Genomic DNA, 113,150 nt, shown 5'->3' with positions numbered 1-113,150 from the left:
AATTATTAGCTTCCATTTTTCAAAAAAAAAAGGATAGATTTTAGTTATCAATCTTTACTCTTTTTTTTCCTTTCTATTTTCATCTTAAATATTATTCCTATTTTATTATGTTCACTTTTGGTCTTATAGGGATTTTTCAATCGAAAATTATTGAGATGACACTTTATTTGAATAAAAATATTTTTTACAAAATAAAAGTTCAATTATGGACCCTCGATTAAGGGGAGAGAAGGCCTCGCCGGTAACCACCTCTCTCCCTCTGAGGTCGCTGGTAGACAATGGTGGCCATCAGAGAATCCCACTGTGAAAATTTTTGCACATATAATCTGCAAAATATCAGTTTTTGTCAAGTACATAAATTTTTTTCTAACTTTATTCACGCACTCCATGTTTGACAAAATATAACCTAAGTCAGCATAAACATTTCTTCAACTTATTACACGAGGACTACATCAAAATTAGTATCATACTTTTGGGTATCATATATACATTTGTTTTTATATATGTGCCGCTTAAATGCACGGCTTCAATTTTGATAAATTGTTCCGAACATGATCCAGTTTTCAATTTTGATAAGTTGATCATGACCTCATTGATAATTGGAATAAAAATCTGGAAACAATGGCTTATTTGTTTGGATACATGTTTTTTTTTTTTTTGATAGATGAACACGATGCATCAATTAGGTAATGATTCACAGAATCTACCACGTATACCTATCGACAGCGAAATTTTTCCTAGCAAAATGTATATATATTTGCATATTGCATTTAGGAAGATTTTTAGGTCAACATATACCTAATGTTGCTTTTGGCGACTAATTACTTATGATCCTATCAACGAGAGCTATGGATTTTACCAAAGTCCAACCAATTTACTCGAGGGGTTTCCCACGGAAATTAATTGTACGTGGACGGATTTCGGTTTAATCGCCAACTGATGAGCTGAAAAGAGTTTTATATCAACATCTACATAATTTTCTATTAACGCGAAATGCACGAGTGCAAAAGTTAGAGAAATGACTTATCAAAAGAAGAGTAGGAGAATTTCATTGACTAAATATACAAACTATTTTACTACAAAAATGTGGCCGACAAGTAGAGCTCTTAATAGACAGACTTTATATATAATGCACATATTTAATATTCATCGATAATACTTTATAGTTACAGTTAAATCGCAATTTTAAAGGAATTAGTCTTAACTAAGACACCGTAGGCCTACCAAAAACAAATAATAATAATAATAATAATAATAAATTACTGAATATATAGTCCGTTTGATTTTAGGATCAATTTTTAAAATTTTAATTATAACTTTAACTATATTTACTACACAATAAAAATCAATAAAATAATAATTATTTTTCCCTTTTCTTCAAATTTTTTAATCATTCAATTCAATTTTTAATATCGAATTTTCTCAACTATTCATTACTTTTTCACACTTTTTTCTCATAATTCAACAATACAATCATTATAACTCAATTAAAATCAAAATTCAACTCTACTTAACTCTAAAACCAAACACTGTAACATATTTTGTACGCGACTTCATATGGACCATTTTTCCAGTAGTACTCTTTTGGTGCGAAAAACACGTGCCATTGTTCTGCAGGCAGCAGCTGCTTTCAGTTCCTCCGGTCTTTCGTTTCACATTTGCATTTATTTCCCTGTTGATAAACTTGCGCCAACTTTTGGTCGGAAGTTGTCGGTTTTCAATTAATTTAATCTTTTTCCCCTTTGAATTTCAATTCTGACATTCGTGGGACCAATATCTTTTTGTAAGTAACACCCCAAGAATCATCAGTGTAATAATTCAAATTGATTTTGTTTGGGTATTCCATCACAAAATATTATTAATGAATTTTAAATATTTTCCTTGTAGAAAAAATCAATCAAGCTAATTTTGTTATAGAGAAATTATACTTGGCCGAAAGAAATTGAAGATAGAAATAAAGTTTAGTTAATGAAGTGATGCCTAATTTTAGCATCAACCCAAAATGATTTGATTGATTTTTTTATTTAAACTTTTTAATTCTATATATAGATTTTATCATAAAAAAGGTACCATTTGATTTTTGCATAATAAATTAATATATCCCTTTTTTATGTTATAATATGAGCTTATGGGTCTAATTAATACATGAACCGATCAACTAAAAAAGTAATATAAAGAAACAAGATGATGATGATCAAATCGAAAAAGTAAAATAAAGCAACAAGAGAAAGATGGTTTCGGGCCGTGCTGTATCCCATAATTAAGATATTTCAAATTTAATTCTTATGATTGGATTATTTATGTCCATTAAGTTTTTAGTTATTAAGTAAAATTCTTATTCTATCGTACCAGATCCATTAACCTCCTTTGTTAGCAAGAAAAAAGGGACAAAATGACATAATCAAATTCAAGACCTCTTGATTCCGAATAACCCACATGTGCTACTACACTTTATCCTCTCCTTCAAACATATCCCTATTTATTTTCTCCCTCTCATGTTTTAAAGACTTGCCTTAAGTCAGTTTAAAGACAAATCACCACATTGAGTACGAAATGTCTACCTTGCCAGGGGTATCCAAAACTTACAACCCTTGAGTGCGAATTTCGCAGTCAAGCGATAGAAACACGAGGTCACTTGTTCTTCCCCTGCTCTATCACATGTGCCTTATGGAGGGACACCATGCAAAAAGTTGAAATTCGCAGGAGTTAGATATCTGGAATGGATTGATTGTTGTAGTTAGGGACGTAGGAAGTTGGGATTCAATTGCCCGCAGACTAGTTTTGCCAAAGTTCTTTTGTAATTCTGCAGATATTAGTTTCATTTTGAATCTTAATATTACGCTTGGATAAGTGACTCTGCCTGACCCCAGGTTCATGTTTTTCGGGGCCTTTGGTTTATTCAAAAGAAAGAAAAAACAAAAAAAGAGGGGGGCAAGAAAATCACCACATTCCTATATTTAATTCTCTTTAAATCAACCTAAAAACCATAAGGGCACTCATTAGCTAAACCCACAAGAAGAAAAGGTTTTGACCAACAATTCTAGTTGTTTGAAAAATTTGGCTCATATTAATTAGCCCTTAAGAGTTGAACACTAGACTAAAAGCGTATCTTATGACATATTTTCCCCTAATAAATGGATCTATTTGGAATAAAAAAGAGTGTCTACAGACATGAAGTATTAGAGGAGAGAAAGCTGTTGAGGTCACCAGTAGTGCGGGATCTAGAACCCAAATACTAGCGGGAGCAAATTAAGATCTATCATTGTCCTATATGATACTGTATAGACAATTCAATTTCATATATATACAAGAATCTCTATAATAAATTTCGTTATTCTCCGTAAAAAAAAAGAAATATTTAGTTGGTTCGAAAAGAAAAGATTTCTCGGTAAACCAAGCTCATGTATGGGTCTTGGTATCTAGTCAAAATTTCAGAATAATTAGTTTGGAATAACTTACAAGTAGACCTTATTGTTGCTTGTTTCAATATGTAATGTGTATGGGAGTAACCCTCCACCATTATGTAGAACAAGGATGAATACAGAAAGTCCTTTTCCGTTCTGAAAATCCTTTGTCCGTTTTGTTCGCACTGTTCGCATTATTATCCTGACAATTTTTGTCGTGCTTCCAACGATTGGTATCAGAGCCATTTGCAGTGAAAGGGGTCGGGTGGAGGCTCTTTCGAAGGTTCTGTGAAGGTATAGGTTTTCCCGTGAAGAAGGCTTGTTACGGTCCTAAAAGGAGAGACTCTGATGGAGACATGAGGCTGCAATCTATGCTCGTGTCCACCATGGACCCATAGACATACGAGTGGCATGATGGGTGGATGGAAGAAGGTGCAACTTGCTAGTCAGTCCAGGAGGATTAACGATCATGAAGGCAGAATCCCATGAAATGATGCTCGTGGTTGACGCTGAAGGTGTGCACAGATTTTTGAGTGCAGTTGTGATTATGATTGTGTCTTAAGTGTTGTTGATTGCTCAGTGGACTAAGTCGACCTTGAGCGACGTGGTCAGAGATGCAGAGTCCTCCGGGAGAAGGTGTGAGGGTGTTTCGTCAAAACTTCTTTACTTATCCAAATTTGCAATTTTTGTTCCTTATTATGCTATTCTACAATTTTATTTTTAATATAAAATATTTTAGAATTTCATTTAAAAAGTTTTCATGGAATTCCGCCAGACATAATTTGTTTTTTATTAGCCAAAAAAATCCCAAAATTTCGTTGGGAACTTCCAACCTATTTATGTAATTTATTATGGAGAATATTGAAAACGGAATTATGAAAATAAAAATTCAGTCATATTGAAGAAGCACCTTAAAATTATCCTATTCAGAATCTTTTCCACTTAACCCAAAACTTTTACTTTCTTTCACATAAAAGAGACGGTGAAAAAAAAAAGTGATTCGATTTATATTTTACTTTTAAGCTTTTGTAAGCACCAATTCCATTAAAGCAAAAAATATATGCAAATATAGGTATTTAAGTAAAATTTTTCAAGATATAGTGGGGTCAATTGATCCAACTAAATTCATTGTGGATCCTCTTTTGGTCGCTAGCGACCTCAAGTGATCTATGTCTTTGCTGGTGGTTAAAATTGGAAGACCTAGAAATTATAGCATCGAAATCTTAATTTGTGTTTGTTTGTACTTAATGATTGATTTTGAAGAGAGAGAGAGAGGGATATTCCGAGAGATGGTGGCTCCGATCTTAGCCACCACCACTCAAACAAGGTCGCCGACGACCTCGTCGGATGGTGGTGATAGGCAACGGAGCCCCACTGCCCTATTCACACAGTTGCACTTTCTCTCTCTAGAATTTTCATACTTATGAGAGGAATGATATCATTTTGCAATTATGAAAATACTTTAGAGGCACCATTCGGAAGTTGCAAAAATGGGTTATTTACTGAGCGAATTAGTTGACAAATAAGTAGGTATTCAAAACTTAATTAAATACTTTTGTGACTTCATCTATTCATTCAGGGTTATTCTACGACGGAGTGCTAACTTGTGTTTCGTGGTGGAATACAAATCTCAATCATTAGATCTTACTAATTTTTAATTTCATCCATTCATTATTTACATATTTTACCTCTAATATTTGTAGTTCTATATACCTTCATTTTACAACTTTTGCCCACAAATACGATACTATTATTATGAAATCTACCTTCCACTTGTACCAATCACATTCTATCACATCATCCTTCATCGCCAGTCACTAACTCGGCCACATCACATGAACATCTCATCCATGTAACAGTCACATCGGCAGCACCAATAATAGAATCGGCTCAAACTGATTTACTAATTTTTTTTTTCAATTTACAAACTTAAATGGTTTAGTTTACAAATATGATTGGTTTTAAACTCAAATCAGTTTTCGGCCACTTAGAAGCAGTCGATAATGTCTTTCGACGATAAGGTTTTTAATAATGATATCCAACTATGGGAACATATCAATGTTTGATTAATAATTTGTTTTCGACGAATCGGTTTTGAACAATCATATCCAATTCGATCTTCTAGTTTCCCTAAAAAAAGTTATCTTTCCCCTTAATAAACAATTAATATCTCTATAATCCCTTTTCACTTTATTAAAGAGTATCTGTTCACGTTCATTTTTCATTGAAAAAAATCACAACGAGCCGTTAATACAAAAAATAAATGGAAAAAAAGTATACTTTTTTCTTTTGACAATATTTTGAAATAACTAATTACTTCAAAATGAATAACCTATGGGAACATATCAATGTTTGATTAACAATTTGTTTTCGACGAATCGGTTTTGAACAATCATATCTAACTCGATCTTCTTTTTGTTTTTCTTTGGGTCGTTTAAAAGCAGTCGAGAATGGCTTCTGACGATGAGGTTATGAACGATGACATCCAACTCGAGCAACATGTCAATGTTTGCTCGGTGTTTGTTTCCGACGATCGATTTTAAATAATCATGTCCACCTCGATTATTTTTTCTGTTAATTGCTTTATCATCTATTGCGTATTAAATTTTGAAAAAAACCCGAGGAATCATGGTATAGAAACTAGTAGTTGTACCAAAGCCGTATAATAGGATATGCATGTATGCACAGTAGAAATCAATAACGGATTTGCTCAAACTAAACTAGGTTTTGGTTCGACCCAATGTCAGGGTTTCGAGTGGTCGCCCTCTGTGTTCCTATTCTGTGTGATTTTCTTGATGGTTGCCGGAGGCCATGTCATTTTATTTCCTTGATGGTCAGCGAAGGCCAAGTCCTTTTTTTTTTTTTTTATAATTTCAGTTACCCTTTGATTGATAGTTTTTCCCAGAATATGCTTTTCTATCCCTAAAATCAAGGAAACATAATATATGCTAAGCAAATTATACGGGTTTCATAATTATCACACGCTAATAAGTAAATAAACTAATTTCTTTGAAACTTGGCGGGATATAAAAAAATTCTTTGAGATTTATTTACCAATACTGTTCCTTATAATCACGGCCATCTCGCAACAACTTCCCTTTCCACATTTGAAACTGGACGGGATTCAATTAGCTCCAACTAATTACCATATTATATCTATTTTTCTAGAAAATTTCTCTAAGATCCATTTACTAATATTTGTTTCCCAAAAGCATGACCATCAGAATAACTTATTGCGAGTATCCATAATTTTAGGAAGATCGGTTTCTAGTTTAACTATGGGAAGTTAGAATCACTTAATTACTGAATTTATTATGGGAAATTAAGATTCGACCCAAAAGAAATCTCAGTTTAATTATGGGAAGTTATAATTCCTTAATTTGCGGATTTATTATAGAAGTTATAATTGGACAAAAAAAAAAAGAACTAAGAGGGATGGAAGGATGACTTCGGTAGCAAGGAACTGAGGTTATCATCGGCTTTTTCATCGAACGAAAGGCAATGACCGCTGATAGCCTTGGCATTACCTTCAAAATGATTAAACTAGTTATATTAATCCATCGATTAATTCGTAAATCAAAATGAAAACCAAATGTTGCAAAAGTTTGTCAAACAATCTATAGCTAAAACAAAGTGTCGCCATGTTGTCGCTAGCCTTGGTGGCGGACTTAACTTCAAAACAATTAGACCAGTCATATGAATCAATCAATTAAATCGAAAATCGAGACAAATGTTGCAGAAGTAAACCAAACGATCTATGGGCGAAAGTTAGTGGCTGCCGCAACTGCTAGCTTTGCTGCAGTCCTTGAAAATAATTAAACCTGTTCTATGAACCATTCAATTAAATCATAAATTGGTTGTATTAAACCGAATATTGCAAAAGTAAATTGACCGGTATAAATTGATTTTTTCATATAAACTGGTCAACTTTAATCCGACCACATCATGGACATGTCATCCACATGTCCACATCATCAACATTTCTGTTAACCCCAAAGTGGCCCTCCAAATTTATTTTACTATATGTGTATCTCGATGGATTTGAGACGAAATTAAAAGTTTTATGGCAAAAAATGTTACTTTACAAAATAGAATTACCAAAAAAATAATGTTCTACCACATAACACAAGTTAGCGTCCCATGGCAAAATTTGCCTTTCAGTTAAGTCATTTTTTTTTGTATTAAACAAAATGACTGAGTCAAATTATATTTTGAAATTTTAATTGCAGTATTTAATTTGTATTACGAAACGCGTATTTACACATAGTTGGAAAAACAATGGATTTTATTCAAACAATGATATACAACAAACATTTCAAGGTGAACTCCGTTTACATTCTTCGAGGTTAACAATAGAATAGAAAAATTCATATGAATCAAGTCAACGACAACTCGAATTGAAAGATCCAAATTTTGCTGACAATTGTGACGCTTGCGTCACCTAGACTAAGGGGAAATTTGAAAAACAATATACCACCAAGCAAAATAAAATTTTAAAATCATGACGACGACGATGATGATGAGAATAAATAAATAAATAAATAAACGGGAATTCCCATGAATTAGATAGGATGATCTGTTGTTCTCGCACGATTCAAAGACCATGGGCTGCGAAATTTCTGGTGCAAACATTATCTCCTCGTTTTATTCAGAGGCATCAACTGATCTAAGTTCACTTGTCGCCCAAAAAATTAGAATAAAGAAAAAAGGAGCTCAGTTCACGTTGAAAATTTACTTCAAAAGAAGCAGATTTGGACGTACACCTATTCTTTTGTTTATAGGAGAAAAAGAATTCAATCCTTTGACTTTGTGTTTTTTCTTCTATTTCATTCATGTTTATTTCTTTTGTTTTTATTTATTAATCACAAAGAAGGCACAGTGATCTAAAGGGAATATAGGAAAAGGAAAGTACATGAAGATGAGAAGTTTCATTTATGAAACCCAATTTCTCAATTTTAATTTTGTAACATTATTTTTCTATTTTGGTGCTCATCATTTTCATTTTAATATATTTATTTTCACCATGTACCTTTTATTACTTCTTGTTTTCATCCTTTCATTCAATTTTCTAGAAGAAAAGGAGTTATTTTTTTGGGTTTTAATGTCATATATCACATAGTTTGATATTTTCTCAAATCTATCTCATAATTTAAAAATTATTCAAAAATATTCATTGTTTATATGTTATTTCAGATCTATCCCGGTGTCAATTAGTCCGTCAATTTTTAACGGTGTTGTTGACATGGAACGTAAGTTGGCCCGTCCTTACCATCGTAGCCATTTGTTCGGGATAGATTTTAGAAAAAAAAATAAAACTATTGGATAGATTTGAGAAAAATTTATAATTATCAGATAGATTTTGGGCCCACTTACGTTTCATTGATGAACAAATTGACGTCGTAATAGATTTAGAATAAGATAAAAACTATAGATCTTTTTGAATAATTATTAAAGTATGAAATATTTGAAAAAAGTGTAAAATCATGGGATATATGGAATAGAAACCCCTTATATTTTGGTCTCATCTTTTAGGTTTTTTTTTTTCACCCGATTCTTCGGTTGGATCCTATTACTTCTTGTTTTCATCCTTTCAATCAATTTTCTAGAAGAAAAGGAGTTAGTTTTTGGTCCTCAACTTTTTGTTGTTTTTTTCAATTTCATCCGATTCTTTTGTTGGATCCTGCCCTTAACATCGCACTTTTTTGTTTTTTTACCACCCTCAACATCGTACGTTTTATTCCCTTTAAATTCACACGTTTATATTGGCGATTGGTAGGAATAAGATTTCCACCGAGAATCGGCCGAGTTTCCTGAAATACTTTTCCTCTTTTCGGTGAAAGCTTTTCCACCACCTAAAAGAGGTGGGACTGGAACTCTTAGGAAAAACTTTTTGCTTCACAAAACAAATTATTTTTCAGTAATGTTACCTTAATAATGTTATTATTTTGAAAAGTAATATACGTTTCTTAATTTTATTTCTGTATAGATACTAATAAATTATTTATACTGGAATAAAAAATAAATATTTATTATCCTTTGAAATATAATTTTGGGATATATTATTATTTTATTATTTGTAAATATTCAATAAATAAATAAATATTTTTTTACATATTATAGTAATTTATATATAGTTAATATTATGAAAATTAAAAGTTAGTGCGGTATTTGCCAAATTTGACTTTACTTTTTCACTCGCGTATCCACTCTATTAATGAGGGTATTATTGTAAATTTATCTATCTTTCCGATCAATCAATTTTTCGTACCAACGTCGAAATATTTTATTATGTACTTTCTCAGTAATTCAATGTACTCACCAAATATAATAGCATCCCATGCCCTAAAATTTGATAATTCCAATTTTATTTTTCCAGTAATCTAACTTGTAGTTTGAGGGAAGCAAAAAGGATGAATGAAAAAGAAAAGGAGAGAATTTACATACGGGGAATTATATTAATTTTTAATCATTCATGATGGGCCAAAATTTACAATATGATGGGCCTGAGGCCGTTGGTCGGAGTACATTAATCTGAGAAATGAAAAAAAAAAAGGTCCATTCCATTTTGCACCCCAAAGTATGATTTAGAATCATTTCTCACCCTCAACTTTACGTCATAACGAAATTCACTCCAAAGATTGTTTTGGTCTCACTTTGCATGATGGCTGCGATGTACAATCTAACAAGAGCCACCACGCTGTCTAATATGGACTGGGCCCATGATCAGGCTAAGAACCCGATAAATGAGCCCAACGGGCCGGCCCATGTGGAAAAAGCCCAAGACAAGGGAACATGTCATCCACCTACTGTAACACTGGAGTTATCATACAGTCTTTAGTAGGAAAAGAAAAGGTTATTAGATCAGTCTAATTTCAGCCAACTCACTTGGAAAAATTGCCTAATCTCAGAAGAAATCTTACGACCTATTTAAAATTTCGATAATTTTTTTTCCTAATTTTTTTTCTAGAAAATAGAAAACTGCACAAAAAAAAAGTTTACTTATATAAAAATGAAATTTATTTCTAAGAATAGTTTCTCCTCCACTATTCAAGTTTGTGCGAGAATTAGAAAAGGATATCATTATCATTATAATATATAAAAGCCGAGGCGCACGAGATGGACCCTCTATCTAAGCTTGACTTGAAACCTTCAGCTCCACAACGATTGTCCTTATAGTTCCATTAAACGTATTTCACTGCATTTTTCAGTTGGATCAAGCTCGATGAATCATTTCTAATTAGTCCATATTATTTGTACATATTAATTAATTATTAGGATTCTTTCTTAAAAAGTGAAAAAATTAATCGATAATTGTAAAGGGCATTTCAAGGTACCAATTTTTTTTAGGGTTATTATATATTCATAAAATTAATTAATTTGAGTAGCATATATTCTACATAGATTATTTTTAAAAATTAAATCTATCAACTTTAATTATAAGGTAAAATAATATATTATATTTCAACTTTTAATCTTATTAATTTGTAATTTTTAAAAATAAAATTCAGCTTTATATTTCACCAAAGTTTCCCGTACAACGTAAGGGTATTGCCTAGTTTTTTTTTTTTAATTCTCGAGTTTTTATTTGTTTAATTATTTCTATTTTTGTCTTCTATTTATGACTTTCCTATTTTTATGTAGTTTATTTTTAAATAGTATAGAAAACTTTCTTTAATATTGATGATTATATCATATTTTTGGGTGAAATGATTATCTCATTTTTACTCTAATTCTTTTTCCCGAATCTCTTTTATAATTTATTTTTGTTTTTTATTTTACTTTAATTTTTATTAGTTCATAATATCAAATTCATCCGAAGATTTTATTGATTGTAAATATGAGTTTGTATTAATGACTATAGAACAACTAACTATTATACATGTATAAATGCTTCATTTCGAAAAGTAAAATTGAGTTAATTTGTTATGTACGTGATTTACATTAAATATTTATCATGTATAAGTAAGTTATTACATGTTAAGAACATTTCTCAATTTTTCTTAGAGCAGAAAATTTTTCAGTCTAACATTATAGTGCACACGCTTTTTTTACTTTTTTGTGGAGAAACAAATTTAAAAAGAACAAAAAAAAGAGAGAGATGGAAATGGATAATTAATTTTATAAAAGTAAACAGACTATAAATCCCATTAAATTGTGCATGATATTTTCAAATTTTTTTAAATTAAACTATTATATATCACGTGACACAGGCGACATTGATTAGTTTTCTTCATTAATTTCCCTTTTCTCGTTAAAGGAAGTCAATTCTGGCACGATGAGTCGAGCATATAGAATCCTCCTACGCAACTTCATTGTTCAATGAATAGAGGATGAGAACAATAAACAATATTGTATTATATTGTTTTCAGCAAAGACCGGCAATAAACCTTTATCTTGGTCAAGAGATGGACCGAGGGAGGACTAAGGTGGCAGTTGTTCCCCTAAAATTTTCACGTCACAAAGAAATTTACATATAATCCTTCAAAATTTAATGAAATTTCTTATATTCGCCCCCATAACTCGAGAAAACTATCCTATAGTTCGCCTCTTCAAGAATCTCGCCCCCATAAGTCCAAACCCTGGGTCCATCCCTGCCTTGATCAATAACTCGATTGATTAGGTAGGCCACGCAACCTAATTATACACTCTGATCTAAATCAGGCATTAAGATATAAGTATTGATTGGTATGAGCGTTTGCCTTTGTAAGAGTCTCCATGTAATTGAGTTAGTAAAAGAATCTATGAACAACGGCCCGTGCTATGCAGACGAATATTCAAGTTTTTTTATTTAATTCATGAGATGTATGACCAGAAGTTATTTCACTAAAATAAAAAGGAGGCTATAACTATAAATTAAACTAAGATAGTGTTTGATAAATTAAGTCCTTAAAAATTAAATAGTTAATTAGTTAAAAAAAGAAATGTGTAAGAAGAGGGAATAAATGATAAGGATGAGAAAATATTTTTTGATCATTATGTCAAATTTTTTTGCCTACTCATTAAGTGATTTGACTTAATGATTAAATAGATGAGCCAACTATCTTTCATGTTTTCTCTTTCTCTCCTATTCATTTTCCCAAATAATAACTTTTAAGCACTTAGTTAATTAAGTTGTTAATGTTTGCATAGATCTTCAACCTCCAACTATCGTAGACGGAGTTCCAAAAGAACTATCCTCACAGTTTCAAAGGCAATAAGACTTTGTTTATTTGTTATTTATGATGAAAAAAGGCAGCTGGTGAAGCAAAAAATCCTTACAAGATGTCTAAAGCCAACAGACCTATCAAGTGTGGCAATTGTTGAAGAACTAGGCATAATGTGACGGGGTTGCAGTGCAGCTATCATAGGAGAAACGCCCTCGTAAAGAAGAGCGAGGCTGAAAAGGGAAAAAGAAGCAAATTGGACTACTAGTAGGGGTTCAATAGCTCATACACAAGCGGATGGTGCAGATCCACCTGCAAATTTTAGACGACGTGAAGCACCCGAAATGAACCCATAAAAAAGGTAAAAAAGAAAGTCTATTTTATTCGATTTCACAAACACCACACGCTTCAAATTTCATACTTACTCGTATTTTTGTTGTTGTAGATTCCAGTGCAAAGAAAAAGAGCTGCATCTATCCAAGAACCGAGATTTTCAAGGAAGTCAGCTCCAGCCGAAGAAGATAGCACTGCAAAAAAGAGACAGAAGACAACCCGTGCCGCTTCAAGGAGGAGCATCTTAGATGGAGGTTTTTGTAAAAATTGGGTAGTAGGAAGTTTTTGTAAAGATTGGTTTGCATCTTTTGTAAATATTAGTTTGCATACTTTTGTAAAGGCATGTCTGCCAAAGTATAAGGGGTTTTTGTACATTTTTCTTAGAAAAAAAAAAGAAAAAAAATCTTCTGATAAGTGACAAAATATCTCAATGACCAAGAAAGGAGTCATTTTGGGGTTTTTTTTTTGTCAATGTATGCTCCAGTATCCGAAAAATCAATTGGCCTCGATTAATTTCATTGAGCTGGATCGGTTTACCAATGGATAAAACTCTTCTAACGCGAATTTTCTTCACCCACTACACTCGAATCTGAAACTTTACTTAAAAAAAATAAGTATCGAAACGCTTGAATCGACTTACGATGATAATCCATAACAACACATCTTGTCGTTCACTCTTTTCTGCTCCAAATCCTCCTTCAAAACAAATAGGAATAATTACATTGGTGGTCCAAAAAATTTCACTAATGTATCAAGTTGGTTCAAAAAGTTTTTTTTGCTACTTGATGGTACAAAATGTTTCAAAAGTGTAACATGATAGTACAAATCGTTACCTCATCATTGACACCGTCAAGTGAAGCTGACGTGGCCGAGACGTGGCTCTGATATGTTTTTAGGAGTTGGTGGAACGTTACATGATGGTTCAAACTCTTTTGAAGTTGTTACTTAATGGTCCAAAATGTTTTACAGATGTAACATAATGGTACAAAATATTTCTTTAATTAACTTAAATGTTCACCCATGTCAATGGCGAGATGACGACGTCAATAGCGAAATAACGGTTTGTACTATCATGTTATACTTTTGAAACATTTTGTACCATCAAGTAGCAAAAATTTTTTTTTGACCAACTTGATATATTAGTGAAACTTTTTGGACCACCAGTGTAATTACTCAAAACAAATAATGCCATCCCACGGGCCACCATTTCAAAATTCGAAGCATCAAACAGTCAAACAATCAAACAAACCGGAGAAGGTTTGTGTACTTTCGAATAGCATATCATTATCAGCCTATTCTATATTTCATGCCAAAGAAAAAGCGATTACCTCGAGAAAAAAAAAGTGATTACGTATATTAAAGTCATAACCGATAGTAATTGGCTGATGGTGCCGTAGAATCTCGGTTACACAAGACTCATACGACTGGAGACTCCAAATTGTATAAGATCAAATAAAGGCGATAAACACAATGACTTCGCTCTTGACTTAAAACTGATTATGATAGGTGTATTTGGTTTTAAAGTTAAGTAAAATTGAATTTTGATTTTGATTGGATTATAATGATTGTGTTGTTGAATTATGAGAAAAATATGAAAAAGTATTGAATAGTTGAGAAAAAATAATAATTGTATTGTTGAATTGTGAACAAAGTAATAAATAATTAAGATAATTTAATATTAAAAATTGAATTGAATGATTGAAAAATTAAATAAAAATGAAAAAGTAATAATTATGTTATTAATTTTTATTGTGTAGTGAGTAAAATTTAAATTAAAGTTAAAATTTTAAAAATTTAATTGCAAAACCCAACTGTGTTAGAATTTTGCATGCCCTTCCTTTATCTTAAAGTTACATATATATTTTCCTTGGGAGCCCCTTCTGTAATTTTCCTTTTCCAGTGTGTATATTACTTGAAATCCGAAAATTCAATGCATCCCGATTAATTCAAAATCTTTTATTGAGCTGTTAAGATGTAAAGTTTTCTTGAGACTCGAACTCAATTATAAATTTTCTCTATTTACAAAACTCAATGTGAAATCTTACTTAGAAAAAATTATGCGACAAATCACGTGAACTAACCTATATTATCATATCTTTGTGGGAGACAATGCATATTAATATTTTGTAAGAACGCCCTATCGAACTGAATACCGATACCGAGAATCCTCTCAGTTTGGGTGGGTGGCCTGACCAACTGATAACAATTCCTTCCCTCCCTCCCCCCTCCCTCACAGCCTTCACTTCCTCGCAAACATTCCCCACACACTCAGTCGACTCGCCTCCAGCCGTGAACAATGGAGAGCATTGCCGTCGCCGCCGCCGATCGCCTGACGATTATGGTCACCAACGACGACGGCATCGACGCCCCTGGCCTCCAAGCCATCGTCCGCGTCCTCGTCTCCTCCAACCGCTTCAACGTCCAAGTCTGCGCTCCCGATTCGTACGCCCCTTCAAATTCGAGTCAGTCTGTAGGAGTAGTGCCGTGTGTCTTATGCCTGAGTTGTACTGGATTTCCGAAGTTGGAAGCTCCGTCTCCGGTTAGTGAACCGCTCGCGATCACTGACCGGAGCATGGGCCCGTGAAAGACGTCTGCGTTGCTCTTATGTCGCAGCCGGAATCTGAAATTCGAAGCTCCTACTTTCCATTTGGTCGACGACGTGACTGTTAGCATGGATTATTATTTAGTCTCTGTGTGACTCGTCTGAGTATATGTTAGACTCTGCAGCTGAACTCAGGAATTTCGATGGGCGATTAGTTTATCGAATATTGGCTCTGCAATCTTCTATGATGTCCATTCTCTGCCTCTTTTTGTGTGAATGTATCCAGTCTAGTCGTAGATTCCCGTACCGCGCTGCTAACGAGTCCGTCTATCTCGCATATGAAGGGACTATAATTCCTGTTTTATTGATATATTTCCATTCTTTGGTGTCGTCTTCTCTTTCATTGCATATCTACTGACTGAGGCTTGAGAGTAGTACGTGACTGACAGGATCTATTAGAGTTGCTAAGCTAATCCCTTTTTTTTTTTTTGTAACTTAGAGTTTGCCAATTGGCCTATTGACAGGGAAAAATCGGCTGTGAGTCATAGTGTCACGTGGCGTCACCCTCTCCAAGCCAGGCGAGTATACATTGATGGAGCATCAGCATTTGCAGTCTCGGGTTTGTGATGCCTTACTCAGTTCGTTTTTCTTTCCCGTAGTTCTGCAAGTTTACTATTTTGCAGGCATTTTCGGTTTTTAGCTGATTTTTCTGTCTATACTTAGTTCAGTGTCTTCTTTCCTTTTGACAAAGTTACTTTTGTTTTCTATGACAACTCCCGTGGCGATTTGGTTTATTTGTCTCGTGAGGATTAAACTATGGAGAACGTTAGGCTATGTACATGATGTACTCCATCACCCTGATGTTTTAACTGTGATTCTTGTTACCATATATGCAAATTTAGCTGTGGCTTTTCCCTTGCTGTTCATTTCCAGATGTTGCAACGTGTGTTAGTGGGATCCATCATTTACTAAATTCCACAGCTGTGGCCCATCTTCTAGTGAACTACCAATGACAAACTATTAACTTGAAAACAAGAGAAGAAACAGAGTTCATCTAACCAGAGCTCGCCTTTCCACTTTCTTCTGCAGGAACTCCGGCAGATTGTGCTTCTTTGGGACTTTCCAAAGTGCTCTTTCCCACGATAGCAGATCTGGTACTTCTCCAATCGAATGAGTAGTTATAAAGTATTAACGACTATGTCCTTTTAGGGTTTCCTAAGATAATGCTATAATGCTCTTAGCTTGTCATTCTTTATCCTGCTAGTGCTATATTATGTGTACTGATTTTAGAACCTGATAACCTCATATGCTCTGTGCCTTTTCTTACACGATTTGTCTATTACCTGAAATCCTCGTCAAATATGGACCTATACTTGCAATGATTTGACAAATATTGTATATTTGTAGTTATTTGTTTGTAACATCACGATTCAAAATTATTAAGTAAATAATCCTTTGCTGGTATAAACGGTTTGCATCCTTTAATAAAAAATCATTTGCTTCAAGGTATGATTTTACAGTGACTTGCCCATGCATGTTTTATGTCTTCAGGTGGTTAGTGGCATTAACATGGGTAGCAATTGTGGATATCACATGTCAGTAACAGTTTCCCTATTTTTTCTTTTAGTAATTGTCATATTTTTCCAATATATGATATAATCTGACCTTTTTTGACAAAGAAATTCATGTAACCCTCTCAACTTGTTGTCACTTTGAGTTGAACTTAGTCCATATAGGGAGTTCAAAGTGAAGTTTCCCAGATTAATGAGAGCTAATATCTCAAGAAAATTTGTTTATCATGAAATGGCGCAAAAGTCGTAATTTTGTGGGAAAGAAGTTCATTAGGAATTTCTTATGGTGAGTGCAAGATGAATCATTCGATGTCACAGCTTGACCCTTTTTAGTCATTATATTGGAGTTTCCTGCTATCGATTTTTTCTCCTTTTTAAAACCTTTAACTTTATCTTGCTAAGCAAATGAAGTAGAGCATTCATTTTTGACTGCGAGGTATTGCAGAGTTTACTCCGGCACAGTGGCTGGTGCTCGTGAAGCCTTTTTCCATGGGGTGCCTTCTATCTCCTTGTCGTATGATTGGTAAGATGAAACTTAGTTTTCAGTGGCAGTATGCTTATCAGAACTTGGTAAATGGCAAATCTTCAAAATTATCTTTCATTATATTGGAAATTTGCATGACCTATCCTAATCCTGGTAACTGGGCTTTTTGTAGGGTTGAAGGTAGGAGTAATATACAGGACTTCACACTGTCCGCTGAAGCCTGCTTACCGATTATCAGTGCTATATCAGCTGAAATAAAGAGGAACAATTATCCCAAAAGTTCTTTCTTGAATATAGATGTGCCAACAAATGTTTCTAACCACAAGGTAAAGCTAAAAGTGCAGAGGCATGAACCGTAATTAATTTTTGGCCAGTGCATGTCGTTGTTGGTGGAGTAGAAATTTGGAAGGAAGTAGATCATTGCAGACTATGTTCAGGGATATGCAATTGTTATTTATTCTTCAAATATTGGAACTTTTCCTCATACTTTCTTAACATGTCTTTCGTCTGCCTGCTTCTTGTTGTCTCTTTTCTCTGAGAAATTTCTCCTTTTTGACACGAGTTCCTTCGATAAAATGTAGGTTTTTGTGTTGTTCATCGTTTTCAGTTACCACTGAGCTTCACTCATTAAGAATTGTTTCTTTTGCCTAAAACTTGTTGAAATGGTTTTTCATCTGGACTCTAAGTTACTTCACTCCGAGTTTCTTTTTCTTGATCGTCGATCTGGAGGTAAAAGCTTGGCAGCAGTCAATATTTAGTGTATTTGGTCAAAGTAATTTCAATCTGCTATAGAGGGAATACTACTAACTTAAACAAATAATTGTCATTGGGCTAATCTTCCATCCCCGTTTTGCCCTTCAAAGGGTTATAAGATGACTAAGCAGGGAAGGCGTATAATCCAGATGGGTTGGAGGCAAGTAACTTCTAACGTGCAAGGGGGAAAAATGTTATCCACAATGACAATGGATGTAGATTCACCAGTGCAGACAGAGGCAAGCGCATCGACTGTGTCACAGGACTATCTTCTATTCAACAGAGAAGTAGGTTTCTTTTATCCTTGCCATAATCATCTCTTCATGAAATAAGCCTATTATATGTCATAGCTTAAATGTTTTGTTTCACTCATGTATGCAAGTAATTCTTTGTTTTTCTTTTTTTTTTTTGCGCCTTGAAAATCTTATGTAGGTGACATTGTGATTTTCCAAAAAAACTCTGGCCTTATTTTGTTTGTAGATGGTGACTATCTTATGCTTTTGGATGTCGTTATTATCATAAGAGGCTACTGCTTTTGTGTTTCTTTGATATGTTCATATTGTACATTGGATCATGACCGAATTCTATTCTGATGGCACGACCCAACAGGGCCTCAATTTGGAAAGTTGCAGTAAATAGATAGAGCTAAGCAGTTGAAAAACTAAATGGATCTTGCTGTAGTTTATTTCTCCATACACCTTACACTGTGTTTCTTATAATACCTGGTTATTAGATTAATGATCCTTAAATTGCTTTCGTGCAAATTTAGGTAATAGGCGCCCAACTTGATGACGAAGATGCAGACCACTCATTTCTCAAAAAAGGATATGTATGAACCCCTTGCTGTACTACTATAACCAGTGTGTATTTAATCATCGCAAGTGACCGATTCATTTGAAACTCATGAATTAATTTCGACCGCCTTTTTTTCCTGTCTTCATTTTTATTTTGTATACTTATTTTTGCCATTTTCCAGATTACTGTCACTCCTCTTGGCGCCCTTTCCCCTGCAGCAGCAGACTTTGAGGCTTTCATTAAAGATTGGCTTCCACATGCTACATAATACCTGTCGTCAACCTTGTAATGAATGGTACATGCTGCTTGTGAGTATCATTCGACAGCATGCATTCCATCTTTAGAAGCTTTCTAGGTATTAGTTGAGGGAAGATATCATAGTGGCGAATCTGTTAGGCCCTTTTAGCAATTGCATCTCATTCCTTTTGCATTCTCTCGTAAAGACAAAGTTATGCTTCATATATGTGTTATCAATTTGTATTGCTTGTAGTATAATACGACCATGACTATGGTATCTATCAATGTGTATTGTACCATTTTTGTTTGCTCATTTCATAGTTCTAGTTCACATTAAACAGTGGGAACGGTCTTTGCCACGTCGTCCATGTTCTCTAGGAGAAACAAGTGCTCCTGTATCAGAATTAGCATGCATAAAATATGAAGCTCTCTTTGCTTACGGGGAATAAGAACTCCATTTTTCCCCTTAGGAAGTGGCTCGTCTAGGGCTATGCTTGCTAGTCGGGATTCGAATGTCAAAGAACTCATCGAGTCCCTTATGCTAACAAAAAGAACTATGCTGACTCTTACTTGTGAATTTGCAGGACTCTTACCCAGTCTTGATTGGTCGAATTCCAAACACGTATTGCTCAAGTAATAACATAAGTCAGCAGGGCATCATTCTTAAGGCAGGTAACAAATCTGGATATATAGGTTTGACTGATTTCCATAGTATGTGGTACATCAGGAGAATTCCAATTTCTGCAACAACTGAACAGCTTATCAATAAACCATGTATGTCCATTCTTCATGAAGTTCGATATACGGCGTTCAATTGGATTGAACATGCTGCTGCGCCCTCTTTGAAAACTTCAATTATTTGGTCAATGTTATGGTATCGTTAGGAGAACCGGGTTTGTTGGCTCTGACAAGTTGATGATCCTCTGACCTAGGTTTTATTTGTTGATATGGATTATTTATGCCCTAATTACACATAACTATCACGTTCGCTTTCTATCTCAAAAATAGGATCGCTTTCATGAGCTTGTGGCTAGCTTCTAACACAAACATCTTTTCAAATCACAGATAGTGACTTCTAAAAGGCGTCTCGTATACTTATTGTGTCTTCTCTAACATTTAGTCTGCAACTGGCCTTACAAGTGTTTTGGTAGTCAATGGCTGACGCTGACATTAAAACACACAAGTTGTTTTACAATATTGCACGATAATTTGATTCGTCTTATAACATGTGAATCTCAATCTACACGGATTGATTTTTTTTCCCTTTTCTTCTTTATTGATTTCTAATTTCCATTTTATTTTTTTTAACTCTCGGGACTGAAAGGTGGCTTGGGAAGATGGCAATTATTGAGATTAATTAAGGAGAAGGCCTGAATATCATAGTAGGGTGTTCTATCCCATTCGTAGATTACCTTTTTCCTACAGTCAACTTCAGTGAGTTTTCGTGAAGCATAGCAAAAGGAGGAAACTAACTCCCATACCCCAACTGCCGGAACTGACAAACCAACCAAAATAATTTTTTAGAAATTATAAAAATGAAGATAATAATAAAAAATTCAAAAAAAGGAAAAGAAAAGATAAAAATTAGGAACATAATCCTTTCTAACTACCCTCTGTATCTTTATGCTTGTTTATGTTATGTGCTGAACAACCATTTACATAAAAAGAGTTCACACCTCACAAGCCATGTTGGCGAAGAAACTTCCTCAATTGAGACATAATGCCATGTTAAGATTCACCCCAACTCAAAGTTATCTCATATCTCGAAAACTCAAAAGGATAACAGAGAACGAGTGGGAATCGAAACCGGATGGGGAAAAAAAGAAAAAAGAAAAACACGAAGGAAAAGGATACCGAAGGAAAAGTGTGGGTGTATTGGTGTAGGACATCATAAATACGCTGTATATGTACATGAGCGGGGAACTTTCTCGTCCTCGGAGTACTCTCAGGTCACTGCTTCCATGGAAGTGGGGGCGGGTGGGACTCTACCAGGATCGACCAGAGGACGTGAACGTCCTCGCAGGGGCAGGACTTGACATCCTCGTACAGGATATATATCCCTCTTCCTGCAATCACAAGAGAAAAGAAGGGCAAATTTTAGAATGAGAACCATCACTTCGAGGACAAGGCAGGTTGAAAGCGATAATCATGACCATTCACAATGCTATAGAATGAATGCCCGAATGAACCGACATTATTGGGTTTTAGGGAGTTCCGAGGGATGGTCATTTTCTTGCAGGCACCGGTCTAACCAGTTTTAAGTTCATGGCAGTATCAAAACTCGAATGCACTGCCAAAACTTGAACTTATTCTCGCCAGAAGAGTGACCGATCCTTGACATGGTCGAAGAATTACCAATGCATCCAAATGCACAGATGAGAGAAGAGAAGAGGAAGAAATGGATTGAATTGTGATCGTGGGATATGAATGAATGAATGAACGAACGAGAGGATGGCGTACTCTTCTTTGGAGTTGTGTGGAGACGGAGCCACAGCTTCTTCACGGGAGAGAGGAGGGATCGAAGCCACCCCATGACGAGGAGGATGAGCAAGTACTCACTTTGGGGGTGAGCTCATGTCATGTTTGGGAACCATATGGACATTGGAACAAAAATAGAGAGCAAAAGTGGGGTTAGGAGATGGAGAGCAAATTCAAGCTTTGAGGGAGGTGGGGAGTTTGCTTAGACAAGGGTGAACAATCCTTATTATTAGATCATCACAACAATTTTGGTTTTTTTTTTTTGTTTTTCATTTTTGTGGTACAAAAGAAGGAAAATGTTTCCCACTCATTAATTCTCTTTTAACCCAATCATGCAATATATCTCAAGTTTTTACTCTTGTTGCAATGTCATTTTCTAACCCTCTATATACCTTGTAGGACAAGGACCCTTTCCCCCTCTCTCACACACCCAATCAAATTCACCTCCCACCCTTCAAAATGACATCCTAGAGCTCCCTCCTCCCTGCGCCTCAAGCCTCTACTTGTTCTAGTAAGCATCTCGTCGCGCCAACACGTGTGGGTGTTTGTGTTCGGATGCGCTTTATTGAGGGAGGATAGGAATGGAAACGAGATAACAATGTTAGTAAAGATGAGGGGCCAAGGGGGAACGTATTTAGGCCATTGGGCAATAACGCCCGTTGTTTCGAGAGATTCTTTATCATCTTGTAGCCTTGTAGGGACATAATACTTATCCGAACAGTATGTCTATGTTTCCCCTAATGTGCATTTCCTCAATTTCCTTCCATCTTCTTTCCAGCGGGATAATCCCCCTCCAAGTCCGTGTCCAGTGAATTTTTACGAGTTCCTCCATGCAAACGATGTGTGGAAGCTAAAGCTAAGATGCATTCGATGTAACCCGATCACACGGGATGGTTCAAGGATCTCTCACAACTACTTATCCATTCTGAGAAGAGTCCATCAAATATCCTTTTGAGCAATTACAACTGTTGATTTCTCCCAATCTCATATCCAGAAGTAGATATACAGACATCGATGGTTATAATATGCCTGACGTATAGAGATGCATCGAGACCGGGTTCAAAGATACATCGAGCCCGGGTCAAGTGAGTTGCAATTCTCCATTGAGTTATCCACGTTCCCACACAGTAACTAACAGAATGACTCTCCTATATGGTTTTCACAGTAATCTTTGATTAGCCCTCGGCATGCATACAACATACGTGTGTTGAAGCAATACATCTAAATCTTCTGTCCCATCACAATCCATCAATTATTTCTTTGCACGAAATCCACTTATCATTACATCTTTTTAACTTGAAAATAAACAGACAATCTTATATATTCATAAGAGAGTTCATACGGTCACTTTAAATGATCATTATTTGTTCTTGATGTCTGTCAAATTGAATTTAGTAATTACATGCACCTTCAGTTGTTACATTTGATTTCGGTAATCGTCGAATTTCATGTTTCGAGAGAGATGTACTATGGTTGGGTGCTAAGCCTAATGAATAGTCCATCTACAAGAGATGATCCCCATCCTATAAAGTCCAATTGCCTTATCTACTCATACTCCTTTGGGGTGCCTTTAAAGAGTCACACAGTGCCAGCCGTGGCTTTGCTTACTGTAAAAGTTGACTCATTTTGGTGGACGCACTCATCGATTGGCTCTGCGTTGAGTGATGATCATAGCAAATTCAGCAATTGCAATTGCACTTTTGATTTTGAAGAATTTCCCAATTTGGCTCGGCTTATTTTGCGTAATCCGAACGGAGAATGGTTACTGAAAAAAAATGTTTTCAGTGAAAAATATGTGTCTTGCTTGGTTCTGCAGTCATCACAAACTATGTCGGCAAGGCCGCCCCCGGCAACTACGCCGGAGCTCTCCTGAGACAGGTGAGCATGATTCTTAAAAGCGAGCTAGGGGTATTTCTGAGCAGAGGAAATTTATGATTGAGTCCATGAAAATACCGAAAAAATTGAGGAACGCCCTCGAGTACAATTTTTTTTTAAATTAAATGTACTGATTTCATTTTTGCCCCCCTTTTTATGAGGTTGATTTCCAAGTTATTGAGATTTTCATATCTAATTTTTACAGTCATTTTCATTTTCTTGGAGGACTGGATAAATTTCCTATATTCAATAGTACAACTTTAATTGACCCTTAATCAATTCAGGCGGTACGCGCATATCAAGAAATAGATACTCTTGTTGGACCAGTCCAAGCTTAATTGACTGTTTATCTACTTTACATCAACGTATCATTTTCAAAATTTCACCCCAATATCTATAATCCATCCATCCATATATATATATACAGATCTATGCAAAATTTTACTATTTATATACGTACATCTTTCAATCTTCTATTATATATAAATAAAATTGATACATTTAATGTAAAAGCGAATTGATACGTTCAATGAGGTGCATTAATATAAATAAAAATAAAAATTAATTTGAATACATCATAAATATATATATAAATTAACTGTACATGTACATATTATACCCATAGGTTATAATATTTATTACTAGTGCTCAATGCAGAAAATTATAATATGAAATATTATAATTAATGTTGGAGATTTTAAAAAATAATTAATAATTTTAAAATATTAATTTAATAAATTATATGAAATTTTATTCTTTACCCAAAATTGACACTTAAGTTTATTGTTTTTACTATATATAGTATTTTATTATTAAATATAGGTAATAAAAATAGTATTGTACTATAAAATATAAGGAATAAAAGGAGCTAATAAAATTTTACAAGTTAGTAGATCAATATACTTAAAAACTTACTACTATATAATGGCGTAAAAATTGCATGAACATACTAACATTTTTATTTGGATTGTAATATTAGCAATCCTTATAATTAATTTTACGTAATTATATGTATTATAATTATAGAAATCAATATGATAATAAAAAGATAAAAATAAATAAAATATCAAGATATTGCTTGAACAATATTTGTTGCATTTAGTATTAAAAAGTAAAATCGGAGTATTGCATGGCCACTAAACTAGTATATGGTAACTATAACTACATAGTCGTAATTACTTTTAGGGCAAATTACATAAAAAAACTTAAATTTTGTAAAACGTCTCAGTTTTGTTCTAAATTTTGTTTTGTAACAAAAAAAATCACATATTTTGAGATTTGTCTTAGATTTGATCTCCCGTTACCATTCTGTTAAGTTTGCCGTCTATTTGCCTACGTGGACTTTACGGGACCCACAAAATTTACACACATCTGATAAACCATATGATTTTTTTTCATTACATACCAAATTTATGATGAAACTGAGACTTTTTTGAAAATTTGAATTTTTTTATTTAACCTATCTTATTTGTTTAATAATTTATGTCTGAAGTTAACAGTCCACGTATGCAAAATTGACGAAATTTATAACGGATGTCATTTTTGAGACAATATAGAAAACTTATGGTTTGTTTTGTTACAAAATAAAATTTAGGACAAAACTAAGACGTTTTACAAGATTTAGGTTTTTTTGTGTAATTTGCCCATACTTTTATTATGAAACTAGCTAGTTGGAAGTAAGCTTACCTATAACTTCCAATGTGTTTGATATTGCAACAAGAATCTAATGGTCCACGGTACGTGCAGATCGCGTATTTTGAAATGGTTTAAAAAGGAAAACATAGGACGAACCTCTTATTATCTTCTTCATTGAGATGGTAAACAAAAACACGTAAACTAACACTCGAAAAATCAAATCTCATTTGATATTCATAATATGCGTGACATTATGAAGGGTAAATTTTATTAGGTTACCTGCGGAAGACAAATGCCTACCCTATTGTCTCAAGTATCGTAAGAAAATAATGGGAAGATCACAACTAATTAGGATGATCAATCTAAATTGAATATCCTCGAACAACATGAATTGATAGAGCCCTGAAAGAATTGTCTAGCGCATGAAAAATAATTTGTCCGTAACAATTGGATATGTGAGGTAGAAATCCATTAACACTACATAGATATGCTCCACAGTTTCAAATGCATCGCTTCAATGTGACCATGTTGACCTTGATTTCAATATATTTGAAATTAACATTATTAAAATAATAAAATGACTCATATTAATTGAAACAATTAGTTTCAAATTACTTTTTGATAATTAACTTACTCTCATATTTAAGGAAAAATTGAAGATTATTATTTGAAATTTAAATTAATAATTAAGAATTATTATTATAATAAGAAAATTGGTATTTCAAAATATAAATAATTATAACTAGAAATGTTATAGATATATATGAAAACGAACTCGTGCAATACATGGGATAATAAAGCTAATACATATAGTAAAGTAGAATTGGTGCATTTATTATGTTTTAAATGTAACAATGAACACATTTAATCTTATTTTGATAAAAATTAATCAAGTTTTATGTTTTTTTTAATTGATAACAAGGATGTCCAGTCTTCGTTTAACTAATCCCACATTGTTTAATAAAAGTAAAAGATGTTGAAAATTGATTGCGCAATACTGGAAAAAACAGAAAAAAAAAACTAAAGTTTTATACCATTTATACTTAGTGAAAATTTAAACATAAGAAAGAAGTGAAAAAAAAAGCCGTGAGTTTTCCTTTTATGAGTGCAGAGATGAAATGGACGGTCAGAAATGGGCCCGCGTTTCTGTTTGAGCTCAAAAAGGCCCAATCTCGCATTGGGCTCATGCCCAAATAATTGGAAAGCTGACAGACTGGGCCGGCCCAATAAGCAGGGCCCACTATAGCAGAACATGCTGTTAACAAAATTTGTTGGGCCATTGCATTATGATGAGATCCAATAAGAGAGAAAGAAGCAAATTAATCCTGTACAAATGATGGAACTAAGACGGGGCAAGTTGATTATGGACTATATGTAGGTTCATATTTCCCCTGCATATGTAACATCCCTTTACTTCAACTCTCGGACATAATAAAGATCTATAATTGAATAAAAGAACTCAATATCTTAATATCTAAATAACATTGACAGCGAATAATGTCTATTGAAAAACACACTCTGACGCTCACTTAGGGAAAAAATCTTTTTAAGATGTTATATAGGATTTTTTTGCTTACGTTTGGTTTTCGAGTCGGATAAGTGATCCAATTCAACTTAATTTTTTGTAATGATTGTAATTGTTAACAAATATATTGATATATGAGAATATATATATGTATGTATGTGTAGAAGTGAAAATAGATGGAAAATTTATTATTAAAAAATTAATTTTAAAAATGATTAGGAAAAAGTATGAGTGAGAAAGTATTATTAAATGAAAGTTTAAAAATGATTAGGAAAAAGTATAAGTGAGAAAGTATTATTAAATTAGAGAAAAAGACAAAACAGTAACTATTATATTGTTGAATTTTGGAAAAAAATAGAATTGCATTGGGTAGATCCAAAAAGATTATGAGGGGAAAAAAGAAGAAGAAGATTATGTTCAACTATTTACTCAGTTTACATCAATGCATCATTGGCCTAGGAGCATTTAAATTTTCTAAGGCGGATAATTTGTTATTGCACGTCATCAAATATATTTCGCTCATTGATTGAATAATCGTAACATTTAATATGGAATAAAAGTGAGCTTAATTTAGGCTCTTAAGTTGATACTCAATATTTTTAATTTTTCACATTAATAATTCCTTGTTTTAGGTATAATAATTTGTCCTACTTTTTTAGTCTCTGCAGTGTAATTTTTATTTTTTTTTATCAGGATAGCTTCTAAACTACGTAAATTTTGCCTCTCCAAAGAAAAAAGAGCTTGGTGAAGCGATATCCTTCTTGACCTATCAAGAGGTCTTGAATTCTATTCTCATAGTAAAACTCCCTGTACTCTCTTATTTCCTGTTTGCTATCTTTCCTCTTTTAGATCCATGAGTCTCATTATAATTATAATTGAGGGGAAAAAACTAACGCCTCTCCAAGTCCAAAATCCTAAGTAACCCCCAAAAAAATTATCCTCTAAACATTTGTAAACGTGTAATCCATACTAGTCCAAAAGCCATAACTCATTACAATGGGGACGGATTAATTAGTCGAAGACATCACATCTGATTGCCAAGAGATATTGGACGCTCAAATAACAAAATACGAAATTCCATCCAAAAGTTTTTCTCCCTCAGTCACAAGAAATATTCATGAGCTTGACAAGAAACGTGAGATAAAAGAACGAACACGTCAAACTTCAGAGATGAAAATCACATTTCGAGTCTTTTTATTACGTGCCATTACAGTAAATTCCTTTATTCTGTGGCGATAATTAGACACAGTCCACAACTTTCTCGAAGTAGAGTTTGAGTGCTTGAATCAAAAGTAGGGCCCGTTGTAGTAGGGCCACGGCAGTGGTTGGCCGGAGTCAAACGAAGTACTGGGTCCACACAGTGAATGGTCGTGATAAAGTCTTCTCCAACGGTTCCATTAATAGAAAGAAAGGAAAGGCGGCCACTTTGAGTTTGGAGAGTCGCCAAAATTTGGGGGCAAAAAAAAAGGCAAAGCAAAATATAAAGAACAAAAGATATATTCCAATACATAAATTCAACCCCTTAATGTTTTTTTTTTTTTCCAAATTTTAACAACTCAGCCAGCCCTTCTTTTCCAACGTTATAATAAGACACGTCACTTCTCTTTTCGATTAGCTATTGGAAGACTCATTTGTTATTTTGCACCAACAATATCAAAGATTAGGTTGTTAAGAGGGATATGTACTTGATTAGTGAGCTAGAATAACGGCGATGTGAGCGGATGTCAATCCTTTCAATCGCCGCGTATGTCAAGTGCAATTGTGTATCACAGTGACAAATTATTATATAGGAGCTCAAAATTCCACAACTTAATAGTATTGGCAGAAGGTACCGCGCGTGATAAATGACCACCTATGTTTTTTCTTGGTAGGCTGACGAGGCAAGGCCCAAAGAAAATGGAAACTTATACCACCTCTTAAGAGAGGCACATGACCCCTGTATATAGTTGTATCAATTTTTTAAGGTGAAAATCACTATATAAAAAACTTGATTCGTCAAAAAACAGAGAAGCATAAACCATCCTTCAAGTGATGGTACAATTTAATAGTATTGACAGAATGCACCGCGCGTGATAAATGACCATAACTTAATAGTATTAGCAGAATGTATCGCGCGTGATAAATGACCACGTATGTTTTTTCTTGGTAGGCTGACGAGGCAACGCCCAAAGATAATGGGAACTTATACCACCTCTTAAGAGAGGCACATGACCCCTGTATATAGTTGTATCAATTTTTTAAGGTGAAAATCACTATATAAAAAAGTTGATTCGTTAAAAAATCCTTCAAGTGATGGTATAATTTTCATTTAAAAAAAAAAGAGGTTATCCTTGGACACCTTTTAATCAAGGAAATTTCTTCCGCTGGGAACAAAGTAGATACTATACTTTGAGAGGAAGAGTTTAGTATAGTGTCCTTAAGTAAATCAAATAAATCAAGTATAGTGTCCTTAAGTCTGTCTTTCAAAAGCTAGGGGAAAAGTCCAGTTTGGCCATTAGCAGTGAAATTTGGTCCACCACTTAGCAATAAGACTGTTATCAGCACATGTACATGCTGCACACATTGACGAATTTTCCATCATAAAAATTCCATTACCTTTTCTTCTTTCCTCTTTTTTTCCCCCCGGGATAATCCCATTACCTTTTCGGGCAAACGAGTTTTTAGCTTTTTTCATAACATCACATGATGATCCCTCAGAAGGGAGGGCCTGCGTGCTTCTTACATGTCCAAAAGTCAATTCCAACATAATATATATTGCTCATCTAGGATGTATATGAACGACCCCAACACATTCGAACCGAAAGTATCATTATCGATGCTTAATAATGGTTTCAAACTAATTACCATATATTAATCCATTATAATGTCGGCTGTAAACCATTACTAATGTGTTGTTATTTCAAGCGGTTCGTCACTTATTCCCTTTAAGTAAAGTTTCAGGTTTGAGTCTTAGGAATAGAGAAAATTCACGATTGAGAGAGTTTTACTATTTAGTAAATTGACTCGGTTCAATTTGAACTAGTCGAGATCCATTTAGCTATAGGATACCATATTATAAAAAAAAAATCTTCATATGTCATGAGATATAAAGTATCGGTTCATTAATTAATTAATGGGATTGCTTAAGCGAATGTACGTCATCCCCTTTAATGTTAACCAACAAAATTAAAAACTGGAAAAGGGGAAAAATGGGTGTTTTATCCTCAGAACTTCTCATTTGGCCACCTTAATGTAGACAAGTTCTCAAGTCAGGTTGTGTCCGAAGTAAAGTCGCTAAAACAGACAAAAGATCGCACCTACCCCGTGCCTTAATACAATTTGGCTTACAAAATTATAAATTATGTGATCGCGAATATTCCAATCATACACATGTCCACCTTATATTGTTATAAGGAAATCGCTGTTACCCTTTTCACTTCAGTATTTCTTATTTTGATAAAAGAAATGTATATAAGAAATATATATGTGAAGAATGTGAAAGCACAGTGCCAAATCATTAACAATTTGCATGTCGTGGTGTTTGAATTTATTTTCAAAACTGCAATGATTTTGTGTCCAAACTACACGGTAATCATTGATCATACACTATCAAATATATATAATATATAGATATATATGAATCCTTATGTTCTCTATATATGGTAATTATGAGGAGAGTTTTTGTGGGGTGTGGGGATATATATGAGAGGGAGGGTTTTGTTTCAAAATTTGAAATCTGGCCACTGATTATAAGGGTAGGTGAGGGGAATTGAGGATGAATATATTACTTTCAGGGACACTTTGGGCCATATGAGTTTGATTTCAAAGGAAACAGCATTACATGTTCCTTAAAAAGTCATATGATAACTTATGTCCACCCCATATGCCCAACCAAATATTTAATCCATCAATTGCCAAATAATATTCTTAGATACAGAATATGTTGTAACCCCTAATTTACCTGCAGAAGACCTCCTTCAAATCATCTATGAGGATTCGATTGATTGATAATCATGTGTTAGGTATACAAAATTTAACAGACTAGGCAGATATCCTAAACGAAAAAAATGCCGCAGCAGTTTTCAATCAACATGGATGTATCCTTTCTATTTTCTTTTTCTTTTATTTTTCTTTTGATGGTTTATCCTTACTATTTTATTAACACGATGTTAAAATGTGCTTAGTTTTGTAACCGAAAAAAAAAAGTGCCTAGTTTAATATCATGTACATATATCTCATTTAGTCCATCTCGAACAACATATTCCTTCATTATTTTTTTTTTAATTTTGTTATATTAGATTCATCGGCATATCTTGAAATTGAAAATAGGCAAGAATTACGGTCAGATTGATCCTGATATTCCAATTTTACAATTAATAAATTACATCTGGGAAATACCAAAAACAAAAAAGAAAAGGAAAAATAATAAAAAAGGTTGACAATTGCTGAAAAGAAATAGTGGGAAAGGGAGCTTAAAGAATCTGAGAGTCAGTGGAATGGGGACAAATAGAAAGAACTCTTACACTAAATACCGACTTCGTGTTAAATATTTTAATTATCACGATAAAGCTTACACCCTCTCAACTTCTTCGGAAAGCCCAAACAAAATCTCTCAGCTAACAATTAAACTGAATTTAAATTATTAATTGAATATGTTCACCCAAAAAATTAGTAATTACATATTTTCCGATTCACGTGAAGAGATTATTATATATCTAAGTATCTATCAATGTATCTATATAAATAATAAAAGTCGAAGTGATGTATCGAAATATGTCATGTAAGATGAAGTATGCCTTTGATTGCAGGACTTTTTGAATAACCACCAATATAGATGTGACACTTGTTGAGATATTATATTACCACCTCGATGCTATAAGTAAAAAAGACTTGAGCTCATGAAAAGTCTTATTAAGCAAAAAAAAAAGTTGTAAATATTATATTTATAATTACATTTATAATATATTGAATTTTATTATTTAGGTAATATAGAGTCATGCGGTAGTATACGAAATTTGGTATATTATTGGGTTAATAACAAAAAAAGCACAAATTTTTCCCATTTTAACGATTCTAGCACAATTTTTTTTCTTAACTTAAAAATGCACAAACTTTCGATTTGCAGCATGACGTCAAATTTTTCGTATTAGAAGGAATCGAGACCACATAGGGCACCGACAACCCTAATCCAGTTGGGGGAAGGGGGGACTAATGGCTGGGGCCGTGACTCCACCCGTCAGAATTGGGAGAATCCCCAATTTAAGGGTTCTCCCGATTCCAAGGGGTGGTGGCCTCTATTTCGACCACCACCCCCCGATTGAGGTCGCCAATGCCCTCTCCCGGTAGAGATTGTCAAAGCCCTCTATGGTCTCTACTCCATTCAAATTAATTGAAAATTTGACGTCGTGCTAGAATTGTTATCAAATCGAAATTTTGTGCATTTTTAAGTTAAGAAAAAAGTTCGTACTAGAATTGTTAAAATGTGAAAAATTTATGTTTTTTTATTATTATTAACCCTATATTATTCATTGTTACAATTTGGTTGCGTGAATAAACTAAAATGTATTCATTGAGAGATTTTTGAAGAGAGAATGATATATTTTAATAGGAAAAAAAGATATTTTTGATCTTATAAGTTTGTCATTCAGTCAATTTTGATTTTATAATATTTAAAATTACCGAATCAGTCATTTACATTTGCTCCTTAAGACAATTTTTGTCCTATAAGTTTTGAAAAAGAGGTTTTTGGTTATATAAATTGTCTTTAAATTAAAATGTGATCCTATAAGTTTTGAAAAAGAAAGACATTTTTGGTTCTATAAATCACGAAATTGACTGATATTGCCTTACGGAGCAAACGTATAGGACTAATTCAGCATTTTTAAAACTTAGATAATCAAAATTGACTGAAGGCTAAACTTATCGAACCAAAAATGTATTTTTTCCATTTTAATAGTGAGTTAAGTAGTTAGATCGTGCAACGTATCAAGATAACAAATTGCATGTATAAAATACTGAATAAGAATAAATAAAACTAATTTTTATAGAGGTTCTAATGAAAGAACTTATAATAGTAATTTTGTAAATTATCGAACAATTCTAACCCGTGCATGCGCGGACCAATTCGACTAGTTTATCTAAATTTCTCGTACTTAAACCGATGTAGCAGATGTTATATGAGAATTCTCCATATTACCTAGGCATATCATATAGCTGTATTAATTTGTCGAGTTAAGCGGCAAGGCCTCGCTTGTTGGTCCATATAATTATGGTGCGTTTGGATTCAGCAAAGTAACTTTGATTTTGATTTTGATTTTGATTGTGGAAAAGGACAAATGAGATGTGAGTATAAATTTGACTTGGGAAACGCGTGTTTTTGTTGTGTAGTGTGTTGAGTTAAAGTTAAAGTTAAAATTTTTGACTTGGGAAATGTGTGTTTTTGTTGTGTAGTGTGTTGAGTTATAGTTAAAGTTAAAGTTAAAATGAGGTGTTTGGGAATCTAAACAGGGCATTAAGGTTTCGGCTAGCTATAGTTCCCACTCCCTTCTAGTGATTGTAGTTATCGTAAGCACGCATCTCATGAACCGGAAAATTTGAAGTTCAAATTCTCGACCAGCTGAGATATCTTTATAGAATCTAATTTTATTTTTCTTGTGATTTTGGCTGAATCAATGTCAATATCGTAAAATTATTTTTGCAATGGACAAATAAAAGAGTCAATATTTTTCTTTTCGGTTACAAAAATGGCAATATTCTCGCTAATACAAAATGTGCGTCTTTTTAAGGAGTTGCCTTATAAATCTTCAGGTAGAATGACCATAGTCATCTTATAAGTTTGACCCAAATTATCACTGGAGTTCTACAAGTTTGAGCTTGGCTAAGTCAATATTAAAACATCTAGTACTCTTTCGGTTCAAACCGTTACTGAATACTAATAGATGATGACATGGACATTACAGACATTAAAAATTTCTATAAGACGTTTCCCTTTACGAGTATAGCCTAATACCTCTTATAACTTACTCGAGAGGCTGTAACTATGCAAGAACTTAATGCATTCATGGGAATTACTTCCCATGACCTCGCCATAATTCTGTTTGAAAATCTCAATGGATATTCCATTACCATCCGAGCTAAACTCACTATCAATTGCAGTAATTAGTAAAAAGTTCTAGAAGTGTGCACCGTGCCCAATTAGCTTGGGGCGGTGCACGGTGTGACAGGTGAAGAGGCTTAATTTGACTTCGGCTTTTCGAAATTGGTTTAGCGGCTAATTACTTCGAGGCTGAAGCTCTTCTCTACGTTCTAGAGAATTAATAAAAAAAGCAAATAAATAAATAAATAAATAAAATATGATATTTCTTAATTAAGACTAGAAATATTTGTGAGAGAAATAATATAAATTTGAGAATTAGAAGGGCTGTTCTGTTAAAAAAAATGGACTGACAATTACCCAAAAAAAGGATTGACACGTGGAGAATGTCCATGACTTTGTTGGCCATGATGACCGAGTACGATAAATAAAAAATATGGAAATTAGTTACCGCCGTAAAGACACCGGAGTCCCCCTTGGTTTTACATTACTATATATATATATATATATACTTTTCCTGGTTTCTACTTTCTACGAAACAAGAGAACAATTATTAGGTTTTTTCCTTCCTCCTCTTCTGGTCCAATGGTTATCATAGCTCCGCCAATGACGTATAGATCAAAAGTTCATGTCTTTTCATATATGAGTCTTGATTGATACGAATCAAAGTCAAAATTTGAATCTAGGACAAATACACTGCCATTGCATTAAATTTCATTTTTCAACTATAACAAAGTAATGTAGACGAGTGGGACTTGCCAATTGCTGTTAGGGCTTGAAAATTTAAATCTATATATATATATATATATGTATATGTAGCTGTCTTGTCTCTTTTGTGCGCATATATATATATATATGTATGGTGGGTTAAGATTTTTTTAGTGGGCACCATGATATCTAGATGTTTAAAGACTTTCAACTAATTTAATTCGAACTAAGTCGATTCGGTAAGTGATAAATCTTTTTCAATATGAATTTTTTACATTTACAAGTCTTAACCTTGAAATCTAACTTTAGAAGAACAAGCATTTGAGCCAACCCTGTAGGTGATTGAGATGTATTTTGCCCACAATTAGTTGGTTATATCGTAAAGATTAAAGAAATTCATGACCTTGACACAATAAGTCTTAATTAGATTAGCCAAAGAAAAAAAAAAGCAAGGAGAAATTCATTATTCTGCTGTCGGTGAAAATAAAAGCTTTAGTTAATCGGGAGAAAGAGAATTCCAAGTGATCAAGATAAACTATACACCTTTATTTTCGGAAAGAACCTTCAACAATAACATCTCTATATAATTAAAGACAGTTCTGATCTCTCTATTCATTGGAAGCATTTTGCTGATAGAGTCAAATCAATACTTGAGCCTCATTAGCTTGTGTTAGTTAATAGATTAGGGATATTTGTAATCTCATCAGGGAATTTTTTTTTAATAAAAGAAAGACATCTATCCGAGCTCGCATAAGTCAATAATTGCTTAGAAAGGGACGCCTATAGATAAGATGAAATTGTGCACATCATATCACATGACAAAAGCTGACATGATTCACTATTAAACTTGCAGTGAAAGCTGTTCCAGGGGCCTAGTTCGATCAAAAACGGGTATATATATGCTTTGAAATCGAAGTAGTGCTTAAAAGTTAAACTGATGCTCCAGTTATATTATACACTGTATGGCTGCAATTTATTTTCACAGAATAGCTAGCTACTATTATACAATACTCCCTCCTGGACATGAACAACCTCTTTTTCTTAAGGATGTGCCATGACGGATCAATGTGGGACAATGTCTTTGTAGCTTGCGGCTGTCTCATTAGAAATGGGTGAATAGTTTGAAGGAGAAAATAAACCACAAAAAATTGACTGTGCTTTTACCCACTAAAGAGGGCAGATATAGAACAGTAGATGATTGGTGAATATCGGTGTAATCAGTGAACTGCACTCATGCAAGCAGATTTTATTTACAATTATGCAGGGGTTCGAAACTCGGACACCCCATTATCCTGATTAATTTGACGTCCGAGTACAACTTACTCTCAATTGATAGACTAGAAAATCTCGTAAAAAAGACCGTACGTAGAGATGATAAACAGTATGAACCAAAACTATAAGCACAACTAATGTGTAAGTCGGTTCAAGTGGTTTGACATCTATTCTGCTTAAATAAGGTCTTGGATTCGGATATTCTTGTCCAAGTGGAGAAAATTACGCCTTATTTGACAAATAAAATTTTTTTAAACTCTATTTCACTTTAACTCCACTTATCTTTTAATTAAATAATACAATTATTATTTTTTTATTTTTTTATCTTTACCATTCAATTCAATTTTTAATATTAAATTCTCTCAACAATTCATTATTTTTTTCACAATTCAACAACACAATCATTACTTTCTATTAACTATTCATTACTCTTTTTTTTTTCACTTTTCCTATAATTCAACAACACGGTCATTATAACTCCAAATAAATATAATTATTTATAATTGGAATGAAGTGGAGTGAAATAGAGTTAACAAAAATTTCATTTGCCCAACAAAGCCTTAATGATTGAGAGAATTTTACCTTTTAGTGGACTGACTTGACTTGTACATTAATTAGTCGGAGGCTCGGAACCTATTGAACTTTCAGATATCATGTAGTATATATAAAAAAAAACAAATGAAATAATCTTAAATATATATGTCTTTTACGAGGCATATTCAAGTTTAGTTCCATTTAGAAACTGAAATTTGCAGAAATTTGCAGAGGACATTGAACATGTTTTGGATTGTTATTCCGAAATATCCGCTCACGGGGTCCGAAATAATCCTTGGGGACCCAAAATGTCTGTAATGTTCATCATTACAACTATCCACATCAATGGGTCAAGATCTACAATCATAACACTACTCCCCGTTTAGCCAAAAAGCTGTGCTCACTATGCTAGTCGGCACGGCTAAACCGCTATGAGGAGGCAAAGTGGGGGCATTGAATTGAATGAAACACGACCATATTTTGGCAGAAATCTTCACATGTTACTGATCCCTCAAATCATCATAAACGTTTCTCATGTATATAATCATTGTTGGCTTTTTCTTTAGTCCGATGATGGAGTCCTTGTGCATATAGATCCAATACGAGATATAGCTGAGCAAGAAACATTATTAACATGATGATAGTTTAAGAAGAGAGAAATAATAATAGTATTAGTATGTAGTATAAGAAAATTAAATTGAAAAACTCATTCAAACTTTAATATTGGAAGAAATTCAAGATTCTGGACACGTATAGAATGAAAAATTCTTAGGAACAATGAATAACGGTGATGGAATGGTACGATTAACTAATTTACCCAAGAAAGAGAGTATGGTGCAGTATTACTTATTTTTATCTTTAGAAATTTAGAGGTTTCGCGTCCGATTCTTACAAGTAGAATTTCTAGCGTTACTTTATTTAGTATCTCTTTCCTTTTACTAGTTTTGCAGGTATTCTTTATAATCGAAAGAAAAGTACTTTAAAAATTTAAGCAAAACTTTCTAGAGTTCTGTAGTTCATTGTATTGATGATTGATTACTTAGTTATTCACAAAATTTTAGTAAATTACTTCATTACTTTATTTAATTTACAAAATTTTAGTAAGTAAAATTTAATAAATACTCCAGTAATTTACAAATAAAATAATTCATTTGCTTTAATAAAGTAGTTTACTCGGGTTACTACTATATTTCAATACTCACTTATTTGCTTTATTTTTATTTTAATTTACTTGATTACTCTATTTGATTTACTCCAAGTTATTTACTTAAAGTATGTGTAATTTTTTCATATCTGGCGTAATTTATTTGATATTGAGATACTTGTCTACAAGACTAAAATTAGTTTACGTATATGCTACAGTCATTTTAATTTTTAAGCATATTGTGCACCATATACCATCCCGTTTTATGTCACTCGCGCTAATCGCGAAAACAACTAAATCGAAGCTCGGAATCCATGAACAAAGAGAACTAAGGTTAGTAAAGATAGCCATAGGAAGAATGATAATAAACCGATAAAAACCTAACTAAAGATCATTTAACCTAAAGGCACGAAATTGGCTCCAAAATCAGTGCAGGGGAGGATTGGTGACTACGTCTTTGATATGTACTGACTGCTACTGCTCCCTCTCACCATCACCATGCTCCTACTGTTTGTAGCCCTAGCCAGCAATTTTGTGGTACTGACTCCCTTCAGTCAACTTCCCAAATCCGTACCTCAAAGGCTAATTATTACTTCTTACCCCCCTCACTAGAGAAAGGTCTGTAAATGCTCATATTGGTATTCAAAAAGGGAATGGATGCTGTCGAGAATGATGTTATGGGTAGGGAAAGTGAGAGCAAAGGAGCAATGATAATTGTAAGAAAGCAACTCCACCCCCCGTGATTAATGTTTACATTGACTCGCATGCATTGGGTTGAGTCGATACGAGGTATTTTTCTGGCTTTGAAATACATCATCTTTTCCTTTATTCAACTAAAAAGGACAAAGAAGTGCAATTGTCAAAGCACACTCATCCCATGTAAAATTGTAGAATTGCCCATTTAATTGTTGATCCACCAGTGCTATATACAAGAGAGTATTATAACATATATAAAACTAGACTTCTGCTCTGGGTATTGCACAATTTTCATGTGCACATATCTCTGTATTATTTGTTATTGTAATTACTCTTTTTAAAACAACAATTTCTCATTGAAAAATAATAATATTTATTAATGTTTAATTTCAATTTTGAAATATTAACCTTCAATAAAATTTTGTTAAAAAATTAGAGTAAGTTAAATTGTTCAATAATAATTTGCAAACAATCGTCTTTGTTAACATGCGTCATATACTAAAGCTAATTGTTTATGCATATTTATCGCATCTATTTAGTTTAAAAATTTATTATCCAAATATATAGATATTTTATTAGAATAATGATAACTTTTATTACAAAAAAAGTTTTATTATACAGTAAATTTGTCTTTTCCTCGAGTATTCTTCATGTCAAGAAATTAAGAGATGGACTATAGAATATATGTAGCTGACCAACATTTTTTTTTTTTGTAATTTCACGTCATCTCATGTCTAAAAGTCCATTGTGTATTGACTAATTCAAGTTCCAATTAGATTGGTCTATTAAAGGTAAAATTCTTTTCGATTTTCTCTATTTACAAAACTTAAATCCGAAACCTTACCTAAAGAAAAAAGTGCCAAATCACCTAAACTAATCCACGTTTGTACCTAATCAACAATTTCATATATAGTATATCCATAGCATTTCTTGAGAGTCGTACTAGAATCATGCCAATGCACTCGATGCAACCCTCTTTCTTTCTAGCAACTAATCCGTGGGGGCAAATGCTAAGCATATTTTACAAATATTCCCTGTTCAGCCTTTAATTTTATCTTTATAAGGTTCTATCCTGAATGCCTACCTAAAGGATTTTCTATACTTCTCCACTATCCCTTACCTGACTTCCCTCGTTAAATCGGCCCTTTTCTTAGGGATAAGATATTTACTGGGGCCAGAAACCATATAAAGAAGTTGACGCAGAAGTTTGGGGTCAATACGACCCTTCGGTGCCTTAGCTAGGCACTAAATCTTGCCAGAGAAGGGTAAAACGAAAGAGAGAGAGTAAATCGAGTCGAGCACTGAGCCAAGGCCAAGTGTAGCTGATCCATGTGCCGAGCGGCCGCAGTTCAATTGTTGGACGGATTGATAACTTTCTCTTTGCCTATATATAGAAAAGGTTACTGCATTAATTCTCAATTAGTTATCTCCCATGCAGGAATTATCATATTAACATCATATGCTAACATCAACCGATGCCGGTTCCCTCATTGAAGTGATCCCAAACTCTTGAATAAGATCATGAGATATTTTGAGCGTATTAACAGAAGAGTAATTTTCGCTCAATCGTCCATTCAATCTAGGCCATAGGCCATAATCATTCTCGGTAAAAAAATTCCCATAATTATTGGGTGGACTGGTAAATAAATATATGTACATAGAAATATAATTATTCAGAAGAAAAAGATAGATAATATAATAACCTTTGACTCCGGGCACTGTTTATTGTGTTTCAATTGAGGGAGATGGCTTTAAATGCCGTTGTCTGCTGCAGAAACGGCGTCACGCCCCGTCGTTTCCTACGAATATTCCACCCCCAACCCCCTTTTCTCTCTCTCTCTACCTCTGCTCTCCCCTGACTCCTTATATTCAACGCTGCATTTCAACTTTCAACATCGCTCTCTCTCACTCTCTCTCACTCTCTCTCTTACACTGCACGAGTAGTTGTTCAAATGGTTGCGTGAAGCAGAAGGCTTTGAGACGACAGAGAGCAAAAAAAACACAGACCAAACTCCGTTGCGAGTATCTTGCGTGCTTCGTGTGTCTGTGTGTTTGTGTCCGTCTCGAGATGGGAAAGAAATCATCATCGGAGCAGCAGAAGAAGAAAGACGCCGCGAAGGTCGCAGCCGTCCTCGACCTCCTCCGCAAGCAGGCCCCCCTCTCCGTCAAACAGGTCCGGCATCGATTACTTGTTCGTTTCACGAAGGAAGGGTACGTACGTACCGCTGTTCCCTTAACTTCTTCTCGAGCTAATGAGAGTCGTGTGTTTTTCTTCCGCATGGCAGGAGAAGTTCTGCAGCTATGCCTGCGTGGAGCGGTTTCTGAAGGCGAAAGGCGATAGCGTGAAGAAGGCCGCCAAGCACTTGAGAGCCTGCCTCTCGTGGCGTGACGCGATCGGCATTGGTATGTTATCTCCTATAAAAATGTATAGACCATAGTTTCCGGAAAATCGAATTGGAGGATGGAAACAACAAATAGTGGAAAGGGTCTCATTTCTTGCATCTTCTAGTACTCGCGTTTGTTAAAGATTCGTCGAGCTTTGAGTTTGACCGTATAATATTACCCGGCCTGTTCGACTTGTTAGTTTGGAAAATATGATCGTCTCGACTCGACTCGACTCGACTCACTATTGTGTTAAGAAGTGCAAGTGATTTTCTGGAAAAGCAATTACAATGCTGTCATGTGGAGGTGAATTTTTGTACTTTTTTTTTGTTTTTTTCTTTTATATTATCGTTTTGTAGATTTTCTAGAATAATCTGTTGAGGCACAGGAATCTTTGTTGCTTTTCTTGTTCTCCTACTTTGAATTAAGCGTTAAAGTGAACAAGCCAGTCATGATTAAAGCAACTCCTTCAAAATCCCCAAAAAAAAAAAAGAATCTTAATTTTCTTTTTCCTAGTTTTTATTTTCTTTGGACTGTGTCATATCGTACCGATCTCTTTTTCATTTTATTTTTAATTTGTGTTCTTTTTGTTCGATTGCACAGATCATTTGATAGCGGACGAGTTCTCAGCTGAACTTGCTGAAGGCTTCGCCTACGTTGCTGGCCAGGACGAGGAATCCCGGCCCGTAATGGTATGCACGGGACAGCATGACCAATCTTATCTAATCCATTATTAGATCGCTTAGCAAGATCGGCAATTTGAACAACAAAATACATTGGCTTAAGGATCCCATCCTCTTCTTTCTCGCAGATTTTTCGGATTAAGCAGGACTACCAGAAGTTCCATTCACAGAAGCTGTAAGACCCCGTATCGAAACCAAACATTTTCTGACTTTTAAGATCACAATAATTTAAATTTAATGTTGTAATAACTCATAGAAATGTTATTAAACTAACCTGCCTTCGTTCGCCCGACAGGTTCACTCGACTGCTGGTTTTTACACTGGAAGTAGCCATCGGGACCATGCCGAAGAACACCGAGCAGTTCGTCCTCCTCTTCGACGCAAGTGAGTGTCTAATTTTATTTCTTTTTTTTTTTGAATTTCCACAACATGTTTTTCTTAATTAATTTCTCGAAAATAAAAATCAGCCGCCAAGATCAATAAATCCTCCCCCCTCGAAGTGCCCTCGGAAATCTGAAAAAAATCAAAACCCAAATAAATTAATTTACGAGCCAAAAACACCCTTTTTGCTGCGCATGTCCTAAAAGCAAGAAATCAAAACCCACGCCGGCCGGAAATAATTCATCCCGCAATAATGGCGACGGATCGATGACGAAGGAATTTTCCCGTCAGGAATTTTATTTTGTCCTCGAAAAGCCCTGAGACATCGCTTTACCGGCCACGAACTTGGTCGGGGATTACAGGGGTATATTGGGAATTGCACTCCCTCCTTCCCCTGCGACATATACATACAGTACAGTCCCAGAATGGGTTCAGTATATTATCGATAGTGTGACTGGGACTCTTCCTTAAAATTAAAATTCATATATGGAAGTACTCTGTCTTCTGCTGCTTTTGCCAACGTCTCTGATATGCTCAGACTGTTATTGGGCATTTATTATGCTAATCATACCATTTTTATATAATATATTACATATTATATGACATATTACATATATAATAACAACAATCACAAGATTTAATCTAGATTTGAATTTAATTTAGTTTAGTTTAGTCAGCACAGCATCAGTTGGCAGATTCTCCAACATGCTCTGCCATCTTAATCCTATCCCGAATTTTATATCGGATCTCCCCATTTTAAATAAGTACGTATTCCCTGTATCAAGTGTCCCTGCTTATGAGGTATGGGCATGAAACGGAGAATAATATTGGGCTCGGGGGCGGTTCGACCCGACTTCATGATTTGATTTTTGGTGATTCTGTATGGTCAATAGTTTGGTTAATTCTGTGGGGGAAATTGCAGGCTTTTTCAGATCGGCATCGGCTTTTATGAACTTACTGATGACATCCCTGAAAATAGTGGCTGATTACTACCCCGGCAGGCTCTACAAGGCTTTTGTCATCGACCCGCCCTCCCTCTTCTCTTATCTCTGGAAGGTAAATAAAAAAAAAGAATTCTTATACTTAATTTTATGGACTTTTTTTATAAAAAATAAAAAAATTCAGATAATACATTAAATTTTTTTTTTTGCCCAATTATCACTTTTGGGTAGTTTCCAACTATTCGTACCAAACATCTGCTGTCTCTTGCATGTTAAAAAAAAAAAAAGTCTAAAACCGTTGAGCTCTGCTGGACTTTGGCAGTGTTTTCTGATACTGTTTGACCAATTGCCCACTTTTTATCTTATTAGGTTTCTACTTTTTTTTTTCTCGAAATTATTTTTGGACTCTTCTGTCGTAGGTGGGGCATGGACGTTTAATCAAATCAATCAAAATAATCCCCTGTTCCTCACTTTGAATTTCGGGGGTTAATTTCTTTTTGATGAATACTTAAGAGGGTTAATTTCAAAACTACTTGCATGGTGAAAAACTAATGCGTGCACTAATTATAATTGCCGGCCATTCATATGAAAAGTGTGTCCCCTAATTGGTCTTGTCGACCGATGTTAACCTCAATTTGTTTTGCACAATGATGTTCATTTATTTGATATGTTTATGCGAGATTCTCCATAATAAGTACATCGCCAATGACAAGATTGAACTGTCACGACTCCGAACTTACGGAATGTTTATATTGCAGGGAGTACGGCCTTTTGTGGAGCTATCAGCGCAGACCAATGTTGTCTCCTCCCTTGACTTCGAGGAGTCGCTAGAGTTCAACGACTTTGCGTCGTACCCGCGAGCCACGTCCCTCCGGTTCGAGACTGACTCCGTCAAGTCGACAGCCAAGATCGGCTCCTGCGCCTCCTCACGGTTCTCCTTCACCGTTTCCCACCACTTGGATTCCCTCAAGCCCTGGTACCTCACATTGACCGACTCCTCGTCATCCAAGGTGGGGCCCACCGGCTCGTACCCACTGGGGCCCGCTCTGATCTCGCCACTCAACGCGCGGTCCCTCTCCTTTGCATCACCGGGCGCCAGGACGCCACGTGGCATGGGCGGATACAGCTACAACAAGAAGTCGCTGTTCCCCTCGACCCCGCTTCCCCAGCGGACCGGCGGGCTCGATCCGGGGGTCGGCAAGCCCGCGGCGCGGACCCCACGGCCCTCGTTCCTCCAGTCGCCGGCCACGTTCTTCCTGCGCAAGCCGGAGAGCCACGTCAGCAAGGCGGAGCGGTCCAGGGAGTCGTTCGTCCCGTTCGTGAAGTTCTATCAGAGACCGTACGACGAGATGATCTACCGGTCCAAGATGAAGCCCCCGCTGGGCGGCCTGATCTCGATCGTCTCCCCACACCTCAAGCGCCGCCACATGTCCGTATCACAGCGGTTCTGATGCAGCAAGCAACCCGAGGCCAAAGATGAAGAACAGACCGACCAGAGAGTACATATTGATGATGGACCCGATTGACAAAATCCAATCAGTCTATAAATTAATTTCATGACATGAATATTGCTGTTTCTCTTGTGTAATAATTTGATTGATTATTATTGTTATTATTGTTAGTATTAATTTTGCTCAATGTTCGAGTTTGTTCGTGCATTGACTTATCAAAGTTCAAGAAATTTGAAGGAGACGACGTGCAAAGTGGGATGTGAAATTGTGTGCAAGGAATATATAATATATATACGCATATATTAAGGTCTAATTAGAATTTATTTGGTCGGCCTTCTTTTCGAAGGTCGAAGAATAAATATGAGCGACGTTGCATGGGAAGGAGAGTGGCGTGGTCGAAACGGAGAACACTGCATTGGAAATCATTAGGGTGTGGGAAATCAATCAATCAAACCACCAATTATGCTTGTGTCAAGACAACCAATGTGTTAAAAAAGATGGTGTAACGCAGTAGCGCATGTCATCGTTTAATCTAAAAGTCACAAATGAAGCTATCCGTACCCTTTATTAATTATTTATAATTTATATTTTATTGTATTAGACTTTGTATCTTTTTTTGTAATCGGGAAAAAAAAACAACCAATGCATATGAAAATAAATTCTATGTTTAAAGTCAAACTGAATTTCTTTTTCCTTTTCTTTTCTTTCTCTTTTTGGATAGCAAGCCTAGTACACTCAAGTAATAAATGATACCCGGTTAAATACTCTACAAGTCCAAGAAATATATAAGATTGGCTATTAATGGAAAGTATTTTTCTGCATGATTTTAGAGTGTGCTTCTAACCTTTTTCTTTTTCCGATTATAAGGAAGGTTCTGAATTTAGCACAATAAAATATGAATCAATACAGGGGCGTCGATACTCCTACAAGAAATATCAAACTTACAACATCTTAATTATCAGAAGAAAGAGTATGTCAATGCGTAATACCCTCTTTTATTTATGGGTGATTCTAACTTTGATTTTCACCAAGAAAAGTCACGCCCTTCTTTTTCCTTTTCTATTTCTAAATGTTATATCTCATCTTATATTATTATTCAAGTGAAAGTTTCATTTTATAACTATTAACATTTTTTCAGAAGTTAAACTTTATATATATATAAACTACCAATATCATTCCTATATTTAAGAAAAATATTAAAAACTAAACACATAGTACTCTATTACCTTAAAAATCTCCTCTATTACCTCATTCACAATCTATTTATAAAAATCAGCAAATTCTTAAAGGGTTAGAGATAACTTTTAAAATAAAAACTCTTAAATTTGCACAAAGACGCGAACGCCTATTGTGATAAAAATGGGGGTGGGATACGCTGATCATTCTTTTTATTACAATTTTCAAAATTATTAAAGATATGACATTTGTTTTCGCGTTTGGGGTTGACATGTGGGATATGTTTTGAGGGGTGAATGGAATCTTGGACTTTGTTTACTCAATTTGGTTGAACTCATTTGTTGTTATTTTGTTGTTTACAATTTTTGCGGTGAAAAAGGCTGACGGGCTGACCTAAGTTTGAAATTGTTCTTGTTGGAATGTTGTGCCTGGATTAGGTGGGTTTGGGTCAATTTTATAATGATGTTTGGTTTCAACGCTGGGTAGATCAGTTTAAGTGGGAAAATCATAATTTGTCGAAGTCAAAATAGAGCCTCTCTTTCGCGGGGTTTCACATGAATCAATAACGGGTCGTCAGTTTGAAGTTATAAACTCGAGATCAACACCCACATTAGTTAATAACCTTTTTCTGTTCATATGATGTTCGCGTGGGTCAACTTAAGTTGACAACTTAATATGTACGTGGACTGGGATAACAGCATATACATATGTCGACCCACTAATTGGCACAACTGATATGTTCTCTATATTACATTCAGGTCCCGTCATGTTATACGTATCTGACAATGGATGTCCTCTATTCATCATCAAGAAGCCTTTCATCAATATGGATTGCTATACATATATGGTTCAATGGTTTTATAACAATGACGTTGTCAGCCTATGCAGGTCTAGATCAGCCCTATAATTTTGATATGGTGCCGAATCCCTGAAGCGCTTCAGTTGATGATCAGCCCTGAGGCTAGCCAATAATTGCCACAATTAATATTCGAACTGACTGGTGTACCTAAATATGTTTTTTACACGGACTCAGTTGACGATTTCCTATGTCTAATCTCATGAATCCAGGGACAGACGCTTTTCCGAGTTATGAGAACAAATATATGTAATTTAAATCAAGAATAAAAAAACAATACGTAAATTGATCCAATAGGGTTGGTCTTGTGCTTGAAGTGCATGACTTTTTTTGAATAAATTTCAAATTCAAGTCGCTCTAAAAACTATGTAAGAAAATACTCTCTATTGAGCCACCTGCACGACCTCTAACCGAACTGAACTATCTCGTGTATTTGCAGAGTGTTCCCGTGGACCGTGAAATTAATCGTGAATGTCCTGGTTATCCAAAAGAATATATATATATATATATATATATATATATATATATAAATTTTCATTGAATGGGAAAATTTTAAGGGAGACCGATTGCGTCCCTTCAGTTGCCCTTGATCCATCTCTTCATGAATCTTTGCACAATCTCATACATGGAGAGGAGTATTGCATTGGAAACAGAGTAATATGAGGGAGTCTTACATGCGAAATCTCATACATTCCACGCACGGATTAGAGGGTGATTTTTGTCGGGTAACAATTGTCGTGGAGGCATCCAGGGATGACGGTGTTCTGTTGGCCTCCTCGAGGTTAATTGAATTGTTTTTATGCATGGGGATGTTCTTCTTGGATGTTCTCTCTCTTTCCTTTTAACCACGTCAATTAGCTTATTAGTCTCTCGATCACAGCTTCCATTCAATTACGACCTCAGAGCTAATTTGGAGCTTTGCTCCAATGGAGTTTCGATGTCGACAAGAGTGAAACTGTCTGTACTTCAGTCTGCCACTGACTTGGAGCTTAGCTTTTGGTTCCATCCGAGATCAAACGTGTCCCTTTCGTTTGTACCGTGGCGTCCAAAGGACATTGGGGCTGATTTGACATCTCTCTCAGCTTAGGTGCTCCTCATTAGTCAGTCACTTTTGAGATTTTGCTTCAGTCAACCTGAGATTGAGTGCGGCTATGTTTGGATTGAGGAGCTGAGGAAACAGTCGACCCTCCTAAAGTTTCGATATTTTTAGAAAATTTATATATCATCCGTTCATATCTAAATTTAGCGACCGTCCTTGAGCGTGGCCTTTTCTAAGCCAATTTTTCTACATGAGTCATGCATGATTATTATGGGAAAGAAGAGCATATTCTCCGAGCAAATATATCTCTAGATCGATCCCACCTATCCTCGAAGCGGGGGTAATGGAAATCCGTTTTATCCATCTTCACTTTGTTCTAGATCGGTTTGTTAGTTATGTGATCACAATCCGCCTTGGCCTGCCCAGAGGATTGGCTACCCTCGAAACAACCAGATGCTCTGCTGCGATGAGGACACCTTTGTACGTGACAAGGTGTAATGGGTTGTTATGTCAGTTAGATCCTAAGAAGACGGGTGAAAGAAGGGTACAAGCATAAGATAATTCCGATGCGGGCAAACTATAATTCTTCTTTGGATTGTAAGGAAGGTCAACAGGCCTAATAGAAGAGGAATAGTAAAAAAATACATGAACATGGAAAATTTTATTGGTGAAGATTAAACGCAAAATCTTGTTATTTCAGATAAAATGACAGCGCTACTGTAAATAAATTAATTGCCTTTTCCTGTCTATATTGTAGCTTCACATGTAGCCAAGAAGGGCCTAGAGGAGTTTTTTCGATGAGGTTGGATCCATCTCCACCCTTGATATGGATTAGTTGTTAAGGTGATGGAGGACCTTATAAACTATATCTGAAGTAAAATTAACCATAATTTGCAAGTTCTTCTCTCTGCTTACTCGAATGTAGATTATAACGTACAATGGAATTTAGAAATTTGAAATCAACTAAAAGCATTCATTAGTACGTCTGAAGGAGTCTGGACAAAATGTCCTCTTTATAAATAGACTGAGAACACTTCGCAATGCATGCCCTAATGAAATTCAGGAAATGAATAATAACACTCATACCCCATAGAGACATTCTATCCTGTTAGGTCTTTTGTTGATCGTTGTCGAGCCGACGCCCGATGGGCAATAAGATTTGGACCTCATTAGGCAAACATTCAGATGAGTGGGCCGTACAATGAGTTTTTTTTTTTTTGGGCTTTGAAGGAAATTGGCGGCGCAACGAGATTCAAGGAAATTGGTTTTGCAATTCCTCCTCTCTTCGAGTCCAGTACATAGATATAGATTGCATGCTTTATTGAAGCTAAGGGGGTCGATCACAACCATGCTTGCCACATTCAGACATTCGACATTTCTCCTGAAAGCTCTTTCGTCGAATCTCTGCATGGGTTTGTCGGGCCGAAGCCCGATCAGATATGGGTCAAGAAGGTGCAGGAGGATATATATAACATTTAGCTGACTGGACTGCATGTATTCGGAGAATGTAGACATCCAAGGGGCTTGATAGTGCACGAACAGTACCGCCAAGGATCTGCAAAACCACAATGATCTTGTGCAGGAGAGTTGCATGGCAAAATCAGAACCAGACTCGGAAGCCCAGGAAGTCAGCATGCATCTGGGCAGCAATCGACAATCGACATCAAGTAGCTTGGCCAAAGAAACAGCAATGAAATGCGAACGCCACAATTTCAACATCACGGCGAAAGAAAACGTTTCACCACTCAAACTGAGAAATGCAAGACGCAACAAATTCTTATAGATTTTTGCCGTTCACTTATTTAATTACATCCAACCCTCAAGCATTCTGGCCTCACGGACTCTATATCAGGTATCACATTGTTATGCAGAAACATGTATTGATTGGAAAAAGTATTTGAGACACACAATATAAGATATGTGCTGATATACGTAGATGCTCACTTGCGGGTCTTCTTCTGCAGGGTGACCAGGTCTAGACTTGACCCATAAGTCCTGTTCAGAGCTTCAGCACACCACCCGTGCCCATCATCAACCATGGGCATCCTCACCTCCATTACAGGACCTACAGGCTGATTGGCCCCAGGCACCACCACCCCTGCCAGGACCCTCAGACTGTTTGAAGCATCGATGTCCATACATATATTGATCTCTGGAACTCCTTTCGGTGCTGAGGGAATCCCAACCATCTTGAAATAGCCCAGCAGGTGGTTCTCTCCAACTCTCTCTCCTTCACCTTCATAAACCACGATCAGCGCTTCGGTCTGATTGTCGTGGACAGTTGTGAAGGTCAGCTCCCTCCGAGCGGGCATCGTCGTGTTCTGAGGGATGATAGGGACGAAGTTGTCCCCTTCTGCTCGAATCCCGATACCAAGTGGTGTCGCTTGAATGGTGAGAAGATCCAAACTTCCAAATGGGTCACTTATCCCTGAAGCAACAGCCCCTTCTAGAGCCGCCCCACAGACAGCCGCCTCCAAGGGGTTTATCCCTGAATAAATCTCCTCTCTCTCACAAATACTTGTCACGATATTTCTTATTCTTGGAATGTGCGAGCACCCACCAACAAGTATGACATCACTCACATCTTGAACAACCACCCTTGCATCGTACAGGCATTGCCTCACAAGGTTCTCGCACTTTTCAAACACTGCACGGTTCACCTCCTCGAATTCCTGCCGGTCTAAGATCTTGCATACCTTCACCCCATTTCCTAAATCAACATCGACTTGAACGCTCGTCTGGGAGGAGAGTGTATGAATGGCGTCCTGGGTGGCTACTCGGAGTATTCCCATCGAGCATATCTCGTCAATCCCACGACCCTTACTAAAGAGATTCTCAGACTCAGGCAAGAGATGATGCATTGTATTACGAAGTAAGTCTTCCCCACCCAGAGTAGTCCCTGCTAAGGCCTTTATCTGTGAGACGCCACCAGCAGTGGCCGTCACTGCCACATCCGAATACCCTGCCCCCGTGTTGAAGATCAGGGCAATCTTCTCGCTCCCACTTCCCATGGTATCATTAGCACTCTGTTGCTGCTGCTGCTGAGCATATAGCAAGGCGACAGCAGTTGGCTCAGGCATCAGTCTGAGGACATGGAGGCCTGCCATTGCGCAGACACGCTCAATGCGAGTCAGCTGGAACCGACTGAACGACACTGGAACAGTCAGAACAACATTCCTTATCGGCCGCTTTAGCTGAATTTCAGCCATCGCCCTTAACTCAACCATGAATATTGCGAGGACTTCCTCGGGAGTAGTGGACCTCCACACGTTGTTCACAAGAGCGGCAATAAAAGGACGAACTCCGATGTCTAGCGTTTGCACAAGAAATGGCAGGTTCTTGCTCGCATGGACAATTGGGTCAGTGTCGACTCTCCCAATCAGACGCTTCATGTTGAAAATTGCCGCTCCTGATAGCATCTCGTGTTCATGAGACAGTTGGTTGCTGACCCCACCCGCAGGGCGTTCGTCTTTGAAAGTGACATAGGACCGCATGAGCTTTTGGTTCCTGGTGTTCCTGAGGAGCTCGACTTGGGAACCGTTCCAGAAGGCAACACTGCATTGGGAGGTTCCTATGTCAATTCCAATCGCAAGCTCAGGGAAGGGCGATGAAGTCTTTTCCTCTCCAGTGGTTTCGCTGTCTGATGCCACAGTGTATGCGGGAGTAGCCATTCCTGCACACACAAAGTGGAAAGAAGAAATCACACACACAGGGCATTGCAAGATGTAAAGGTTGTAATAAACAATTTAAAAAAAAAAGAGTCCAAATTGCCTTAGCCTGAGCTGCATTGGTCCCAAAATGATTATTATGGATATATCAGTAGAGAGAGAGTTTACACAAGAAATGACAAAAAAAGTGGTATAAAAATGTAAATCCCGAGAGAAAAATAAATATTAAATGCCAAGGAAGACCCAACTTGAATGAATCTATTTCTATGCTAATAATAACTCAACTAAGAGCAGCCGGTATGCCCTGCATCTTATGAATTATGACCTGAAAACACTTAGTGAAACTTATCTCATAACATTGAATGCTTCAATAATTACTCTATGGAAAAATCTATTTCCAACACTTGATCTGTAACTGCGCACCGTTTGCAGTGCATGGAACCAAATGCAGACATATGCCAATGATGCCCTTGACATCAAGAGAACTGTGAGTACGAGCTAGGTAAAAACAGACCGTTTCACAAAATGAAAAATTCTAAAAGTTAAATGCAGTTTGCCCCAGCTGACAGGCCACTTCAAGAACGACAGAACTCTTTTTAGTGGTAATATCTTTGGGCAGAGTAATTTTCTGTTGCTCAGTAATTTCAATAGATAAACACCAGTTCTTTCATCTTGTCTGTTGTTTTTTGTGCCGACGGATCCCCTAAACCCCTCATAAAGATCTTAACATAGCCAAAAGTCGAATTTTACCAACATAGCAAACTTTCTCATATCAATAAACATATGGGATACGGCTCCTACGCACTCCGGCCAAGATCATAACAGTCTCTCAACTGAAATTAAACCAAGGGGTCGAGAGGCCAACACAAAATCCCCCAATTAAGATCAGTCACTGAACACGGTATGAATCCCAGAAACGCACAAACACTGATAAAGTTTACCCAGAATAGGACCAAACTACAGGCACACAGGATACAACAGATTGCAGACTTTCAAAAGCAGGCCATGCAATGATAAACGAACTTCACTCAAGACTAATAACAAACAACTGCAGGACATGTTACAAGACGAAACCCGATTCAAAATTCAAGATGAAAGCGAGATACCCAATAGAATGAAGCTTTTCTAATAAGCAACCAGAATGGAACTAAAGCAGAGTGGCAACGGATAAGTAAGGTAAAAGCTCAAGAATTACTCAGCATCAGGACATGAGGAAGCCGTAATAAACTGGAGGGAAATGGGAAAATAGGAAAAGGAATGCGGAAGAGAAATGGAGACTTACTTGCGAGACCCAGTGAAGAAGGAGACGTTAGCACAGATAGCAAGCGAGAGAGAGAGAGCTGTGGAATGAAGTATGGGGAGAAGCTGCTAGAGAGAGTGAAAGACCGACAGACAGACGCTCGGATTTTCTAAGGAAAGGTTGGGACTTTGCAGTCAGGGGAGGAAGAAGCAATGGCAAAGGTGGTGGCTTGGCTTGTCGGGGTGTCTTTGACAATTGACAGACAGACAGGTTCTAGAGCCCCCCAGAGAGCCAGAGAGAATCCCAGTCCCTTTCTGAATGTTCTCTCCTCTTTACCAGTTCTCCATTTTTCTGTTTGTGTTTGCTTTATGCAAACTAGCTGTACAAGTAAAATTTTTAATTACTCTAGTTAAAAGTATGTTATAAATATATATACGAATAAATAATTTATTAGAAAAAATTGAGATGTAAGAAATTATAAGAGAAGATAGTTAAATAAATAAAATAATCTATACATGTATGATGTATCTTTTCTAGATCCTAATTCTTTTAACAAATAAAGATCATTATAACACCTTAAAATATGTTATGCTATAGATAAACCAAAAAAATGTAAAGATAAAGTTTCATGCAAATATGTAAAAAAAAGAAAGAAGAAGAAGAAATTGAATTAAAATATGTGAGTCAAATATATCAATCGAATAAAAATAATAAACTCAGAACATGATGAAGTCGTTCTAAAATGACCAATGTAAGATCGGTGTTGATACAAGACGAGCATGCAATACATTATACAATATATATAAGTTCGCAAAGACACCCACACGTCTTTACAAATGGAAATACAATGGTTTCTGTTTCAATGTAAATATATATAGTTGCCAATATATAGTGTAAACTTGTATGTAAGCAGCCTACATATATATTCAATATGTTCATATAATGTAAACGGCTACAGATATATAGAGCTGTCAATATAAAAATTACACACATATTTCATCGAATCATACCATATATGTATTTTCTATAATGCAAGATTGTGTGTTACTTTTATAAAGCACTTCCATTGTTTTTTTTTATAATTTACCTGCCACATATGAGCAGTCGGATATATGTATTTTCCGACCACTTATGAATAGTTGTCAATTGTCCTTATAAAATTATATTATATATTCCATTGTATAAAGGAAAGTATAATGTTTACATAATTATGTATGACATTGATAAAAAAAAATTTCCTCGATATATTAGTGATGAAGTGATAAGGCGCAAGAGCTCTGTTTTTTATTTTTGATGATATAGCGGGTGAGAATTCAACTAATACTTTATTTTAATATAGATGTATAGATTGAGGAAGACACTCTATTGTTCCTCAATCTTTCTCTACTCTTCTATTTTCATCCAATTCTTTTTCTAAACTTTCATCCTCATATTTAGGCTTTTAAAATATGTCGGATTTATTTTTTATATCTTGAGGTTTCATTTTTTACTAGGGTACAACCCACTCGCACGATGCCGTGAGTGAAAATATTTTTCATCAATTTTTTGATTTGTCATAATAATTTACTAATAACCAATTAATATAGAATATAACTGAATCTAATGATAGAACTAAAACTATGTGTAAAAATCAAGAATTCTCTACTAATAATAAATGATATAGATTTTCAAAGTATCTAATTAGATAATCATGATTACAATATCATATATAAATTTGAAGTTGCCCACTAATTTTAAATGAATGAATTTTACTTACTGTTGGGATTCGAAATTTATTAAAAGCATCTTATGGTCACAATCAAGTCCATGCGTAAGTGAAAATTAGTTTCGGTTAGAAGGTTGACGTAACCTTGTGTTTCGCTAAAAAGATAAAAATGTTTGTGACGCTACGAATAAAAAAACACTTAAAATGATGATAAATTAATTGAAATAGACTTTTTAGAATGTGGGTTAGTTTTTAAGTGATTTGATACTTGTTTCCCTTAAATAATGTCTTGGGATATGTCTTCTAATAGAGAAAAGTCACAATTGTAGGCCGATATCGCTTGCATTTAGATTAATCAGACCCATCCGACTTTCAGATGGTAGGTGGTGCAACCTGGAAAAAATAGTCCACTGAAATTGAATAAAATAATTTAAAATAATTTTTTTATAAAACATAAATGACGTTTGTGACACCACGAATAAAAGTGACTAAATTTGTCATAAATTAATTGAAATAAGCTTTTTACAACATGAGTTAGTTTTTTAACGATTCAATGTTTTTCCCCCTTTAACCAATGCCAAGTGCAAGACTTGTGATCGAAAAAAATCCATGATTGTAGGCCGATATTGTTCGAATTTAGATTAATTGTTCGACTTTAGGATGGCAGGTGGCACACACCAACAAAAATAATACACTTAAATTAAATAAAAAAAATTGAAATTAATAAAATAAAAGAAGGATGGAATGAGAGTGGGAAATCCACCCTACTTGCCACCCTTCATTATGGAGTATGCTATTTTCCAAGTGATTCAATGGTTCTTCCCTTTAAATAATATTTTAGATGCGAGTCTTATGATGGGAGAAAATCCACGATTGAAGACCGATATCCACCGGATTTAGATTAATCTGATATGTTGGACTTTTGAATGGTAGATGTTACACACCGAGAAATTATTACACTTAAATTTAATAAAAAAATTAAAATTAATTTTTTTGGGAAAAAAAAGAAGAAAGGATAGGATGTGAGTGGAAAAACCCCCTATACTCCCCTATCCTTCGTATGGACCTGTTTTTATTTTTCTACTATACTATAATATCTTGAGGTTTCTTTTTTTATATCTTGAAGTTTCTTATAAGAGGCAGTTTCATCCTCCGTGAAGTTTGACTATGCCAGTCAGAATAAAATTAAGGGGTATGCTCCGAGTCGATGCCAAAGGATCGTCCATGGAATTTCGCTGAGATTCCTCTAGCCATGATTAGGAGCTGATGATATGGATTCTGATCACATTGGTGGCTGGCTTTCTCCATTAGTTTTAGTGACTGATAGTTTATGGAGAATATATAGGTGCATGTATTTTTGAAGTTAAGGAGTTTGATTACTAAAGTAAAGGGACTTAAACTAAAAATTTCCAAAGTTCAAGGACCCCGTATTTGCTATTGGACTAACATGAAAAACCTGATGATTTTCGGCTTGTTGAATTAAGACAAATTCTATAATGGAGCGAAATTATGTTCATAGTAGAACGTTTGTTTTTTCTAGTCCATCTAATATTACAGACAATATTTTCGCCCATATATCTTTCAATGAAGTCACAAATTTATCGGGCCACTTATAAAGTATAATAAAATTGGAGTGTCGCTTACATGTCAATGGTGTAGTTGAAGTATCCATAAATTAAAACCAACTTATATGTTGATGATGTGTCGCTGATGTGGCTGACTCATATTAGACTGATTATCTTTAAAAACCGATTTTGTAATCCGGTTTGGTGACGTGGCGATAATAGGTGATGCGACGAAATGTGATTGGTACATATAGCGGGAAGATTCGATAACAGTGGTATAGTGTTGTAGGTGAAAATTGTGAAATGAAAATATGAAGGACTAGAAATGTTAGGAGCAAAATATGTAAATAATGGACGGATGAGATTAAAAGCCAATCTAATGGTTGAAATTAATGTTCCATCATGAAATACAAGTTGGGGTTCTATTGTAAAATCTACCACGAATTAAGATGACAGTTATATAAGCAAACTTGAATTATCTTCCAAGCAAAAAAATGAAAATCCATCACTATTATAAAAGTACGGAAGCGAAATATTATTTCTCGATTTTTCTTAATTTTAATTTTAATTTTTAATGAATCTAAACATATTTCAATTTTATACTCTACTCATTCCATAAATTTAACCACTTTTACACATTCAATGTATTTAATTAAAATTTAATTCATCTTGTATTCAAGTCTAGGCACATAAAATCATGCTTCTTCACTTTATTTAAAGTGACTTAATGTGCTCTTTCATGCATTCAGACGTGTCCCATCACTTCATTTATGCATATGCATATACTAGAATTACCAAAGGATCGTAATTTCATATATAAAGACACGCCTCTTCACTTCATCTAATCTAATATTCTCGATATGATATAATTCTTTCTTATAATGCGTTTCATCTCATTTAAGTAAAAAACTTGGAATTTTTTCGTATTCTTATTGAAGTTAAGGACATCAATAATCATGAACTTTGCTTAGTCTTTCAAATCTAGTATGAGCTTTCTTTTTTTAGAAATATACTAACAATCATTTGAGTCTCAAATCTTTTGTTCGTCGATTTTCACATGATATGGCAATCGGTTGGTGATATGGCACCAGAAAAATATTAAAAGTAAAATAAATTCCATAAAATACTAAAAAATTCATAAAATTCAGAAAAAAAAATAAAATATAGAAAAACAAAATAAAATATAAGTAATTAAAAATTAATTAAAATAATTAGAATAATTATGAATCATTTTTAAAGAGCAAAGGAAATTTTAAAATAAAATTTAACGTAAAAGAAATTCAAAATAATTATTAAAAATATCAGAAAAATTCAAAATTTAATTACTTAAGAGAAATTTAAAGACAAAATAGTTAAAAAAATGTACGATTAATTTAGGTACATTCTTAATTGACATCATGTGCAACAAATGTGCATTTTCACTTGTAAAAATAAAAAGAAAAAAAATTAAATAAACAAGTCATTATGGTTAAATTTTTGGGCCAAAATTATCTTTGTGAATTTCCAACATGGTGCATGCATTTTTTGCCCTTGGCTCGTCTTAGGCAGTGATTACTGAACAGTGAACAGGGTCAGATCGGGTAAGGAGGTCGGATTTTTGTCAGGTCATCCAGGCCCAATCTCTCCCAGCCCAACAAATTTTTATTTCTAAAGTTAGTTTTATGAACTTACCGGAAAAAAAGTTAATTTTATGATATTAAATTCTTTTCATTTCCATTCTAATCTATCTAATCTAACAATTTAAAAAGTATGAAAAAAATGATTTTATTTATGAATTCACTGAATTAGACGATTAAAATAGCTAGAAAAGTTCAAGGAGTCTACCTCCAAGTTACCATAACGAAACCAAGAGAAAATAGGGGAAAATAGTATATATTTTTAATATTTCAAACTATATCCCAACGTTTATTTATTCTAAAAGATAAATACTTTTAGTCCTGTTATATTGCATAAGGTTAATTGCGTAAAAATATTCAAACTCTACAGTCAATTAGAAATTTATCTCTATATTTCAATCATACAAAATAATGACCCATAATTAATTCAAATAAGTCGGTGTGGAACTTTTGTAAACTTTCCTCGACCTGAGTTCTTGAAAGGTTTCGATGATTCACTTTTCTAACCACTTCGAAAGCAGTCGAGCTCTAAAGTTCTAGCGACCTTCCCATAGATCACGTTGGACAATAATAAACCGTTGGCCAATTTATTGGATAGGATCCTGAAACGTGAAAGATCTTTTGCATTTTAAAATATAATTAGAAAACTTTCGACTTTTATATTCAATTCACGTGCCCTTGACTCACTGCAATATCGACAAAAAGCATAAAAATTGACTGAAAACTAAGGTTATGTTTGATAACACAACATAAGTGTTGAGTTGAATTATTCAACATTTAATCAAATTAAATTTGTTTGATAAACACTAAAAAAAAGACTTAAGTTGAAAAAACACTTAATTAAGTTTGTTTGATAAGTTCGTTCGGTTTTGAAGTAGGATATTAATCCACACTACTCCATCCATATAAAACAAAATAAGTAATAGTAAATAGACAAAAATTTATTAAAATATTATTTATAGTAATATTAGGAAAAAGTAGATGGAAAACTTTACTATTAAATTGGAGAAAAAGATAAAATATATATATATATATATGTATATATGGATATAAAAGTCGATAAAAATTTATCATTAAAAAATTGATTGTAATAAGGGTTTGAAAAAAGTATGTGTGAGAATTTATTATTAAATGAGAAAAAAAGATAAAAGATGAATGATTATATTTTTGAATTAGAGGAATAATGAAATGGAATGAAGTGGAGTATAATTTTACTTTGAAATCAAACGCAATATTAATTACTCAATAGTTTTTTTAACTTATTGGTTTGGTTGAAGGGCTTTTCTTTTTTTATTACACCGTTGCCCTCAAAGTTTTCCTATATTTGCAAATCAGTCCACCCAGCCCCCCTCACCCGAGAGAGAGAGAGAGAGAGAGAGAGAGAGAGAGAGAGGGAGGAGCAAGGATCTTCCCCCACTATTGATTCCGGGTGGTGGTGGCCCTGTCGCCAACCACCATCACCATGAATTACTCCCGGATCTCCTTCCCTTTCTCTCTTTGAAGAGAGAAGGGAGAAGGAGATCATGGCTGCGGTGGACGGCGACGAGCTACTGAAACCTAGATCTCCTCCCCCTTCCCTCTCTTATTGGTGATGTCATTGCCTATGAAGGTGGTGGCCGATGTGGTAGCCACCATTGTCCCCCTCATCATCTCAAATCCAATTCTTGCTCTCTCTCTTTTTTTTTTTTCATATTTTCCTTTTTTTATAATTTATATATGTGGGGTCAAATGTTGAAATTCAAAAGTTCTGGGGCATTTATGACAAATAATATAAAATGAGCTAAAATTAATTCTCTATTCTATAATCAAACACTCCGCCTCGCAGGGCCTTGATACTCGCCCGTGTCGACCGAGAGACACACGAGATTGTGGTGGACCTTACAAGTAAAAGGGTGGTTTCCAACTGGATTCTCAGCGGCCACGGCTACCCTCCAATCACCTTTGGAAAGCAGATTGCAACCAACGCTCTGCCGCTCAAGTATGATCCCTTCAAAAAGCGGTAAAGAAGCAGGGTCTCAAAATCGAAGAGGTTTGCTATACTGAACTCTGCCGTCATGTTTACCTCGTAACCATTATTCTAACTGCTCACAGTTACAAGCATGAGTTCAGGTGCTTTTTTACTTATCACGAAAATTGAGGTATTTTACTGAAACTACGGGAAAATTGCAATGTGCCCCCTGAATTTTAATTTTAAGCAAACTGTCCTGCTTTGTTACTTCTTTTATGCTAGGAAGATGCCTATTTTATGGCCAAAGAAGGAAGATTTTTTTTTATTTAATTTTTTTTGTTGTTTTATTTTAAAAATTGTCATGTCTAGCCTTTTTGGTTAGAAAAAATTAACTGAGGACTGAAATGAAGAAATTATATAATGTTGAGGATAATATTGAAAAGAAAGATTTACGATGAAAGTGAAATAAGAGGTCCTAAAGTGATTTTTGTTGAATAATAACTCTTCTAGAATTTTTTATTACTTGGTACTTGGCTAATTTATGTCATCTTCGAGTGTTTCAATTTAATGGAGAGCTTATGGTACACACAAACATTTTTTTTTTCTGAAATTGTTAAGAAAAGCATATTCATGATGGAGGAGGTTTAATACGTCGGTATAAGTGGCTGACCTAAATATAAAAAGTCTATATTTGTCAATATTATTGAGACTTTTATATCCTTTTATTTTGCATACAGTTTTTATTCTTAAATTAATTTTACGGGTTTCCTCATGATCGGAAAAAAACAAGGTCTATTTTTAGTTGGAAGAGATTTATTCAGCAAATATTTATTAAAATAATGGGAAGAATTTTTGATTGTTTTTTCAAAATATTGTGAAAAATACAAAAATTGATTTCTTAAAGGATTTGAGTATGAAAGGGACTCAATTATCCTGAACTGTGCCATGCTTATTCCTATCCGCTCACAAGCATTTGTTAATTTCACCGGAAACTTGTCATAAAAAGTTACGTTTGTTAAATTAAATTTAACTTAACGTAATTTTATTTTATTTTTTCCTCAATTCCACAATACAATCATTATTCCTTTTTTTATTATTTTTTTCTTTAAATTCTCTCTCATACTTTTTTTATCTATTATTACAATTAATTTTTTGATACTAAATTATCTCAACTATTCAATATTTTTCCTCAATTTCAATGCTTTGTCTTTAATTAAACAACACAATTATTATTTTTTTATCTTCTTTTTCAGATTCTCTTACATTCTTTTCCAACTATTTTTATTTTCATTTCCTCAAATCAAACTAAATAATTAAATTAAACTTAATTTCGTTACCAAATGTTATGTTAAAGTGTTTTAGGCGTGTTTAACCCGGCAGGATTAAAGCTTTAAAACCCACTGAAAATTTAGCAAACATATTTTCTCGACATGTCCGTAAAATAAGTAGATTTTTTGACGAGCAAGATTCATTGCCTCAAATAAAATCGAATGAAAATATAAAATCATTTTAAAAAATGAAGTTTTTCTTTTCCTTGTTTTGGATGGACCCCCTGCCTGATTTGCCAACATATTTGAAGGTCGTCTGTGGATGCTTCACGGTGGGTTGGTACGGACAGAGCGTCAATGACGGCCGGATAGTTAAAGTGATGTGCTATTACTTGGACGGTACGGTGAACCCATACATGCGGCCAATGGAGGGAATTACGGTGACAGTTGATCTCGATAAGATGGAGATCGTGGGGTTCATGGATAGGATCGCGGTGCCTATGCCCAAGGCCAATGGGACCGACTACCGCGGATCCCAGCAGACGCCCCCGTTAGGCCCCGGCTTGAAGGGCATCACTGCAGTGCAACCTGATGGCCCGAGTTTCAACCTAGACGGGCATTTCGTGAGGTTCATGGAATTATTTTATGTTCATGTTGGGCCTAAGATGTCAGGGGTCCAATGAAATTGTCCTGGCCCAATTATTATTTTACAATTGACAATCAGGTTTTTATTTGACAAAGAAAATACACAATAAGGTTAAAATTAATTATAAAAAAATCAAAATTGGACATATATTCACCAATAAGGATTGGACATATATTCACGCTGGTTTTCCTTGAATAAGATTTTAGGTTGGAGGCTTATCCACTTTCTCTTTCTTAGTGCTTGGACTTCCTCTATTGAAAATATAATGAAAAATCGAAACTAAAATTTTCCTTTTGGCTTTGTGTCTTTCCATGTTTCATGCATTTGGGCAATCCTCATCTAGTTATCTTTCACTCTCATTAGGTGGGCCAACTGGGAATTTCATCTCGGTTTTGACGTACGAGCAGGGCCAATTACATCCCTTGCGTCAATTCTCGACCTCGAGCAGGAAACCTTTCGTCGAGTTCTCTACAGGGGCTACATGTCAGAGCTCTTCGTGCCGTACATGGACCTCACTGAGGAATGGTACTATTAGACATTCTTTGATGGAGGTGAGTATGGGTTTGGTATGTGTGCTGTATCGCTTCAGCCTTTACTGGACTGCCCTGAGAATGCAGCCTTCATGGATGCATACTATGCTAGTCATGATGGTAGCCCCGTAAAAATGCCGAACGTGTTCTGCATCTTCGAGAGATATGCTGGGGATGTCATGTGGCGACACACAGAGACTGCGATCCCAGGGAAAGTAGTTGGTGATTTTTCACTTTTTTCATTCAAGTTGACAGGACATTTCTTCACTTAGCAAACTCTAGGTTGGGATGGATTTATAAATTTACCTTGACATCAAAGTTCGTTATATTGTGTACTTCGCAGTTTCTTATCGTTGACTATTGCAGATAACAGAGGTTAGGCCCGAGATTAGTCTAGTGGTGAGGATGGTATCAACTGTCGGGAATTACGATTATATAATCGATTGGGAATTTACGCAAAGCGGATCTATCAGATTCAAGGTACTATCTACATAATCTATTCAAACGCGCAAAATATAAATGGGTTTTTTTTTTCTCATCATTGCCTCTGTTTTCGCTAATTGTTTCATGCTGGTAGTTCGATCTGCTATAAAAAAAGTGTAATATTGCCTTTTTTTGAGAAATTTTCGCTTGCAAGTGAACCAAAGCAGCTTGCTTTACGCTAAGCAAACAGAGAGAGAGAGAGAGAGAGAAGGAAAAGAGGAATGATAAAAAGATCAGACATCAAGTTTACTATCTCCAATCCGACGCGGCATGATCTTGATTATGGAATATTTTCGGTTCAATGCATTAGCTGCTGTATCAAAAAAAAAAAAAAAGAATTTCTGGCCATGAACATAAAATGATAGATAATGTTCGAGTATACGTAAATGTTTGTTTTCTGTCAGGTTGGCTTAACTGGTCTGCTAGAGGTAAGAGGATCCAAGTACACACACACGGACCAGATATCAGATGAAGAATACGGGATTCTGTTGGCAGAGAACACGATAGGTTCACGGCACGATCACTTCCTCACTTACCACCTTGATCTCGATATCGATGGGGAAGCCAATTCTTTCGTGAAGTCGACCCTGCAGATGTCAAAAGCGGACGGTCATCCTAGGAGTAGTCACTGGAAGGTTGTAAGTGAGATGGCTAAAACAGAATCCGACGCAAAGATCAGGCTCGGAATAGACCAGGCAGAGTTTCTGTTCGTGAACCCAAACAAAAGAACTAGGATGGGCAATCTCGTTGGTTATCGACTGATCCCAGGATCAGTGGTAGGCCCGCTTCTATCAGATGATGATTATGCTCAGATTCGTGGGGCATTCACCAAGTACAACGTGTGGGTCACCCCATACAATAAGTACGAGAAATGGGCAGTTGGGCCGCTCGCGGATCAGAGCCGTGGGGATGACACATTAGCAACATGGAGCCAGAGGTAATTTTAAGCAACATTTTGTAACAGCTTTGATGGTTGACAAGTATTGTAGTAAGCTACATGCGTGTTTTGTTAAATGCAGGAACAGGCGAATAGAGAGTGAGGATATCGTGCTGTGGTATACATTGGGGCTCCATCACGCTCCGTACCAAGAAGACTTTCCGTTGATGCCCACCCTTAGTGCAGGATTTGAACTCCGTCCAGGTAATTTTTTCGAGAGCAATCCGGTGCTAAAAGTCCCAGCACCTACAGTGGATGCAAGATGTAATTGTTCGGGGTTCCCACTGTAAAACCACAACGATTTATCCTCTCGAGCAACACATAATCTTCATCTCGTCTTAAGATTCTTTTCGGTGTTAGAATAAGCAATAATTATTGACTGAATGGATACCAATTTCATCTTCATCCTACTTCTGCTGCAATAGAGAAAGATAAAGTTGCTCTAGACAATTTAAGCGGAGAATTTCGAGACAACTTCTTCCTGCAGTTCACTTTGGTTTTTAAGCCCAATGGCGATGTTAGAACTTTTCGACTTATCAGCAATACCCCCGCTTCAAGAATTGTTGAGATTCTGCTAGATCGTGAGATCATGAACTAAACTAGGGTCATAAGAATATGAAGCAATCATGCCTATGCTTCCTTGCACAAGGTCAGTTGCCAAAAGCCAAATTTTATTACATATTGCTCCCAGTGCAAGAAAAAGGACCCTCCGAAGAGAGAAAGTTAATGAATGTGTCTTGCTTCCAAAGTCAGGTCATGAAATAACTAAATGTAAACGCATTACGGCCATGGCAGCTCCTTCGGAAAAGTATAATATCTCAGTCAAGCTTTCTTCCTTATTATTTCAGGGAAAAATCAGTTCGAATAGCGCCATAGCCTGAATCTATGAGTATCCTAATGCGACTTCTTCATCTTCATATTATTACCTTAAAATGCTATTTCACATGTAGCTCTGGTCACCCTTTGCACCTCCTTGACCTCACCGAAATCGACTGAAAAAGGTCCATATTGCATCGATCTTACGGTCACACCTACCCGAACTTGACCTTCCATTACATCGATCTTACGGCCACACTTGCCCAAACTTGACCTTCCATTACATAGATCTCGAAGAACCAAACAAATAACATGTCCTCAAGTGGCTCTCTTCTACTAAAAAGCCAAAGCACTCTGCTCCTCCTCCCCCTCCTCCTCTTTGACGTGGAGCAAAGGTGGGGATTCGTGTTCGAGGGCAGACCCACGAGTTAATCATAGACCTACAGACAAACAGAATTTTGTCAGACCATATCTACGCGGGAAGTGGTTTCCCGCCTCTAACGTTCAACAAATTTTATCAAGCGAGTAAATTGCCACTAGAGTACCCGAAATTCGAGGAGTCGGTCCTGAAGAGGGGCTTGAACATCTCCGAAGTGTCTTGCATTCCGTTCACAGTCGGTTGAATTTTCTAGTGATAGATTAGTCTTATCTACTACTTCCATCAATTTGAACGATAGAAGCTTAGTCTACTCTAGACACACTACAAGAAACACCCTTATTAGAGACAAATAATGAGAGGCGATTATAACATTAGTCTATAAGGGTTCGTTTACTTTTAGAAAATTGATTTTTACTTTTTATCTCTATTTTTCATTTCCTTTTCCAAATTTATTTCTTCATAAAAAAAATAAGAATATGCTTATTAATGATAAATTAGAAAATTTCTAATATGAGAATAATTGGAGTAATCATCCTAAAAAGATGATATAAAATAAATTTGTACATATAAAGTCAATAGAAAAGGAAAGCTATTAATTTGAACATAGAAAAGGAAATAATTGACAAATGAAAAACTAGAGAACTAAAAAAAGAGCTTCTCTAATTTATATACAATTTCGAATAATGGAGAAGAAAATTTTCTTTGAAAAATAAATTCCATTCAATATAAGTAAACATATTCTTTGCAGTTTTCCTATTTTTAAAAAAATTTCCTAGAAAATTGAAGAAATCTCCAAAAGTAAACGTGCCTAAAATTTTCATTTTGAGACAAATACAATATGCATCTCTTATGTGAATTTTATTTGACTCTAAAAGCACATAAAGTTAATACTTTACTAAATTACAAATCTATATCACAATTATTAGCAACAAATAAGTGTTTTGCCTCAAGAGAATAGCTTTACAAACATATTAGTAGAGGCATATAGAAAATTTGTCACTAAATAATTTTTTAGAAAGCTAAAATATTAATTGCTTCTAAATCCAATCTCATTTGCCCCTAATATATTCTTTTAGAGGTAAAATATACTTGTCTCTAAATCTAATTCTCATTTGCCTCTAACTTACGAAAGTTTACCTACAGAGTAAGTAGATAAAATGTTGAAAGCTTGATGGATTATTTTTACTTAAACATAAATAATTTATTCAACATGAATTAAAGGATTTTCAAATTACTCTCAACATAAGTAGAAAATATATCTTATTTATTTATAGATGTAAATTACATTATGCATATTTTGAATTAAATAAAATAGTAAACTAGTATTATTTTTGTGTATTTTACTTCATCTATTGTGTTGATATATGATTTATTACATAAATTTTTGGATAATTTAACAATCTTCAACTTACCTTCAACTTACCACCCGAGAAGTTAACGACACATATATATATATATACACATATATGTGCAAAATGTTTGATTTAATATTATATGCACGTTAATTATTTTTTTAATTTTAAATAATTATATAAATTTTTTTACCTATTTATTAAGGCTTGAAAAATATTAAATATAAATTAAATGTATTCAATTCAAAGATACATTGGTGGTGAAATGGTAAAGACGCGAGACTAAAAATACTATGCTAGAGATTTAGGATTCAAGTTGGGTTCAAAGAACAATATAAAGACATGTGAGAGATAATTTAATTACCATAATTTGTTTTGAAAAAAATTTATAGAGACAATTACAATTGTCCTAAATAATAAATTTAGTAACAAAATTGTTGTTATTTTTCCTTATTGGAGACAAATTTAATAAACACTAACTAGTTTGCCTCTATAGATATAAAATGACATAGGTAAATGAGGCAATTTACTCTTTTGTCTTTAATACTTTAGAGGCAAATAAATAGCTTTTTGAAGCAAATATTATTGTTTCTAAAAGAAGTTTTTCTTGTAGTAACATGAAATGGATTTTTGTTGACTATAATGTTGTTTGGGAGTTGTTTCTGTTATTGATACCATTCAAATGTTTTCATGTAGCGTTAACATTTACAATGATTGAGGTCTTCATGAATAATAGAGCACTACTTATTTATGTAAATCGTGCATTGGAATCTTTTTACACAATATGATTACTATTTGTACAGAGAAAGACTAAAGCTTAAATTCATTGATATATATATATATATATATATTGATATTATGGGTATATTTAAAAAACACTAATTCACTAATTCTACAACTGTAATTTATAATTTGAGAAATGTCTGGTAAAGTGGCGGTTCTTAACTGATGTCAAAAGGGTCTCTGAGGTCATTTTATAGAATGTCATTAAAAGAAAATAATAAGAATTTTGAAAGCATCACAACTTCGTTGTCTATTGTCTAGTGATGATTCTAAAATTGTTACATTTGGTTCCGTAAAACGATTCTATATAAGTTAAAGGTTATTGGGATTGGAACTCCCTCAAAAGCATAGATTGTCTCTGCCATATCCTGAAATACGATTGTCTCAAGGACGACAGCAGCCTGCTTCAGGGATAGTCGGGATTCCGCTAGATCAGGTCATGAACTGAACTCGGGTCATAAAAATGTGAAGCAATCATGCCTCTGATTCCCCACATGAGATCAAATGCCATAAAACAAAATTTTATTATATGATTGCTCCCAGTGCAAGAAAAAGGCCTATCCAAAGTAAGGAAGTTAATGAACATTTCTTGCTTGCAAAGGCACGTATGAAACAATAAATGCAGACACATTAAAGCCATGACTGCTCTCAGAAAGATATAGTATACATATACACACGTCCCTCATATATCTCTAATAATATAATATTTTAATCTCCCCACCTGGTATCCATGAGTATTATGACCTAACTAATCTAGGTTTGAGCCAAGATGACCCACTAAGGAATAAATATTCTCAATCGTAGATTTTCTACATTTAAAAAACTTGAAAAACATACTTTACTTAAGAGTAATCAATGTAGAATCACCTGAACTAAACCAACTTGGTAAAGATATAATATTTTTTTTCGATGTGAATCCTAATATCCAGAAGCCTAATTAGGCCCCGACTAATCCAGTCGAGCCAAGACGGTCCATTAAGGGATAAAATTCTCACAGCGTGGATTTTCTACATTTACAAGAACTCGAACCCGAGACCTTACTTAAGCGGAAGAAGCGCCGAACCGCTTGAATTAACACACTATGGTATTGATGTAATATATTAAAGCCAAACAACTAAGTGCGCTATTAAATACTAAACTAAGAACAGTCGAGCTTTCTTGCTTACTATTTCCGGGTAGAACCAATTTGAATAGCATAGCCTGAATCGATGACTATCCTACTGCAAGTTCTTCTTCTTACCTTAAAATACTACCTCACATCAAGCTATAGTCACCCACTGGACCCCCTTGACGTGTCTGAAATCGACCGAATAAGGTCCATAGTGCAGCAATCTCATGGCCACACCTACCCGAACTTGAGCTTCCATTATGTCGATCTCGAAGAACCCAAAAAAGAAGATGTCCTCAAATGGCTCTCTTCTACTAAAAAGCTGAATCACTCTCCTCCTCCTCCTCTTCGACGTGGTGCTAAGGTGGTGATTCGGGTTCGAGGGCAGACCCACGAGCTAAGCATAGACCTAGAGACAAACAGAGTTTTGTCGGATCATACCTACACGGGAAATGGTTTCCCGCCACTGACGTTCACTGAACTTTATCGAGCAAGCAAGTTGCCATTAGAGTACCCAAAATTCGAGGAGTCGGTCCTCAAGAGGGGCTTGAACATCTCTGAAGTGTCTTGCATCCCATTCACGGTCGGTTGGTACGGGGAAGCAGTCACAAAGAGAGCCCTCAAAGTGTCCTGCTTCTACAGAGGGGGGACGGTCAATGTCTTCGCTAGGCCGATTGAGGGAGTGACCATTCTAGTCGATGTCGATTCTATGCGAATCACAAGCTACAACGACAGGTTCACAATCCCATTACCGAAAGCGAAAGGCTCCGACTATGAATCCTCAGGCATAGCTCCGAACTCCACCCGATGCAACCGAACAGCTAGTAGCGGATTTACTGTGAAGGGCCGCGAAGTCAGATGGGCTAACTGGGAATTTCACTTGGCCTTCCATGCCCGGGCGGGAATCATTATTTCAACGGCTTCCATATTCGATGAGGGCAAGAGTAAGTTCAGGAGGGTGCTCTATAGGGGGCACGTATCCGAGACATTTGTTCCGTACATGGACCCCAAGGAGGAGTGGTACTTCCGGACTTTCATGGACATCGGGGAGTATGGGTTCGGGAAAGCAGCGGATTCACTCCAGGCAGGGGTGGACTGCCCGGAGAATGCCTTGTATATTGATGGGTACGTGGTGGGTGCGGACGGGCATGCCCAGGTGGTGCCCCGGGTCATTTGCGTCTTTGAAAGGGAGTCGAGCAATGTCGCCTGGAGGCATACCGAGATTAATGTTCCTGGTAGAGTGGTAAGAAGAATTAATAAATGGTATGGGTTATAACTTTCAGTGTTGAGTGAAACTGAAAATGAGTTATGCAGGTAAGGAGGGGGGAAGCAGAGACGAGCTAGTATTTTCTCAACAGACCACGCCTTTAGGCCCGAAAGGCTCAGCAGATTTTCAAATATAAGCATGTATCATCTGATTTCAGGAGCACCTAGGCTGTTAACTCGACCATATGCTGTAAAAACGTAATACGAGGAGCAATTGGTCACTCCAATCTATCTAACACAGCCTCTTATAGATACAAAAGACAGTTGAGGCCGAATTTGTGGAGAAGATTACCTTCTTGTAGAGTGTTACTACCCCGTCATTGAGTAATACTCACTGAAAAATTCCCGATCCAGGGATTGCAAATGACTTGAAAATCGAATTATGTGGCCTGTGTTTTTAGATTACACAATTCTTTTCATCCTTTTTACTAATTAACATAAGGGGAAACTCTAACCACGGAACAAGCGCAATTGACGAATGCTCCTTGGTAGATATTATATGCAATCTAGCGGTTCAAAATCTACTAAAAATATCTCATGTTCAGGGTCACGTCGATGCTGAGCAGTTACAACTGAGCACACCTCTTTTTAATATAGGGTAAAAAAGAAGCGTGTAGAAAAAGAGAATGTAATACAATGACACATATCGTTGCCAGATAACTTAGAATGTTTCAGGTTTTATTATCATGGTTGACTAACAATGCCTATCTATTGAAAAATTTTATGATTATTATATGTATGATACATACATGTATTCAATGGTTGAGATTTCATCTTGAAATTTCAAAAATGAAAATTCAAAAAAATTCAACGGTTGAGATTTTGAACGTATGATGGATATACCTCCGATTGCATGTATTGCAGCATTTATTAAATTTTCTATTTTTTTAATACTAAGTATATTATCCTCTTTTACCTTTTTAAAATCGAAAAGAAAAAGAGTAGTGAGAAATCTAAAAGTAGGTATTACATGTGAGTCAAACCGTGATTTAGGCAAAAAGCCAATGGGAAATGATTAAGAAAGTGTTGGAGTTGTTGCATTTAATAGACCGACTTTTTCATTTTTTTTTTGGCTGGTTTGGAAAAAAATTAAAATTCATAATTACTTTGATTTTATTGGAAGCAGGTTGCCTTGACAGGCATTTTGGAGATGAAAGCTACTGCCTACACCAATCAGTACCAGATAAACGAAAACGTCTATGGCATCTTAGTGGCAAACAACACTGTCGCCGTTAACCACGACCACTTCCTAACGTACTACCTCGACGTTGACATTGATGGTCGAGCAAACACGTTTGTTAAGTCCAGGTTAAAGACGGAGAAGGTGGCAGGTGCTGGCCCAAGGTCACTGCGAAAAATTTACTGGACAGTAGTGAAAGAGATAGTTAAATCCGAATCAGAGGGCCGGATGCAGCTCGGCTTGGAAGCGGCCGACCTGTTGGTGGTGAATCCAGGTCAGAGGACGAGGATTGGTAACCAAGTAGGCTACCGGCTAATCCCAGGGCAGCCGATCTCTTCTCTTTTGTCAGACGATGATTTCCCGCAAATCAGAGCTTCTTACACAAAGTACCAGATGTGGGTCACTGCTTATAACCGGACGGAAAGATGGGCTGGCGGCTTTTATGCAGATCGGAGCCGTGGAGACGACGGTTTGGCCATTTGGACAAGAAGGTAAGGTGATGCTATAGTCATTGCCTGATTTAAAGTCAACTCTATATATACATATACATTATTTTACCACCGTTATAAATAGCTTACTTTTTCAGGGTGAATGATAATTATAGCTTATTGGTTGTGATTAATTCCGTTCAAATGTGGATTCACTTAAAATACATCAAATTTATAGCCGACTCCACGATAAGAAGTTCTTTTTCATTTTTTTGGGTGCATGCAGGAACCGGGAGATTGAGAATAGAGACATAGTGCTATGGTACTCGGTGGGGTTCCATCACATCCCATACCAAGAAGATTTCCCTGTGATGCCTACTCTTCATGGTGGCTTTGAGCTCAGGCCCTCCAATTTCTTTGAAAGAAACCCCCTACTCCACCAAAATTGAATTTCAAACTCTCCATTATTTCATGCTTAACTAATTTTTATTCTCATAGTTAAATATCAATTTCATAATCAAAAGAGGTGTAGCATAGTGCCGTATATCCTCGCTTGATAACCAAGAGATTCCAGGTTTGATAACTAGTGGGACTACTTGTACCTATTTATTAACTATTAAGATTTTTATTTTATTATAGTAGATCCACAAACCTCCATTGTAATCGAAAAAAAATATCAATTTCTTGTAATCTTTAGGACTTTCTCATATTTCTCCCTTTTTCTTTTGTTTTTTTTTATGAACTCCGGTATTCGAAAGTCTAATTGGACCCCGACTAATCCTGTCGAGCCAAGTCGTCTCACTAAGGGGTACAACTCGCCAAGCATGAATTTTTTGTATTCATAAGGACTCGAATCCAAGACTTTACTTAAGTAGGACAAACACCGGATCACTCGAACCAAGCCATGTAGGTTCCCCTTTTTCTTTTTGTCACACAGCTTCATTACTGTTTTTGGGTAGGGCACATGTTCATTATTTTTGCACATTACTACAACTGAACATCATAAAAGTAAAACTCTTCCATGTATATTCTATTGGGAGTTCGAGTTTATTTTCATATATATGGTTCCATGCGAGAGCGCAATGAAACTGCAATATCACATGGGCCGTGCAAGACCAAAGTAGGTAACACGATGCAACCAGCAAGATACTGATACAGCATGGTCGAGTGAAATTTATAGTCTAAGCTACCCACCCATGGTTTTGCAGTTTGGCCAAGAAACGTGCTGTGAAGGCCTAGTTTTGAGTACCGGATTCTTCTCGAAGAAGTTTGTCGACCAAAGCTCAAACCCTCCGCTCAATGTTGGCATGATACAGAAATCCTCTTGGCAAGTGTACCGCAACACTATGTCCTTGTTCTCAATATCCCTGCTTCTGCACCATTGGACATTCTAAACACACCTCTTAATTTCATCAGAATATATACGAGAACATGTAGAAGAAAAATGTTGAGACATATTATCCCACACGGAAAAACTAAAGAGAAATCCATAGGTTTATAAATGATTGGTTAGCACAACCTATCAGCTCGAACATTTTGGGTTGGAGATGAGCCCAATTGTTATAGGCCAGTGGAATTTTACATGGTATCGAAGCGGGGTACATTTTAGCGTGCCACATGGGTTCACACTAAGCTGATCCAATATCAAGAACGCTCAAAAGAGCACCTCATGTTAGTCCAGCCTCATGCTCTGATACCATGTAAAATATCACTGGACTTAGAAGCGATTGGGGCCATGTCCAACCTTACGTTTTTGCGTGCACGTGTGAGCCACACCATGCCAAATCAAATTTTGAGGTGGCCAAATTGCGCCTCATCTTAGTCCGGCCCAAGTGTGGCATCATTATCAATTATTGCCCATCCTTTCGCCCGAGATGTAAGAAGAACTCCACCTCGTGGTTAAGTCCCGAACACGGAAGTCCAGTCTCGGCTCGTAGTCAGTTCTCGAGGGTAGGTGTTCAAGTCCACGTTGCACATGTAGGTCAAGCATCAAAGCCATACGTTACCACGTGAGGGCGGGTGTTAAGACATATTATCCCACACAGAAAAACTAAAGAGAAATCCATAGGTTTATAAGTGATTAGATACCACAACCTATCAACTTGAGCTTTTGGGTTGGAGATAAGCCCAATTGCTTATAGGCCTAGTGAAATTTTACAAAAAACGGATTTAGTCCAATGATATTACCATCGTCGCAGGATCAATGAATTCAAATTTGATACTCATCAGTCAGATTTACCTATGTAACTATACATGTTTATACATTATTCATCCTCTTCTAGACTAATGGAATTTGTTTTTTAACCGAGAAAAGCATAAGATGGTGCTAAAAATTAGGGGTGATTGATTCCGGGTACACTGTTTTTTTCACGATATCCGGACCCTACCATGTAAATGATCGGTTCCAAGATTTTGGAACCGGACCCTACCCTGTTGAATCCTAGAACCGGAATCTACCCGGAACTTGTATTATACCATAGGTTCCGGATACCCTGTTGGAACCTATAAATTTTTTTGCCTCGCTAAATAAAACCGAAAATATCTCACCCATAATCAGTAATCACGACAAATATAATATCGACATAGATTTAGATTAATTCACACTAATGTACATGTATTAGAGGGAGCAGAAGAACACAAATCAATTATGTATGGGAAATACAGGAGAAACTTTTGCTGCTTATGCAAAGTTTTACAAGAGGTCATCCATAACAGTGGCTGGATTTAAAAAAAAATGTCATTAATAATTCAACTTGCTTAATTAACTATTCTAGAAAACATAAAGAAAGAACTGTACGTCAAGAGGAAGTTTACTAGTGACAATACCAATACTACAAATTGGTTTGCTATCCAGTATCCTATCTGGTATCTAACATCACCGGTATCCTATCTAACATACCAGCTAAACAGATTTGTGCCTAAAGGCTGAAATTCAATAAGATTATTAAATTTCTAAGTAATGAAGCTGATCAAGAAAACTATTGAATGTCAATAACCAAGGTGAATAAATTTTATTAGAATGTAATATCAATATGAATGAGTACCGATCATATAGAAATCCCTTCATTGAATGTGAAGGGATTTTGGGCAGCTGATTTCCTATCAAAAGGTGGAAAAAAAATGTTAGTTTTAGTTATTCTCAATTGTTTCATATTGTTACATCCTCGCAGCTTGCAAGTAGAGTTCCCCACTTTGTGCTCTGAAGTCTTAGAAAGAGCTACATAGCATAAAACAGATCCATCTTCAGTAAAGCCAATAAGAATAGGCACACTTAAATGAGGAGGAGGCTCAAATTTTCAATTCTATCCCATCAATCACAGCATGGTTTTGCATCTCCCACTGCTGTTGTTATTTGATGCTTGAAGACTTCAATTTTCCAAGGAAATCACTTGAAATGAGAAAGGGCGACAGGCCGAGCGAGGAAACCCACGGGCAACCATAGTGTAGTCCCTTGAAATGAGAGAGGGTAATGGAGAAACCAAAGCAAGCGAAACCATTGGTTTGCTATCTAGTATCCTATCTTGTATCTAACATCACCGGTATCCTATCTAACATACCAGCTCAACATATTTGTTTTAATGGCAGTATCCTATCTAACATCACAAGAGAGTTGGAGACGATAGAGGAGGCAGAATCTCACCGGGAAAGAGCTTCAAGGAGAGTCGGAGATGAGAGGCGAGCGACGGAGAGGAGCTACAGACCCGCAGTGGAGTACAAAGCTGATTTAGGTTACCAACAGTACAGACTAGCCAAGGTTGCAGAGCCGATTTATACAAATTTGGTGAGCAGAAGAGTCCACGGGAGAATCTCACCGGCAAAGAGAGCTTGAAGGAGAGTCGGCGACGAGAGCGACGGAGAGGAGTCGGAGTGGAGCAATTGGAGACGAGAGCGGTGGAGAAGAGTCATCGAGAAAGAGAGCAGGAAGAAGAGTCCGAGACGGAGAGGCAAGCGACGGAGAAGAGCTGGACTGGAGAGTCCAAGACGAGAGGCGAGTGACGGAGAGGAGCTAGACTGGAGAATCAGAATTGGAGGCGCTGAGACAGAAGGCGATTTAGGTCTGTCTTCCCAATCCCGACTCCTAAGCTGAGAGCTTGAGACGGAGGCAATGAGGCGAACTTTACCTCTTTTTTTTTATAGTAATTATAACCGGTTCCGATTCCAGTTTTGGGTACCCTATAGGTAGGAAACGGAATCGGAATCGGATTTCACCAGTTCCTCATTTTGATACCCAGACCCTATCCTATTTTCAATACGAGCTACCCGGACTCTACCCTAACGGGTAGGTTCCGACCGGTTCCGGGTATACACGGTACCCATGCACACCCCTACTAAAAATAGTATATGTTATGTACACGTCCATACCTATTGCTCCAAACAGCAAGTGTATCGTCGCCTTTACTCTAGTCAACAAATTGACCTCAGCCCATTTTTCACTTTTGTTGTTTGGAGTGACCCACAGGTTGTAAATGGTGAAGGATGCTCGGATCTGCAAGTAATGGTCGTCTTACAAAAGGGGCCCTGCAACCGTCCTGGGGATCAGCCGGTACCCGATGTTGTTCCCAACCTTGGTCCTCTTGTTAGGATTTATCACCACCAGCTTAGATGGGCCAGATCCCATCAGCCAGATGCATGCCTCGAACTCAGTCCTGGTCGTCTTCTTCTCCATAGTCCAATAACTTTTTCTAGGGGTGTCGTCATTTGCGGTGCATTTGTTCACCAAATTGGCTTTCACGAAGGAGTTCGACTCGCCATCGATGTCAAGGTCGAGTTGATAGGTCAAGAAGTGGTCGTGGTACACTCCTGACTGTATGGTCTGCTAGAAGGGTTCCATGGGCATCCTCTTTAATCGGACTTGTGTGAATGTACTTAGCGGTTTTGACTTCTAATATGTCTGTCAGCCCGACCTTTCCATGAAGAAACTCGTTAATGGTTACTCAGCTCGAAACTTCAATAAAAAAATGCTAATAACCTCGTCACGAGGGCCAAATAAGCGCTTGACCAAAAATTAGGATCAATCAATAAATTGAGTTCACTTATAGTGATTTCAAAAAAGAAAAGTAAAATCTAAGTTGAAAATGAGTTTATACTTTCTTAAAAATAGGACGCGTATGTTGAATGGATTTGCACATAAGTGAAAAGCTTAATATACCTGTAATTTGATGGATCCACTTGGTTTGAATTCCCAATCAAGGATGTAGTCGTAATTGCCCACCGTGCTGATCATTCTCACCACTAATACTTTGTTTGGATAGCAATCTTATGAAAGGTTATGGAGGGATAGGGTGGGGTGGGTTATGGAGGATGGGATGGGTTGGGTTTGGAAGAGTTCTTTAATTCTTCATAATCTATGTTTGGATAAACTTCATTAAAAGATTTTTTATGATGTTATCTTAATGATTGATCTTCTTATGCCTCCATAACACCCCCAAATTAGTGGGATTAAAATATAAAGGTTATGAAGGGTTATGGTGGGATTAGTTATTCCTCCATAACCCTCCCTTTTAAAAAAAAAAATTAAAAGCTAAACATGGATTATTATACCATAACTCATCCTTTCGTAACTCTCCATAACCTTAAGTCCAAACAAGATGTAAGCTCACTTCCGGTCTAACCTCCCTTTTCTGCAAATATCCAACGTTAATGTTGGAAAAAATGAATTAGGAGAAAATAGAAAAAAAAAGATTGAGGATTAGATTAAGTTCTTTTTTTTTTTAATTTTTGGGAAAAATACAAAAACCCATTGTAGTTTGAGTTTCGGACAAATTGAATTTTTTGGAGGGACAACTAACACCATGTGATTTACTTTGTGAGATATAATGGACTTCGCCGTTAGTTTTTTTGTCACTTTTGATTCTCAAACTTTCTTTTTGCCATTATTATCCCCAAACTTTTAACTTTTTGCAATTTGATCCTAAAATTAGGGGGGGAGGCAGGCTTGGGCCGCCGGTCGGCGACCCCGACCCCATCACCGAGGTCGTCAACACCCACAGAAGACGTTGGGAATCACGAGGGTGGGGTCAAGATCGCTGATTGGTGACCTTAGCCCCCTAATCGACCGAGATTTCAAACTTGAAATCCCCATCGATTCGGGGGTGGGGCCGCCAATTTGCAACCTCGATCCCCCTCCATGATCGCCGGCATCCTCTGCGGGTGCAGCGACCTCAATTCTTTTGCTTTTTCTCTCATTTCTAATTCTCGATCTAATAAATATAAAAACCAAGACTTACCCAACTCAATTTTTTTCATCTTTTTCTGCATTGATTTGCAAGTTCTATATGAAAATTGTTAGTCTTAATCATCTATTTGTGTATCGCTTGCTTTTGGGCGTCAATTATTGATTACTAATGGTTCTTGAAGATGAGTCGCCTAAATTCTTATTTTGACAATTGATAATAATTTCTCAATCTTATATTTCTGTTTGACTTTCATCTTCCTATGCTTGGAAATTTTCTTTTTATTCACAATTAACACGTTCTATTGGAACACTATACCTGGTTCTGCAATGTGACAATTGAGGCTTTTCATACTCTTGAGGCACGACATATTAATAAATACAAAAAAAATCACAACTGAATTTTAAAAAAAATGTTTTATAAAAATAAAAAATAATTATATAATTATGAAAATTCACTTTTTATGAGACATCGACAGATCAGTAAATTATAAATAAATTAGTAAAAATTATTTTGTAAAAATAATTACTTAATAATATTATAAAAATATACATATAATTGTAAAAGATTACTCTTAATGAATTACTAATATTACTAATATTAAATGAAACCTGCAATTTCAGTGGCATGTATGAGGTAATTAAACGGAAGTTCACTTCTAGTAAATTAATAACATTTCAAAATTCAAACGGAAGTTCACTTCTAGTAAATTAATAACTTTTTATAGCCTCCTATGTTAAATTTTTTCAGCGTCTTGACTGGTTATACAGCTCCAGCAATCCAATGAGAGATACAGCCGACCATCTCCCTTCCGCTCAAGTGAACTTTTGATTACTCCAATCGATTTTCACACTGACGTTTCTGAAACTGTCTATTTGCAGGCCATCGATCATCCTTCCAGTCTTTGGCAGAAAGAGCACATCCTGCTTTCGAGCATGGGTCTTGATGACCTCCTTCAGCGACATCTCAGGCCCACTGTTCGGCACATGAGTGTGGCTCCCACTGTTGTAGCGGCATGTGGGGAGGCAATAGAGGTGATAATATGTATCGTGTCGTATTTAAACATGTCGTATCTAAACAGGATCGTGTCAGAAAGTTCTAAATACGAGCACGGCACGTTTAATTACGGGTTTATACAGACATGACACGTCTTACCGGTTTAACTAAGCATGTCTAAACGTGTATGTATACTTGCACGATATGACACTATTATATTTAGGTACATATTATACCTACATGATATGACACTATCAACTTTAATTATACATTACTACACAATTGACATGATAAAAATATCATAAACGAGTGATTTATACAAACAAGTTTAGATAATTTTAGTATACTTCGCGTCATATTTATGCTTTGTTATCTTGTCGTGTCAAATACTGTCGGCCTAGGTGGCAGCAGCTCTCTATTGAGATTCAAGTTGCCTATGCTCGAGTGCCTGGTCTGCAGCCTTTTCCATCATATCAAGAGACAATAGAAGCTGATATATTCTAGTCTTGTTTGAGAGCAGCCTGTCAAGGATAAGGTCGTACCAACCCTTGTAACATTTTGAAGTCGGGATTCAAACGGAGCCATTGGTACAGTGCCTCGAGCCAATAGGGAAGAACCACGTCTCCATCAACTCAAACCATTTGGTTGATTGGGATCCCGGAGGCCCACCAAAGAACACAATCGAATTCATTGAGCTTGTTCTGATCTACTGAATGAAAGTGGAAGTACCCTAGGATGAGCCGCAGCTTTGGCAATTACTGAAGCTTTTCTCCCTTTTTGGAGGACAAGTCTTCCAATATGGCATTCAATGTGTCACGATACAATTCCTATTATGGGTGCTCGGTTTTGGTTTGATCTGATTTCTAACTCAAACCAAAATCAAATCACCAATTCAGTCTTTTGAAATTTGGAAATCATATTCGTATTAAAATCATCCTTTTTAAAAATAAAATCAGATCATAGAATTTGATTTTGGTTTCGTCAATTGAATAACTGAATTCTCTTTAGGTAGTATTTGGCCATAATATATTATGAGGAATTTAATTTGTGGATCGAGTTATACTGTGAGATGAGAGCTGAGAGGCGATAAATAGTTTCTGTATAAATGTGGGTCAAAGTTGAAGAAGGAGAAACAAAAGAGAACTAAGACATTTTAGGATTTTTCAATATTTAACTCTTTTCTTGACATGTTATAAACTTTTTTTTTTGCTTATAAGGGAGGTCCATGAGCCTAGTACATTGACATATAAATCATAAATATATAATAAAGAGACACGAGTAGTCCCATTGGGTATCGAACTTGAGACCTCTTGGTCACCAAACGAGAGGTGCATCATTATACTATTCCATCTCCTGATAACATGTTGTAAACTTAAATTGAGGAGTGCCTAGGCTTGGGCTCAATGGATTAGGAAATCCAGTTTAGTAAAATGGATATAGGTCGATAACTTGAGAACAATGGGATGGACAATCTAATCTATCTATCTATTATATATGTAAAGAGGAAGAATTTTGGAAGTCCGGGCGGAGAGTACGATCAATCTTTGAATTCTCGCAAATGAATTTGATTTTTTTTTAAAAAAACATTCACGTATAAATAATAATATATACAATTTTCTTAATCATGAAAGTAAAGTTTACTTAACTACGAAGTAAATTTTACTTAATTATGAAGATTTAAAGAAGAGTGTAATTTGACTTAAAAATTATTGATGTGGAAAAATATTTAAATCAAAATTATTACTTATAGACCCCAAATGGGACTAATAAATAAAATAATATTAAAAAAATATTAAATTAAATATTTATAAATTTAATATAACATAAAGAAAATAAAAACAAAAAATAAATTTAAAATTGAAATAAAATAAATTATTAAATTAATTTAAATTAAATATATTGAAATTAAATTACAAATTATTTTTAAAGAGAGAGAGAAAAGAAAGGTGATTGGGGGAGGCCTTGACAACAACCACTCTATGTGAATCACATTTTCAAAACTTGACTTATCAACAATTATACAAAATCACGTCAGCATAACTTAACGTTGTTAAATTATAATTAATAGTTTGTCTAATATTTTAGAGAATTGAAAAGTTATGTATAAAAATTGCTACAATCTTAGTTTTAAAATCAAAGTATAACTTTTTTTCACGGAATTCCAAAATGTTACTTTAATAAAAGAACTAACCGTGTTGTTTTCCCTATGTCAATATAACTTTGTTCAATTAGCTTCCATAATATTTAAAAAAAATCTACCCCATGCATGCACGGTTTATCGACTAGTTATATATATCATACGGTTTTGTTCGGGCTTTTTCACTTTTCAACCACATTCAAATATTTCAGGAAAAAAAATCAAACTCCATATTTTACATTAATTTCAGTTTGGTTCTTCGACTTTTCAGCTATCTGAAATTCTTTTAATATCCCTATTCCTCATTGATGATGCGGAAGATCTCCTAGGTATAGTTGAGTTTTTGAAGAAAACCATACTTGACTCGTCTTTTTCGAGGGTTTGATCTACATAGACAGATGCTTGAAATTTTACTCCTTAGTTGGAGTTGAAATACCGACATCCGTACAAATTTATAAGAACTCAGGAAAACGTAAAACATCAAATGAAAATTCGTAACAATTCATATTTTTCGAGTTTCAAAAAATTAGAACCGACAACAGATGATCCGAATCCCTAACATAGGTACGGCCTTATTCGTGCCCTTCTGGACAGCATCATTAAGCGCTATTATTTTCCAAAACAAGGGATTGGATTGAAATTCCATCATCACTTTCTTTAGGTTACTATCATAAGAGAGACTTATTAGATACGGAGGATCTTATATGATCCCATATCATGTGATAGGAGTATCACAGCCGTTTACTCTGTATAGATCCCATGTTTCATTCACGGGTGGACTACTGTGATGATCTTTTATTATGTTGAACGGGATCGGGTAACAATTTCATGATTCCTTTTGATTCAATCTCAACAGTTAAAGAGTCTGCTTCCTCCCTTATGGTTGCGTGAGCACCCGACATCATCTTCTTTAGTGGGCCCCGATCGCCATCTTCTTGTCGTGGAAGGTGTCACACATCACGCTCATGCCAATACCACATCCCAGGTCGAACTAAGTCTGTGTTTCCACTTGGTCCAATGCCCATGGAAGTGGTTCCACACGTATCGTTTCATGAGACGTGGGAGTCCGCATGCTAGGAGGGAAAAGTCAACCTCTTGTCCTTCGTCTTTTTTCTCCCCCGGAGAGGAAGATTGGGGACAATGTCCACCCATCGGACAAAAGACCAAATGTCTAGTTCATAATTTTCTCATAGATTTTCGATTTTTCCTTCTGATGACAATTCCTTTTGACTACCTCGGATAGTGTACGGCTTGGTGTAGATTGAGTGGGTTCGCTTGCAAATTTCTTGATATTTCATCAATTTAAATTATTGAAGACTCCATCTAAAAGAAATAATTATTGAGACGTGAGCATGGAGATTTAGTGCAATTGCACAAATTATTGAATCCAAGCTAAATTCTCAGGTTTAATCATCGTCTATAAAACTACGTAATCCTACTCCTTTATTTTACTTTTTAATTATTATATTAGACTCTAATGAAACTTTTTAAGACTTAAGTAATCGGCTAATATCGTCTTACAAAATTTTTCAAAATTGTGGACTCCACAACCGCTGCATGAGTGGTGATGACACCACCTCAAGCTGTGGCCCTCCACCACAGCCGTTTGTCAACCGTATGATGTTGGTGCTGAAATAGTCGATCGAGGTCTTGGAGGCACAGTCAGCATCGCCAAGGGGCGGGGTTGATGGTCGCCGGGGAGGCCCCAGCTCCCCACCACCCCTACAATCAAGGTAACCGAAGGCCTGTTATGGCTCATCCTCAGGTTATTAGGCTAGTGGTTCTCTGGCCGGCATCAATGCATCAATCAGAAGCGATGGTTGCGGGGAATTCACTTCCCAAAGTTTCAGCTAAACAGATAAAGTTGATTTTCGCAGTATCACTTCCAAGCATCCAAGAATTAAGTGCTTTCCTGAATTTACTTTTCACTTCATTGATCTTCACCCAAGAAACCATTTATGCTCGGAAAAAAGAAGCCTAACAAATTTGATCCATATAATCCCCGAGCATCAGTTCAAGAAAATGTAACTCAGAAAAAAGAGGGATGCTGTAGCTGAATACCTGTTATAGAATTACTATTAAAATTTATATTTCATTTTACTACATCCATTGACCTCCTCTGTAATCGAAAAGAAAATTACGATTAAAATGAATGATTTCTACATAAAGAAAATGAGAAATTGACGAGAAACATGCATTTCTCGTTCATGTTTTGCCCCCCACTACTTTTGACCGTGAAAAGGGTATTTACAAACGAATAAAATGTGGTTATTTGAAATGACAGTGACGTTGTTAAGAAGTTGGAAGATAAAGTTGAATCGAATTTAAGAAATTTATAGACTTAAGAATGAAAAGAAAAAATATAAATTTAAAAGTCCTTTTCTTAGTGATGAAGAAAAACAAATCGGCGAAATATAAGGTGTCATAATTTATTATCGGTCGGGCAGTGGTTGCCTCGACTATAAAATATTTCGAGTAAGATTCGAACCTCGTATTAACAGCGTAATTTGCCAATTTTACAAAGTTTTTTTTGACAATGAAGAGGAAATATATTTCGGTGCGAGAATCAATAGATAACTTTTTTTTTTTTTGGTTGGGAAAGAGGAGGATTGATGAATGGTGATGGTGATGGTGATGATGAGTGGGCAAGGAACAGCACGCCTTCCATAATCCCATCCTTTTTTTGAGCTAAGAGAAGAGAATATATGGGAAATCATTATCTCCCTCGCACGCCTCCCTCCTCTTCTTTTCCCCTCTGCACACATTATTTTCTATTTTCCTTTTTCATGTAAGCCCCACAGGAAAAAAATATATAAAACAAAAAAATAAAACGAAACTGTCAAACGAGCCCAGATATTTCGGTAATTGTCATTTCACTTCCTTAAAGCATTCCACCAATTTAATCATAATCTTTTTTTTTATATCATTTTTCCTCCTCTCCTCCTAATTTCCTCTTCCCTCGCTCTCTCTCTCTCTCTCTCTCTCTCTCTAACCTTCTTAACCTCAATTCAATGTTTCCAAATTATTACTATGAAATACTTTTCTTACTATATATGGGAGTATAAGGTATGAAAAATCCTATCAGTTAGTCTCGCTTAATCTGTGTCTATATTCATCCACCACAGAGTAACGAATCAGCAGCTTGACTTGGAGGAAGCTTTTCTAAATATCAATTAACCGTTTCCAACAACAAAAAAGAAAAAGGAAAAATTTATATCATAGTACAACCTTTTATTTTTGTGTCAATTTTATTATAATATTTTAAAATTACACTATATAGCACAATATTTAGGGTGGTGTGTTAATTATGGCCTAATGTTAAATTTTCCGTAAAAATTAAATGGAAGGCTGATATGTGGCACATGTGGATGAATAGTGGACTCAGACTCTTGCCACGTGCGGAATAACTCATATTCCGACTCGACGGTGTCCTTTTATCCACCCGACTCCTTCACCATCAATACTTGAATCGCATTCCCGCCTCTTCACATACGAAATTACTCATTTTGAAAAACAACTTCACCATAAATAGATTGAAAAGAAATTACATACAAACTTATTGCAGTTCATATAGTGAACGATGGATGAAAAATTATTACAAAAAAAGGAAGCTCATACCTACTAAATAAAATGCAAACCTTAATTCGTTTTCTTCTATGGGAACAAATGATGGAGAAGTGTGAAGAGAGAGTCTGGCAACTCGTTGGTGAAGAAGGGGAGAAAGGGCAAAAGCTGAGCTGAAGAGAAATTCGAGGTTGCTGTGATGCGGGAGGTGTGTGAAGAGGCGGGAATGAGATTCGAGTATTGATGGTGAGGGAGTCGGGAGGGTAAAAGAGCACCGGGCATATCTGAATATGGGTCATTTCACATTTGGCAAGAGTCTAGACTCACTATTCATCCACGGGTGCGCCGCATCAATCTTCCATTTAATTTTTACGAAAAATTTGAAGTCATGCTATAATTGATACTACACCATAAACGATGTGCTATATAATACAATTTTAAAAGGTTATGATAAAATTAATACAAAAACAAAAGGTTGTGTTACCATTGATATTATATCCTAAATGATATGCTATATTGTATAACTTTTAAATGATAAAATTAATACAAGATAGGTATATATTTTTTTCAAAAGAAAAGGATAAAGGAGTATTAATTGACCATTGTCCGTAATCCATTTTGTCATGCATAGTTTATAGAGCCGTAAAGGATTTTGTAAAGATCAATAGAGAATCCAATCGATAAGCTCAAAACGAAGGAAAAGGTCAAATTAGGGAGATCTTTTGGGATTTTTCCCAATTCCCAACTCCATTCATGTATGGCACCTGTTCCTGACTCACGTTCTGCGCATTCAACATGGGGAGAATCATTAGGTGGGAGAAAGATCATGCACCCCTCCTACTCAATGAGTGCTGCCTACTGGCATAATTAGGATCTAGCATTTTTGAATGTTAATAAGATATGAGACAAAGGAATTCTAATGGAGTAAGCAATTGTAGCCTATTCCAACTTAAGAGATTTCAAATTTAATCTTCACCTCGTATCCACACACTTCAATTAAACTCTTAATCTCATATTCTTATATCTCTCCTTCCATGATCCTCTATCAAACTTCATGTCTCCATGGACCCCCATGGGACTGAGAAACAAAAAAACAAGTTAATAGGCATGACTTGTCATTTTACAGCACGATGACTGCATGACCAACTAGGTTGAGCAGCTATAACTTACAAAATATTATGCGACAAGCACGTTGTCAAAGAACTCATCCAATCCTCTTAGGTGATAAGGTGATACTTGGATTGATAGCACTCATATGATCTTATGGCTGTCGAGGGTGGAAGAGAAACCCTGTCATATGATCGGTGTTGAGGACGAGTGTTTTAAGTGTGCATAGCATGTATAAACATTAGTCCAAAGAGATGCAAAAGTACACAGAGAGTCAGCACAATCAATTTGATTGGTAAGAACCTGAACGCGGATCATACCGGACAAGTAGCACATAAAGGAAAAAAGAATGGAATGGAGCCGTCAAATGATCCCATTTTGTGTTATGATTTCGGCTCCATCACTCCTCCTCAAGAAAAGAAAAGGAAAATGACAGCAGTCAAATTAGACGAGCTAGGCACCTTTTACTAAAGACGTGAATATTATATTAACAATGCATGCGGGCATATGTACCAACCTAACAAGGAAACCCGGAATGTCTTTCCCCGCTGTTTTCACCTAATCTTTCTAACCAGCTGCGAAAAGCCAGGAGGTTTTTATTGACTGTGCCTTCTTTTTCTTTTTATAGAATTAAATTACGAAAAAAAAAACACAGAGATCTTGAGATAGAGGGCGTGGTGCAGTGACATATGCATTCACATGATCATTGAGAGATTTCATATTAGTTGAGAGAGATTGTCTCCCACGAAAAAATTAAAGAGAAATCCACGGATTTATAAGAAAATGGATTTCACAACCTATCGGTTCAAGTTTTTGAGTTAAAGATGAGCTCAATCGCTTATAGGCCTAGTGAAATTTTACATTGTATCAGAGGAGGTTAGGCTTGCACGCGCCCGAGTGTGGAACTCATCGCCAGTGAAGTCAAAGTCCGAAAGTAGAAGTTCAGCTCGCAATTGGTTTGACCCCCATCGCCTAAATGTGGAAGAGAAAGCCTATCTCGATGTAGTTAAGGACCGAGTTCGAAAGAGAGAAGAGTCCGGAACCAGCTCGAGCTTTTGGGTTGGATTAGAAATGAACCCAATTGTTTATAGGTCCAGTAGAATTTTATAATATTCGATTATCATCTTAGGATTAACCGTACTCATTAAATTATTAGAATTTATATTTCATACAAACAGGGATTGGTTTAAGTAGTTCAACTCCTATTTAAAGTCTTAAACTCTTAGGTTCGAGAATTGTGAATGGAGAAAATTCATATTGAAAAATATTTACTCCATTAGTAGATTGACCCAGTTCAAACTGAATTAGTCGGGACAATGAATTTTCGGATATTATGATACACTCCAAATTTATACTTAATCGTATTATACATATCAGCCTCCATCCATATAATAAAAAAAAAAGAAGAAGCACACACATATCGAAAGATTTGGCAAACATTAATCCCCCAAGTACGAGAGCAAACAGACCAAATCATTAGCCCTTTTCGACTTCCCATGCCCACCTCGGCACCTCCTCTTCTTATATTGTCCCCTCCACCATTAACATTTCCATTCCTCACCATCACTTGCCAAAGAATCTCTCTTCTACCCTCTCTTTCTCCAAGTGCCTGTGAGTGAGACACAGTAGCTCCAAAAAATGGGTGACATCTTTGTCTCCAATGGCAATGAAGTGAACGGAAAGATCCACTCACCCCCCAATGGATACAGGAAGAGCTGCTGGTATGAAGAAGAGATTGAAGAGAACTTACGGTGGTGCTTTGCCCTCAATAGGTACATCCATCTCATCTCATCATCCCTTCTCTAATAAGACCAACCTCGGGGCCACGGCAAGCCGACAGCCAAATGGGATTAGTCTCAGCTAAGAGTTTTCACCGTTTTCCAGCAAACCCATGTTCAGCTCTTCTTAACCCATTTTCTACCTTGTTTCTTCAAGTATATTGCATACCGGAGCTACCCCATACCAGGACATTGCACTCTTGGACACAAAGCCTTTCGGAAAGGTTCGTAGAACTTAACGAAACTATTTGTCAATCCCGCTCTCATTCACCGAGTCCTTGCTCTTATACATCCATCCATATTTGTCGATAGGCTTTGGTGATTGATGGGAAGCTGCAGAGTGCAGAGATCGATGAGTTCATCTACCACGAGTGCCTCGTCCACCCGTCACTCCTTTATCACCCAAAGTACCTAATGATCTCTTCTCTTGTGTTTCTCCATGTCTGCTCTGACATTGTTAATATCGAGGCTCTATTTAGGATATTGTCTGAGCTGAGGTTTATGTATATGTCTCCGAGCAGCCCGAAGAGGGTATTCATCATGGGAGGAGGTGAAGGTTCCACTGCCAGAGAGATTCTCAGGCACAATACAGTAGAAAAGGTGTTCATGTGTGACATTGACGAGGTACGTGTAAGACCTACCGTAACATACATGTGCTACAAAAAGATCGAAAATACACTATCACTAGTCCATCATCTGCTTTAAGTGCTTAATCTAATTCTCCCCGAAATTAAGAATGTCATTGCAATAAACCTTCGCTTCATGTGGCATTACCCTTGAGAAGTTCTCCCTATAAAAGAATTTCGTCACCATTTTGGTTTAACCGTTTCACTTGACAAGTGGGGCCAATGCTTGGAGATGTAATATAGCCAAAAGACAACAAATCCTAAGAAAGTGAATCTTTGTCAGGAAAGTGACTTACATCATTATGATATACTTATCTACTGTCTTATTGTCAACATCTCGTGTGTCCTATTAGGTTAAAATAAAGGCATAACATCATTGCGGTTAATTCGTACATGATCTATTTTATGTTCTGCAATAAGCACTCAAACCATATGGATAATGACTGGCTATGATTATGCTTGGAGCATGCAGGAGGTGGTGGAGTTCTGCAGGTCATATCTAGTGGTGAACAAGGAGGCGTTCTGTGACCCAAGACTCGATCTCATCATCAATGATGCGAGGTATGATCTGATGAAGTATTCCTAGTAGTAAGGACAACAGACTTGTGAGATTAATGTTTCTGGTAATAGATTCGATACGATTGGTGAAAAGCATGACAAGGTGAATTCTGGGACCGACCTTTTCTTTGCAGGGCTGAGCTAGAAAGCCGGGACGAACACTTCGATGTGATCATTGGTGACCTTGCAGACCCCATAGAAGGAGGCCCCTGCTACAAACTCTACACCAAGTCCTTCTACGAGTGCATAGTGAAACCTAGGCTCGCTCAAGGTGGCATATTCGTCACGCAGGTTTGTGTTCTTATGTTCGATTTCAGAAGAAAAGATGACGGGATTCTGCAACTTTGAGAACTGATCAAATAAGTTGCACCCTACACCTCTTGCAGGCCGGACCAGCTGGAATTTTCAGCCACACTGAAGTGTTCTCTTGCATATACAACACCTTAAAACAAGTTTTCAAGTGTAAGAAAAATGAGTTACATGACTTAAGTCCTTTTCTTGATCTGATTTGTTGAGACTATAACAAAACGAAAAACGGTTTTCGGTCTACCTAAATGCAGATGTCGTTCCCTATTCAGCTCATATTCCGTCGTATGCTGACACTTGGGGATGGGTCATGGTATGCTTATATCTCCCATCAGCAAAGTTGATCAAAGCGCTTATTTTCTTATCTAATAATACAAATCGAAACGGCAGGCGTCGGACTCACCCTTTTCCCTGACCGCCGAAGAGCTAGACCTCAGAACAAAACAGAGGATCCAAGGAGAAAACAGATATCTCGATGGCAAAACATTCACCTCGGTCTCTACCCTAAGCAAAGCAGTCAGGCACTCGTAAGTTCTATGTTCCTGTTAACTGCCATCCTCGTTTCGGAATCTGTTTCTAGTGAACTCTGACTCAAAGAGCTTGGCTCATGAATTACAACAGACTGGACAACGAGACTCATGTCTACACGGAGGGAACAGCAAGGTTCATATACGGCTATGGAAGTGCAAACAAACACGATCAAGACTGAGAAAACGGGAGAAACAGACGAAGGGAGCCCCCCATAGGAAGAACAAAGACAAAAAGAGATTGCAAGTGAAACACAACCATCTTCTTCTTTGCCTTTCTTTTTATTTTCCCTTTTTCTTTTTCGAGTTGAACTGAATTTATCCTTTTCTACATCTTTCTATCCTTATCATTATGTACCTAAACTAAACTTGGAGGTTCGTATAACCTATTCCGTCGGGCTATCATACTTTGTCTATCTTATAGATGTTATGTAAAATAGCCTTAATACATCCCGTTTGGAGAGCGTATAAGTCTAAACCCTGTCCAATAATCTCCCTCAGCCGGAAACATATGTTCCTTCTACCCATACACGTACCGGATACTCCTAACATAAACGTTCCTAGATTGCAAAATATTTCATCTTATATTGCACCACTGATTATCATTACGTATTTCAAGTCCTGGACAATTAATATTCAAATCTAATATGCAAAAGTTGAAATAAAAGTATAAAGCCAACCCCGGGCTCAATACATCACGAACTTATTACCTCTACTACACCTCACACGTCCGCGTAGTAATCGAACCTTTCAATGCATATAATGATAGCCTAAACCGTATTCCCCAACATTTAATTAATTATCATATGGCAGATTCTGCTGAAAATTTATTCGACTTGAAAGTCGGTGACGGCATACCTATATAAGTTTTTTTTTTTTTTTGTGAATAAGATAAGATTAATTTTCAGAAGAGCATAAGTTTCACGTGGGAAATAATTTATTAATAGGATTATAGCTGCATGTTTCGCATGTGGTAGAGGGGAAGGATATTTCATAGAACTGGGGTTTATTCTTCCGGCCCACTCGGTGACTCTGATCTGTTGATTGATTAGACACATAAAAAAATCAGAGGGACTTATCTGCTCTGTTGCTAAACAACAATTTAATCGACCTGCATAGCAATTATTGAAGATGTGGTTAGTGGTAGCTTTCTTAAGGTGGGTCAGCTGCACATCATCTATTACATGTTTGGGCCCAATGTGTATTAATAAATTCCGGTTTTGAGAGAGAGATGCATAACATTGGTCTTAGTAGGAGATGAGACTGGAAAATAAAGGAACGGGCGAAAGAATTTCACTTATGACAATGAACTGTAATATTTCTTGATTTTCTCCACCAACAACAACGTTTAGTGAGTTAGTGGATTAAATATCATTATAATTTTTACCATGAGATTGAGAACACTTGAAAGATATTCGATATTATCTGATAAAGGAGGCGTAACAATGGCATTTGCTCTTAATTTAGAACTAAGAATATTCGCTTAATATTTCGCTTACGTTTAATATATTTTTGAAAAATAAAAAAAATAAAAAATGGCCACTCTTACGTTCAATATTCATCAGTATAGATTCCATTATAATTGAGAATTCGTTTGCCCGATGCAAAGAGGATGCTTCTTATCTTACCTTATGTAAGCAACCCCAGATTCTTCTATTAGATTATTATAAGGAAAGTCCATAATATATATATATATATATATACACAATTATATAGAGTAGCAGCTTAAGAAATTTGAGCCAAAGAAGTCCATGACTCAAAATTGTATTTTTATACCGTAACCAATTACCTAACAATACATAAGAAGAGAAATCCTCTTAATTTGATGTGCAAAATTTATAATCTTTGTGTGCGCCTCTATTACATCTATTTTCTTCCCTATAAATAAAATTAGAAATATAAGCGCCGATTCCAAACTTATGATCAACACTTGGAAAATAAAGTTCTGACTTTTTCTTGATAAAGAATTTCAGATTACATAGGAATACAGTTGCTCCAATTTTTTAACGTGAAGTTCAAAATTCTCGAACTACTCACGGATATGAAATTAACTATGCAATTATTATTGAACTTTTGGATAGATATCATTCTAAGTACTCAAGTCCCATAGATTTTTATAAAGATCGGGTTACAAGGAAAACCCGTTGGCCTAGTATAATGATATAAAAATTATAATAACTAATAAATGAGTACGGATAGTCCCATTGAGTATTGAATATGAAACTTCCTGATAATCATACGATGGCGTATTGCGCTACACACTCTTTTGATATTCTTTTTTATAAAGATTTAGCTTTGCTATATTGCACACACAAATATTGTATACACAAACTATGAAAATCTCTCATATTTAAAAAAAAAGAAGAAAATCAATACTTTATATACTCCAGAATCTCCTTGATTATTTCCTCTACTTACATTTGTGTAAGCAAATTCCTAAGAGGATTCAAAATAAAAATTAAGGAGAAAGACGTAAGAGTAATCTCACCCTAGTAATTTAAAAAAAGGCCATTTTCGAGGGAATTTTTTCAAGGGAACGATCCCTCAAAAAAAAAAATCACTCCGTAAAAGGTTTGTAGGTCGCCGGAAGAATTTTTCAGCGACTTACCAACAGAATTTCAAAGGAAAACTCTGTCGGAATGTTACCAAGGGAGCCATCCGCCGTTAATCCCTCGGTAACTACGAACGAGAATATACTTATTAACATTTGAATGAACTGTGTTAACACTATTTATTACCTTTTACCATTTACATAACGAGACATAATATATATACATAGAGAGAGAGAGAGAGAGAGAAATAAATCAATGTTGGACATATTCATAATCTGAGAGGATATTACAAATTCATCCATAAAAACATAAATTTCATCCCATTCTGATCAATAATTCTATCATATTTTGAAAAATCGAATGTAATACGAAGAGATAAGAATAATTACTACATAGGAATTTTTCGGTAAACATAGTACATAGTGATTTATTTGCATGACATAGGCACGAGTTTTCGTTGATTTTTCATTTACTAAAATCAATTTAAGACCGGGGGGGGGGGCCTTTTCGTCTTTACACGCCTTGAAGTCCACGCGGCAAACGCGTGGGCCCCACGTCGACTCGGCTGGAAACGATACCGAAATCTGACTCAGACTCCCCCAGCTCTATGTCTATCCTCCCCCCGGTCTTCCCCTTTCCCACTCTATATAAGAATCCTCCACTCCCCATTGCAGAGGCCCTCCCGTCCGCACTCTTTTTCCGACCACCGATCAAAGAACCCCAAATCCCTCTTCCCTCCGCTCTCCATTGCCCTCCTTGTCTTCCGCAGTAGCCATGGATTCCTTCTGCAAGTCAGCCCGCGACTCGGCTTCCCCCTTCAACTGCCTCGTCTTCGGTAATTCGCATTCCCCGCGTCGTCATCTTATTTCCTCCGCTGTCTCTTCAACCGGTACTAATGTCGATCGTTTTGTTTCTTTTCCATGGCGAAGACTTGGACGATACTCTCTACTCCTCGAGGACCGGAATCGCCGAAGCTCTGAGGAAGAACATCGACGGTAAGCCAACCGACCAACCAAGAACAGAGGAAGTGAGGAACCCACCCTCAGCTCTTCCAACTGATGGGAATTCTCCGCTAATCATGTCGTCTCTTGTGATGCAGACTATCTCGTCGAGAAATGCGGGTTCGCGGAGAGCAAAGCCTCGAGCCTCCGCTCCGAGCTCTTCAGGACCTACGGCAGCTCTCTCGCCGGTCTGCGAGTAATTACTCTCTGTCCCTCTCTCTCTCTGTTGATTAAATTTCTCGATGATCGATCGACTGATCTCGCTGGGTTTCATCCATCTATTGCAGGCATTAGGCTACGACATCGACGCCGATGATTACCACAGGTACATATACATACCCACGTCACACGCCACTCTGTGATGTTCCGTATGGAGCTTTCTTGATCATCCATTGACGTCTTATTCTTCTTTGAACTAGCAGTTACGTGCACGGAAGGTTGCCGTACCACTTGATCAAGCCCGATCCTCAGCTCCGAAATGTCGTGCTGTCCATTCCGCAGAGAAAGATCGTATGTCCTCAACAGCTGAAGCAAATTTTCTTGATATAGCCTTAGTCATATATAATTCTGATGATCGCAATTCTTGCGTTTGCAGATTTTCACGAACTCTGACGGAGCCCACGCGATCAGAGTCCTGAAGCGTCTGGGACTCGAGGATTGCTTCGATCAGATCATCTGCTTCGAGACGATGAACCCGAACCTCTCCAAGTCAACGCATCCCAACGAGTTCCCCGTCCTCCTGAAGCCTTCCTTAGACGCAATGCAGATAGCAATCCAGGCTGCGGATGTCGATCCTCGTCACACGGTATGCCTAATGATCTGGTCGATTCAATTATTTACGATTACTTTATTGTTTACTAATAATTACTGATGGATATAGTGATAGCGACATAAACTGATTAAATTAACAAAAACGGTGTCTTGGTTTGCTTGATATTTTGCAGCTGTTTCTGGACGACAACCACCGGAATGTGGCCGCCGGTAAAACCGTCGGTCTTAGAACGGTTTTGGTAATTTACTTTCCCTTCTTCACCTTTCGTATCGATATCAATTCACGATGATCCAATGAAGGCGTAGATCGGAGAACTTACGAACTTTGCTTTCGTATTGGTTGTGTAGGTTGGAAAATCAGTGAGGACCATGGAAGCGGATTACGCAGTAGAAGCCGTTAAAGATCTGCCCAAAGTGATCCCAGAAATCTGGGCAGTTCCAGTGGAAGGCCGAGATCAAGCTCTCGTCCGGACCAGAAGTGAAATCGATTCCATCCCGACACCTACCCCAGTGGGCGCCTGACCAACTGCAGTCAGTGCAGTTTGTGAGTTTGTTGTGTACAACAGCTCTGTAAAGTTAGAGCAACCTCCTATCGGCACAAATGACATAACATTTATAGTTGAATGTGAATAATGTTCCAACCAAAGATGTTCATATCATCTGTTAATAATAATAAAATATAATGAAGCGTGTTGTCCATGTTAATATTACAACATGAAATTTGGTGCTGTCTTTGTCTGCCTAAGATGTGGTTTGATTGCTTCATGGCTTTGATTAAAATAAGACTGACTTTGCTTTAACTAAACAATATGATTTTTGGTTGTTCGAGAACTTTCGGATAGACTTGCTGCGTCATAACAAGATGAGAACATCACTCCCCAATTTGCATATTATTGTAACAATGACTATGAGAAATGTCAGGGACATGATATGTGTATTCTTTTCGGTTATAAAGGATACACATACTGCATATTAAATTCTTCTCAAATATATTACGTTCTAAGGGTTCATTTGAATGGGCTGCATATTAAGTTCTTCTCAAATATCTTACGTTGTAAGGTTTTATTTGAATCATGTATGATAAGGGGAACGAATCTGAAAGAAACATTCAATTGTAATTGTTTGATTGAAAAGATCGGTCTCTAATTTGCTCATATGGGGAGTTGATTCCCCCACCGTAGGAAATCATTCCATCCCAAGAAATGAAAAAGGGAAACCAAAATTAATTTTTTTATATTATTTATATATAATTTTGAACTGGAAATTCAAATATTAAAAATCGATACGACTATGTAGAAAATGAATAAATAGAAGTAAATGGATGACATTGAATTTTGATTCTTTATTAGACCAAGTAAAAAGAAATTTTGTTAGCGTTTGGTTTTGGAGTTACAATTCTACTCCATTCTAATTCACTATTTTCTTCTCTCAATTCAATAATATAATTAATTATATTAACTTCCCTATATACTTTTACACCTACACATATATATATATATATACTTTTTATATTTTTCTCTCAATTAATAATAAATTTCTACACATATTTTTTCATAACTATTATTACAATTAATTTTTTAATAGTAAATTCATTATCTACTATTACCTATTTTATCTAGACACGGGTGAATCAGAGTAGAATTGAAATCCTACTCCGGAACCAAACGGAATAACTGATTCCTTTCAATTTGACCTCATTTTGATTCTATTTCCATATCCGTTTCAGTAACTCGAACACAACCGGCCGTAACTACCTCCTCATTTCTTAGAAAATATTAAAAAGTCGGTGAGGCCACGTGGAAGTCTATCTGGTCAGTGCGGACTTGCCCAATGAGATATCCTAGTAAAATAAAACCACAGACGTTATAGTCGTGATTCTAATATTAGCTTTGGGACGTAACGCACTGGGGGACATGGAAACTGTGAACACGTAATATCTATCATGGGGGCAACCAGGCTGAAAGGCTCAGTATCGGTGGTGGTTGTCGCTGGGACATTGACATCAACGCCTATCAATTTCGTCCCATTATTGAACAGAGAATCAAGTTCCTTCCAATTAATTAATCGATTGTATTAATAACTAATAAGGTCATAATTCACGAACTTGATTTGCTCCGTTAGCATTCCACCATTAAAAAAATCCACCGATCACATCTGCAAGAATAATTGGGGGTCTTTATCAATTGCGTAATGTGTCAGCATTCATATCAATGTGTCATCACTTGATTTTTATTGTAATAAGTTTATTAAAAAAATAAGATTTTGATGTATATAGTTTCTCTTTTTTTTTTCTTCCTACTTACTTTAATATACGAAATTTCTCCTCTTCTTTTTTTTTTTTTTTCCCGTTCTTCCTACTTACTCTGCTTATAATAGGCGACTCCAAGGATGCTGCGGAAGCCCTGCAGAGCTCAGAAACCGACAGCTTCTAAGGTTTTATTGTTTTTTTGACTCGTGGGAAGCTTTGTATATTTCTTGTACCGATAACTTTCTTGCTCATAATCTCGTTCGTTGGGCATCACGATGTAATTTTGTTGGGTCAATTAATGTCTTATCTTTGCCCGTAGAAGTTCTTTCCAGGGCTTTTGAGATATAACTGACCCAATTAACTTCATAGTCTGTTTGTTTTAATGAATTTACCTTTCATTAAAAAAAAAATTATGACGCATTTGGTAAATATGATTTGGAAGATAAGATATGAAAAATTCTTGTTCGGCTTTTGGGGTAATTGGGGTAGGATGAGGGGTGTAATGAAGTGAGCAAGTCCGAATATGGTGGGCTCGATCTTATTTCGGTCAGCTCGAGTTTGGTTGAGCCCCAACGTCCGAGCTCGAGCTGGGTAGGTTCAGCTGCAACATTACATAGCCTCATCTGAGCTGTAATAGGCTCGAGGAGAGCAGCAAGGGGTCGGGGTGTCACTGCCTTTTCTGCTGGATATCGGGTGTTACTGCCTGGCATGAGGAAGAGGGGTCCGAGGAAATATAGGACCTAGTATTCTATTAGGCCATAATGACAGGCCCTTAGGCTTGTTAGGCCCATGGGCAGTCTTTACAATGAAAGTTCTTATGTAATTGTATAATTAAACCCTTATATAGGATATTCAATATAAGTATCACCTTAAGGAAATTCTATCTTCTAATCATACGAACAGTTTTCTAGAGTCGATGGGCATTGGATCAATATGACCGACCATCAAGTATTGAATCAACATATCAACAGCCATCACAGCTGACTACTAAAATGTTTCGCTATTACTGAGGGACAAGATCCCTAAAATTTTCTCGGATTCATACGGTTACCGATGGATCAGGTCCCCTCGGAATTCTAGGCCTCAAAATGTTTTTTTTTTTGTTCGAGGGATCACTGGTAACTAAGGTGACCTTGATTGGTGCCCCGCGTCGGTCCACACTGCCCCCTTCTCCCTCCTCCCTCTAGGGGGAACCATTTCAAGAAGATGGCGGCTTGACGCCGGTGACTATCGTCCAGTCTGAGTTCACCAGTGAACCTAGAGATCTCTAGCGACCTTCTGGAACGGTGGATGTCGAGCAACCACCGGCTCACTATCTTCATCGAATGTTTTGCTTTCTTTTTTTTCAATTTCTGATCAATTTTAATCTTTGAGAAATTTAAAAAACTATTTAAGTTATTCTTAAATAATTAATATAAGGACAATTTGATCATTTGATTTAATATCCCAATCACAAATCTTGACATACTATAAACACAAGATTGGGATATTGAATGTCTACTGGATTTAAAATCCCAAACTATCCCACCCATAGTCCTATCCCTACTCTGACTTCTTTTTGGATTAAGGGAGGGGAAATTTGTAGCGAACACAAATTCTTCATCGTTCAGCCACTGAATTGGGTGATTGATTTCAAAATGCAATTTAGCAATCTAGCATAGAAAGCTGAGATTGCAGGTCTTTTATTTTAGAGAATTAATAAAAATATAATAAGAGAGAAAGCTTTCGGAAAAAAATAAATCGAAAAGAGATTAAGGTTTTAGGCACATGCATCCCAAAAATGATGTAGGAATAGTGAGATGACAAGAACGATCGAACTGAGGGGGCAATTACCCCCAAAATTTTGAATTTCACTGGAAATTTAAATATTGTTTTTCGATTTTTGATGAAATTATATCTATTCGTTCTTCTTAATTCAAAAACTTTATACTCTTATTTGTCCCTCCACTGATCCAAATCCTCTGCGTCCGTCCCTAGGAAGAACCTCTTAAGTAGTAAATATTGAAGACGCCAATTATCCCGTAAATTGGTATTGAGAGGACAGCTAATTCGAGAGGTTGTTTCTGATCAAACAGCTCCTAACACAAACTAATTATTTCTTTACTAAATATAATTTGTGTTGATAATCCTTTCATATTTAAGTTCTTCTAGAACTATTAGGTCATTAGACCTTTTTTTTTTCCGCTGGATAGGTTTTTTTTTCCTGAGTAAACATCGAATTATATTATTATTGGGCATGGTTACAAGGGTAACCCTCAATCATAGAAAAGTAAACAAAATTTGATCTAACACCAAACTAGCATACGTCATGAGCATGAGGGTTGGAGAAGTATGGAACCCAGGTACAACGCCAATCCGAAAAAGAGGAAAGTAGTAGTCTAATGTCTAAGACCATATTCTTAATATCCCATGGATCATTCTGGGGATTGAGCAAAGCATTAGCTAGACTACAGCATCAGTATGGAGCCAAATCTTCGCCCAATTGTGATTGAGGTTTAACGAGATAGCAATGAAGATGGCTTGTGCTTCTGCGTGGATTGGAGAAGCTGCTGTGACAGTAGCGAACCGGGAGCAATATATATCTCCATTAGGGGACTTTGCTATACCAGCGATAGCAAGCAGCATCCGTGTGATTTTTCCACCAGTTGAGTCGCAAAAACTAGAAAGGGGAGTAGTGGAGTTGTAGCAGCAATAAGCAGTAGTGGCTGGGCTGAAATGTGGCTCATATGCTGGGGCATCAAGGCTGTCATCGATGGGAAGGATTTGAGGATGTGCATTTGCAGTGTGCTTGTATCGGGTCTAGTCTTCGAAGTGCTTCACGAAAGATCAATGAATCTGCTAAAATGTGCGAGGCCAATGTCAGCCTTACCCCCTTGCATATAAACATTTGCTCCTTAGATTCCATAAATGTAAAGTATAATAGCTACATATAGTGTAAAAGACGAAGGTTCAATGCAATCATTCAAAAGCAGCACAGGAGGTTGAGTAATAAAACTGACAATCTCAGACGAAGTATTAAGAGGAAAGTTATCAACTATAAAATTCAATGGCGATTCCCTCCACGCAACGCGATAATAGATGCATTCACCATAGAGATGTGCATAATTATTGGAACCGATTCTACAAAGCGGACACGGCATTTCACTTTATGAGAATCGGGAGAGGTATTCAGAAGCAAGTCTCCAAAATGGATTTTTAGTCTCTCGTGCATTTTCAACGTCCAAAAGCGTCTTAAGTTGACTGACAAATGAGAGCTGAACCTATCTTTTTGATCTAATGCCTAAAAAGATTTCACCGTGTGTTCACCATGGGCATTAGGAATCCAAATAATAGAATCAACAATTTCAGTGGTAGCTAATATTAAGAATGCTACTCATAGTTTCCTCATCAAACAAGTTAATGATTGAGGGTACATCCCATCGGGAAAAGAGTATGAGATCACGTACCTTGATATCTTGGTCTATATGAATGTCAAAAGCAGGGATTAGTTTGAAGTTTGGCATACCTGGGACGGGTCTTTCCAAACGGAGACGGAGGCACCATTACCAATTAAATAGCATGCACCTGCTTCAAAAGTTTTTCGGCACCACTGTATTCCCTTCCAGACATATGAAGGGTCGCAAAAGATCTGTTAGAGGGGGTAAGGGAGTTGCCATATTTCGCAGCCATAGCTCTCATGACAAGACCGTCATTTTTAGAAATAAGAGCCCATGCAGTTTACGAAAGCATAGCCTTATTCATGTCAGCCGCACCCCTAAAGCCAACTCCTCCTACTGGTTTGGGTTGGCAGAGCTTATCTCAACTCAAAGGAGCAAAATACTTGGACTTGTCCAAGGAATTACCCCACCAAAAACGTTTTGAAGGCTGATTAATCTTGTTGCGAAATCGATTCCATCCTGACACCTACCCCAATGGGCGCCTGATCAGCTGCAGTTAGTGCAGTTCGTGAGTTTTTTGTGTACAATAGCTCTATAAAGTTATAGCAGCCTCTTATCGGGTGACATGGATCTCAATCGTGTTTGGACAAATGACATACCATGTGTAGTTGAATGTGAATAACATTTTAACCAAAGATGTTCATAACTTCTGCTAATAATAATAAAATATAATGAAGTGTGTTGTCCATGCTGATATTATAACTAGAAATTTGTGCTGTCTTTGGTTGCCTAAGATGTGGTTTGATCGCGTCATGGCTTTGATTAAAATAAGACTGACTTTGCTTTAACTAAATAATTTTTTTTATGCTGAATAAAAAGATTATGTCGGATTATTAGCCCGCTATGGCTGCTCCAACTAAAAGAACCTAACCGCCATGAAATGTTTTTTTCGCCATATCTTGCTGAAACCTTAGCCCAACTTGGTCACCGCAACCCCACCAACACACTAGTAAATTAAGTCCAAGGTCCACTGAATCAAGCATTATGGGCCGACTACCACCATCCCATAATACACCCACAGAGTGGTGAGCTCTACGTCCTCAATGAGGTTCGAACTCGTGATGTTCAAGTGGAGCGCTCGATGCTTAACCACTAGACCACCGTGCTTGTGGTACTTTAACTAAACAATTTGGTTTTTGGTTGTTCGAGAACTTTCGGATGGGCTTGCTGCGTCATAACAAGATGAGAACATCACTCCCCAATTTGCATATTATTATAACAATGACTATGAGAAATGTCAGGGGCATGATACGTGACTTCTTTTTGGTTATAAAGGATACACACTGCATATTAAATTCTTCTCAAATATCTTATGTTCTAAGGTTTTATTTGAGTCATGTATAATAAGGGGAACGAATCAGAAAGAAACATTTCAATTGTAATTGTTTGATTAAAAGGATCGGTCTCTAATTCGCTCATATGGGGAATTGATTTCCCACCGTAGGAAATCATTCCATCCCAAGGAATGAAAAGGGGGAATCAAAATTAATTTTGTTATATTATTCATATATAATTTTGAACTGGAAATTCAAATATTAAAAATTGATATGACTATTTAGAAAATGAATTAACAGAAGTAAATGGATGGCATTGAATTTCAATTCTTTATTAAACCAAATAAAAAGAAAATTTGATGGCATTTGGTTTTGGAGTTAAAATTCTAGTCCACTATACTTTATTCTATTCTTCCCTCGATTCAATAATATAATCATTACCTTTTTTATCTTTTTTTTACTTATTTAATAATAAATTTCCACGTTTCTTTTCATAATTATTACTACAACTAATTTTAATAATAACTTCACTATATACTTTTACACCTACATATATATGTATAATTTTTATATTTTTCTCTCATATAATACTAAATTCCCATACATATTTTTTCATAACTATTATTACATATGGTGAGGTATCAAGGTTATCATGGATGGGAAGGATATGAGAATATGCATTTGCAGTGTGCTCGTATCGGGTCTGGTCTCCCAAGTGCTTCTCGAAATATCATCGAAACTGCTAAAGAGGGAGCCCGATGTCAGCGTTACCCCCTTGCATATAAACATTTGTTCCTTGGATTCCATAAATGTAAAGTACAATAGCTACATATGGCGTAAAAGATGAAGGTTCAATGCAGTCATTCAAAAGCAACACAGGAGGTTGAGTAATAAAACTAACAATCTCAGACGAAGTATTAAGAGGAAAGTTATTAACTAAAAAATTCCAAGGCAATTCCCTCCACTCAACGCGATAATAGATGCATTCACCATAGAGATGTGCATAATTATCTGAACCGATTCTACAAAGCGGACACGGCATTTCACTTTACGAGAACCAGGAGAGGCATTCGCAAGCAAGTCTCAAAAAAAAAGATTTTTAGTCTCTCGTGCATTTTCAACGCCTAAATGCGTCTCCATTTGAATGACAAATGAGAGCTAAAGGTGTCGTTTTGATCTATTGCCTAAAAAGATTTCACCGCGTGTTCACCATGGGCATTACGAATCCAGATAATAGAATCAACAATTTCAGAGGTAGCTAGATGAATATTAAGAATGTTACTCACATTTTCCTTGTCAAACAAGTTAATGATCAAGGTTCCATTTAATCGGGGAAAAGAGCATGAGATCATATATCTTGGTCTATATGAATGTCAAAAGCAGGGATTGGTTTGAACCTTGGCATACTTGGGATCCAGGTCTTTCCAAACGGAGACGGAGTCACTATTACCAATTAAATAGCACGCACCTGCTTCAAAGGTTTCTCGGCACGACTGCATTCCTTTCCAGACATATGAAGGGTCGCAGAAGATCTGTTTGAAGGCGTAGGAAGTTGCCATATTTCGCAGCCATAGCTCTCATGGCAAGACTGCCATTTTTATAAATAAGAGCCCATGCGGTTTTCGAAAGCATAGTCTTATTCATGTCAGCTGAACGCCTAAAGCCAAGTCCTCCCACTGGTTTGGGCTGGCAGAGCTTATCTCAACTCAAAGGGGAAAAATACTTGGACTTGTCATCGGAATTACCCCACCAAAAACGTTTTTGAAGCCTGATCAATCATATTGAGAATGGACTTGGGCAACCGAAAGAGAGACATAGTGTAATTGGGCGTGCTAGTATAACATATCGGATTAAAGTGGCCCGACTCGCCTAAGAGAGATTTTTTGGCTTTCCATAAAGCTAATTTATTCTTGATTTTTTCCAAAAGAAATTAAAAATAATCTCTCTTTTTCTTATCATTGACAAAGAGAGGATTACCTAAATAGTGGGAGTCCATCTTGAGCTTTTTCAGTTAGATCTTTGTTGGTTCGAGACTTTAAAGTTACTACTACTACAATAAGTGATATTGATAATTCTAAGCCAGGTGCTTCTTTAGTGTGGAATTTAGATTTTCCATACCGTACAAAATTAATATGAGCCCTTAGATCTCTCTTCATTTAATATGGATCGTCAATTGTACATAATTTTTTAGAACTATTTTCATTATTTACCTTCCTATTTTCCTCTCACAAACCTTCACCAGTATTACAAATTAGCCTTTATGCGTAGACCAATAAGGGAGTGCAGTCCCGGATTTAGCCACAGACTGCAGAGCCACTTCTCCCGAGTCTCGATTGTTCTCTGCTCGTCCGTACTGCTCCTCCCGGCTAATTATCAAGAAGAAATTAAAGTGCTTTTTTACACAAATGTTACTGAGTTTTCACTAGAAGTAGAAGGTGGCCATAGAATCTGCTCAGTGATGTTAATTTGCTTGATTTTTTTGATTGGTACACTAAAGCCTCGTGAAAGGGAGGTGTATGTGACGTTACTGATGTATTTGCAATTCATCATGAAAGGAAGACTACTTCCCCCCAACATGTAATCAGCCATTCGGGACGAGTGCCATGTCATTGATCATAAACCACCTGTCAAACCTGTTTTATTTTCTAAGTTGATTCGATGGTTCAATTGAAACCATTTTATTAAACCGTATGGTTTAGATTCTCGTAAACCGATTTGGTTCAATATTACACGTGTCGCAATAACATGAATCCACGTCATCAGTCTGGATTTGTGATAGTATCAAATGACGACGAAAAGAATTGTGAGCGAAAATTACATTCTATATAATAAAGGGACCAGATTGTGTTTTTTTAGGGAAGTTTTTGCAATTTTAAACCTTATAATAATAAACTATTTAGATTAGATTGAGGATGATCTAAGGTCTAAATTAATTATGAATGATGTGAAAAAATTCAAAATTCTTTTAAACCGTAAAAATTTGGTTTCTAGGCAGATATCTTTTGGTGAATGGCAACCATTTATTATTTATATATGGAGTGAAGCTTTTTTGATAAATAAAATGAAATTAAGTGTACGGTGAATTAAATAATATTTTAACTATCGACCTGCATACATAAGTAAAATCAGCAGTTGCACTATTTTCCCATCTCTATGTAAAAGGTCATGACGTAGCTCCAAATCAATACTAAGAAGAGCCAGCTGAAAAGCTACATCTTGCGATCGACAGTAATTGTTCATCTTAAAAGATCGAGATGCATGAGTTCTTGGAAATATGCCCACGAATCAGATCATGAACATCCTCATCAGTAGGGCGACTCTTCTGATTTAGAACCATCACGAGTTCTAGCTAAATTTATGAACGGATTCTCTTCCAAAATATTGTTGAAGAAGTCATTTAATTTAAGTACATGGAGTTCACAATATAATCACAAAAGGTACACAAATCCTCGGACCACAGGTTTGCCCTTCCCCTTCACACCTCATAAGTCATAGACTTGCTTGCCGGTGAACTTGACCTCGATAGGGTTGACGTTCTTCCCGATGGACCTCATGTTCAGGCCGACTCCTTGGCGTCCTGGGTTCACCTTCTCGGGGTAGATACCGTCCTTAGGGTGGAGATACTGTACCTCGCCGTTTGGGAACACCCGGTAGAACTGGTACTTGATCTTGTACTTGGAGCGGAGCCGGGTTCCAAGGGCCAGGCACTGCTCCTTCCTTGCGAGCTTAAGCAAGTTAGGGCCCTGCCTCATGATGGCTGCCCCACCCGTGGGCATCTCGAAGATCTGCTCCTTGGGCGAGTCCCATGTGATCACGTAGAACTCCTCCACCTACAGAAATGGAAACCAATTCAGAAACCGCAGCTTTCATGCGAGGATACTGTCGGATAATTGGAGTGAATGTGTCGTTGACACCTTGTGTACCAAATGCTTGGCTGGTCGTAACTCGTAAGATCATAATTTTTGCGCTCAGGTGTATCAATCATATGGTCTAGCATGACCCAATAACGCAATTCCAACAAGTTCGATCCATGATCATTCTAATCTTATATGCACCTTTCTAATCTTATCCAACATTCATAGAAAGGTCAATTAATCAGCGGAAATTCTTGCACTCGCGATAAGCACAAATATATGTAAAGGCGTACAATCGCGAACACGAATTATCGACCATACCCTTCCTATAATAGGTTATTATAAGCTTAGCTCATTCAGCTAGGACTTTTTCGAACGTCACTAACCTGAGCCTTACGGAGAAGGCCTCCGGTGCTGCCCCCGAAGATCGGGGACGGCGTGCTGGGGTCCAACTCTGGTGGAGTGAACCCAACCGGTGCCTCCTTGGTTGGTGCCTCGGCCCCCTCGGCAGCAGCTGCCCTTATGGACGTTCTAGAGAACTTGAGGGTCTTCGAGCCGCTGAGGGCCATAGACGAAGACTGCTTCCACGGGACGGAGACGCGGTCGCCCGACTTGAGGGCGGGGGTAAAGAGGGAGGCTTGGGTTGCCATGGCCATGGTGGAGAGATGGTCTTTGGTGGTCTGAGGATTGTCTGTGATGTGTTAAGAGTAATAGAAGGAAAAGGATTCGTATTTTTTGGGTTTGATGATAAAGGGAGAAGGGGACATTAGTGTGGTAGGGAGAGGAGGATGGATTTTTGAGGATATGGGAGTGGATAAGGTGATACGGGTTGGGCCAATTAGAAATTGAGATTTTGATACGTTGTCTTACCCACTCCTCACACCTCATCACTCCTTCCCTTCCAACTGTGCATGTAAGCCTTTACATATACACGCATATACGCATGTTAATGTTATACATGTGAATTAAGTTGAAAGATATTAGGTTGTTTCCCCTGGCTTAGTTATATCAAGTTAACAAATTTTACTTGGACCGTGACACAAGATATACGCGTTGCTCCTGTCATGATTTTGGAAGATTGGACTTACCGATGCATAATGTACGAGAGTGTGATCGATCCTGATGCTATATAACATTGTGCGGTATTATACATCCCAATATTTGTTGTGAGGACTTATGCATTGTTGATGATGTTTTGCATCTGCGAAGTTTATCTGATGCATTGACAGAGACCTCGTATCCTGTAGTGGTTATGTAATTTACTGTTATACGTTTTAGAATTTGATCTTAATTGCATAAGGGTAATGTTTGGAATTGCTCTAGTACAATACATACATATCCATGACATAGTTTTTACTGATATACCAAAGAAATCTTTTTAGAGATAATAGTAGGCATCAGCAAGCACAATCTGTGAATTTTATCAACGCTAATTAGATTTGCTTACAAAATCTACTTATCAAAGGTGGAAATTCTACTATTCATAAACTAAATCGTTTGGGAACCCCTCAATGCTCATTGGATCAATGTGAGACCCATCATCCAACGGTCCTAAGAGTTCATTGACGGTTCAAACTGGACCAAAGAACTTCCCAGAGGAGGCGTGTCCATAAAGATGGCTGCCTTGTCAAATGGTTTGTGCCTCCTATACTTCATGTTGTTGGATTGTGGATTGAACCTATCTGCTAATTCTGGCCCCAAAGAATTGATAATCAAAAAGCTTAACTGTTAGTTCCAACCCAGCAACGGAGCGATGGCATTATTATGGCACGGGCCACTCCTCCGCCAGGCTCAATTAAGAATTTGGGTAAAACTTGGCCAGATATGGGGTTGAGCAGAGGCAAAGCCGAGCGCTCCACTTGACCAATTGATATGCGGCTGATACCGAAAGTTATCATGCTTAACGAAAACCGCGATTGCAATCATGAATTATGTGGTATTGCGCCCAGAAAATAAGCATTGAACAAGGAAAGTCGCGATAAATAGCGGACGATAATCAAAGAACGGGTCAGGAGGTCCGGATTGATCTGGAAAGCCTAGCCCATCATACGGGAGGGCCCAGCCCAAGACAAATATAGGTCCAACCGGGAAGTTGTTCATATAAAGCTATTGAATTGAACTTCCCCATCTACTGGGGTCAACATGGCACCAATCTCAGTAATAAGTCAAATCACGTCAATGTTTTATTATAATTTTAATTTTAGAATTGTTCTTGCTACTTTCTATAACGTTCATGTTTGCCATCTCGAAATCCGAGGCTCGATTTGATCATTTGACACTTTCTTAATATATATACTGTTGCATCTTATGAACAAAATGACAGACGATCTCAATATTCTTTCGCGTTCCATATGATGTATCCGACTTAATATGAGCATCTAAGCTATGACTGATGAACAGAATCAGATTTCTATGGATGGAAGTTTGTAATTTTGGTTCGGTAAGTTATGGAAGTGGTAATTTACACATCAAAGGTGAGAAAATTGGACACCTAAATGCTAGGCAATCATGAACCTAACTCGTTGATTTGCACTGAAAGTTACCCGTTATGAAAGCAAGGACAGACCGACATCCGAAACTCGAATTACTCAGATCGATACACTATTTGGAATTCCCTTGCCAGTGAGTCCTCCGACCCTGGAGTTGTCTGATGTATTCGGGTAGAGTAAGGTGTAAGGTATTTTAACAGGTCCGACCCTGTTCTTCCATTTACCGTCAAGGTTCATTTCCATGATCCGGTTCTCGATCTCCATGAGCCTCTCCCCAAACCTGCGGAACGCCTCTTTTGGTTCATGGTCTGAAGTCCAATCGTGGTTGTCGTCGTCCCTCTGCCCAAGATAAAACTCGTCCGTGGAATGCCTGGATAGTATCTCAATCAGGGACACTCCAAGGAGCGTTTGGAACTGCGCTGTGATCGATTTTAGGAACACCTTGTCCGGGTTCAATTCGAGCTCGGCATACTCAGGTGTTCCTGGTTCAGGCATAAACCGGCGGCTTATTGTCGGGCGGTTCGGGAGGTACCCGGCATAAGGGTACTGACCAAAGTTGACTGCAGCGTGGAGGGCAGAGGCGACCCATATAATGGTTGTACATGTTTGGAAGAGCTCGGCCCGTGTCCGCATCTCAGGCCACCACCGCTCGTCTTTCTTGTCTCCGTGGCCTACATTCCGAACCTCATCCCACCATGACTGGAGCTCCAAGTCACCCTGAACCAATCCATCAGAACTGTAATAGAAGGAGCAGTAGTCAGTGACCCAAGTCTCAATGGCCGACCATATCTCAAGCCCATCGACTGCGAAAGGATAGTCCTCAATCAGAAGCCTGAGCCCGTGGGGTGAGCTCGGGTCAGGAACTGCCACTCCCCTGGAAAATGAGCAAAAGGACAGAAGATATTCCGGTTATGCTTAGTGTCCAGGAAACAAACGAAGAACCAACCGAAAATGGAGTTCAGAAGTCACCTTTTGAGAAGATCAGCAGGCAGAGCGTGCTCTGGAAAGACCCAGCTTTTATAGATAACAGATGACATTTCCATGGAGTATTTCGCCGGGAAGACCGTGTTTTCAAGCACTCCACCAGCATTGATCAGGATCTGACGGGCCAAAGCATTGATGTTCATAGTGTCACGGAAGTGAGGATGAAGGAGCTTGTATATGGGATGGAGCACGCTTAACTGCCGGTTCGTTGCGATTACAAATGGCTCTATTGCAGCATGAGTGTTCAACCTGATAACAAATCAAATCACCATGCAAAAAGCTTCTAGTAAGCTTATAACCTTCCATAGCACATTTTATATGTATGAAATTCTGAAGGCGTGATTACGTAGTTACTACTTAAGACCGAATGTTTCGGTGAAACTTTTACCAGTGGCTGACAAGCTGGTGGTAGCCAGAATCGTTCACGCTGACATAAGCCTTTGCGAGGTGCCACACCGAGCCCTCGACTCCTTGTTCTGCAGGAGTGAAGACCTTGCTGACAGCGCCATGGTACTCTCCCTGAGGGTGCAGCAAGCTCAGCTCAATCACCAATGGCTTCAGTGTCCCGTCGTCCTGCAGAAGCAGGATTGTTCGGGTTGCATACATTTTTGTGTTTGTCGAGTTGATTCGCCTCAAGTATGGCATTATCGCGTCGTGGTGGTCAAGTATGAACAATTTATTGCTTCGAATTGCCTGCAATCGGAAATTATGGCAAGCCGATGAGAAGACCTTGCTTGGTAAGTTGTAACATTCTTCTATATTCTGGGCAAGGAAAACAGAAACTAACTTCATCTGCACTGAGCCCGTTCATGTTCATTTCGATGTGTTCGGCCCTTATTGAACTGTTCTGGTTCCCATACTCCGTAGGATCTAGCTTGCTTTTCGGTGGAAACTCCTGCATAGTTGTTGTTGGTATGTAACTAAAAACTCAATTGCCGGAAAACATTCTGTGCATCACTTTTTATCAAGTCGAGATGTTTGCTTACTTGGAGACGACTGATGACGACGGGGTTCACTCCAGCAAGCATTTCCCGGCCAAACTCTTCATCCGTTCTCCATGCAGATTTATCCTCTGCACTCATTTTTACAGAGTAATGTTCAGAACAAGTTACCCAGAATGACGTTTAAAACCATTATAAGGAAAATCTGGAAAGTCGTTTTGCCGGATATTCGTTGCTTTTACAGGAATCAAAATAGAAAAACTGAAAATGACTTTCCTGAATCTCCATATCCAAAAGGAGCGAAGTATAATGTGTACCTTTGATCACATCGGGCATCGGAAACTTGAGGAACCGTTCACCGTCATCACGAGCGAGTTCCTTGAGCATCTCCCATGGGATGCTCGCCTTGAGCTTCCTAACTTTTGCTCCGTTGGGAAGCTTGATACCTCCTTCATAAAGGCTAAGCACGTCATCGAAAGTATCAAACTCATTGAACGTCTTGTCGAATAGAGATGAGATCTCCGGGACCAGGACCTGTCCTAGTGATTTCAGAGCGTATGCAAGAAAGTCCGAGAACTTTATGTGGCTGAACCGCTCGTCTCTTGGAACGTAAATGTTAAGATTCAGCAAGGGCAATCTGCTCTCCGAGTATGGATCTGCAATGAAAATATAGTAAGAAAAGAAAGTTCCTCATAATATCAACAGAACATGACCTACACTATAATGGAAGCTCAAGTTTTAGATGCAACTATACCAGCTTGTGTCGGTTTTCGCCCAGTTCTCCCTCTCCGAGGATACGGATACTTCTCAGATCCACCCAGGACAGGTCTTGCATAATCGGGGCCTTTGTCTGGGCTCCCGAGATCGTTGTAATAATCATAGTCATAAACCCGGTCCCACTCTTTGAGCTCCCCAGATCCATTGCCCCGTAGATTGATGAGTTCCTCCTCCCGGTACGGGCGTAGCGGCTCTGGCGTTTGGTGTGGTAGATAGGACTGACAAAGAGATCAACTTCAAAGTTAGAGCCCTAGGTGGTTTTTTTTTTTTTTTCGTGAACCAGATATTCGGAAGTCCAATTTAATCCCGACTATTCCAGTCGAGCCGGATCGGCCTACTAAAAGGTAAGGGTAAAGCTCTCCCAGTGAATTCACAAGAACTCTAACCCGATATCTTACTTAAGCGGAACAAACGTTGAACCGCTTGAATCAATCCATATTGGTTAGAGCCCTAGATGTTTTTCGGTAATTAGAACCCTAGGTTATAACTAATTATAGTTAACCATATACACACATGTTCATAATGCAAATCCTAAAATAACAGTTATACGTATATATACTTATTTCCGTCCCAAAGAGACAAAGATGACGCTGGACTGCACACGGGGGAGGTCTACGGGGTATAACGTATGTTTTACCTTTTCACTAAGAATACAAAGTGCGTCTTATACATGTAGGACGTCCTATACCTGCATGTATCATAGAATTTTCTGCGTGCATTTACGGTATAATGTTAGCTTTTGGAAGTCACTGACTTACATGTTAATAATACGGTAGAATTTTTTGAAAGTTATTGACATGGAACAGTGGAAATTTCACAATACACTACTGCAAAAGAACAGTGATATTAAGGACCAATGATTTTTTTTTTTTTTGGTGAATAAGGACGCAATGACTGAAGCGGAAAAGAAGAGACATACATGATAGAATCATAGAAAATCACTTCTCCAGGCAGGGCACATATGGAGAACTAGTAGCAACCATGGCAATCAATCAGGACTATATCGGGGAATTCAACCGGGCAAATGTATGGACGGTTCATGAAAGTCTCGAGACCGTTGGATCAATATGGGACCCATTACAAGATATCAATAATCCAACGTCGACTGATATCCTTCATAACCATTCATTGCAGGGATGGTGACATTTCCCAACTTGATAGATTAAACAGAGTGAAGATGAACCGTCCATTCCAGTTAATAATAGCCAAGAAAAGAGAGAGAGGACATGGATAGTGACCCTTCAAGTCGGATACATCTAATTCGTACGTTCAACAGATCTGATTGGATTGAGATTAGTAAAGGAATTATCAGGTTTCTTAGGCGGACCATCCCTTAGTCCCATTCGACCGTTAGATCGATACTTGGCGATGGATCTCGTGTTGATCAACGTATGTGAGGAAAGATAAGGGATGGCCTGACTAAGGAACCGAGGAATTTTCCCGGTTAGTAATGAGCTTGAATTTCAAATGTTACCTTGTTTGAGAAGAATACTCGGTCATACTTGTAGCGGTGCGTCGGGTAGACCCAGGAATTGCATACGAACTTGATAGGACCGTCATGGCCCGGGACGTCCTCTAAGGTGACTATCTTGAGGAAGAGCTGACTATGATGATGGTTTCTGATTATGAAAGCTCCTGGCACTCCCATCGTCTCATCCCAGTCGAACGTAATGCCGAACTCGGACTCACCGGCCGTTAACGAAGTGATCTTCGTGACCCATTTCTCTAGGGGAGCTGCTTTGCCTAACTTCCCTCGCCCATTCGCTGTACCATAAGACATCGATGTTATGTCAAATCAAATTTACTTGGTGGTTCGTAGTTTCCGTGTAACCGTTCTCTTAATTAAAAGTGATACCTATTGTCACGTCGAAATTTGACGCCATCTTAATAATTTTTATATATGCATTTAGAGTAATTATATATTATATATTATATATTCTCATGTGATAATAAAGTGAATGTGCGCAAGTCAAGGTCTCCTTCCATAGAGTCTCATGAGCTGGAGATTCGAGAAAGTATAGCTATCAATGCATTAATGGAGCAGTGACAAAAGTAGCTGTTCAGCTAATGAACAGTTTGCTTCATGAGGAAGGAACGGATACTGATTCTTTGCTTTACGGGTAACGGCGAAGCTGAGATTCTGTTCAAACCAAATTCATCTATCTCGTGGTTTGATCGCAAAAGAATAAAATAAAATAAAAAAGAAGGTCAATTTTGAAGGAAGGGATCGAACTTAGGTCCTTGTGTTTCGAGACAAGATAGAGCATTACTTCAATGAATTCCATTTTCTATTATAACAAAATTTTGAGATTGTCTTTTCCACCAAAAAAAAGGGTCAAAATTCATATATTTTTAGGGTGAAATCAGAAAGCACAGATGAAATTGAGATTACTAGAAAAAATAAATATAGTACAGTGACTAATATTTTTATCAAATAACTTAAAGGTCTCACGTTCAATTCTCATAAATAGACTCATTATTTACATTTCATTTGTATTTCTTTTGTACGAAGCCATGATGTAACCGAAAAAACTGAGATTATCAAATTCTTGAAGGTATGTTTTTCTTCAATAGGACGTTATGCCATATCGTTTTTCCGTCAAGTGTGATGTCAATTTACATCAAGCAATTGTTTTCAATTCGACAGTGATAGATACATATGAATGTATACGTATGTACATGGAGGGACATATTTATCATTTTGCTATTGAGAAAGAAGCATTTGTCGTTATTATGGTATTGCAGTCACATTCCATCCGGGAAATTTCGACCCTGAAGCCGGAGGGAAGAAAAGTCTGATTCTAAAATACATCAAACCGATCATTTTAATCGCGGTGGAGAAACGCTTTGAAAAATAGGGTAGACGTCATTGGGAACTTAACGATATAGAGCTGGAAAATTATAAGGTCCTACAATACGAATAGAATACTCATTGGCATATAAGAAAGACTAACCTGGGTCAATATGATCAGCACTGATAAGCTGTAACGTCACCCCTTTGCCCAGCAACTCATGTACCCGGTCGAAGATCGAGGCTTTGACATCGCTCAAGTCTAAGATATTCTTCTTCATCAGCTTCACCGTCCCCTTGATCTTCTTCTTCTTCTTCATGCTGTTATTGCTGTACGCGCTAGGTTCAATGCCCTTCTTCTTGCTCTTGGTGCTCACACAGCACATACCAGCCATGCCGTGAACGATCTCCGAACCCGAACGAAACCCCATGCGTCGAATCACCAATTACAAAAACCGAAAAATAAAACCTATTTCGGGTTTGAGGGACGCTTGAGAGAGTGAATACAGAAAGAAGGATGCTTGTGCTTTCTCGGGACGTTTCCCGGTTTCCTTGACTGAGAAAAGGAAGACCTATGTTCTTTGAGGTCTATGTTCTTTGAGGAACATGAAGGGCGTCTCAATTATATAGTACCAAGTCGTCCATGACAACTAAGATGGACCGTAGGGCCCTTTATCATGCCAAAAGTGGGTTCTTTATATTAAAGAATTTCATTCTTCACCCACACTTTATTATCGGAATAATAATCATAAATTAAAGCACCATATTCTTCATGGATTAACCTAAAATTGTAGGGCTATCCTGATCATCTGTGGTTAATTAATCTAGGCAGTGGTGTCCATGTTGGTGCTTCAATTAATATGAGTTGATTCAAATGGTTTTGGCGCTTGTTTCTTTCTAAAGAAGATCTCTCGGATTCAAGTATTGTGAATGAAGAAAATTCACAATTGAGAAAGTTTTACTCTTTAATGAACTATCTTGCTTGAATTTGATTATTCAAGACCTATTGGAATTTTGGATATACTATAGGGCGTTAAAAAAAACTATATAGTTGTCATGTGAATGAAGCGGATTATCTTGTTCATTTCTTCACTTACATATTATTAGTAAGTAATGTAGTAGAAATTTATCAAAAAAAAAAAAGGTAATGTAGTAGAAACAGCTTGCAACACTTTGCGTAGGAAAGGTGTCATAGAAGAACTTCGATACAACGCGGTATTCGTTAGACCACGATTGATAAGTGTATCATCATACAAAAACAAGAATTGGCAAGAACGGTAAACTTTCTAAATATATTACAAGGTAGGTCGTCTATGAATTCAATAGAAAATAAATGAGTGGAAAACGAGTAAGATATGAAAAAATTTCACCGATTAAAATCGAATGCGTGGAATCCCTTAGTTCCAAGACGAGCACGAGCTCCACTATTACTGGACATCCCTTATAAACCTGTAATTGTCAAACTTTGATTATGACTTAAGGCGTGTACGCTTTTAGAAAGAAAAGGAGATAATAGAAGGAATGAGACTAGCTAGTCTTCCAAACAATCCAGGCTTGCCATAAGAGAAGGTAATGTGAATATGGAATTTCTTAACATATTCTATCATCAAATTCTAATGTGAAATTATTTATAACGTATATCTACTCTCTGTTTTTTTTATGAAGAATGTATATCTACTTTAGAGCGTGATAATAATATATAATATCTTAATGTTTATATATCATATATATGTCTGTCTATATTCCTTTCACTTTCCTTCCCACGTGTTCTCCTCGATCTGGTTGAAGTCGGCTTTGGTCCTTTTTTAGATTCTCCCCATGCAAATCGTCCTACGCTTTGTTGACAACTACCAGATGAATTAAATAACTCTTATGTCATTCGAAAGGAGGGTCCAATGAAATGTAATATTGATTAATATCCGCCATGTCATTGAAAAAAAAAAAGGATTAATTTAGCACATGCATCTCATTTGAATGAGAAAGTCTTTTACGTAGCGAGACAAGAAAACACAAAAGATTAATAATGTTGTAGTGGTCACAATATGTTATTTTTCTTATTGATTGCTGTAATAAATATAGGTGAACCTGAGGAAAGGATAAAATGGCATTTCGCATTAAGGTAGATCCATAATTTATTAATCAAGGACATAACGTATATTACATATATTTTAAAATAGAGTATACATAATTAATATGGGTTGGTTCAAATATTTCGACAATTGTTTTCCTTA

At 36.7% G+C, this 113,150-nt stretch overlaps 9 protein-coding genes, 1 long non-coding RNA gene and 1 pseudogene across 13 annotated transcripts; 6 read left to right on the top strand and 5 right to left on the bottom strand.

Annotated features, from left to right (window-relative positions):
* Window positions 1–15,006: 15,006 nt before the first annotated feature.
* LOC116208606 (5'-nucleotidase SurE-like) lies at window positions 15,007–20,256 on the top strand. Of its 4 annotated transcripts, none has more exons than XM_031542135.1 (10): window positions 15,010–15,322; window positions 15,947–16,041; window positions 16,512–16,576; window positions 16,974–17,017; window positions 17,439–17,516; window positions 17,650–17,803; window positions 18,341–18,517; window positions 19,000–19,059; window positions 19,207–19,320; window positions 19,847–20,256. In XM_031542135.1, the coding sequence occupies exons 1-9, from the start codon at window positions 15,177–15,179 to the stop codon at window positions 19,291–19,293; spliced, it is 906 nt and encodes a 301-aa protein (XP_031397995.1). In that variant the 5' UTR covers window positions 15,010–15,176; the 3' UTR covers window positions 19,294–19,320; window positions 19,847–20,256. The 4 variants fall into 4 exon arrangements, with proteins under 4 accessions (XP_031397997.1, XP_031397996.1, XP_031397995.1 ...); XM_031542134.1 differs by having other exon boundaries at window positions 19,207–19,333; XM_031542137.1 differs by lacking the exon at window positions 19,000–19,059 and having other exon boundaries at window positions 15,007–15,322.
* A 590-nt stretch (window positions 20,257–20,846) lies between these two features.
* Window positions 20,847–21,954, bottom strand: LOC116208607. The gene is made up of 2 exons (XR_004157099.1): window positions 21,723–21,954; window positions 20,847–21,328 (listed from the first exon to the last, which is right to left on the bottom strand). It is a non-coding gene; the product is annotated as an uncharacterized LOC116208607 (long non-coding RNA).
* An 18,089-nt stretch (window positions 21,955–40,043) lies between these two features.
* Window positions 40,044–44,304, top strand: LOC116206945. Its single transcript, XM_031539783.1, has 7 exons — window positions 40,044–40,374; window positions 40,487–40,604; window positions 41,187–41,275; window positions 41,395–41,441; window positions 41,562–41,650; window positions 42,570–42,703; window positions 43,347–44,304. The coding sequence occupies exons 1-7, from the start codon at window positions 40,270–40,272 to the stop codon at window positions 44,037–44,039; spliced, it is 1,275 nt and encodes a 424-aa protein (XP_031395643.1). The 5' UTR covers window positions 40,044–40,269; the 3' UTR covers window positions 44,040–44,304.
* Window positions 44,305–48,855: 4,551 nt separating this feature from the next.
* LOC116208515 (heat shock 70 kDa protein 8) lies at window positions 48,856–52,352 on the bottom strand. Its single transcript, XM_031542003.1, has 2 exons — window positions 52,061–52,352; window positions 48,856–50,783 (listed from the first exon to the last, which is right to left on the bottom strand). Exon 2 carries the CDS (start codon window positions 50,779–50,781, stop codon window positions 49,051–49,053), a length of 1,731 nt encoding a protein of 576 aa, XP_031397863.1. The 5' UTR covers window positions 50,782–50,783; window positions 52,061–52,352; the 3' UTR covers window positions 48,856–49,050.
* A 6,360-nt stretch (window positions 52,353–58,712) lies between these two features.
* Window positions 58,713–63,241, top strand: LOC116208990 (primary amine oxidase 2-like; the record flags this gene model as incomplete). The annotated part of the gene is given in 7 exon segments (XM_031542566.1): window positions 58,713–58,896; window positions 58,899–58,933; window positions 60,432–60,748; window positions 61,130–61,514; window positions 61,663–61,776; window positions 62,184–62,716; window positions 62,799–63,241. Coding segments are annotated over 7 exon segments (1,776 nt in total), but the record flags the coding sequence as incomplete, so codon positions are not given.
* A 3,529-nt stretch (window positions 63,242–66,770) lies between these two features.
* On the top strand, window positions 66,771–70,909 carry LOC116207327 (primary amine oxidase 1-like). Its single transcript, XM_031540232.1, has 3 exons — window positions 66,771–68,397; window positions 69,547–70,091; window positions 70,315–70,909. The coding sequence occupies exons 1-3, from the start codon at window positions 67,255–67,257 to the stop codon at window positions 70,475–70,477; spliced, it is 1,851 nt and encodes a 616-aa protein (XP_031396092.1). The 5' UTR covers window positions 66,771–67,254; the 3' UTR covers window positions 70,478–70,909.
* A 305-nt stretch (window positions 70,910–71,214) lies between these two features.
* Window positions 71,215–77,166, bottom strand: LOC116208989 (annotated as a pseudogene).
* An 8,378-nt stretch (window positions 77,167–85,544) lies between these two features.
* LOC116206920 (thermospermine synthase ACAULIS5-like) lies at window positions 85,545–88,278 on the top strand. The gene is made up of 10 exons (XM_031539756.1): window positions 85,545–85,777; window positions 85,941–86,007; window positions 86,096–86,190; window positions 86,305–86,407; window positions 86,882–86,970; window positions 87,102–87,258; window positions 87,354–87,429; window positions 87,528–87,586; window positions 87,664–87,800; window positions 87,895–88,278. The coding sequence occupies exons 1-10, from the start codon at window positions 85,644–85,646 to the stop codon at window positions 87,980–87,982; spliced, it is 1,005 nt and encodes a 334-aa protein (XP_031395616.1). The 5' UTR covers window positions 85,545–85,643; the 3' UTR covers window positions 87,983–88,278.
* A 2,729-nt stretch (window positions 88,279–91,007) lies between these two features.
* Window positions 91,008–92,844, top strand: LOC116206609 (uncharacterized protein C24B11.05). The gene is made up of 8 exons (XM_031539385.1): window positions 91,008–91,187; window positions 91,282–91,347; window positions 91,452–91,549; window positions 91,641–91,678; window positions 91,776–91,863; window positions 91,949–92,158; window positions 92,298–92,363; window positions 92,473–92,844. Exons 1-8 carry the CDS (start codon window positions 91,127–91,129, stop codon window positions 92,644–92,646), a joined length of 801 nt encoding a protein of 266 aa, XP_031395245.1. The 5' UTR covers window positions 91,008–91,126; the 3' UTR covers window positions 92,647–92,844.
* A 9,410-nt stretch (window positions 92,845–102,254) lies between these two features.
* On the bottom strand, window positions 102,255–103,709 carry LOC116209474 (photosystem I reaction center subunit II, chloroplastic-like). Its single transcript, XM_031543118.1, has 2 exons — window positions 103,324–103,709; window positions 102,255–102,913 (listed from the first exon to the last, which is right to left on the bottom strand). The coding sequence occupies exons 1-2, from the start codon at window positions 103,591–103,593 to the stop codon at window positions 102,566–102,568; spliced, it is 618 nt and encodes a 205-aa protein (XP_031398978.1). The 5' UTR covers window positions 103,594–103,709; the 3' UTR covers window positions 102,255–102,565.
* Window positions 103,710–105,323: 1,614 nt separating this feature from the next.
* Window positions 105,324–111,522, bottom strand: LOC116208316 (probable linoleate 9S-lipoxygenase 5). Its single transcript, XM_031541691.1, has 9 exons — window positions 111,083–111,522; window positions 109,603–109,892; window positions 108,106–108,346; window positions 107,669–108,007; window positions 107,397–107,482; window positions 107,198–107,305; window positions 106,799–107,103; window positions 106,396–106,659; window positions 105,324–106,300 (listed from the first exon to the last, which is right to left on the bottom strand). The coding sequence occupies exons 1-9, from the start codon at window positions 111,348–111,350 to the stop codon at window positions 105,526–105,528; spliced, it is 2,676 nt and encodes an 891-aa protein (XP_031397551.1). The 5' UTR covers window positions 111,351–111,522; the 3' UTR covers window positions 105,324–105,525.
* Between the last annotated feature and the right edge of the window lie 1,628 nt (window positions 111,523–113,150).

This window comes from Punica granatum, chromosome 5, assembly GCF_007655135.1.
Source record: "Punica granatum isolate Tunisia-2019 chromosome 5, ASM765513v2, whole genome shotgun sequence".
Taxonomy (NCBI): Eukaryota; Viridiplantae; Streptophyta; class Magnoliopsida; order Myrtales; family Lythraceae; genus Punica; species Punica granatum.
This window is presented reverse-complemented; position numbering and strand designations above follow the sequence as displayed.

Coding starts and splice junctions, on each gene's coding strand:
- LOC116208606 (XM_031542135.1), top strand. CDS start 15,177: ATGGAGAGCATTGCCGTCGCCGCCGCCGATCGCCTGACGATTATGGTC. Junction 17,018..17,438: donor AGCAATTGTGGATATCACAT/GTCAGTAACAGT, acceptor GAGGTATTGCAG/AGTTTACTCCGGCACAGTGG. Junction 18,518..18,999: donor ATCTTCTATTCAACAGAGAA/GTAGGTTTCTTT, acceptor GTGCAAATTTAG/GTAATAGGCGCCCAACTTGA.
- LOC116206945 (XM_031539783.1), top strand. CDS start 40,270: ATGGGAAAGAAATCATCATCGGAGCAGCAGAAGAAGAAAGACGCCGCG. Junction 40,375..40,486: donor CCCCCCTCTCCGTCAAACAG/GTCCGGCATCGA, acceptor TCCGCATGGCAG/GAGAAGTTCTGCAGCTATGC. Junction 41,651..42,569: donor CGTCCTCCTCTTCGACGCAA/GTGAGTGTCTAA, acceptor GGGAAATTGCAG/GCTTTTTCAGATCGGCATCG.
- LOC116208515 (XM_031542003.1), bottom strand. CDS start 50,781: ATGGCTACTCCCGCATACACTGTGGCATCAGACAGCGAAACCACTGGA.
- LOC116207327 (XM_031540232.1), top strand. CDS start 67,255: ATGACTATCCTACTGCAAGTTCTTCTTCTTACCTTAAAATACTACCTC. Junction 68,398..69,546: donor TTAATGTTCCTGGTAGAGTG/GTAAGAAGAATT, acceptor TATTGGAAGCAG/GTTGCCTTGACAGGCATTTT. Junction 70,092..70,314: donor TTGGCCATTTGGACAAGAAG/GTAAGGTGATGC, acceptor GGGTGCATGCAG/GAACCGGGAGATTGAGAATA.
- LOC116206920 (XM_031539756.1), top strand. CDS start 85,644: ATGGGTGACATCTTTGTCTCCAATGGCAATGAAGTGAACGGAAAGATC. Junction 86,008..86,095: donor ACACAAAGCCTTTCGGAAAG/GTTCGTAGAACT, acceptor ATTTGTCGATAG/GCTTTGGTGATTGATGGGAA. Junction 87,430..87,527: donor CTTAAAACAAGTTTTCAAGT/GTAAGAAAAATG, acceptor ACCTAAATGCAG/ATGTCGTTCCCTATTCAGCT.
- LOC116206609 (XM_031539385.1), top strand. CDS start 91,127: ATGGATTCCTTCTGCAAGTCAGCCCGCGACTCGGCTTCCCCCTTCAAC. Junction 91,679..91,775: donor GACGCCGATGATTACCACAG/GTACATATACAT, acceptor TTGAACTAGCAG/TTACGTGCACGGAAGGTTGC. Junction 92,159..92,297: donor ATGTCGATCCTCGTCACACG/GTATGCCTAATG, acceptor GATATTTTGCAG/CTGTTTCTGGACGACAACCA.
- LOC116209474 (XM_031543118.1), bottom strand. CDS start 103,593: ATGGCCATGGCAACCCAAGCCTCCCTCTTTACCCCCGCCCTCAAGTCG. Junction 102,914..103,323: donor GCCTTCTCCGTAAGGCTCAG/GTTAGTGACGTT, acceptor CCATTTCTGTAG/GTGGAGGAGTTCTACGTGAT.
- LOC116208316 (XM_031541691.1), bottom strand. CDS start 111,350: ATGGGGTTTCGTTCGGGTTCGGAGATCGTTCACGGCATGGCTGGTATG. Junction 107,483..107,668: donor GATGCCCGATGTGATCAAAG/GTACACATTATA, acceptor AAATGAGTGCAG/AGGATAAATCTGCATGGAGA. Junction 107,104..107,197: donor ACGGGCTCAGTGCAGATGAA/GTTAGTTTCTGT, acceptor TTCCGATTGCAG/GCAATTCGAAGCAATAAATT.